Source organism: Coptis chinensis, chromosome 5 (genome assembly GCF_015680905.1).
Source record: "Coptis chinensis isolate HL-2020 chromosome 5, ASM1568090v1, whole genome shotgun sequence".
In the NCBI taxonomy this organism is placed as follows: Eukaryota; Viridiplantae; Streptophyta; class Magnoliopsida; order Ranunculales; family Ranunculaceae; genus Coptis; species Coptis chinensis.
Window position 1 is genome coordinate 12,544,954 of NC_141460.1, and position 128,700 is coordinate 12,673,653.

The following is a 128,700-nucleotide window of genomic DNA, read 5'->3' on the forward strand; positions in this document are numbered from 1 at the left end:
CATTGGAATTTTCTGAAGGCACAATTTAAACTACTTTCTAACTCATGTCAAAACTTCCCACATTACTATTCAAGTTGACATTCCACATATGTAAATCAGTAAATGTAATCATCAACTTTTATCGTGCGCTACTGGTGATTTATTAATTGCAAGGTTATTCAAAGCTTTTGGCTGATGACAAACAACTATTCTTGCAACTTTTTCTTTTAGCTATATACACAATTACCTTTTAGCAAAAAAAAATTGGAACTTTAAAAAAAAAAATGCAAAACTTTGTTCTAACTTATCTTTCATTCAACAGTCAACGAAATTTTATCCCATGTTGAGAGTAGTAAATTCACAAACAATAGATATTCTTTCCATATATCAACAACCTCCTCCCCACACTCACACACCCACTCTACGAACGAGGGTGTGTTTTATTTGTGGGATAATTCCCACACCAATTCTAGATAATAAATAGGCTGAAATCCTATTGGTTACTAAATCCCAGTGAGAGATTTTCCAACTCTGGAACTTTAATCTCAGCAAGTCTTCCAGTCCCCCCTACGTGAAAAAACTTTTCCACACAATTACAAGTATGTAGTGGTGAAAAGTTCCCAGAGAATCAGGAGTTTGACCAGAAATTACCTCTTAAAAAGGATGTTTACCGTAGGAAAACTTCCCTCAAATGAAACGCACCCTAATTATCAGCAATTACTAACCGAACTAGATCAAGTAAATCAACCCAAACAATTAAAAAGTAAAATAGTATGCAAACCAGGAAATAGGTTGTTGTCAAATATTAATTGATAGGTCGGTGTGGAAACGACAGATAAGATAATGTGTTGAGGGAAAAAAAGTGCATGTCTAGTTATCGAAACAAGCCAATGCATGCAATCAATGAACAAGCGCCGTCTAGTGTTTTAACAGCGCAATCCAGTAATGGCATAGAATAAATTGAAAACTCCCTAATTCCAACCATGAACATGCAAATTCCCATGATCACTTTCTAATTCTCAAACAGAATTGAATCAAACACAAAGTCTAAACTTAAATCAAGTAACACATCAGGAAAACTACATCAACATCCAAACACAGCCATCATGAAGACAATAAAGCTTACTGAAGCCCATAATTTTTTCTCATTTATTCTTCTGAAGAAGAAGGGCGTTACTAAACATGCAGGACAAGCTACCAAGCAGATTCAAAGCAAAACATAAAACCCAGCATAACCATTCAACATAAAAACTCCAAAACTTGTTCAACAACTTCATGCATGTAAACAAACCACAAAACATACATTCCAAATTTCAGTACTTTAAACTGAAAAATGAGAACTGAACATCTTTATGTACAGTTTACCATACGTATTAAAAACAGGTACGATGAAAAGCTGAAGAGAAAAGTAAAAGGAAGAGCAAATACCGTTTCATGGAAACGCCTTGCATGTTGAGAAAATTGAATCGCAAGCCACCAAGGAAACAAACAGCTTCAGCGCCAAGTCTCTTTTTTTTTTGCCACCTAAAATGCAGAGTCACTGAAAACGAGGCTGTTCCTGAAAACCCTTTAAAAAATCAAAGCAGAAAAAAAAAATTTGTGAATGAAACTGGCATGGGGCTCTTTCAAGGTTCTGGGCTTTTTAACCCATTTTTTTTTTTTTTACCATGGGTTAAATAAACCAAAGTGTGTGGTTAGTATTTAACTCTGGTTGGTTATGTTTGAGTTAATGGATTTCCTAATGTGGGTCATTTTGGATTATTGGATTAGACTATATTTGTCAGTTTAGGAAATTTAAAGTATTTGAGGTTTTATTTGGTTGTTTGGTTAAGAGCATTCTTCTTTTGTTGGTTACACCCTTTTATTTGTGTTAAATGAATTTTCCAAAATTGGTAAATGGTAAATGAGTTAATAAATCAAATTTTAATCTAGCGAGGCTTTGGTTTACTCAGAACATTGGCGAGTGCTTATTCTTCGAACAATTTTTATGTGAGTTCCATTACCCAAGCTAGTCAATACTTGTGCTAATATAGAAAACGCCAGATTTTTATCTTACGTAAATTAGTTAATTATAACTGTCGAAGATTATAATAAATTAGTTTCTAATGAGATAAATGAAGCTAACATATATTTAGTTGACTACTTTTAAGCAAGGAAGCAAACAAGTCTAGCAAATATAATCCCTTCGACTGGAAAACTAATAGCAAGAATGAAGAATCTCATTGTGGAATTGGAAAAATATGAAGAAGTTATCAAATTTTATTATTATTATTATTATTGAATGAAGTTCAGGTGGAGAATTGATCATAAACAAGATTAAAAAAAAAACGATATAAAGTATGAATGAGTCTCCTAAATAGGCTACCCGCAAGACTCCGATCCTCAAATAAAGGACGGATCATGTGTTGAAGTTTCTTTTTCATTGTATTATACTGTGTCACCAAAAATTTATAGCTAGATCCCTCGACAAAAAAATGAAAATGAAAAAAAATCTCTCGCTTTCTATTTCTATCTCTTGTTGTCGTAAGTTTAAAATTGTTGGTTTTGTTAGGTATGTAGGAAGCGTTTTTTAATAGAGCACTACTCTTGTGAGATGTATCCTGAAACACTAGATGCAATACACACGCACCCCTTTGTGATGAGTGGCGAGATGTGAGGTTTTTTTTTAATATAGAGGAATTGAAACTAGAAAAACCACACCAATTCTTTTTCGTTACATTGGCAACAAAGAAATATAGCCTAGGAATGTTTTTAGTAGGCATTAATTTTTGTGATCAATTATATGTTATTTTTTTTTCGTTTACATGCTCAATAGTCGCCTTATTACTAATCTTTATGTAATGTAGTTATCGTTTTATTCCCAAGTCTTTATTGTAGTGTAACTATGTTAGGTTTTGTAATTGCATGTATTAATTTCACTGATAAATCTAAGGGTTTTTTAGACTTTGGTCCTAACAATAGTTGGTTTATTAGGGTTTGATCCAGAAAAGCTTGAATATTAGGGTTTAGTCATAGTTTTGGTTGTTGACTGTCAGTCAATTGAGTTGACTGTGGTCAATCTGCTTGTATTTTTGAAATAACACTAATACCCCTAGCATGCAACATCACGTGCTTCCAGTTTTATCAAATTTATTCAACATGTGTCGACATCTGACTTCTCATTTCGATGTGACCATCAGATTTTAAATTTGCGAATCTCGAGAATACAAGTTTTGATGTGCTTCCAGGATAGCAGCATTTGCTGTCTCAAAGACAAAGTTTGCATCATCCATTCCATCACCGGCATCAGCAAGGGAGAATCGAGTTCGTCGCCAGAAATTCCCTCAATAGCTTGGCAAGGTCCTAAAATTCCCGTAGATTTGACTTGGACATTTGTATCCAAAGTGAAAATTGCCGAGGCCATTGAAAAGATTCTCACCAACATCAAGGGAATCAATTATCAAATTCTCTCGAACCCCGAAGTTCCTTGCTAAAGGGATCCGCCATTGATGATCTCTTCGCCCCGATAGAGTTCTCATTGGAGGCTAGGAGACCCCCCTGTGGTCAAAAGGCTATTCAAGCCCCGAAAAGTGTTTATGCCCATTGGGTGCTTGAAGACCGAATCATAACCACCAACCTCTCAGGTCTGCTGAACTTTCAAAGCTTGCCGCCAATGCCTTCTTGGCTCGAGAGGATCTCATCCGTGAATGCCATGTCGACTTTTTGTGAGGCTACTTTGGAGCAAATGTTGCGAGGTGTCCCATGCTTGTTGGGAGGACACAAGGATCGGACCCAAGTTTCTAAATGCTAGTGTTGGGTTTGGAGGTTTATGCTTTTAGAAGGATATCCTAATGGTCTCCTTGAGGTAGATAACTACCGGAAAAAAGTTGTTAAGATCAATGACTATCGGGATCGGTGAGATCGGTGATGAACCCAACCAATCAATCATGAAATTGAATCGGTGATGAACAAGTTATTGAGATCGGTGATGAACCCAACCAATCATGAAATTGGATCGGTGATGAGAGAACCCGACTGGTCGGGTTTTGAGTGCTAAAGTGTGGGTTCTGACTTCTGACGAAGAAGATGAGGGTTGGACTCCAATAACATTATCGAGATACGCGAAATCAAAAAATCTAACTGTCACATGATTTAGATTGAATATCCAATCATATACTGACATGTGTCCAACAAATTATACAACTAGTGATCACGTGACATCGCACTGAAGGGTATTCTGGTCATATCAAAATAATTAGCAGATTGACCACAGTTAAGAACCAAAACTAGGACTAAACCCTAATATTCAAGCTTTTCTGGACCAAACCCTAATAAACCCACTATTGTTAGGACCAAAGTCTAAATACCCCTTAAAATGTGGCTAGTTTCTTTTTAGGGTTTAAACACGTGGACGCAACCACCAAGTCAAGAGCATAATATCATTGTACAAAAGAAGAATGCAGATATACAAGGGAATAATTTGGTTCGTACCCGCTAGGTGCGGGTGTTTGGTAAGAATTAGGTTAGAAGAGGCATATCTATCTGTCAATATGCTAGAGAATTTGACAAGTCTATCACTATTTGGTGTTTTTGCTAATCAATGCTATAACATTTGTCAGAGAATTTAAATTTTACACTCCTATTTGAATAATATCAAAAGAGTATACATATCCATATGTTGATGTGCCAATATGTCCAAAGAAAGATTGGTCGACAAAATATGACGCAAAATACTAAGTCTTAATTTATTACAAGCAACAATTAGCTTTAACTGGCAAAGTATTTGTTGTGAAGACCACAAATAACCGGTAGTTTTTCAATTATTAACAGTGCCGCATTGAAATTTTCATTTTAATTGAAAAGGACTTCTGGATTTATTTCTCAAGACAAAGTTATCTTTGCTATTCGGTTCCCATAAGCTCTTTTGACTTATAAATTTTCACAACAATATTATTTTTTTTCTCTCTATAAGTGGCCAAATTAATTGCCCTCATCACAGGTAAGGAAGGAAACAAGGGGGTTTATTTTGAAGGAGCCTACCCGCTTCAACTATTGATAGAACCCCTTCATATTCAAAACTCGTTTCCAACTTAATTGGTTAGTGGGTGCAATTAGCTTTATGTGTTTTGGGAAATGCTTTCAAGTAACTAGTGTGTGACAAGCATTTAATGAACTGTTTTTGTTCAATATCAAATCAATTCACTTTTTTCCTCCAAAATACACGACCTTTCAGTTCCTTCCCCCCAAAACACGTTTCCTCTTAAGCTTCTTTTTCACAATATGCAACGGGAAAAAAATGCCAAAAATTCAATTGATTGTCAAGACTCCATTCCTAAAATTGGTATGATGATTTTCAACTGTGAGAAAGTGAAGCTTATGGCTTTTATAATCAATACGCGCGCTAGGATTGCAGGTTTTAGTGTTAGAAGACCTCTTCAAAAGAAGACAAAATATGGGCAGATTCGAAGACGCCAATATGTTTGTTCAAAACAAGGTGTTCAAGCAAACCATCCTAGCTAGAGGTCTCACAAAGCATCCACGAGCAAATACGCGAACTAGTTGCATGGCCAGAATATTGTTCAAAGTGCAACAAAATGGAAACTGGGATGTGATCAACTTTGTAGAAGAGCATAATCATCCTCCTGGCAAGTAGTGAAGAAGTGCACCTCTTGAGATCATAATAGAAATCACACTTACATGGATTCCTTATATTCAGTAGGGTGTGGCCCAACTCAAGCTTATTTAGTCACAAGTTTTTATTTTTATTTATTTTTTATAGACAAACGATGTTGTTAAAGACCCCGACCCCTTCTCATTAATTAATAATAAAAACTTGTTACATCCTTACATAAGTTGTCCCTATACTATCAAAAAAATTATTTTGGTTATTTTTATTTTGAGAGAAAGTGGAATGCAATGATAGTGGCAAACCAACGAGGAGGCCGATTGTGGTATCCAATTCCATTATCCACGTGGTGAGGTGTTATTTGTTTGTGTCACATATTATGGTAACAAAATTCAGTTATGAGTTATAAACATGGAATTTTATTGATCTTGTCTTCTTTCTTGGTATTTTAATTAAGAAAGCAAGGAAGAAATCAGCTTCTTCTTCACCAAACAACACGTATGAGACCAGGGGCAAATCTATTCATGGACCAGCCTGGGCCTAAGCTCCCCCTAAACTCCCCTCCTAAACTTTGGATAAAAAAAATTAGTAGTGTTGTTAACTTATTGTCCTACCTTAGGCCCACCATCTAGCTACAACCCAACCCAAAAAAAAAACTAATTGAAGTGTGAAAAAAGCTTGAGTGCAAATGACATATGCGTTGTTAAAGGATTGTAGAGATTGTTTCTACTCCTGATTATTTCCTAAGGTAATTTATTATGTTCTTTTTGTTAAAGATTAGGATTTTTTTAATTTATTCATCCATTCTAATATTACACTGAAAACACATACATATATAGTGTAGGATCCTCAGAGTAAATCCTACAATCAAACACTTCCTATAATTACAAGTCTCTAGAATAGGAAAGACTTGCAGCCCAATATCGCAATATTCCCCCTCAAGTTGGTGCATAGATGTCACACATGCCCAACTTGCCCAAAAACTTGAAGAATACTTGGTTTGAAACTGCTTTGGTGAGAATATCAGCCAACTGATCCTCTGATCGAATCTTAGGCAATTCCACAATGTTCCGATCTCATCCAACTTCCCCTTGATGAAGAATATATCTACTTCCACATGCTTAGTATGATCATGTTGAATTGGATTGTAAGCAATATCACGTGCTGCTTTATTGTCACAATATAATTGAATCGGCTTCCTTGGCAGATAGCCCAAATCCCTCAAGATAAGTCTTAGCCATAGAACTTCACAAACTCCAAGTTCCATACCTCTATATTCAGTTTCTACACTTGAACGTGCAACAACATTCTGTTTTTTACTTCTCCATGTAACGAGATTACCACCTACGAAGGTGAAGTAGCCTGAAGTAGATCGCCTATCATCGACTGCTCTAGCCCAATCAGCATTAATATATGCATCCACACTTCGATGATCTCTATGTTTAGTGAGCAAGAGTCCCTTTCTAGGAGCAGACTTCAAATTCCGCAAAAGTCGCATAACTGCATTTATATGTTGCTCACCAAGATTATACATAAACTGGCTGGCAATACTCAATGCATAGGCAAGTTCCAGCCGTGTATGTGCTAAGTACATTAGTCTCCCGACGAGTCTCTGGTATCGTCCTTTATCAACCGATACCTAATTAGATTCAACACATAACTTCAATTATTCTTCCATTGGTCTATCAGCTGGTTGACATGCCGACATACCAGTTTCCTGTTGAAGCAGATATATATTGATGAGTCTTCAAAAGAGTGTAAGAAGTGAGGTTCATCCTAGATTGTTTGGGCTTGAATGATGAGAGTTTGAAGAAAGGAAGGTGGAGTTCTTATCTTTAGGACTTGTGTTTTTATCTAAGTTATGAAGTCCATTGAAAGCAAGTTAAAGTTGTTGAATGATTGAAAGAAACATAACTTGGAAACAAATACTAAAGATGATTACTTGAAGAACTAACACAAAGAAATAAGATTTATTGATTTATTGAAAATGTAAAAACAATAACCAAATTGAATTGAAAAACAATAAAGTAAATGACTTAATTGAAAAACTAGACCAGAAAATAAATCCTACATATAACACTAGATTAAGTCTAAGTGCATTCTCTCTCCCTAACTTTTAGATTATATACCCATACTTTTATCTTTTACTGATTTGCCTTCCTCCATTACTTTTGAGACACCTCACACTTCACTCCAAGGTAAGTTTTTAAGAATGCCATATTTTGATATAAGGGCCTCCATCTCTGGTATTCTGAGTTGAGGGCTTTGACCTTTGACTTTGACATTTGACTTTGACTGTTGATTGTTGACTTTTTCAACACTTTTTCATAACAGCTTTTAGTCTTCATAATCAGCGTAATTAAGGCTCCTTTAGGTTCTAAGTCATAACTTTTATGATAAGTGGCCTGAAATTTTCTATAACCTGAAAAATATAATAGAAGCTATGAGTTGTCTTTTCATTAAGTATAAGAAGGGCTGTAATGTAGCAATATAAGGGTAATAAAACGCATATTCGAGAGCTGATCACCACCCCCAAATAGCATCTTGCTTGTCCTCAAGCAAGGATGAGAGAAAAGACTAAAATCATAAATGAGTGATTTATTATAAGTTATACTAATCTCGTTTCGCAGAGTGCGATTGCATTAATTATATGCAACAAGACCTTAAACCACTAGGAATTCCCTAGTGGACGAGCTTTAAGCCTCGTGAGAGTTTTCGAGTGAAGGTACTCACAAACTTCTTTTATTTAGTACAAATGGTCTTGTTTCCCTAATATTATTAGAAGTCCATACATCTCATTAGCGAGGAATAAAGACAAGCTCCTTTGAACTTAGAATAACATATGTACAGTAATTTAATCATCTAGAGATAAATGTGCAAAACATGAGCAATAAAATGCAAAAGTAGAGTTGTTTCTGAGACTTTTGGAGAGAGTCCTTAAGGTGGGTTCTCACATGGGTGTGTTGCAATCACAACTCTCTGATAGATTCACTCAAGGTTCATTCTCTTAAGTGCATCGGGCACTTATATTCCTCGCATACTCAAATTATGTCCAAGAAAGCCAGGGTCGATTGATTACGTTTGCCACTTACTATCACATCATCCTATTCCTAATTGAGCTAGAGGTCTTTTATTAGAAGTTACAGGGCTAGGGTGATAGTTTATAAAGAAAAAGAAAGAAAAAAAACAAAATCTGATAAGTAGAGAAATTGGGTTTTCAAGATACTTGTAAACATAGAAGAACCTCGTTTTGTTCTTTTGCTTCCAAATTGTGATACATTCTTTTATCCCTTTGGCTTTGTGACTCCATATGATCGATTTTGAATTTTTTTGGGAGTTCTAGCCTTGCTTTAGTTTCTTTTTGCTTTTGTTTCTGATATCGTCTCCTTTTTATTTTGATTTTTTGGGAGATTCGATTTTGACTCTTTTGAATTTTTTGGAGTTTTGGTTTTTGGTAGGTATTTTTTTTTTCGAAGCAACTAACTGTTCTATTTTTGTACAAGGTCTTCTCATATTTTCTTCTGATATTCATCTAGTTCTCAACTCATCAGCTGGGTAAGCTTTTTATTATGTGTTGTAACGGATTAGAAATTTTTGGTGAAGAATAAAAAGGCTTTTAGAAAAGGGTGAAAGCTCAGGAGGGGTAACTAGAGATAAAACTATCTTTTTTGGGTTTTAAACGTTTATTTGGCTATATCGATCCATCAAGGGTCTGAATTCTCTTTTAGGATATGACGTGGTGATCAAGTAAGTGGACGTGTGGTCTTTCTATCCAAACATCCTTTGTGTCATCACTCAATAATCATTCAGATGAGGCTTTTGGCTAGATTCTCACAAGATATGGAACTAATTGTTCTAACATTGGCTTCAGAAACTCACTGCTATATACAAACAAATCATGATGCATGTCATTCATGAAAAGATGCAGAAACTATTGTACGAATATTAGTCTAAGTACGAAGAACGAATCCTTACTCTATTGCTATAATGAGACTTCTAAACTTTTTATTCATCATAGAAAAATGAAACAAGACTTTTAATACTAAACGGAAAAATATTTTTGGTCTTTTTCGAAAAAAAAATTTAGAAAGGAAAAAATATACTATTATATCTACTATATAGAAAATGCCTAATTTTTGCAAAATGTTACTATACCACCCCCAAATAGAACTATAAATTATCCTCAAAGTATGAATAGATAAGGAAAGAAATTATCATAGAAACATGCATGAGCAAAAAATAGCAATACACCTGTATTATGTTCTTCATGATGAAAATACGCCACCTTTAAATAAGTTTAGGACGTGGGTTGTTTAATATAGAACGATAAATACATGGTTTATTATACTAGGGATAATTATTCTACTATAAAATCTTTTTGGGTTTTTGTATTTTTGAAAACATATATGAAATGCATAAAATCTAACATGCATGCATGGTTATTATTACACTAATGATAAAAAGTTCGAAACGTAAAGTATGTAAACAACTATCTATACAGACACATATGAAATGTGTGTGTGTGTGTGTGTGTGTGTGTGTGTGTGTGTGTGTGTGTGTGTGTGTGTATTATTTATTTATTTATTTATTATTTTTTTTAGAGTAATTGTTTTTCTCAATCTGAAGATATCTCTAACCATACAAAGGTTTTGACAAGAATATAAAGTTATACGTGAATCCGGTATTATTTTGGTTATCCCGGGGCATATAACTTTCATTTTTATATTCTCTAGCTTTGAAAACTATGGAGAGATGTTTTAAGAAACTCGTACTAAAAAACCGTGATTCTTAATTCTAATTTTGAAAACAAAATAGTTGATCTTAGTTCATAGTAAAATGACAGAAATGGTAAAATCGAAAAATATTTATTTCAAATCCGGGTCATTTATCATTGAAGGTTATTTTCACGTGAAAATTGTTTTTCAGGGTTATTTTCACCCGAAATTTGTCCTTGTGAGTGATTATTAAAAAACTATGTCCTCTAGAGTTGTTTTGAATCGAAATTGGGCCTTAGGACCAATTTCTTGGTACTTGTATTGGTAATTTATTAAAGGTATTTGACTTTTGGTGGGTGTATTTGTAGTTACACGTGAAGTTTTAATTTTTAAATCTCAAAAGACATAAAGTTAACTGGGATGGTTATATGAACCCCATCTTGTAGTGACTCCAAAGTTATTCCATTTCTAATAGTGGATCTACAAGATGAATTGAGAGCTAATTTTTTGTAGAGATATACATCACATGACAGAGAACACCACCACAAAAAATCAGCTAAATTGAATACGTTTAACATTATCAAAAGTTATACCAAAATTAAAAGAATATAGGCCATTATATAATTTCATAACATTCTAAACAATTTTTATGGAAGTTGTACATATTCAATTATTGTGTGGAGTAAATCTCCACAAAAAATTACCTCTTAATATTTTTTACCGGGTGTAGAGTACTATTATTGTTAGAGCATTTGCAATGCAAGTCATAACTTTCACCCCCTCTATCACCGCCACCTCCTCACTTTTCACCCCCTCTATCACCAACCCGTGATAAACAAGGTGAAGCCGCGGTAATGCAAAGGTGATAAAAACATCTCGACGGGATGTTAGATTCCGTCTGAGTTTTTTTACGAGACGGAATGTAACATCCCGTCTGGATATTTTATAACGAGATTTCCCGCCCGATGGCTCAATACCAACAGACGCTAACACAGGCTCCATTTTCACTTCATTTCCAGCCAAAATTCGATTTTGTAGCCTCCATTCACAACCTTTGAACACAAATTTCCATTCATAATGACTTCTCCATCCCCAACCCATCCCCACCAACCTCACCACATCAAGAGCATTCCCGATGGTTTGAAATGTCAAAATTTCCAAAAAAAAGGGCAAAAGGATCGTCGTCGAGAACGCCAGAAATGTGGGCGAGGAGGACCTAAATTGAACTTGGGTTTAATTTTCCACAGCGTTAAAATCGAGGACCACCCACCATTAAGCGTCAACATCGGTCCCACACGTAGCAAATCGAGTGGGCGGAATCTCAAGTAAGTTTTTGATTTTTTTAAGTTAATTATTATTATTTATGTTAGTTTATATCAAGTTTGTTGTTGTTTGAATTTGTCGTATTATTTTAGTTTGAATTTGTATTAGTTTATATTAGTTTATTTTAGTTTGAATTTGTCGTATTATTTTAGTTTGAATTTGTATTAGTTTATATTAGTTTATTTTAGTTTGAATTTGTCGATTATTTTAGTTTGAATTTGTATTAGTTTATATTAGTTTATTTTAGTTTGAATTTGTCGATTATTTTAGTTTGAATTTGTATTAGTTTATATTAGTTTATTTTAGTTTGAATTTGTCGTATTATTTTAGTTTGAATTTGTATTAGTTTATATTAGTTTATTTTAGTTTGAATTTGTATTAGTTTATATTAGTTTATTTTAGTTTGAATTTTATCGTATTAGTGGTTTGTTGAATGTAGGAAGTACACTTATGGAAAGTGCGTTGTGCACTTTCAAATGTTGTGTCGTGGTGGCGTTGTATGAAATCAAAAACGGATCCTAATTTTGTCACGTTACCGATATTATATCCGGCCACACCATTTGGGGAGTTTTTTAATTGTAATTTGGGACAAAATGATCAGCGTTGTTGTTTGGGATAGTTGAGCGGTGGTGGCCAACTACCCACACATTTCATTTCCCATGGGGTGAGCTTGGGATTACCCCTCTTGATTTCACAATGCTCACGGGTATCCCAATTGGTTATGGAGATGCCGCTCCTTTGATGAAACTTTAGAGGTTTTACTACGGCGATGAGTTTCTTTGAATGTTTTGATTTGGTTGAAGATGATGAGCAAGACGAAGTTTTTGAGATTATCGGCCGAAAGCAGTTTAAGGGAGGAGCTATAAATATGAGTTGGTTTACGGCGAGATATTTGAATAGACTCAAGGAGAAGCCGAAGACTATCATATTGGTGAGGAGTCGATCCACGAGTATGTAATGCCTTCCTCTTCTACTTTGTTGGTGCGGTATTATTTGGATATGCCGATAGTTATTTACGATATCGGGTGGATGGCCGCTGCCCTCGACGTTGTGGGATTATGACCGGGTCAATCCATCTTAGCATACCTTTACCGGGCTAGACCTTTTGAGACGAAAAAGCCGCTAAAGGCAATTTGTGCGGCTTTGTTTGGATTATACCGGTAAGTCTTATTTATTAAGTTATTGTTTCATTTCATTTATTTATCTAATTATTAATGTTGACATGTTTATATATATATTGATATTGTATTTTATCTATTGATGACATGATTGGTGGTAATGAGCATTTTCGCAGTGATGCATCCCCGTGGTTGAAGGGTTGGAAGAGGATGAGACTCATGACCTGATTCCACGTATTCAAGCATGGGGGCTTCATCAGAGGCGGGGGTATGGGGACCTATCACATAATATTCATAACACTCGCCGCCAGATTGAGCTTTTAGGAGCTAGTCGAATTGAGTGGCAACCCCGGGCCGAAGTCCTTCATCTTCGGACCCTTTACGCGGATATTCCGTGATGTTCCAGAGAACAAACCGAAAGTACCGTAGACTATCATATATGTGTCATAGAGCAAGGTTTCTTTCTCAGCCGGCTTAATGATACTTATAGGGTCATCAATGATGGTACCTTTGGGGACGATGTTTGGCGGCAAGTATCCGGAGAGATTGTTATACCTTACCCACCACCTATGGATATGACAACCTCGATATTCTTCCCGGCCGTTCTTTCACACTACACTATAGAGCAAACCCAAATGAGTGGCCGACGACGACGCTTTCAGGTTTTACGGGCTTAATTATGACTTATATTGGAAGAGGGTTGGTCGAGGTCTCTTGCTAGGTGCGCTATACCGGGCACCAATTTTGAAGGGGTTACTGAGCATTGAGGCCCGACATTCATTTCCCGTGAGGAGTGGAGTTGCCACAACCCACCGTGGTGTTTCATGATATTCGATGCCGCAAAGAACTCCACAGATATTTGATGATGATGACCTTTGGCATTGGAGCATGATTACTTCGGGGGCAAGATATGAGAATACCTATTCCACCAAGATGCCGCAGCGGTAGCAGATTTGTCAAGATTCGCCGAAAGCAAAGAGCCGAGGTTAGTATGATTTGAATTTATTTATGATTTGTTATTATTAGTATTCACTATAACCCCTAACTTGCATTTGTTTTGTTAAACAGATGAAGTAAGGTCGAGTTCCTTAACTACATCTCTCACTTATGCCATGTGTGAGTCCTTCATGGAGTCCTCTCGCCGCAGTTTTGAGTACTTACAAGAAGAACGTGAATCGAACTTTGCAGCTTTCGAGACGTGTGCAAGAGTTGGAGAATGCCGGAAGTGGAGTACCTCAAGCTCAAGCTCAACCGCAGAGGCGAACAACGACGTAGGGGAGAGCTCTTCGAATCGGCCTTCTCGTGGTAGGGGAGGAGGTCTCGAGATATTTTTTTGTAGTTTGTAATAACGTGCGCCATTACTTGTCTTATGGCGTTTGGGATTGTTGTTTGTAATGAATTTTTGATTAGCGTGTTTTTTTTTGATGAGTTTTGGATATGAATATGTCATTAAACAAAGGAGGTTATGTCCAATTTTTTAAGAAATTATAAGTTAGTTTTTACCGAAGTTTCGTGTTAGACTTGGGTGTTGTTCATGATTGTTGTTTGTCTTCTTTATTATTTTCAAAGTATATTAGCAGGTTTTTATATGAATATGTCAATAAAACAAATGAGGTTATGGCAAAAAAAATAAAAACTTATAAGTTCGTGATGTTTCCAAAAATGGAACATTCGCTTCGCCGCTTCACATTTGTTTCACTCATTTCCTCGCATTGTTGAAACAAAGAAATTTTTAGTTTGGAATATCACTCATTTTGCGGTGGTTTGGTTCTCGATGTGTTCCGACAGAATAGTGTATGGGGATACCGAGACGGAATGTAACATCCCGCCTGGTTTTTAGACCGAGACGGAATGTAACATCCCGTCCTGGGTTTTAAAGCCCTCCTCCACGCACATTTTACTATTCCAAACAATGCAATTATGGATGGTGGCCCATTTGGAATTATTGAGGGTACATGGATAGACATTTGATACAATGTGTTGTCACTTGGAGAGTGAACAAAAATCTAATAAAATGTGTTGTCAATTGGTAAGTGGACCAAAATCAAAGTATCACATGTGACCTTATCATATGTGACCTTACCTTTCATATTTCGCTTTACTCTTCTATCTTTTATATCAAACAAACAACATAGCCATCTTCTTCCCCACAACCAAGCTAAAAAATAGGAAAAATGTCTAGAGAAGAAAGAATTACATATAACCAAAGGTTATGGGGAGGATCTAGTAGTAATAGTTCGCCTTCCTCGGTTTCACCGGTCGCCTTCCTCGGTACTTCCACCAAGATGACTACATGGAAAGAGTAAGAGATGAGCATAATGATATGATGAGGCTAAGGAGGAGGAGGAGGTTGCAGTTATTATCCATCTTTGGGGCATTAATGACTCAAGCAGCCATTGAAATTGAAGATGTGGATACGCACAAACGCGGTGGATCTGCGGCAGGCGAGAGTACACGCTTTAGAGATGGTGGTGATTTCAAGAAACAAAAGATAATGAGGGATTACTTCACAACACCTTGTAGGTGGCCTCCCTCATAAGTTTAGACAAAGGTACAGGATGACAAGAGAGCTTTTATGTATATGTTGCATACCGTTGCATCATTCGACGATTACTTTAAAGACAAGGTGGATGGATTGGGTCGGCAAGCAATTTCGGGTTACAAAAGGGACTAGCTAGCTTTGCACAATTAGCAACCGGTTGTTCTTCCGATTCAACGGATGAGTATTTACAAATTGGAGATTCCACAAAGAAATGTATCTATGAAGCGTTGGTGCAAGGCAATTATCACGGGCGCTTTGAGGAAGAGTACTTGAGATCTACCAAGTGAGGCGCATTAATCGCTAGGATATTAGCTGAAAATGCAGCAAGGGGTTTTCCAGAATGCTTGGATCAATCGACCAGTATGCACCGGGTGTGGAAGAATTGCCCAAGTGGATGGGCTGGAACACATGTAGGGTACAAGAAGGAACTAACTTTGATACTTGAAGCCGCTGCGCATAAACATTGTTGATCCGCATTGCTTCTTCGCCTACCAGTTCGTGATAATGACATTAACGTGCTTTCATCGTTCTCATGTTTTTGAATCATTAGAGCAAGGTGAGGCTCCCCGCTGTTGCATTTTAATGTGAATGGTAATGACTATGATATGGGATATTATCTTGTGATGGTATTTACCCAAAATGGGGCACATTTGTTCAAGCCATTCGCTATCCAAGAAATAAGCATGAAAAGATCTTTACTCAACGCCAAGAAGCCGCAAGAAAGGATGTTGAAAGGACGCTTGAGTTTTGCGCACGATGGCATATTGTTAAGGCTTCGCGTTGTCATAGTGTTGTTGTTCTTGGAGATATAATGAAGGCATGCATTATAATGCATAATATGATTGTTGAGAATGAACGTGAAAGTGGAGTTTGGAATTGGAAAGGTCGAGGAAAAGAAACAATACCTGCGCTTTTCGTGAAGATGATGGTTTTCATTTTGTCTATCGATGATTGAAGCAAGAAATAAGATCGAAATGAAGTTACACATACTAATCTTCAAAAGGACTTAGTTGAACATGTTTTTAATTGGACGGCATTGAAGAAACAAAGCAGATCCGTACCAATTTATGATCCAAATTGGTCGGATCCAGATGAGGGAGAAGGAGGCGAAAATTAAAATGGAAATGAAAATGTATTTCCTATGTATTTCCTAACGTGAACTATTAAGTTCCAACGTATTTCCTATGTATTTCCTATGTATTTCCTAACGTGAACTATTAAGTTCCAACGTATTTCCTATGTATTTCCTAATGTATTTCCTAATGTATTTCCTATGTAGTTCCAACGTATTTAATCAGGTTGTATTTTAATGAACTATATTACAATGTATTTTAATTTGATTGGTAATTGTATTTCTATGAAAATAATTATATTGGACGTAACATACATAGTGCATTAATTAAAAAAAAACAGTTAGATAAAAATACATAGTTCATTAATTAAAAATACAATGAAATTAAAATACATAGTGCATTAATTAAAAAGACAAAGAAATTAAAATACATAGTGCATTAATTAAAATACATAGTGCTTTAATTAAAATAAAAAATACTAGATAATTAAAATACATAAGCTTAGTTAGAGCTAGAACCACCTCTAGCCCTTCCCCATTCAAAGACGATTTCAGCTTGTTGTTGCTCGATTATAAAAGCGGTATCGGATGGAGGACACTTGTATCGGTCGCTAAAATCTTAGCTTCATATTGCATCTTTTGAAGCCGATTTTTTCCAATTGAACCTGATTTTTTCTGCTTGAATCCGATTTTTTCTTCTCTTGCCATCACAGTTCTTTGACTATATGCAAGTTCCCTTTCCCTAAGTTCTAAGCATTTTGTGTTTCATTTGCATCCCGTGCAAATGTATCCTCTAAACGTAAAGTAACCCTCCAACATACCAAATGATTTTTCTTGGTTCCTTTTGGACTTGGCTTTCTTCGATCCAAGAGGACGCTCCATTTCTTTTGGACGCTCTATTTCTTGAGAACCCTCCAATTCAACTCCACCAACACTTGGTGAATTAGAAGTTGAATCTTCACCATCATTTTGCGACCTTTTCCTTTGTGGGCGCGCTTGACCTTGCCTCAAAAACGCTACTCCACTTTGGATTATCCTTGAGTATAACGTAACAATGATCAAGTGAAAAGCCGATTTTTCTTGTAGTTGGTACGTCATCCTTGCCTCGACAACTAAAAAAAAAAAAAATGGTGGTAATTAGACTAAAATAATCACTAGGACTAAGATAATTAAACCGCAATAATAATTAGACTAAGATAATAATTAGACTAAGACTAAAATGGAAATAATAAATACACTAAGATAATTAGACGAAGACGGAAATAATTAGACTAAGACTAAGATAATCAATAAATTCCAAATTGACAACGCTTGTAATTACCCGCTTTGTATTGTTGTACCACTTGCATGTCGAGCCTCCACCGCATTCACAATTGCAACAAATTTGTTCATCATTTTGAAATATATTTCCACCTTCCGCTAATTGAATCGAGACCTATCCCACCCATCGTGCTTGATTGAACTCGTTTGTTACACGATTCCAAAATCCTTTTGCATTTTGGAAAGCACCAACAATAGAGTCTTCACTAATTTTTATCCAAGCAAGACATAGAGCTTGATCATCGGACATGCTAAAGTGAGCTCTCTTTTTGCTTGAGTGCTACCACTTGCTTGAGATGCTTGAGTTGATGCCATTTGATATTTGGTTTTTAAGAACTGATTTTAAAGAAGAAGAAATATGATATATGATTGTTGGAAGTGTGAGTTGAAATGAAACAAATGTTGTATATATACCAAAGTTTTTATTTTGACCGTTTTTGACCGCTTCGACTTTTTGACCGTTGGTAGCCGTTAGGACTCCTGGACGGGATGTTGATTTCGGTCCACAAGTTTTGTAATCCGCACGGAATCCAACATCCCGTCCGGAGTTAACAAGTCAGTGATAAACTCGGTGGTTGGTTTCACCTCGTTTTGAACTAGGGAAAATTATCACCTTCATTATCACCCTGCATTGCACAGCAGTTTTGGACCCAAGTAGGTGATAATTATCACTACCCCCTCTCTATCACCTGCATTGCAAATGCTCTTAGAACTTAATTTTGACACTAGTGGTAAATACGTAATAACTCAAACTTTAGTAGAAATGAGCAAAGAAGTAATCATCTACTCATTTTCTTTGAGGCCATGTCGAACACCAAAAGCACGCAAGAACTGGCCATCGAGGGACAAAAACACTTAGAAGAGACAATCGAAGCAGCATATCAGATTCTTTCATCAATGGACGACGAGCTTTGCAACCCAGCACTATGGTCTACAACTAGTATAGCTGCTTCTTCTCATTCTAATGATAACTTTGACATGGGTGGTGGTGCTCTAGATGAAGCCCGTCTTCGTTATAAGTCTGCTGTTGCTTCTTTAAGATTTGTCCTTACTTCCATTCCCAATTCTGTAAAGGTATATACATATACACAAGCCCACTTTGAATATATCTATTGTACTGTTCTTTAAAACTGCTAATTATAATTTTGGGCCCTTGGGTATGTAGGCAAAATCACATGAGGCAGCCTCCAGAAATGATGGGACTGAATTCCAATCGGATCAGTCTGAGATTGAGGTGTTGGAAGAACGGGCTACAAGTTTAAGAACGGTACTAACTTATACTTATATGCACTTTATAAAGTCTAATTGCTTGCTTTTGTGCTAGATTTGTAGAAGTATATATTAGTGTTTAGTATATATGATGCAACATTTGGTTTAAATAGATAAGGACGATAGTGATAATTGAGATGGTCCGTTTATATGAGCGTTTGTAGGATCTAGTATGAAGACCGAGACTATCAAAATCATATGCGTACTCAAAATGTTTGTGTTTGTGTTTGTGTATTTGGATTTGTTATTTTCAAAACGTTAGACATTGAACGCAAGAACAATTCTTGAGAGCAGCCTGTGTTCTGGTTCACACAGTGCAGACAACATGTCCATTTAAGGTCGCCGTAAGCATAGAGTCATAGACATGAGTGCCACCACTCGAATGCCACACATTTGGAAATAGAAAGTGCAGTATATGGGGAAATAGTGACATTTAGTGAAGCCTCATGTGATCTGTCTCTTCATGTATTTATGAAAACATTTGCCTTATAGATAATGTAATAAAAAAGGCATCAGGAAAGGACCCTGGTGAAGATTGACGAGTAGTAATACCAGCTTGTGGTTGGGAGTAGTGTAGGCATGATTTTTGGGCTTTGACATGGTTACAAATCATCACATGTGTTGAATTTCATGAGGATGATATCCATGGTTGGGAGATCATCTTTACCAAAGATCAAGGCACATTTGATCTTGTAGGTTCAATGGTGGTTTTCGGTGGCTATGATCTCTTGGCTCTTGCTCGGAATGAGAACTCGTTTGGACAGTTCTAAGTTTCTAACCTTGCCAAAAGTTATTCTTGATTTTTGAATTTTTTAAGCTCCAAAGTATTATTAATTTGCAACAAGGTTAGAAATAATCAAACCAGTTTAAGTTTTGTGAGGATCATCTCCAATGTGGGGAGTCAGGAGTGGGGACATTATCTTAATAAAAAGTAAGCACTTACTTCATCTTGTCGGTTCAACAGCGGGCCATGTGTACAATCCTGTGTACACTGATCCCATCCAAAAATGATGACCAGAAATATGAGGTTCCAGTCTAAAATCACATATAAAATGCAAATAGATAGGTGATGGAGATTTGTAGAGCGCACGGATGATTTAAACTCTATGTAAAGGTGATGGTCTTACTCGTGTTGTACAGAATGTCAAAAGTCAAGCTTCATATGTCGGATTGGCACTTTAAGGTCATCTTAAAGCACTTTCCCTATAGAAGAACTTTAGCATGACTTACATTTAAAAAGGAAGTGATGAAGGAAGAACATGTCAGCAATCTGTAGGAAGCTAGATATTAGTATCTGAACTATTACCTCATATCTGCTTTGACACACGCACACACTCATACATTAAATGCCACACGTTTGTTAGGTGCACATCAAGAAGAGTGTGAGGCATAGGGTTGGAAAGGAACCGGGGACATTCGAGGTTAGATACCTTGACGTTACACAGTTGATTCTTCACATCAAAGAATTGCTTTCCTTTGGTGTAAGCTGTAGAGGGAGTTCAAGGATACAACTTTTAGGTTTTTTGGATTTTCTTCGAAAGCTATCGCCGGAGAAGCTTAACTGATTGTTGTTTTTTTGTTGTTTCTTGTACTTGGTTGTTGTTTTGGCTCTTAGTTTTTTCCTTGTAGTAGGATATCTCATCCTACATTGTAATTATCCACTATATTGCTATGTATATGATGAACGTTTACTTTTTCCGATCGAAATATAAAATATAAAATGAGGAACATTCACCTCTTAAAAAAGAAAAACATGGAGTTAATGGCTGAGGTTCTGTGAGGATGATCTCCTCCTTATGAAGACCATCCTCGCACAAATCAGCCAGCTTAGACACATTCAACCCGCTGATTCTTTTTCTTAAGGTTGATCTCAATAATTTGATGATTATATCCACAAAAATTTAGCCCTTAGCTTGAAGATGCAAGAAAACTGAGGGATAGGTGTGCTGATTGGTGGCTTTACAAGGGCTCTTCACAAGGCCCAAAATGTGGTTTCTATTGGTACAAAAGATGTGTTCTCTGCACCTAACACCTCATTTTATATTTGAATGGGGTCTTTGAGAGCCTCCTCGGGGTCACACCTAGGTATAGAATAATCTCCAAGGTGCTGGTCCAAGTAAGATGGGGGTTCTTATTTGTCTATTATTGGCACTGGCTGCTCTCACTAAGTAGTATCATTATTTACTTGTATTACCTGCCAGTGGATGAGATGAGAAGGTTGGTTCTGTTAGAAGATAAAATCAATGTGATACAGTGTCAGTCTATGTAATGTTGGTTCTCACTTCCTCTGATACTGAAGCAAGGATCTGATTTTCTCAAAGAAAGCTGTAAAACATTTGGTCACTTTGCTCAAAGTAATGGTTGACTACACAGCGTACGAAGCTCTTCTAAGGACATAGCAACCTCCAGTTAGTCTTTTTGATGTTTCAGAGGTTTTTTGTTGGCTTGAATACCAAAGGCTTGTCCAATGACGAATTGACGATGTTATCATCGGTTTCTGACTAATTAATAGGGGAATGACATGGAATATAACTTCAGTGCCAACTTGGTGCTAACCCTGTTGCCATATGACTCGGCTAAAAATAGATGCCACTCCAAGAATCTTAAACACAAGTGTAAACCATATTCTTCAGTATCTGATTGGCTTCTTTTGTCTTTCCAGAGGTCTGTAATTCGAAATTTGTGCTTGCTTTTATTTGAATAAATTAGTGAGATTCTTGCAGAACGGAGTTGTGAAATGAGGTCTGTCACAAATAGGAGTGTACTTCAACTGGATGACGATTCCCAGTCAACGGTTTAGGAGTTGAGTCGATCCCCACAGCATTTTTGGCGCTTCTGAATTTCAACCAGAGCGTGTATGTATAAAATAATACATCTTATCCATGGTGCAATTAAGTTAGGTGCTTTTCTTGGAATTTGGAAACCCATGAAAAAAAAATATTTTGCTGCTAAATTTGGATCAGCTGCAGTGGTTTCTGCACTGACAATACACAGGCACCATCTTACTGTTGATTTGTCTAAGAGCACAAAATCCTGATGCATTTTAATAGGGAAGGACTTGCTGATACCATCTTACTGTTACAGCCGATGCCTTGTATTTTAATAGGGAAAGAGTACTAGCTCATCTGAAGAGGGATGGACTAGCTGATGTCTCTAATGCTTCTCATTCTCTGGCTCTGTAAGTGAATATTAAGTAGGTCATTTATGAGTAGTGTTAGAGTTCTAAGGGACATCTCCCGAGGGGCTTAAGGTCGCGCCCCTGACTCGAATTTTTGTTGTGTCGTATACGAAATAATAGTTCAGATACCTATATTTGGCTTCCTAATATTTGCTTGACGTGCTGATTTTCATGAGTTCCTTTTTAAAAGTTATCCTAAATTTGTTTTTACTGTTTTGACATGGTCTTAGCGTGCCAATCCGACATGCGAAGCTTGATTTTCAAAATTCTTTACAAGTTACAACACACGTGAGACCATCATGCTTAATGTAGAGTTTTAAATCATCCACGTACACTACAAATCTTTATTTTCATATATTTCCATATTCAATGTGATTTTAGACTGGAGTTTCCATATTTGAATATTCAGTGTGATTTTAGACTGTGCAACTGTGCCCTGGCCCCTGAATAGATCCGCCCCTGCAACTATGTGAAACAGCATCAGTTGGAATTTGACGTTAGAGCTGCTCAACAGGGAGACGAGTGTACATGAGTTTTATTTCTGGTATGACTAGAATCTGGGATCAGTTAGCATTCATGGAGCTTACTTTACTTTTTGTTTTTGATATATACACAAAGTACAGAGATAACCGAAGCTTATTTAATACTCTGATCACTCTTAGGGATGAGTTTGAGTTACCTCAGGGTTTCATCCTCCCTTCACAATCTCCTTCCCAATCTTGACAGTTGACACAGTTATTAGTGAACTTTCAGCTGAAGACGTGTGATTCAAATCGAGTCACACAATGACAACCATCTTCATTCTAGTTTGAGTGTTTAGGCTGTTCAGACATAGCTTTCTTCCAGTAAACAGTAAATATTTTTTGGCAGAGTTGTTATATATACATAAATGAGAGAGAAGTGGTCACTCAAAAGTTCGCTTCTAAAATTGTTCAATGGCAGAAACTTTTGTTTATGATTCTGAGCACCTTAGGATGCATTCTCTGGTTCCGTTTCCTCAGCTCTTCCAGCATTCTCTGCTGAAGAAGCTGATTGGGACGTTGCTTTGCAATTGCGTTGACAATACCATAACTTTGTGATCGATGGCTGTGGAAGTAGCAGTTGCAGTTTTTTTAGGCAAACTCCAAATGTTTCCCGTTTGGAGTTTGAGGGTAGATATTAGAGACACAGGGTATTTTAGTATTTTCCATTTATTAGTATTAAGTTGGGTTTTGGAAGGTCTGGATTAGGAAGGTCTTTCATGTTTCTCTTTAATGCAACCAAAGGTTGTCGAAAATAATACTTAGCTATCAAGGCATGCATCTGATTATTTTCTCTGTAATATAGAGCTTAGGGTTGGGAAGCAACAATTTTGCAATTGATTGGGCAGATGTTTTTAGGGTTGGGGTCGTATGTGCAGTGTGCTGTATAGGCCGTGGATACATTATCCCTAGTGGAGATTGTTATTTTGTTTCTCTAGTAGAACCTACTCATCACCCTCCTTTGACATGGAAGCAGGGCGGAACCACATGGTGGCTAGGTGGGGCACGTGCCCCAGGTGAAATTATAGGAAAAGATTGTTTACCACTTACCAGCACAGTGTATGGGCTATGATATGGTACCATACTAAATTGTTAAGTGTCCACTCAAAGAGTAAAACAAAGCTATTTAGCTGCTTTTAACAATTTTTGACCACATGATAGGTTTCTAAATAGACACGACAACTGGACCAGGAAGCACAAGGAACATTTGCATGCGCGGATAGGAATGGCCATAAATGTAAGTGTTGTCATTCTAAATCACATATAAAATGCAAATATAGGGGAGAGAGATTTGTAGCGAGCACGGACCATTTCTATGAAAGCATGATGGTCTCACACTGTCTTGTAAAAAATGTTGAAAATCAAGCTTCATATGTTGGATTAGCACTGTAAGGCCATGTCAAAACAGCTTTCCTATAAAATAAATTTTAGCATGACTTGCACTTAAAATGGAAATCATGAAGGAAAAGCACATCACGCAAATATTAGGAAGCTAGATATAGGTATCCGAACTATTATCTCATATCTAACGGTACACATTCAGACATTAAAGGACACACATGTCTTAGGTGTACATGGAGAAGATTTTAGGGCATTGGTTGGAAAGGATTGATGCACATTTGATTCTTCAATTCAAAGGATTGTTTTTCCTTTGGTGTAAGTTGTAGTCTGTAGAGGGAGTTCAAGGAGATACCTTTTAGGTTTTTGCATTTTCTTTGGGACTAAAAGGCCGGAGAAGCTGAATTTGTCACTATGTTTTTGTTAGTTCTTGTGTCTGTCTGTTTGTTGTTTTGGTTTTTAGCTTTTTGTTTGTAGTGGGATATCTCATCTTATACTGTAAATATCTGCTTTATATTGCTAGTGTATGTGCTCCTAATATCCAAGGTTTGAAAGTTCGAACTATGGGAGGTGAATCCTAGTGGTTGGATTAAAGTGCCTTGGTATTTTGTAGGCACATGGTATTATAACTGTTGGAATATAACTATTGAGGTGCATAGGATCAGTGTATCTAGAATATATTCATGATCATGATTTATATAGGAAGATGTTATTATGATCTTATTTGATTTGATTTGGTTAGCACCAATCAAGGATTTAGTTTCTATATATTGGTATTTGTAATCTCTATATAAACCAGTGAGATCAATGTACCGATAGCCTAATTTTATCAATGAATATTCTTTATCTCAAATTCAAGTTGGTATCTAGAGCTTAGGTTTCGATCTTTGGGTAAACTCTTTTACCGGCGGGTGGCTGCTTCAACACTGCCTGCCGGACTACTTTCCATACAATAATGTTGATTTCTATACATCTTCAACCCCATCACTGTGTTTGAATAAAAAATATTGTTTTGTATGATGAAATCACTTCGTCGTCATTATCCCTTTAGTGGATTTTGTTATGCAAGCCTCACCACAGTTTGATATACTCTGTTTTTTTTTTAAAGGCAAGCAGGGTTTTTGAGAGGTCCCTTACCCCTATTTTATTAAAATATAAACAAACTTGGTTACATTGATTACATTCTAACATTAATTTTGCCCGCGGCATCATCACTCACAATTTTCCTTACATCCTCTAAGAATGAGCAAGATGGAATGAGAATATAACTTACTAAAGGAATATTTGCGGCCATAGCATCGGCAAGTTTGTTCGCTTCTCGATAAATATGTTCAATCGTAAAACATTCTAAGTGTTCTTTCAGTGATGCTATCTCAGCCATGAGGTAGTTGGCTCGCCATGGGTGTCGGTCTTTTCCCTGTAAGTAGGCAATTACCATCTTGGAATCGGTTTGGGCTTGGACTTTTAGACATCTGTTATCCACTGCCAACTTGAGTCCTTGGGCTAAGCCTTGTAGCTCAATGAGATCGATGGACCTGTATTCTGACTTGCCTTGTGCTGCTGCAATTACCTCGCCTTGCCCATTTCTAATCACTGCTGCCCAGCCACCAAGTGTTCCCTGAAGGGTCCCGTCTGTGTTTAGTGAATTCATTCCTGGTGAAGGTTTCGGCCACACACAGTGCTTGACAACTTTCATTCTTGGCTCCACATAGATACTCCACAACTGCATGATGCTATCCCTCGCAGGCCCCTCCTCCATAACCAGTTTGAGAGATTGGAGTTTGGTGGTCACATCTTGAATAATAAGTTTACTGACCTGCAATGCAACTGTGTTCTTGTGCTGAAATATCCGTCGGTTCCTTTCTTGCCACACATGGTATACAAACCCATTGGACAGTAGCCTTAGTGCATCCTGAGCCGTCCCTTTTCCTTGTGTCTTTTGTTGAACCCATTGTAACTCTTCCTGCCAGCTCGCACTTCTTGATTTTTTGTACCCTGCATACTGAAGAAGTTGCTGCCATGTAAACTGAGCATAAGTACACTCAAAAAAACAAGTGTGCTTCTGTTTCCCTCTCCCTCCAACAGAGCACACAAGTGTCATCAGGTACTACTCCCCACTCTTTCAATTTCGCTGTTGTCTTCAACCCACCTTTGAGTGTGAGCCAAGCTATAAATGAATGCCACGGTATTCTGTTCGGAAACCAGACAAGAGGATACCAAGGGATGGGTGCTTTGGTGGCTCTCACACTTTCATAGGTTTCCTTGAGATTGTAATCTCCACGTTGAGATGCTGTCCAGATGACCTTGTCCTTACCACTCCCCACCTTAATTTCAGTTTCGATGTAAGAAGCTATGTCAGGTATGCGGACTTTGACATTTGTGGGAATGCTCCACTGTTCATTCTCAATGATGTTGCTCACACGCGCATTCAGATTGCACGTTGAGTTATAGAGTAGAGACCGGGGGAATTTGTCTTTCAAAATACCTTCGGGGTGCCATGGGTCCATCCAGAAGCTAGTATCTCTGCCATCGCCAATTTGATGCTGGACTATGAGTTGGGCTTCTTTCCTGTTCTTCAAAATGTTACGCCAAACCCAGGAGCAGTCATGAGGGATCTTGAGCTGCCAAAAATTTCAAACTTTGATCAAGTTCTTAGTGACCCACTTCGTCCATAATGTGTTGTTTGTGCTGACCAGTTTCCAAGTGTGTTTAAGGTTTGCTGCTACATTCAGAGAGTGTAAGTTGCGAAGCCCGGGCCTCCCCCCTCCCCCTCTTCATAAGGGAAACATATTTCCTCCCAACTGATGAGGGCATGAGATGTGGAACACTCCGGGCCAGTCCAGAGAAAATTTTGGCATAGTCGGTTGATGGTGTCGATTGTGTGCTGAGGTAGAACATAGGAGGCAGTCCAGTAGACACTCATGCCATTCAGAATTGCTTTGATAAGCTGAAGACGTCCTGCATATGACAATGCTCTACCTCGCCATGCCTGAATACTCCGTTGTTGATGCTATCTTATGAAGAGAAGCATTTTGTTGTTGATACTACCTTATGAATAGGAGTCCATTGTTTTTAGGTGCTGTCTCATAAACAGAAGCCCTTTTTTATGCTACTGAGACGTGTGTCCGGAGCTTATTTATCGGATGTTATCGTTCATGGATGGTGCTTTTCTACAGACAGCCTTCGTCACACTTGGACATATTTTTCAGCCTGGAGTTCATTTGGCGACAATCTTCTTTGGTGTTAATCTCATGCTACTTTTCAAGCATCATAAGATTAAGGGGGAGTGTTGGAATATAACTACTGAGGTGAATAGGATCGGTGTATCTAGAATATCGTCATGATCATGATTTATATAGGAAGATGTTATTATGATCTTATTTGATTTGATTTGGTTAGCACCAATCAAGGATTTAGTTTCTATATATTGGTATTTGTAATCTCTATAAAAACCAGTGAGATCAACCAATAACCTAATTTTATCAATGAATATTCTTTATCTCAAATTCAAGTATAACATTGTGTATGGATAGGTGATTGAAATTCCTAAAGAGGAAAAGGCTACCATTGGTCAGTGTTGATAGAGTGGCCGACGAGAACACCGACTTTGGTGCCTGATCGTATCTAAGGATCCTGGTTAAGTAATTAGCTTTCCTCTCCTTGATAGCTTGGGCTTTTGAGGAGTATTGGGTGGCTACATACATAATCTTGCTAGATTGTGATGTAAGCATTCGGAAACTCTTTACTTCTGGAATGGCCTGAAGAGTGAGTGTTGTTTCGTCCTCTTGTCTGAAACTCCAACCCCTTGACCTCCAATGGTTGCGCCAAAGGAGTCTTACAAACAGGGCATCTCAAAGCATGTTGTTAGGGATGTTTAGTATGACTGCATTTGAGAAGGTTGACCCCTTGACCTGGTGACAAAGGTTTGGGCCAAAGGAGTCTTACAAACAGTGTAGTTGAAAGCAGGTTGTTTAGGGATTTTAAACATGACTGCATAAAAGGAGGTTGTGAGTTCTGACAAGCCAATTTTTTGTCATTAGGAGTCTTACTGTAGAATCAGAGTGCGAGTTGAATACTAGAGGCATAGGTTCTCCAGACATAGGGTTAATAGTTTCACCTAACCGATCGGACCCGACCATTGTATATGTTTCCTCAAGATGATTTTTTTTTGGATTTGTATCAACTCATTGGAGTTTGTATGGGCCTAATCAACTAAATTTTGATTTTATTGTATGTTGCAAGTCTTGCAATCCATTTCCGCAAACAGAACCAAATACTCTATTACTTGGATCACCACTCAAAGCAAAGCAACTCGCTTCGAGTTTACAATCCAAGAAGGTGGTCCTAGCCATCAAGGCATGCAGCTGGTTATTTTCTGATGTGTACTTGCGTGTTTAGGGTTGAGATACAACAAAATTTTCGTTGGTTGAGCTGATTTTCTTAGGGTGGGGATCATCTGTGTTGTATAGGCCTTGTATACTTTATCCATATTGGAGATTGTTCTTTTGTTTCTGTATTAGGATACTCATCACCCTCCTTTGTCATGGAAGCGTGTGCACCTAAATGAATGTCTGCAATCTAAGCCAGTGGTTTCCTTGGATTTCTTTGGTCATTCTTGGCTTTGAGGGCGAGATATGAGGCAGTGGGTTACTGTTAAAAGGAAGTTAATTCATAACCCTATTTGTAACACTCTACGTGTGGTCCAAATCTCTGTTTTCAGTACATTTGCATCTTGTAGCTTGTTAAACTAATATTCTGTTGGTAAAATCTTCTTCAGTTGGAAATCCTTTTGAAGCTTATGTCATTAAGAGAATCATGTATTGGATAGTATTGTTAGAATCAGTGTTCGAAAAACAGCCTAGGCTGTGCCCATCGGACCTGCCTAAGCTTGCGGTTCAAAAAATGGTCGGCCGATTAGTCGGGGCTAGGCGGGCCAATTAATCAAGCTAGGCGGACTAATTAGCCTCAAGGTGGGCTCAATTGTTCTCTTCCTTTTTGTTTTTCAGAAGAACGATGAAAATGTCTAAATGAAAAGGCCCATGAAAGCTTAAGATTTGAACGAGTTTAAAAGACTAATACCCAATGTAAATTAAAAGAAAAAAAAAAACCAACTACAAGGGGTTAAAAGATTAAAGGAGTCTGTGTGTCATTTTGACCCTTTCAAAATAGATCGTATTCTTCAGTCCTCTCTCACTGTCTCCCTGCTCAACTTGAGCTATTCACTCGTCTTTTTCTTCCACTATTATGCCTTTTTTAAAGAACTTTAGTTTGTTATTTTTTTTTTTATTATTATTATGGTACGTGTGCAGTTGATCAGTCATGCATTTTTGAGATGTAAAGTTCGATTTCTTCTTTTCTTGTGGTGTGGGTGTATATGACTATATACAATATGTTTATATTAGGAAAAAACCGCCCAGCGCCTCTCCTTCCTAGAAGGCCTACGTGCTAGGCACTCCCACACTGCCCAACTACTTCCTTACACGCTTTTAGAACATTGATTAGAATGACCGACTAGGTTTCTGTTATACTTTGATGTTCATTACTTATGCATCTCATCGCTGTTTCTCTAGAGCCTTTTCAGTTTGAGACTTTTAATTGTCCAATCTGCGATTCCCTATAGCTGTACAGCATAGGGTGCCTCTACGTGTTTACCATCACTTCCAGTTTCTCTCAACAACTTCTAGTTATATTTAGTTTAGTGCAACCTGTATAGCATGTTTTAAAGTTCTTGTGGTATCTGTATGTGAAGATCATTATGGCCCCTCTGTATGGTGTGCGGTAGTTTGTAGGATTGTAATGTAGTAGACTGCATTAACCTTATTTTTGCTCTTTGGTTACAATTTATTACTGTTTACTTGACTGCATTATTATTTCTGGTGAACAGGAGCTTGCTAAAAAAAACAAATATCTTAAGCTTCTCATAGATCAGCTCCGAGAATTTATTACCGACATATCCACATGGCAAAGTCCCTGCATTCCAGCACATGGGATTTTGGAAAGGCTCCAAGTCTAGGATGTGAGAAGTTTGTAATAAAATGTGTATCTCTTGAAGCATAGAAATCAGAAAAACTTCATTAGGTGATCAGTTAGCTAGTGCCTTCATCATCTCTGAGAGCAAAGAAAGTGACATTTGGGAACATTCTTCATTCTTGGATTTTTCACTTCGGAAAAAGTATATCACAATGTGTCCTGCTTCGTTTATGTTTTACCTTCAATATTTGTTCTATTATTTTGTGGTCACTTTCGTAAGGCGTTGGTTTTTGTTTCTGCCATGTACTGTAGTAGAACTGCCCAAGGTTGAGCTAGTGTTCATGGATCAGTGGGCATTTATACGTTTTGGTTGGGTTATCGGCAACTCTCATTTGTGTTGGATCATTCCTACTTTACTTTATATATCAAAGAGTGTAAGCTTTTACTAATTGGAGTAGAGTTGTTTATCACTAAGATGAATAAGAGGTAAATGTTCTCTGGGTGCCTGCTACCCTGCCTAAACTGCCGTTCCGACATTCCATGTTCAACGTTCAAGCCACTCATTTTCTCCAAGTTACTGTGGGTCGGAGGCCCAATCACCAACATATACTGAATGGGTCGGACCTGAACCCAAAGTCCACATAGGTAAGTTATCTTTAATATATAGAAAAATGTGGGGTTGAGTAACAGTGTTTTGGTGTATGTCCCAAGGGCAATTTGGTAATTTCCAGTTTTTAAAAGGGGTAACATAGTAATTTTACGTTTATAATTTTTTTTAAAAACTCAGTGGAGCCCACATGGGTACCGCGTGCACAATGGCTAGTTTGTGTAATTAATGTGAAGTCCTAGTAGAACCATTGTTTTGGAAATAAGTAATCTGGAAACGGCGTTGAGTTTCGAGGGAATATGAGCTTCAGAAAATTTAGAAGAGTTTGTATATGTCACAGACAGCGTGGGTTATCTTTAATATATAGAAAATTGTGGGGGTTGAGTAACAGTATTTTGGTGTACGTCCTAGGAGCACTTTGGTAATTTTTATTTTTATTTCTTTTTGAGGGGTAAAATAGTAATTTAATGTTTATAATTTTTTTAAAAACTCAGTGGAGCCCACGTGAGTACCACGTGCACAGTAGCTAATATATATAAAAAAGATGTGCAGGTTAGAAACCCAAAACACTTGGAGCATCACAAACAAAAGCAACTGTTGAAGACGAGGGTGTACTGCCTGGATTTGATTCAAGGTATTGAAGGAGAAGTAAAGCTTCACACAGGGGAGGATGAGGTGAATGGTCTGTAACTTTGGGAGGAGAGTATGAGATGAAAGAAACATATGAGAGTATGAGACAAACAAGACATAAAACTAATTGGCACAGTACCGTCTGCTTCACAAACAGGATACCGAGGTTTTTGTTTATAAGCTTGTTGTGTCTGAGTGATGGGTTGAAAACGAGGCAGAGGTTGAAACAATGGGGTAAAGTGAATTCAGAGTCTTGCGTACTGTGTAATGTAGGCATCGAAATAGAAAAACACCTATTTTTTCACTGTAGCTATGGGCAAGAAATATGGTCGGGATTACTGGTGAGTGCTGGGTATAATAGATTAAGAGCAGGAACATGACAGCAAGAGATAGAGTGGTTAAAAGATAAATCAGCCGGAAAGGGAGGATTCCAAGATGTGGTGAGGCTACTGTTCACAGGATTCATATATTGTACATGGCGGGAAAGAAATAGTAGAGTTTTCGAACATAAACACTCCAGCGTTTCAAACAATCTGTAACTAATACCTAGGATCACTACACCATTTTTTCCCTATTTGGAACGGACTGGAGCCGTTCCTGTTAGGTCCGTCGCTAACATATGAACAAATTTACACATACGGTAGCTTATTTTTTGCTATTTTTGACACACACCAAACAGGAACGGTCCCCATCCGTCCCAATTTGCCAAAATTCTGGTAGTGGATGCTCTACCCCCTACTCCATAATAACAACTTTACCATGCGGTTCCATTTGATTTGCTGGGTTTTTACATGTATCAATAGACGGGCCATCTCATCTTCCTTGCCAGAAAAGTGCCGTGAGTTGAGATTGTGAAATGGAATTTTGGCATTCCACTTTTTGAACTCTTCTTCCCATGTAAGTAGCATGCTGCAGGGAGCAATGATCATAGGCCTGCACTCCTCGAACATTTTCATGTATGATTGGAGGAAGACAATGGTCAGCCGGGTCTTCCCAGTTCCATGGGCATGGGATATCACACACCCACCAGTGCCATCAGAAGGAGCAAAATTCTTTAACTTGTCAATTTCGATCCCTCCAGCTATGTTTTTCCACAAAAACTCGAAACCTTCTTGCTGATGAGGATACATGGTCTCTCTGATTTGTGGAACTATGTCCCACACTGTACGTTTACCATGGAAATGTGAAAAGTGAGAATGACCACCTGCACCTTGTAAGTCGAATTCTTCCCACAAGGAAAACTCCCCTTCATCAGAACTGTTCTTTGTGGTTGATCTTTTAGAATGGCGTTTCTCCTACAATGTGCAGCAATCAAGTTGATAAGTGACATGTTCACGAGGAACAAACTAGAACTGTAGTATGATCACATAATTCAGTGGTTGTCAAAATCAAAAAAAAAAAAAAAGCAAGAGCAGAAAATTCTCCAAAAATCTGGTCAAAAAAAGAGAAGAAAAATTAGCAACAGCTGATCTGTTCCATCTATCTCCAACATGAAAAACTGAGATGCACAGGACAGAAGAATTATCATTCAGCTGAGATGGCATTATGGCAATCCCACAACCATGACTTTGTTACATCTCCCAGGGGTGGTCTGTTTCACTTTTGAATTGAGTAAGCGATTTCCAACTTACACTAAGCTCAAGCCACTTCTAAGTTCTATTCAATTTTTTAATTGAGAAAATCTTAAAATGAACAAAAAAGAACCCTATAATGACAATGATTTTTGGTGGAAAGATTTAGGGTTTTCTCCATCTTTCTAGTAAACTCAAAAGAATATCAAACTGGAAAACATGTTAAAATTGGACAGAAAAAACTTACAAGAGGTGGTAAAATATATTTCATCTCCGTCTGCACAAAGGAACAAAATCTGCATCTAATTCCGATTTCTTCATCAAGGATATAGTCATGCTTCCCTTGGGCACAAAGGGCAGATGGATCTGTCTCAACATTTGGTTTATTAGGGTATTCACTGTCAACCTACACAAGATCAAGAGCCCTTGTTAATTTACTTGAGCAGAATTTAGTTGTACAAACTTCCAAGGCATAAACGAAGACAAACCAGACAGATACCATGATTATAATGCAATATGCCAAAACAATACTCTCAACAAAAGACATCAGAAGGAAAAAGAAAACATCAGAAAAAATGTGCACTGATCCTCGTTTTTATTTAATATCTTGGGTACTCATGGAACCGTACAACTTCAACGCTGGTACAGTGGCTAAAATTGTTTGCATGGGTACGACCGTATGAGTAATGTCCAGGCCTCTGCTATAATAGGTTTACCAATATCCCGAGTATAAGGTTTCATTAATTTTGTCAGTATTATCAAGGGAAACTGGGACAAAGAAAATACAAGAGTGATTGTTAAGATAGATACAACTCGCAGCTTTACCAATGCTACCAACAAATTAGAGCCTAACAGTATGTAAAGAACTAAATAAAATAAAATCTGCAGGTGCCAACTAGCAAAGTTAATAAAACCTTTGGGTGATGATACCAGAGGTCTGGGGTTCGGAAAAAAAAAACTAAAAATGATATGCTCTAAAAGAAACATGCATCAGCCTTAATAAGGATATTGAAAGGACTTTATATTTGCATGTGATGTCAATCTTAATTCACTCCCCTAAAGTGTTTCAATTCCTTATTCGATAATATGGAATGAGCTTGGCCAAGTATAAGGGTTCTATACTTGGCTCACAAAAACACAAACTGAACTAACAGAAATCAACACAGAATGCTAGGTCCCATAGCATCCATTTACGCTAAACATAGCTGGGGTAGGCGGGTAAGGAACTTACTAGAAGGCTAGGCATTAGAGTTTCACCCATTACACCATAATTTTTTTATGTATTATCAAAATAATATAAGGAAATACGAACTGGACATTATGAAAATATAGTTAATATGATAGTAATTGTAACCAAGCACAGAAATAGTCAACAGGCAACAATACTGGCTAATAACATCATACACTAAATAACAACAGAAATAATTGTACCATCCAGCTAACAATACTACTTTGTCCTGTTGCTTCTATTTCGCAAATTAATACTAAACTTACCTGAGAAGAAACAAAGGAACCAAGCTCACAAGATCTGAGTGCAAAATCAAATTCAACCCACAACATATCCAGATATTTCTCATCATCTGACTTTTCCACAGGCTTGGGAGTTTCAACGCCAAAGTTAAACTTCACTGGATGCGGTTTGTCAACATCAACAGGTGAAACTGCTTCTGGCTGCTGGAGACTTCCACCTTTTTCCCAAATGGTACTCACAAATAGCTTGAAGAGGGGTGAATCTTTTGGTGCATGAACGCACTTTCTTTTTGCAGCTCCTCCAAAAAACCCCTTCCTTCTTTTTAAGTATCTCCTCCTGGTCACCAGAACCACCCTTTCGGTTCACTTTACTAATGTCTTCATTCTTACCATAATTCTCATCGTAATCACCAGTCTCTCTGCTATCCTCATCACCATCATCGTTGGCATCATCAAAATCATCTTCACCACTATCAGTTGAACGATCAACCTCTTTTTCATTAAAAGATATTGGACAACTAGAAGTCTCAAGATTTTTCTTCGAGAAAGAACTTGAGCTAAGATGCGACCTGGTCCGCCATGCTACACTGCTTTTCTCATTAGAGGTCTTTCGGACTTTAACATCCTTTTTGGCAGGTTTAACAACATTCAATTCAGCATCACCATTATCTTCAACACTGTGATTCCCTGATGACCTATCAGTATCCATCTCATCCAAAGAAATTGGGTGACTAAATGTCCCGTCCTTTTTATTAAAGGAAGAGTGTGAAGAATAAGTTGATCGGGTCCTCCGTGGCACACAATCTCTCCCATTAGAGGTATTTGAAACTTTTGAGCCCGTTTTGACAGGAATCAAGATATCCAATCCATCCACTATTCTTCTCTTAAGTCTATTCTCGATATCTTCATCAATATCTTCAATTACACATTCCTTTACAACTTCAGTATCATCCTCACTGTCTTCACTAGATTCCTCCTCTACACTAGCACAACAATGTGCTCCATCCAATCCACCTACTTTTCTTCTCTTAAAATTTTTATCATTACTTTCATGACTATCTCCATCTGAACTTACTTCTGCATTTTCAGTATCAGCCTCATTCTCCTCATCTCCATCTGAACTTTCTTCTGCATTTTCAGTATCAGCCTCATTCGCCTCATCTCCATCCTCACTAACAACTTTAGATACCTCCTCTTCATCACCAGAAAAATAGAATTTATCCTTTTCCTCCTCTCCATCATCTGAACTCGATGAAGATGGAATTTCTATAACCTTAATCCCATCTTTCGGAACCCCAAGATCATCATCGTCATCATCTACTTCTTCCTCTTCTTCCCCCCTCTCAACACCAACATCAGATTTTGTACTACTTTTCTTTACCAACTTACAATCTTTATCACTTAAAGAATCATCAGAACTCTTTTCGTCATCATCGTCATCATCACTATATTCTTCTTCTTCTACATCATCACTATCATCAGTCAAGTTATTAACTTTCTTCTTAGAATTCTCAAAATCCACAGCCCCATCTTTATTTTTCCCATTATTAAGCTGTTGACTACTTTTTCTAACACTTGATTCAGCCTTGTTATCGCCACTTCCTTCTCTCCCACTCTTCTTTTAGATACAAATTAAACTGTGCACGTGTTCTTCTTGCAACTGGTTTTGAAGAATCCATTCAAAGATTCAACCTTTCAATACTACTTAACTGTTTCTGTTAATAAACAATGCATATATATAGATTAACAATGTAAGAAGTGTCTCTGTGTGTGTGTGCATGGACAGTGAAGAGAGATAGAGACAGTGTGTGTGTGAAGGGAGAGAAACCTGCCCCTGGTCACGTCACTAATGGCGGCAAGGTTTGGGGAAGAGTTGCAGTGAGAGAGATACAGCCTTTTATTAGAGATTAGCATACTGCATTGCAGTGGGGCGTGAGCATAGTATATTATTTATTTGACTCTCTTTTTTTATATATATAACAAAAATTATATTTATTTATTTATTTCTACGATTTGTTCTTCGATTTCTATCTATCTCGCACTAATAAGAGGAGTTGTATTCTTATATACATTCCCACGTCAGCCTCACTAACAATTTCTTGACATTTTAATCCCAAGATAAAAAAATTGTTTATTTCCCAAACAAGTTAATATGTGAAACAACACTGTGGGTTGTGTGTGACTTCATTTTTATTTGTGCAAGATTAATATAGTTTCCTACGACTTCCAGGAAATGGTAATAAAATGTTACAACTGAAGATGCTGTTATGAAATAACAAGTTTTAAAACCATAGAATGACTAATGCACTATTCCAGCTAAGCAATAGGGTCTGCAGTCTATGCCCACAAAGACATATCAAGCACCTCTAGCTAGTACATAGTTGCAAAGGAAAAAAAACATGTTGCAAGTACAACCATTTCTAAAAATTGAAGAAGAAAGTTCAATCAAAGGTTTACTTCAGAGTGCACATACGCATGAATGTTTATGGATCATAATTAATATCAAGGTCAAAAACCAAACACAATATTGAGACAATTTTATTGATTGATAAAACTCTGTCAAAGAAATCCATGATCAACAACTTCTGAAGATCCAATAATATATCAAAGACAATTAAAACACTCAACATTGAACTACAAATATAAATGTCATACAAAATTGAGCATCAAAGAGGCCGAAACGATGCTGACACTAACTAAGTTTGACATTACAACTTAAAGAAAACAAACTCTTCAATGAAAATTTCGACATAACCTCCTTTGTATTTTCAATATTAAATTATAAAAATCCGTCATGTCTAAAAATCATTAAACCTGTCATATTACCAGAAGAACCAAAATAACAACATCCCAAAGGTTCTAAACTACTATACATATAACAAGTTGCACAGTTATTGAGTTTACAAACTGCTCAACTCAACTCAAAAGACATAGAAAGGGGGGCTAGCAAAAGTCCAAATAACTATAATATAAAAGGCAGTAGTTGAAGTGACAAAATCCATATGCAGCAACCATCAAAAAATGTCCTCCTATACATTACTTGTGGAAGAACCTGCATAAATCCAAACAACAAAATTAAGCATGATAACGACAGTAGATATTCATTTATGAGAAATATATAATATCTTGATGAAGTGAATTTGCAAACAATATAAATAGAAATAAAGGTAGAAAGATGAATACTACATACCGAGATAAAAACAAGAAAATAACATTTCAACTATAAGATTTTCTTAGAACATCAAATGGTTGAAGCAGACAAGTGCAACAAACGATTCTCCTCTTGCAATCGGCCTCTAAGACCAACACATTTTCCAATCTTTTGAAGTCTTTCCAAAGAGAACATAGGGCAAAATGCCGATCACACAACTTTCTTGTCGCGAGACAAAGCAACAAAAAGTCAAACCGAGGCTTTCCCTTTCACCAATATCTACCACGGTACCCAATCAAGAGTAAGGCCTTGACTCTTGTGAATTGTTATCGCCCAACATAGTACTAGGGGAACCTGAATGCGCTGGCATGAAGCATTACCTGACTTCCAATTTGATGTCTGTGGAGTAATAGGTATTGTATTAGAATCTGGACGGAACCTAGCACCACGATAGTGGTCGAAGTCAACCATAACAGCAAGAGGTATATCTTCTGGTGATTTGCAGCCATTTCCATAAACAATATCTACAACAGTGCCCATTGCACCATTAACCAGCCCATTTGTGGTGGCAATGTTTGAACGAAGCATAACACGTGCACCAAGTGATAGACACAGAACTTTCTCCAAGCCTTTTGCATCATCTGACGAAGCCTTGGTAGCGGTCTCACAATTATTTAGTGATACAATTCGAGCAACTGGTTTACCAAGCTCAATAAACCGGGTGAGATTATAATCATGTGCAGGCTGTTTGGTAGGAAAAAGACGCAAAGCATCTTTGAAGGTGTTAACCTCATCCATATTGAGCGAGGAAATATCCCGAGTTAGAAATAATTGTCAATCACTGACGGTTGAAGTTCCATTACTTAGTCTGAACAGTGTTTCTCGAAATGATGCTTGGTCATCCCCTGCTTGTCGAAATATATGTGATAACCGAACACATTTATCGAAACTAGAATACACAATTCCACCATGTTGTTTTTGAATAGACCCACCTTGGACATATAATGCAATTTATCACATACTGACAGAGGTAATTGACGATATCACCAACGAGGATAATAGATACATCACCAAATGGCTCGTTCTTTGCGAAAATATCTCGACAACGCCGATCAATATCTGCAAGCATACTTCTTCCAACCATGCTGTACTCATCGATAATGATAAGTTTGGTGTCTTTAAAGTCTTCTTGCATACGTCGACATTGATCACCTTCAATCTTTTTGGAAGTTTGTTTCACACCTTTCTGTTCCACAGTGAAAGATAGTTCATGATGGATGGTTGCACCTCCAATATTAAAAGCGGCAACTCCAGTAGGAGCCATGACACGCACTACTTTATTTGTTTTGAAAATTGCAGTAACTGAATACATAATTGCATTTATGAGTGTGGACTTGCCTGTGCCTGCTCCCCCACAAACAATTAACCCGAATACATGCTCCAACTTGTAGGGCTCTAACTACCATATCATGAGCGGTCTTTGTTCATTAGATAAATCATGATCCGGTACAACCGTTTGAGGTTCATGATTTAGTTCATTGCCACCACGAAGAGCATGGACAAATTTTCTATCAATTTCTATATTTGGATATCGATGTAAACCTTCAATTGATTAATTGTGTGAAATGTCGAAGTCTCTTCTTCCTAATTCCACAGTTTCCCGGGGACAAACATGGGCCCCATTCTTTGCTGCCATCATCCACTCATCCCGGTAAGTCTTCATTACCAAGCTCTACCTCAATACCATCTTCAAGCTCTTCATCTATCGGTTCGGAAGAATAATCCCATGAGTGATTTGAAACCCAAGTCATAGTATCTTTCGGACCACAAGGGAAATTCTCCCGAGCTTCTTCGAGAGTTCGATAATGATGATGAATTAAGACTTGTTGACGACAAAATGATTCCCATTTTTCAGTGTTTGGTAAGATGTTACCGTCTAGCTCCGGAACCAAACGCACAACTGCGTCAACTCGAGAAGTGTGCCAAACATGCTGCTTGAAATAATGTCTTTTTGCCATATTCAAGAGGGAAATATTTTCATAACAAAAAGGTCGTTGCAGATATCTTCCTACAAAGGTTGGATCTGTTCCAACAATTTCATCCTCGTTGGCCACTGTTCGACGGCGTACAATTGATGCTAGCATGCTCTTTTCGCTAACATTTAAGAGTACAAACTTTCTGGATGATCGGGTCAATGGGTACCCCATTAGCAAGTGACATTCTTCCTGGGCAGAAATATCTCTTTCAGAGACACTTTTCATAAGTAGGCACTTGAAAGCAGATCTTGCATTTTGACAGGGCCGATGAAAATCTTCAACAATATCTTGAAGAGTATCTCTAAAACTTTTAGAAGTCGGGTCCGGTTGGCGATTTAGCAATGTAATTGACAACAGATTGACCGAAAGGATGGCGACCAATCAATGTTTGCACGCCAGGTCTGCAAAAATCTTACGATTGTGGGAACAGACTAGTTCATCATTTCGGCGGCCGAGGAAACGATACATGTTACTGTTGGGAGGCTCTTCTACAATCTTCGATTGACCAATTACATCAAATGGGCATCTAAAGCGACATACCATTTGTTTGGTTGCTTTGTGTAAGCGCAAACAATGACTCCCACATATAGAGTGTCGCGTGACCCAATTGACCAACGAAACATAGTCATCTTCGTTTGTATCAAGTTGTAAATCGAGTGGCAAAATGCGTGCACAAGGATGTTCTTGGAGATTTCTAGACATGCTTGGAGTGCGGGTTAACAAAGCAAACAAGTCTATCAAAATAATCAATAACATTAGATCTATCGATAGCACTTGTAGCAATCTTAGTAACATCTGGAGCATCTGCTAGCTAAAGAAATCCATGAACATGACCACTACCACGATTTTGCCACTCAAACCGGTACCAATGATCAACCACGAGAACTCATATCGTAAGTAATCCCGAAAAAGATTCCACTCTTGCCCGAAAGAACCAAGCGACAACATTTGGGTTATCATTAATTAACTTTGCGCGTCCCCTTCTTTTATCTAAAAGAGACATCCTTTCAAGATCATTAGAAGGATCTAAAATAAAGCAAACAGCCATTGCATTGTCATGTCGGTGAAGTGTGAAGAAGATGGTTGGTGCACCTAACCTGTTTAACCATGGCGGTCGGCTCTTTCAATCTTGTATACCAATAACACCGGGTACCACAAATATTGTTAGCAAAGTAAGAGACACGATTAGCTAATTGTTTGTCACCGGACGAAATCATATTTCGAATTTCCTCAATTGACAACTCGGATCCCCGGATTCTTCCTCACAAAAACATCACCTAAAGAAAGTGCCACGCCACCTTGAAAGAGAGTTCCAAGCAAAGTAGCGTAATCTCGTATCTCTAGCAAATCGGTCATCATGATATTTCATCAAAACCGGAAGTACTGGCAATGGATTGACTTTCCATCGGGCGAGCTTGTCGTAGATCGAAGATCACCGTAAAGGAAACAAAGTTGGAAATGCCATAACAATATATCCCGGGGTTGAAAACTCATCAATGATGTGAGTTGTTAAAGGCATATGGACATTAGTTTGATCTACATTTGGTACCATAAATGCCCTCCGGAGACGTGCTTTGTTGATTGGGTTGTCTTTTACAATAGAAATAGTTCCAACAACATGAAACTCATCAATGTGCAAATCCACGGTTATACAAGTCGTCGGTGGCCCGTCATCGTCATCGGCTTCCCTAGGTATGGCGAAACTTCGTTGTCGATATCTTCCACCAGTCGGGACATATGTGGTAGGTCATCGGTTGTCCATCTAGAGGTAGTCCTTCGATAGTTCCATCATCAATAATTATATCATTATAGTACCGATTATAAGTTTTCAACCAAACCAAGGTCGTATGCATACAAATTCTCGCCGAACACGTAATTCCTTGCTTGCATGTGGCCCCCTATTAACGACAAGAATTGCAGATAAATCAGCGGGCTTGAATGGAAGAACAGTGGCAATCAGATTGACATCTTGGGAGAAATTTATCACATTACCACTGTACTTGTATTGTTGACCCCTAACATGATACACAGACATCATGGGATACACCCTGGCAATGAGAATTCTTTCTAGATTGGACAAACGAGACAGTTCTAGAGGTACAATGCCCGGATCCATTGAATTGTTAACACTGAACATGCCAGCTTTAGTGTTGTCCCGTTTTTCCAACTTGCAAGAGGTACAAATACCTGCATCAATTCTTGTTATAAGCGAGGTTCTCACTTAGTACAAACATATTCCAAGAAAATATACAAAGAAGAGCAATTACCTGTAGAAATCTTTAGATCGGGAAATTTTCTTTTGCATAGAGGACAACTGACCCATGAAATATCATTGCAGGATTTTCTAAATACTTGTGTGTTGGAGAGTGGTATGTAGTCGTCTGTAGTAGGTGGCAGATCAGTGTTTTCATGGATATTGTCTTCACACACCATAAGTTGAACACCAGGAAGTCTTTGATGAAGAACGTTCTGTGAAATAACTCTTTGACGAGCAATAACAACTCTTTGACGGGCAATTGTTTGACATGCAAGTCTTTGCCCAACAACTCTGCTATGAAACGCATTAAGGGAGTTTTGAACAACCCTTTCAACAGGGTTTTGCCTTACAAATGCTAATCTTCTACGAGATTGTCTGGAATTTTGTACTCCATCTGATAAGAGCCCAAAACTGTAGTTTTAACCCCTTAATAATCATACTGTTAGACCAATTATGTGAATAATAAGTAAGAGTTAATACTGATTACGTGTTTTTATGCATTTCGGGCTTCAAAGTCCATTATAATGCGAAAAATGTGCCACTTTAGCGAGATAAAGGAGCAAAAGTCAGCAGAACTTCCGAATGCCATATCTTTGGACTCAGACCTCGGAATTGGGCCTACCTTATGTCAAAACGACCGGCTCGGAAAGAGCTTTGCAATGGTCCAAGCCTTGATCAAATCAGAGGAGCATAAGTGGACGAAAAGTCTATTGAAGCCGAATCTAGCTGAAGAGGCCTTTTTGGACTGAAAGAATTGGGTTTTGGGCCTGATTCTCTGGCCCAAAACATGGCTCCAAGCCCATGCACGAATTTTGGATCTGAATGTATAAAAACAAAAGCTTAGCTCTTTGTTAATGGTAGCTAGTTAGACCTAAATTAAGATATAGAATTCTAGATCTAGTTTTATTAATTAATTAAGTTTTAGTTCCATTTCAATTCCTGTTTTAGATTAAATCTTTGAATCATAGTTCTTCATTAGTATTAAGAAATAAATAGCTATTTGTTAATTTCGATTTTGTCATTTCCAATTCTAGATCTAATTTCAATTCCTGTCCTTATTTCATTTTAGTCATTAAATTAGATTTCATTATTGTTTAAATTAAGTAAATTTTGAATCTTGATAGTATGTTTAGTTTTAATCTAAATGGAAATGATTACAGTAATGATTTAAGGCTAAACCTCCATTTGAGGGGTTGAGAAGCCTTGATGAAAGCTTGATTCCGTTTATCGTAGAGTCGTTAAGTAATTTCTATTCTACGCGAATAATTAGTTCACCATGAGAATGGGTTTAATTGTTCACATGCTAGTTATGAATTGGTAGAAATGCCATGTGTAATTAGGGATTAGGAATAACCAATTGTTCTCGTGAAGCGATTCAATTCGGATTACGACGATTCTTCGGTAGTGGATTAAGTTGAGTTAAGGTGGAATCAATTCCCCTCTAACTCCCTATCATAGAATCAATGTAGTAATTTCATAGTCGCTTTATTTAATTGACTAGTTGTATCTTGTGGGTAAGTTGCATCGTAGTCTAGTTACTTATTTAAGTAAAACTCTCATTGACTTAAGACTGATTTCTTAGACTTAGAAAACAATCCATGCTAGGGAACTAGGAGTGGAACGAACTTCCTACTCCACTTAGTGCAATTCGCATCGTTGAGTAGAAAACTTTGATAATTGAGACTCGTAAAAGTCTAGTTTTAGTTTACTTACGGATTGAATTCATCGTTCATTTCGTAGGTAAACTATACATTCTACATTTATCAAATGGCGCCGCTGCCATCTTAGTTGCACTTTAGCATTGTTTTCTTTGTAGAAGTAGTCATTTTTAAGTCCCATTTCACCCACCCACCCTTGTTTGATTCATACTGTGGTTGTCCATTTCTAAGTTGAAAAATTCCGGGTAAAAATTACACCGGCTAGCCTCCCTCCTCCTTGACCACCCTATAGCTGGACCGAGCGACACCAGCTAAAAACACTGTAATTTGAAAATTACTCGGGCGCGACCACGCGCTTCTGGCGCGAGACGACCGCTGCAATGTTAAATTTTTCGGATTTCGGCTTTTGATTCAAACTTTGATCTTTCATATTTTTCGGTGTTTCTAACTGCTCTATACACCAACAAGCGTAAACAAGACGCTATTCATAAAGCGAAGCAAGGGCCTTGTCAGGTATTCCTTTCTTCCACACCTCGCGTCTCCCTCGTTAGAGGTTTATACTAGTATATCGAATTGTTGGAGTGTTGCATGTTTAGTTAAGCTCGACTTAGTCTTGCATGAGATTAAGGTCCAGTCGAACAAAAACACCGAACGTAAATACACAACAACATCAACAATCAAATCTATCTAGTATACCACCCACTACACCTCTAACTACTATTTCACACACACCACCGATATAATAGGGGAAGAAAGAGACTCCTCTCTCGACTTCTACAAAGCCTTGAGCGATAGCCCCAAATCTTGCATCGTTCTAGCGGACCAGTGGGGATTGAGAATCCCTCCAAATATTTTAATTTGTTACCCGTTTTTCATGGTTTAGACCATGAAAAACCTTATCGGCTACACGTAGGATTGAACAAGTCCTAACAACATTCCACCATCCTACGGTTGGTGCGGAACAAATTAAATTAAGGGTATTCCCTTTCACCTTAGCCGATAAAGCTGCGTCTTGGTTAATTTGCCAAACGCCTAATTCTGTGGACTCATGGGCTAAACTTGTTCATTTGTTTATGGAACATTTTACCCACCCCTAAAGACGGATGAGATGCTTTCCAAGATTCATTTCTTTCGACAAAATCCTCATGAATCATTTTCAGAGGCTTGGAATCGTTTCACCGATCTGCTTATAGAGTGTCCACATCATAACTTAGCGAAAGACACGTTAGTTAGTGCCTTTTTCAAAGGACTTCTACACCACCATAAAGAAGTCCTTGACATAATGAATGGGGGTAGTTTCTTAAGCAAAGGAGCCTCGAGGCTTATAAATTTTTAGAAGACCAAACTAAACGGAATAATAATTGGGGTAGTGATGATATCCCCGCTCCGCTAGTTCTACTAATACAGTTAAGGCACGGGTATGTTTGAAATTAAACACGATTCGAGCTTAAAACTCTAATCGAATCACTTCACTAAAAAGGTAGAGGCCATTTCAGTACAACAAAAGCCTATCCCCGTCATGAATGTAAATTCAAACCCATGTAGTTTCGTTTGTCCCGAAGCATCCCGACTCCCATCGTCCTATAGCCTATGAACGGGCTTGTTCCATTAATAGTGAACCTAACGCCCTTTGGAGACAAAATCCCAACTCCGGTTGGAGAAATAACCAACAAGTCACACCTCGAGGGTACAATAATCAATATGTTAGGCCAACGCGGCTTTAACCAAGCTCCACTCTGACAAGGGGCGAGTCGGGGTAATTTTAATAATTATAACAACCAAGTGCAACCTCGACAAGGTCAAGCACAAGGTCAAGGTAATTATAATAATTATAATGCTAATAGAGGTATCGTTCCGGTCAATAATAATTATCAAAATCCACCAATAAATAATTCACGTGAAATAGTTCCAGTCACACCACCCGTGACTACTACACCCACACAACCGGATCGCCTTGACACCTTCATACAAGTGAGCCAAAAACTTTTCCAAACCATGGCTCAATCTAACCAACAGCTTCTACAATCCGTTAATAATTTAACCCAACAGTTGGCTCAAGATAAAGCCCAAACCAAAGGTGTGTTGCCAGGTCACGCAATACCTAATCCTAAAACAACAAACACAGCCTTTGAGATAACCGATAATACTAGTAATGAATATGAAAATGTAGGTGAGATAAATGCCATCACCACTCTCCGTTCTGGCAGAGTGGTTGATAACAAGGTAACTATGCCTATGGTTACCCCCACCAAGAGTCCCTACACCTACTATTTTACTAGATACCGAAATAGAAACTGAAGAGCCTACCAATTGTAGAGGTACCGGTTACAACACAACCTAAGAAACAAAAAGCCACGGTTAAACATCCGGTGATACCATTGCTAAATATAGACGTAAAACCACCGTTTCCACAAAAAATTAGCCATGTTAACTAGGGATACAAATTACGAGGAGATTAGGGGCGTTTTCAAGAATCTAACCATAAACCTTCCCTTCCTCGAAGCTATTAAAAGCTACCACATCATGCTAAGTTTCTTAAGGAATTGTGTACTACTAGGCGTAAGACAAATATACCAAAAGACGCCTTTTAACGTAACAATTCCCAACCTTATCGAACATAATGGAATTGTTAAGTACAAGGACCACGGTCGCCCCATCGTCTGATGCACCTTAGGAGATTCCTATCGACGACCGTTATTAGACACGGGGCTAGTGTTAACTTACTCCCATTTTATTTGTATAGACAAATAGGTCTAGACAAGATGCAACCCACTAAAATGACGCGTTGCAATTAGGCGATCGGTCTATTAAGTATCCTAAGGGTGTAGTCGAAAATGTCTTTGGTAAAAGTTCGGGATTTCTACTATCCGGCTGATTTTGTAGTCCTCAATACAAAAAATCGCTAACGACTCTGTCCGATCATTTTAGGGCGTCCTTTCTTCTTTGCAACTTAATCGCTCATTAATTGCCGTGATGGTTCAATGTCCATGTCTTTTGGCCATCTTGTTTGTTGAAGTCAATGTTTTTAAAACAAGGACACAGTTACCCGATTAGATGCATGGATGGAGAGGTTAGCATGATCGAGAGCTTAAACCGAGATTATTTCAACAACACGTTCCCTCGATAGTCATATGCCCAAAATTCTTTCCTTTGGAAAGTCGGACTCCAACATTTTCATCCCTACACTAGTCGATACACATATTATTGATGAGGGCCGGGATAGATGACTTTCTCAAAGATGTAGGGACTACCATAGTAATGTGGATATGACCAATCTAGATGAGGAATTGATGAGTTTCTTCGAAGTAGGTGACGATTCACCCTATCAAGATCTACCTTGCACAACTACCACCTCGATTCCCCTCCTTTCACCCTTTCAAAGGAATCTCGAGTTTGCACTCGATCCTTTTGTTTCTCCTATGCTTCATAATTTTTTAAATCCTCCTAGCAAACAGATACTTCAGAAGGACAAACTATTTGACACCTTCATTTTCAGAATTGAGACAGTCCCTACACACACAATGAATGAGTTCGGTTGCTAAAACCACATCCTCATTGGTACGGTGCTGTCTTTCTACAACTTATCCATATCCACCATATTCTCCACAACCATTCACTTTTCCACACTTATTTACTAAAACACCCACTCATTCAAAAATTAAAAAGAAGGTGCATGATAGGTTACACAATAGGGTTATCCGACTTCGTTTTCATTCCACTAGGGTATTCGTAGGAAATCTTGGTGCTTGATTGTGTTTGGATATGTTTTCTGTGATATTTATTTATGGAATGATCCACAACTATTTCGGTTGTTGATATATGATCAACTGCATGTTCATACATATATTTTTTAGATAAAGTCTCGAGTATCGACTATAAAATCTCAATTTCTGTGTTTGGTGCACTTCCTTTCACTTTAATATATTGGTGAGTGCACCATTAAGGTAACCGGGCCCTCCCTATGGAGTGTGTGGCTGTAAGTACGGATCCTAAGTCCACGGTTCACATAGTTCACGTTTTCCACTCTTGCATATTTTTCTCGGATTTTTGAGTCATGTTTCTCTATGGTGTGAATTATGTCTTTATTGCTTATTGTTTTTCCTTCTAAAATATATATATATATATATATATATATATATATAAATAAATAAATAAAAAATAAAAATAAACATAGTAATCTAGGAAGTCTCGAATCGACTTTAAAAGACCATACTAAAACAAATTTTCTAAGCTTCGTTGTAAAAATTTGTTTGGGGGTGGGGTGTTCGTGTTTCCGTACTAAAAGGTTTTATGTCCCATTAGAGTTTCTTAGGCCGTTTTATTGTATTATGATTCGGATTGACATAATCTATTAATTTAGAGTTCATTCGTTCGCATAACTTACGTCATGCACGCACTTCGAGGCGTTTTCCACTATCTCGTATGTCATCTGAAGTCGGAATAGAGTGTTTTATGGATCATTGGATAGGAAATTCTCTCCTGATCATTTCCATATCTCATTCGCAAAAATCGGACCGGTAACGAAGCGGCAATTTTGATTTGAAGTTCGCGAAAAAAATCGAAAAAAATCAAAAATTTCGATTTTGGGCTTGGGCCCAACCCGCGCCCACCGACAGCGCGACCGCGCCCTTACCTCCACGAACAGTTCATCGTTCTTCCTCCATTCCGCCATTAACAAAGCTCCAAAACCTAAAACAAAATAAAAATTAAAAAGAAAATACAATAAACCCACGCCCAAAATCAAATCCTAACCCCAAATCTTCTCCAAACTCCACCCACCACAAACACCACCAATTCAAACCACCAAAAACCACCGAAAAAATCAAAATTTGGTGCTGCGCTGCCACCACTCCACCACCACCACTGTTGCTTCAACCGGCCTATTAAAATCCCACCACCACATCACATTTCAACCCTCACTCCATTCCAAACACTAGATGGCTCAACAACCGAATTTTACCGAGCAAGTTTTCATCGCCGACCACTTCGCTTTTTTTTACGGTGACGAAATGGCTAGTAGAGACTGGAGTAGTTTATGGTACTCGACGACGAAGCCTTCTACCACGAAGACTTGGTCCGACGGTTCTACAACACCGGGAGTTGGAGGGAGTAGGATTTTGTGTTGGTAAGGAAGAAGAGGAAGGAGTTGATTCTTTGAATTTGTTGGTCGAGATTCTAGGCATTCCGCCTAGAATCCATCCGATGCCACTTTACAGAGCCCCAGTTTGATTGGTAGAGCCTTTGATGGGCGGATCGTCATCAATGGGAGCTACAATACAAACTCCCATTGTGTTCGCCAGCATCCTCCACCGGGACCACCGGTACTCTGGCTTCGGTGTATTGGTCGAATGTCCTAGGGAAGGACAAGGTCAGTGACATCGGTCTGCCCTGCCTCCACATCTTATGGGTACTCCAGGAGCAGAAGTACGATTTCTGTATCTTGGAGTTTTTGCTGAGCATGATTAGGGGGGTCGGAAAGTCTTTGGCACCTCTTCCTGTGTTAATTACCAAGATCATGCTGAAGATGAAAGCAGCTCCGGCGTCTGATAGGATTTACATTACCCTGCACCGTAACCCGCGTATCTATAGGGAGTGTGTCCAACAACGCCGGATATTGCCCGCGGATAGGGAACAGGATGAGATAGAGGAGGAGGATGAGGATGATTCGGAGGAGGATGAGGAGGACGTGACTTGCTTTGATAATGATGCCTTCCGGAGGTGTTGGTCCGATCACGAACGCATGGCTATGCTTCATAGGGGCATCGTTCACTAAACACTATCTCGCAGACCTCCGGACTCGACAGCGACTATTCATCACAACTTCGAGATCCGCACCCGAGAGAGGATGAGAGATGGGAACAGGCGAGGGATGAGATGGAAGCCCCAGGTTTAGAGTGGATATGCTTGCACGCGCTTCCCACCTCATACGGACTCGCCTCGAGGACACCATTTAGGCATGGCGTCGTCGGCCGAAGGACGACTATCTGCTGGCGACCCTTCGGGAGCCCAAGAGCCACCACTAGAGAGTGTGCCCTCCCTCCACCACCGATGGCGAGGTGTTTAGAAGAGTGTGAGGATTGATAGTGGTTGTGTTTTATTTATTTTTGTTGTTTTTATTGTAATGTAACTTTTATTTTCGTAATTTGAATTTTGTAGTGAAAGGTACTCCGAATGAAAATTTTAATATAAGGGGTTATTTTCAGTATGTGGGGTTGTTTCATATTGATCCCACCTTCCCAACTTGTTTGGGGGTGGTTTTATCAATTCAAGCTTTATTTTTATATATAACCTTAGTGTTAGAATTTATTACGGAGTAAGGTGAAATGATGGCCGTTTAGGCATATCTAGGATTGAGAATCATTGTAGGATGAAATCTAGATTAAATAGGTACATTCAATCATAAAATCAACCTACAAGATACTGGGTTTGAATTAGAATCAAGAAAATGAGTTGTTTCCGTTTTCGGGTTTGGAAATTTTAGGATTTCCGGAAACTGCCGTAAACACTTTTTGGCAACTTTCCGATCCGTTTTAGCAACTTAAAACCTATATAAACTTCATACATTCTACACTCACAACTCACACTACATCTAACTTCCATCACGCACCCTTCACACCCGCGATTCCCACATTTCGTCTCCATTTTCGCCGTCGCAACTTCGGGCGCTTCAGCGGAGGAGCTTATTTCGCTCTACACTTCGACGGAAAATTTTGCTCGAGGCGCCAGCTTCAAGTCAAGCGCGACTTCATGGCAAACACCGGAATTCCAAAATAAAAAGCGACTTCGCGCCCTAGTTGATAGCCTTTCAGCGCTGCCCTTCGTGGACCAGAAAAATTCCAGTTTTCCGCGAGTTGTGCCGGTTGTTTTGCAGTACTGTTCGGGCGTAGTTTTGAGATGACATCTCCTATAATAATACCGAACAGTCTTTCGAAGATTTGTTCCAAAGCACTACTTACGGTGCTTGGTTTCGCGAGGTGATCACATACATTGGTTGGGAACCTCTTATGGTAAGACCGGGCTGAACTTTATTCTCCAAAGACTTGCATCTTATTTTTATAATAACGCATTTTCTTCGAGAGATAGACGGATGGAGAACAAGTGTTCTCCATCAACATTGACGATGAACCAATGGAAATTACCGTGTTTCTTGCTAGCATTTGTTCTTGGACTTGCTATGCCCGGCCGAGATACAAGACCCATGGTGCTATTGGGTCGATAATATGCATGTCTACACTTATGAGTTTTGCACGAGGCTTATGGGGCGGGCATTTTCCAGATTGAGGACCAAGGGGACTATAACGTTGCCCTTGGTAGCCCGTCCATGAACATAGGAATTGTTATGTTTTGGATTATGCTAAACATTTTAGGGGAATGGCGTTTTCTTACGTGAATGGCGCCACTTGCAGCGTTTTCCTTGCTTTAGCCACGGGACGCCGGTTCTATGACCTTCCCAGAACTTTGATGTCTAGTTTAGCACGAGCCCATACCATGAGGCATAAGTACCTTCTTATGCCCGCTCTAATTTCAATGATTATGCTATGTTTCTTTCCTATTTTTGTACACACGTTTCACGGATTGGATTAGGGTAGACACGTCGCGACCCACCAATAGTATTATTCGATCTTTCCGTGTAATGACTTGGCAAGGGTGGCGGATACAACCTCACCAGGTTGCACCCTACACCCCATCAGACCAAGTGGCACTTAATAGGTTAGCAACCATAGATGATAAATGGCGTGAAGCCTGGCAAATTATCATAGCATGGCAGGACGCGAAGGAGCCTCACTTCTTTATAGAAGTAGAGGATGACGAAGATGACGAATAACAGCGAGTGGAGGTAAGTTTTAGTTTCTCATTGGTGTCCGCTTATGTCCCAAGCAAATTAATTCTGTTAACCCCATAATGGGTGGAACTCTTATAGAGTTGCGTCAATTTTATTTCCTATATTAGTACGTTCTAACCTTGTTTTGCAGATGTTTCTGAATTTCACGCGTTTCAATGGTATTTTTCCTACCCTCTTTATTTAAATGCTCGAGGACAAAGCATGCTTCTTGTTTGGGGGCATAGAAACACGTGTAATTAAGACATCCGCTAGGATATAAATATGTATAATATGCATTTGTTTTCTAGTTAAAATTTCAAAAATTCAAAAATATAAATAAATAAGTTATGCTATACACTTAGGAATATTGGTATTGTTTCTTTCTCCATGCTCTTAACAATCTAGAAGTCTCAATGAGTTTAGCGTCGAATAATTGTTAGAAACTTAGGTTAATATATAGGTAATAATCTTTACATCTATCTATAAATATATTACATGAGTATCTATGATTGTTAGTAGTAAGTTTCAAATCTAGGCTAGAGTACTTATTCTACAAATCTGTGAGAATATAGCTTAAAGCCTTATATGAGCCAAACATTTGAGAAATGACACAAGGGAGAAGTAAAATCCGGATAGAGAAATCACACGTCCCACTTGCTTGATCACTAAACCATATCCTAAAAAGCGAGAATTTAGGCCCTTTTTGGATCGATATAGCTAGAAATTCTGACCTAAGTATATTTTTTAAGCTAGTCGCCTAATCGAGCCTTTCATTAGCCCTTCCATAAACCACAATTCCTTTACCCCGTTACAAAACAAAACAAAATAAAAAAATCAACCTACCCAATTTAGAATAAGTCCGAGAATAGAATGATGAAGAAAGAAGAAGAGAAAAACCTGTGGTAAACAAAAATTAGTTAGTGCTTGAGGAAAATAAAGAAAATAAGTTTCCATCCAAAGAAAAGAAAAATAAAATAGAAATAAAATAAAAACTCCAAAAATAGAATAAAAGGGAGTCAAAAGCCAAAGAAAAGAAAAAAAGAAAAAATATGGCTAAGGATGGAAACAAAGTGTAGAAGCAAAAAGTAAATAACAAGGTTTTCTCTAGTTACATAATATGAAGACTCTATTATCTCAGGACTTGTCCTTTTGAATATCCATTTCCTTCCTTCTTAAACCATCTCCTAATCCCCCCGTGAAACACCTAATAAAGACCTCTAGCTCAATTAGGAATAGGTTAGTGTGATAGTAAGTGGCGATGTGTTTGATCGACTCGACTCCCTTTCTGGTTGTCATTGAGATTGTAAGGTAAAGTGTGCCCACTGTATTAATCGGAGTAGCTAAACTTGAGTGGAAAAATCAGAGTCTTTGTTTCTTGACTATTATTGTGAGAACCTACTTAAGGACGCTTATTCCGAAGTTCTCGAAACAAACCTCGCTAAACATTTTATAGTACTACTCATTGTGTATATGTTTATTGTAGATGATAGATTATTATGCATATATTAACTTAGGTTTCTGACTTGGTTATTCTTATTCAATTGCTAGAGAGATGTATAGATAGTTGAGCATGAATAAGGAAACAATAGTTTTATTTTCTTAGTCGTTGTAGTATAGATGAAGTTTGTGAGTACCTTCACTTTGGAAAACTCTCACGAGGCTATAACTTCGTCCACTAGGAATTCCTAGTGGTTTAAGGCCTTGTTGCATATGGTCAATGCAATCGCACTTTCAGTAAACGAGAGTAGTTAGAACTCCATTTTTGGTCACTTATTTTAATTTCTCATTTTGCTTTGAGGACAAGCAAAATGTTTGTTTTTAAATTGGTTTGATAAGAGCCCAAAACTGTAGTTTTAACCCCTTAATAATCATAATTGTTAGACCAATTATGTGAATAATAAGTAAGAGTTAATACTGATTACGTGTTTTATGCATTTCAGGGCTTCAAAGTCCATTATGTGCAGAAATGTGCCACTTTAGCGAGATAAAGGAGCAAAAGTCGTGAGAACTTCCGAATGCCATATCTTTGGACTCGGACACTCGAATTGGGCCTACCTTATGTCAAAACGACCGGCTCGGAAAGAGCTTTGCAATGGTCCAAGCCTTGATCAAATCAGAGGAGCAGAAGTGGACGAAAAGTCTATTGAAGCCGAATCTAGCTGAAGAGGCCTTTTTGATTTGAAAACTGGGTTTTGGGCCGATTCTCTCGGCCCAAAACATGGCTCCAAGCCCATGCACGAATTTTGGATCTGAATGTATAAAAACAAAAGCTTAGCTCTTTGTTAATGGTAGCTAGTTAGACCTAAATTAAGATATAGAATTCTAGATCTAGTTTTATTAATTAATTAAGTTTTAGTTCCATTTCAATTCCTGTTTTAGATTAAATCTTTGAATCATAGTTCTTCATTAGTATTAAGAAATAAATAGCTATTTGTTAATTTCGATTTTGTCATTTCCAATTCTAGATCTAATTTCAATTCCTGTCCTTATTTCATTTTAGTCATTAAATTAGATTTCATTATTGTTTAAATTAAGTAAATTTTGAATCTTGATAGTATGTTTAGTTTTAATCTAAATGGAAATGATTGCGTAATGATTTAAGGCTAAACCTCCATTTGAGGGGGTTGAGAAGCCTTGATGAAAGCTTGATTCCGTTTATCGTAGAGTCGTCGTAATTTCTATTCTACGCCAGAAATAATTAGTTCACCATGAGAATGGGTTTAATTGTTCACATGCTAGTTATGAATTGGTAGAAATGCCATGTGTAATTAGGGATTAGGAATAACCAATTGTTCTCAAGTAGCGATTCAATTCGATTACTTACGATTATCGTCGGTAGTGGATTAAGTTGAGTTAAGGTGGAATCAATTCCCCCTCTAACTCCCTATCATAGAATCACGTAGTAATTTCATAGTCGTTTATTTAATTGACTAGTTGTATCTTGTGGGTAAGTTGCATCGTAGTCTAGTTACTTATTTCGTAAAGCTCTCATTGACTTAAGACTGATTTCTTAGACTTAGAAAACAATCCATACTAGGGAACTAGGAGTGGAACGAACTTCCTACTCCGCTTAGTGCAATTCGCATTGAGAGTAGAAACTTTGATAATTGAGACTCGTAAAAGTCTAGTTTTAGTTTACTTACGGATTGAATTCATCGTTCATTTCGTAGGTAAACTATACATTCTACATTTATCACCATCCATGTGCAATCCACGAGCCAAACCTTTACGAGCAGTGTCTAGGCGACGATTAGCATCTCGGTGCTTGGAGGTTTCGCCAATGCGTGCATCTTTTCTTATAGCACTATTAATTGACTGTGTTGATGCATGTTGTGAACTTGTCTGTTTTGCACGAGTTCTCTTCTTTTTTGCAGTATTTGTAGACCTACCATGCTCTACACTTTGCCTTATGAGGGAATGTCATACTGCATCCATTTGCAATCCACGAGCCAAACCTCTACGAGCAGTGTCTAGGCGACGATGAGCTTCTCTTTGCTCGGAGGTTTGGCAAATGCGTGCAGCTTTTCTTCTAGCACTATTAATTGACTGCGTCGATGCATGCTGCTCACTTGTCTATTTTGCACGGGCTCTCTTCTTTTTTGTAGTATTTTTTGCCCTTTTCTGCTCCACCCGTTGCATTTTGTGGGAAATGTTGTTATTATCAACTGGGCATGCAACCTTTAGATTACGTAGCCAATGAATGAGCGGGCAATTGTCTACTAAATCAAAATCAGATACACTATCTAGTTGCAAAGATTTATATACTTGACTTCCAACCCTGTCATAACCTCTTGAAGTCTCTGTTGGATATGGTAGATTGTCAACCCTTTGAATACGGGGTATATTTTCTGTTAAATTAGATATAGTCTCCCTTACCATAGAATTTGGTGCAGGAATTCCAACCGTACGAACCCAATCAATGAGCGGGCAATTTTCATCTAGATCATCGACCCTCTCCCTTGCTGAAGATATTTCTGCATAATTTCTAACCATGTGATTACTAATAGAGGATTCTGGGTGATCAGGTCTCCTATGAATATGCATTGAACACTCAGGTTGAGAAGCCACCGCCGTCATAATCCGAGAAGAAGAAGCACGCCTGAAATAATTGTATGCGTCTTGAAAGTAGTTGGATATCCAATTTCTGGTAGGTAGACTAATCTCCTGATGTATGCTGAAATTTGGGCGAAAGAGTTACGGGGCCGGCGATTATGAAGACGCGGCCGAGTAGTAGTTGGTAGGTTAGTATGTCGATTCCGACGACTATAAAATCTACCAAATAACCTATCAATTTGGTGTAGTGCTACTGAAAAACCTTCCAAAGTTGCATCCATTGTGCATTAAAACACTGAGAGTGGAAAAGTAGGGACGAGAGGGAAGTCTTCTTATGTCGTGTCAATTGAAATTCCTACATGGTGGGCAAACTGGAGCATTAAATAGTTGAAAGTTTTGCTTAGGAAAGTTGTTTCTTTTATCTAACAGGAAGTTAAGCCAAGAAAAGTTTAATAAACGGATAAAAACTAAAAAGTCCAACTACTTCAAACTTATTATTTCAACCGTGGTTGTCATAAATGTGAAAAACTTGTAATATATATGAAACATAAATATGACCACTAATTTTGTTATATATAAATGAAATAATGAAATTTGGGCCAGTATTACTCAATACTCACCTATTAAATGTACCCAAAGTAACTAATGTATTAGGAGATATTAAGAATATTAAGAGCAAGAGATATGCATGAATATTAACGAGGATTGCATGACTTATATGAGACCGTCTCCACCAATTGCATTACCATGTAAATCGTAGTTTCAAGGTGAAAACAAATTAAAACAAGGAGTAAAGCAAATGCGAATGAATACATACCAATTTGTTTGACAAAAATATCTCCAAGAAACATAAATACTCGGAACGAAAACAAAACCAAAAAAACTGGGCCTGCAAGGACAAAACAAATAGTGGTTAGATTTGGAAATATATTGTAATGAAAACGGGTAGTTAGAGGCCAAGAAAATATTAGTTGTAGGAATACGAATACCACAAATCTGAATGAAAACATACCGCTGACTTTTTTCAATATTTTCCACAAGAACAGAAATACCTAGAACCAAAAAAGTGCAGCTGTAAAAATAGAAGAAAATGGTTAGCTACATGGGAATATAGATATTCAATAAAGTAAATCTACATAATGATTTGGTTGCTTTTATATGTTGAATTGTTTGAAAATGCAAATGTAAAGTTGTATCTTATTTCTTGTTATTCCTTTTGGATAATATTTCTAACAAAATTAAAGCATAAATACACTTTCAAATTTAAAATTGAACTTACATGCAGTTGACATAAACAAACAAAAATTCTCAATCATGATTTAAACATATAGATAATTGGGTTATTCAGCTAATAAGGCTTGGTTCCACATCTTCAAACCTCCCCAAAAGTGTAAACGCTAATGGATCTTTAGTTGGTGATGTGGTTGGGGCTTTCGACACCGACACCAGTGGTGTAACCCACTAGTCGTAAGCCTACTTGCATCCCTTCTATTGGGTTATTGGGACATGACATGGTAGAATATGCATGAATGATATATATAAATAAATACACATGGAAAATAGCGCAAAGGAAGTACAATTAATAAATGTGTTGTTCTAGGACAGAAGCATACAACTAATCATATTTGGCAAGAGTAAAGGGTAACACCGAATACGTCAAATATTGCACAGTGAGTTAAGGGTAATAAATCTTGTTATTTTTCTTGGAATTGTTTGAAAATGATAGAGTAAAGTTGTATCTAATTTATTGTTATTCGTTTTGGATAAATTTGTTAATTAATTTAAAGTTAAAATACATTGCCAAATAAATAAAATACATTGCCAAATAAATAAAACAATATAATTTAAAATATTGGACTTACATGCATTGGTGGAAGTTGATGTATATTGCGATAATGACAGAGATTAAATCCCCTCTCTTCTTGCATTATTACAAGTGGACATCTTGTTATTTGGGTTTTCTTGATCTCCATCAAATTCTCTGCTACGCTTTGGAGCAAGGTGATTTACTTCACTTATGGTAGAGGTATTGTTTTGAAGAAACGAAAAAACAGATTGACGACTCTGGTCCCATGTCTTGACATATATAATTTCTTTTTTCATGGAGTAAGAAGTAAAATCAACACGGTCATTTTCAAGATCAGCGGTGATAGGATTGAATGGAACACAACCAAACTGGCATAGTACTCGAAGTGGCACGTACGGAGTGGAACCATGAAGACCAACAAGTACAATACTTTGTCGACCTGGAATATGTAGATAAATATCTCTATGACACAAGAGCCAATCACATTTCCACTTGATGTCCTCCGTCTTCAAAGAATTTAAGCTAGTGTACCATGCGTTAGCATCCTTAGGAATTGTAGAAGGACGCTTGCTAATGCTTGTTTTGACAAGATTATATCTGCTATCTCCAACACTTTTCATTTTCACCAAGGAATTCGATAAGTGCTCGTATGCCCAAACTTGAAGAAGTGGAATGCATCCTAAAAGCTTGGTATGTCTATTTATGACACAATTGGTCAAACCTATAAGAAGTTCTGCTAATATCATTGGTACGATAGTAACGCTCCTAGCTCTAACTTCTTGAATAATATTGCATAAAGAGGCATCAATTTTGTTTGTGTTATTCGGAAGAAGAACATGTCCCACAATTGCTAAGTCTATTGAATTTGCACGCCCTAATGAATTTTTTTTATCGTTTGTATCACCAACATTCAAGTGTCTAGCGATAAGAAAATCAAGAGAGCAAGTTTTCACTTGAGCATTTGTGTCTTTTTCAAGAGTTTTTTTGGAGATACGCAGGAAATCGACAAGTTCCTTTATATAGCTATCTTTTAGGTGGGGAAAAGCAGGGCTTCCTTCAAGAGACATGCCAAGAAGATGAGAGCATTCTTCTAGTGTAGGACAAAGTTGATGAGGGCCAAATTTGAAAACCATGTCATTTGGCTCCCAACATCTAACAAGTGCTTCTATGAAAGCCCAATTGATTTCGAGTTTAGCTAAAGTTAGTGTGTTTCCCATACCACTATTTTGCCTCCAATTGATCCAATCACCACTATTCCAATCATTGTTAATGATTTCCAATAGGCTTTTATTAGGCACTTTGGTATTCATTATCAAGTTCTCCACTCCCTCCTATAGAAATAAAATAGTTCAATTAGAATACGAGAAAAATTTATTTGTCTATGTAGATTATACTGAATGCATCTAGTAAGGCTTGGTTCCACATCTTCAAACCTCCCCGTAAGTGTAAACGCTAATGGATCTCTAGTTGGTGATGTGGTTGGGGCTTTCGACACCGACAGTAGTGGTGTAACCCACTAGCCGTAAGTCTACTTACATCCCTTCTATTGGGTTATTGGGACATGACATGGTAGAACATGCATGAATGATATATATAAATAAATACACTTGGAAAATAGGCAGAGGAAGTACACATAATAAATGTGATGTTCAAGTAAATTTGATTGAGAAGCTAATTAGCAACAACATTCATCAATAACCCAAAGAAGAAGCTAATAGAACATATATACCTAGAACTGTGCTTTGCGAACTATCGTGTTTCTTGGTAGCTTGTGCATGAAAGCATTTTGAGGAAAAAAAAAATCGTTACGTTACGTTTAATTTGGTTTTGTGACTTCTTTCGATATCTTTCTTTTAGTGTGGTCTTGGACATTATACATATAGATGCTGGATGTCATTGTCATTGAGGATGATGGTTCATCTAAAATTGAGCTACTTGAGGGATCTATGTACCACAATAATTAGAGCTTGGGGGTGATGTCACATCTTTGTATCAGTGCTTTAAGACTTGCTCAAACTTGAAAGGAATTTGTCAATTTTAAATGGATCTATTTTATTTGATTTCTTCGCTTTGATTTGTTTTCATGCTCATCATACAAATATGATTATGTTGTTATATCATATTATCATTACTGAGCTTGTGGGATTTCTTACAACTAGCGGCTTGACAGATCATATTGTGCTTGATCACATGTTAAAATGAATGAGATTTCTTTATGTTTGTAACTGAGTTTTTATATGTGATTGTCTTAGGGATCGTGTTTTCAACTATGAGTGGTGCTGCCTGAGGGGTCATCTCACATTTCAGTTTCTTGTGTTTGAGGTATCCTATCACATAAATACTGGATCTTAAATGTAGTCGGACTTGGGAGTACCGTGAGGCTAGATACGCTTTTTGTGCACGATTTACCATTGAATTGAAAAATTATGCACCTGCCAAAAAAAGAATCTGCTCATGTCTTATATTCTTGTTTAAATTGTCACTTTTGTATGTTTAATCTGCTTTTGTTTACCTGTGTAGGAAACGGAGGGCTGCTGATAAGGTAAATTTCTTCCCTATCTCTGCGGGTTTGTGTCAACTTTGTCTTTTCTGATTAGCATGTGTGCTGGTGCTTGGTTGTAAGCTGGCATTCAGCGCTAACAAAATCAGGTGAACTCATGGAACATAGGATCAGAACTGAGAAAGAGTCCTTCCTCTTTAGGTAAGTTTGCTTAAAGCTTTGTTCTGGACTATGTCTCTGCAATGTGCGGGTAATACCTTTAAAATTCAGATCGTTTTTCATCCACTATAGTATTATATTGGATATTTGTCATAACTCCTTTGATAAATATTACTGAATTGTGTTTTTTTACACTTGGTCGCACTTTTACCGAAAGCAAAAACAAAAACAAAAAGCTACTCTGCGTTATCTTTCAATTTAGACATGACAACATTTGCATGATTTTTAAGTCGTGAAACAATCTTGAACCATTTCAGAACTTAGTAGAGACATCGGACATACAATAGTCGATCGTGCTTGTTTACTCTGCAAATTTCGAAGAGTATCTAAGGCAGATTTGAACTAGAACAAGAGGTGAGTCAAGGGTCGTGTAGGTGGTTCCGCCACCAAAATATCTACCTAACAGGATCGGTTCGAACTATTGGCGACAATTTAAAAGTGAAAAGTTCTATCTTAATTTTAATTTGCAAATGTTGGGAATTTGGTGGTGGAAACAACCTACCAAGTCAACTGAATCACTCGTTATTTAGTTAAAATTTCAACCGGATAATAATCAAAGTCAACAAGCGAGCGTATGTATATGCAACTTGTGTTTTAAAGGGATCGCACCAGAATATGAAAATTCAATTATTAAATAAGTAGCTTCCCGTTATAAAACTCAATTTTACCTTTAACTAACTAAACAGAGATGAGATAAGCGAAAAATCCCAAAAAAACAATATTGATCAAGCAAAAGATGTTTCTTTGAACTAATCAGCTACTTTGAGTAAAAAACTAAGCATATGATTAAAAAAGGTGGAAAAGAGTTCTATTAGCCTCAGCTCCCAGTCTTAAAAGAAGTGCAATACCCAACAATTATGAGGGTAGATGTCTTATAAGATTATGAATATCATTACTTTGTAATTACTTTTGTGTCAAGCTACCATAATCAAATAAGTAAGTCCCAGCAGACCATATTTTTAACTCGAAGAAGTGCTATGAGTGTACCCGTAAATCCTAATGACACGGTTGCTATTGATCAATGAACCCTCTGATATTCTCTTTTCAGATTTCCCATATTGAACCTTCCATGATCAATCATGAAGCTTAACATCCATATTGTTCTTTTACTCTTGATTTTCGTTGAAGTACAAAGGTTAGTCTTCACTCTTTAAGGTAGAAGATTTGAAAGATTATGGATGGCGAATGTCTAGTTGGATCCTAGGATGGGATACCACTCTGAGTTTATAAACATCTCGATAGCATATTCTAAGGAGAATGAGAACATAACAAAGATGAATCCCAAGAGAAGCCTGCTTGAGTAGAACATAAAACGTGATAGCTTATATAAAAGAGAATGTGATTTTAAAAAGGATGGTGCTCGAAGTGTTAATGTTACAAGTACATGCTACTTGGGTCGAAAATTAGATGGGCATAAATCATAGATGAACTTCAACAGATTTTCACAAAATAAAGTACATAAATAACTTTAACCTTAAAAAAGAAATCAAAGAACGAAAGAAAAAGAAACCGAAAGTAAAGCTCCTGGATATGTCAAAACAAAGACTTACCTTTGTAGAAAGCTGTTAAAAGTTCAAAGATTCCAAAACGAGCTCCAACACCAGAAATCCTTCCAAATGTTGACGACATAAAACCACTATATAATCCTACAAAAATAATGAGTGAAAATTTTAGAACACAAAATCACTAAACTATCCAACGGTTTATACTTAGGATGTTGTTGCAGTTAAAATCCAATAAATTGTTTTCCTAAAACCCTTGTCTTAACACAAATGACAACACCACCAAAGAACAAAATTTAAAGGGCATGCCTACCTAAGCTTTTTTCCCCACATTTGCAGAATCATACCAACCTTTTCCAAATTCTAATTCTTTAAATTTATTGCACAATCTAATTTCCTAGCCACCACGTCAAGCACAGTCTAATGTGCCTCATGATCAAGCACAGCATAATAGTCGATTATTCCTTTATAATCATAGGCTCATAGCTAACTAGCGTGGTTTTTCCATCAAACGATTACCCTCTAGCTGTTATCTTTGAGGCATAAAGCTAAAAATACAAAAATAAAAATGAAGTTTGAAAGCTTCAAAAGTTATCTACTCATGAAACTCCATTTGAATCTAGATTAAATTGTTTGGGCAAGTCACCCGAGTTCCCCGATAATGATCGGACTCTATCCGAAGTTTAGTAGCATCCAGTTTTTGTTGGGAACTGCCCCACCTATGTTAACAGATTAACTTTAATAAGACATTCTTTTCTACTTTGGACATATGATTGAAACACGCGGAAACTCGACAAATATATAAATACAGAGAAGGATTGATAAGAGGATATAGCTAATAACCTGGACAAGAGTTTTGAGAGTGTCGAGTGGATGAGTGAGAGCAGAGCCAAGTGCAACAGAACCTGCAGCAGCGATGGCATGGGTTGCGAACTATGTTAAAATCAGCATGATACTTTTGTAGGTTTGTCTTTCTGAAGTTTACGCCTCTCACTTTCACTAGATGGTTGGTTAAAAAAGTGTTATTTGGGGAAGATAGAGGAGAGATTGATGGAGGAGAGATTGGAGGCGAAGATAGAGGAAGATGAGAAAAGAATGGGGTACGGTCAGACAAAAAAGAAGTGTTATTTGGGGGTGCGGTCGGACCACGAGAGGGGTGACCGCGAAGCAAGTTGTTTTTTGGGTGACTTTAGAAAAGCGACCTCAAGAATTCGCTACGCTCACGGATTAGCCGTTGAAAAAGATCTAAAAAATTCCACGTTGGGAATATTGAAAAAATAAAACTGGTTGAAAACATTTATGTTTAGTTAAACTGACCGTTACCTCAGCCTTTTCAGTCTTTCAGTGAATAGGTTTGTTAGGTGAGAATCTAGAAAATCTCCTATAAAAAGATGTAAAAACGTTCAGAGGGAAAGGTTCAGTAAGAAAATCTACTAAAATACCAAGTAAAGAGGTTCAGACTTCAGACTTCAGAGGGAAAGGTTTCAGTAAGAAATAAAGAGGTTCTGAGGGGAAGTTGAGTGAGAAAATCTTTTTACAAATCATATATTTTGGGTGATCCTGGACATACCCATAAAAATACTTCCGTACCCCATAACTAATTTACCCCAATAACATCTTCCAAATTAATTTGAGATATTTCCAATAGGAGTAAAGAAAGAGAAAAAACAAAAACACCTAGAGACTCATTCCAAAAGGAAACAACAAATAAAAAAAATTGAAAATAATACTCTGGACCTTGAAGAATCTTTGTATTACTACACTACACATAAGAGAACTTCTAATAAAGGTAAAAGAATGTCCAAAAAACAAATTGTTTTTTTCCTCTTCTAGAAGTTGCTTCAAATTTGATTTTTTTTTCTTATTGCAATTACTTCTTCTTCATCATTGTAGAAGGGTTAAAGGAGTTTAGTAGAAATATATCAAATTGAAAATTTCTCAGGCGGAAAATGAGAAAGACAGCAAGGAGCTGCAATGAGGAAAAAATACATCAATGGCTGATGAGTGAGAGGAGGAGGAAGACTAAATTCTACAATTTTATCTCTTTCTAATTCCTTTCGTAAAGGAGAAAAAAAATGACAGAAAAAAAGGAAAATAAGTGTGAAGGGTTTGTGTTTGCTGGAAGGATAAACACTTGTTTTGTTTTGTCTTTGATATACTTAATAAAAGAAAGGGTAATTTAGGAACCTAAATGTGTCTTAAACAATTTTATTTATTTATTTCAAAGTTGGGGTACGGGAGTGTTTTTATGGGTATGTCCAAGATCACCCTATATTTTCCTGCCATTTCAGTTAGAAATTTTATGAGAACTTATTTTGTGCAATCTATCAAATACATTTCTCTGGTGCCCTTTTCTTGTCTCTGGGTTATTATCCGGAAAAAGGTCGGATTTTCTCCGCCCGTGTGTAAAAAAGAGTATTTTACACCTAACAAAATTATATTGACACCTGTCTACTCATTTAACTCCAAAAGTTTACGGCAACTAACACTGTTAGATAAAATCCAACAACGAACAAAAAAAATCGGCTACAAACTAGGAAGATTCAGTGCGTGGTTTATCTCCACATTCTTTCTCTCTCTTCTTCGAACACAAAAGAATATTCAAATTCATCTTTCCACCCCAACAAAAGCCCAATCTCAAATCTTATTACTCAACTCTTTTAACCAACCCCACTTATTCAATTTCGCAAATTTCTCAATTGAGAAAATTTTCATCTTCTAATGAGAAGGGGGAGGAAGCCCAACAATTTAAACACCAAGAAATCAAGGGGCTGACAATGGAACGAGACGAATCGGCACTTGCAAATGAAATGAGACAAGTTTTGGAAGGTTTAATGAAGACTAGTTATGATTTGAGTAAAGTTATTGCAATATTGGGACTTGTACAACTTAGTTGTGGAGCTTGGGTGGCTTATACTACTCTGTTCGCCACTTTCGGATTAGTACTTTGAGAGAGGAATTGTGAGCAAGGTTCTGTGCAGACATTGGCTATTTTTCTGGCATTCTAAGCAATTATAATATAAGGGCACATAGTCTAATTATCGATTTTGTAGGGGGTTGTTGATGCCTTGCTAGTCCAAAACACGCTAAAATACTTGCTTCAGTTTGGACAAGTATCTCCTTACCTGGTGAGCATTTTATTCTTTTGCTCTGTATTCTAGCTGGTAATGTTGGTAAATGCCTTATTTAAGCTTCATTCATGATTGTCGTAGAGATTCATATCTACTCAAAGTCTTCTTATATCGTGAATGTAAAGTTTAACATTGCTTTTGTTTGAGCTATTAAAGTTGACTTTCCAACTATTCTGAGTTCTATAGTTGATTTTCGATATGTTATTGTTGCATTGTAGGGATATAATGCTCTAAAGGACTTCTTCCCAACCATGGCAATGAAGCCAAACCTTCAGTGCTCAAACTTGGCTTGTCTGGAGAGACAGGTATTATAGCTTGCACAGAATATTGCTCACAATTCCTCTCTCAAAGTATTACTATTTCCGAGTATCCTCAGTGCCACTTTCAATTATGTACTTAACAACTATGTATAATGGATCTTTAGCTTAAATGGAAAAAGCGCTTGAGAATTGGACCATGTCTCCAATGTATCTCAAGAGATGGTGGTTCAAGTCCACCAAGATCCTTCAATGATTCAGGTGCTTCTTGATAGCTCTCGTTGAATTGTTAGTGGTTCTGTGTTGCTTTGGGGTCCTCGCAATGAATCTCGGTGATTGTTGTAAAGTAGGAGTTGGTCCTTTACAGGGGGTTATGTCTGTTGGTTTGGGTTTATGAAAATCTCCCTCACTTGGCCTTTTGTCAGACTCTGGTATGCAATAGGTAAGTTATCTTTGTCCTTCCTGGTTTAAACACTTTTATATCAGTTGATTGTAGCTTATATATATGGTTCTTATCAATAAAGTTTTTTTCATCAAATAAATAAAAATAAATAAAAAATAGGTATCATCATCCGAAGGTTTTACTGACTTTGCTAGTCGGCACCTGCTAGTAAGATAGACATTGCTTGAAAGAGTATTGAATCTGCAGAAGCCTTATTTGGAGTGAATCCAAATTAGTCTCACAATGAGAAATGGGGCCCTAGAGTAATACATACATAGTGCTCAAACTAGCATAGAAGTTAAGGAATGGTGGTTCTTGTTGGAAGGGTCCTAGATCCCTCGAGTGAGCAACAGAGTCATTTTTTTGTTGATCTAGTGCAGTTAGTTATGGTTGGAATACTATCAGTCTAATATGATTCTTTAAAATAGACATTTGGCAGATTTGTAAAGCTCGTTTGAAAAGAATTTACTGAGCAGTTTTTTGTAATGAAAATTTCTCATGTCTGTGCAAAAAGTTAAATAAAAAAATGAAATTGTGAGATCACATGCCTTTCTTTGATAGGGTCAGAATTTCCCGAAAGGAGATCATCAAAGGAAAGACCACCTGACCCTGCTCCATTTAGGGGCCTATAAACCATGCACACAATTGATGTTTTCATCTCATTGTATTACTAGATTGCATATTCTACGATCGCATTATCAATGGTTCTATGTATCTTGTTCAGGTATATATCATGGGATTTGGAAATATTGGAACTAATTTGGCAATACGCCTGAGACCATTTGGTGTTTTTTCTGATATGTCAATCAAGGACAAATTAGGAACTATGCAGTCCAACTTAGAAAGTACTTGCATCCCAGTCTGTAGCACGCATGTCTTAAACGTTGATCTGATATGTTTACAATTTTCCCACTGTTCACTTGGAAGAGGACACGATTGGGTAGATGCTCAAAAAACCGGCTGGCACGTTTCCTTGCAGCTGCTGCCATCTTAAGTCCCTCTCCTACTGGCAACCTCAGAAGTTGGAGGATGGCATCAGCATACTCGTCGGCATCTGAAGCAAGGAAACTCGTCTGCTGCCCATCTTCTTCCAAAGCAATGTCCATTTTAGGGCCTGCAAACTTATGAGCTGGAGAGAACACCAAATAGACACTGTAAGTGGAAAAGTACGTTTGCATTTGATACTCGAGTTGTCCTGCCCTCCACTTTTAGCTAAAAAACACTAATTAGCTAGTAGCATCCCAAGGCAGTATAATAACGTCATCGGCAAGTCATATTTGTCCAAAATACCATCGTTATAATTCAAGAACACAAGAGTTAGAGTGAAAACACTCAGTTTACAAGTTCACTGAATTTTAAACAAACAACAAATAAAAACAAAATGTAAGTACGTAAGTTTTCTCATTTAACTACAAATCAAGACTTCCTACATAAATGAAATATAAAGCAAGTGCTATTTTTTTTTCTTCCAACAACTAAAACTAATCTAGATAAACATATTGTAGCTTCTGCATATTGGTCGGAACTGATCCAGCCCACTTGTCCAACTTTCCTTTTAGAACAGTTTCCCACATTGTTGCTTCTGGCCATCTAACAGACTGCCAACCGGGGCAAACCGGAGGTAGAGGAGCATTATCCTTTAGCACAATTGGCACAAAATGTGTTCCTTCATTTATGTGGCAAACAACGATTATCCGGAACATTTCTTCTGGACCTGTCCTCAACGGGAAGTACATAACACATAATTTTGGTGGCGATATAGTGACAAAAACAACATTAAAAACACTTGCAACTAAGGAACCCATGTCCGGGAGATCAAGCCATTTTTTCTCATTCATTGTATAAGACTTGGTACACTCTAAGTTTCTTTTGTGGTTTTCAAACCCGTCATTACCGTACAACTTTGTATAGTAATCTGCATATTGCAGCAACTCTTCCAACATAAGACCCCTTACTGTCCGCCATGCTAAATTATCTGTATATCCTAACAGTGTAGCTATGGATCTATAACCACAATGCCCATCCGGGGTTACCTCAGCCAAATCTTTAATCATATCGCAGATCAAAGGATTAAAGTCGCGCAAAATATTTTCCCACTTATGCTTGAGGTCTTCATTTTTTAGAATTATCTCCGACCCAATATTTTTTTTTTCTGTTTCTCTTCAATTTTCTTTTGGCCTCTTCTCTTTTCTTGTCGTCATTATTGCTGACAATTTGAGAGTCTTCCAAATCAAATTTTCCGTCAAGGAGCTCTTGAAAGCTAAATGAGTCAAGGTCATCAGGCGATCCACTCAACCCCAGTAATACAGATTCATTATTGCTGAAGTCTAACCTTCTACGTGGCGGTAATTGATATTCCTCAAATTTGAAAGCCTATATTAGTAAAGAGATTAATATAAGCTACATTGCTACAAAATGAAAATCTAAATATTGGCACGTAAAAGAGGTATCCCAACAACAAATAAATGATATCGAGATAAACATACCTGACTGTATTGAGTTCCAATAGTATTATCTTCAAGATGAACACATTCATTTAAATTAGGTAGTCCCCACATGTTGGTTGATTGTGATTGCCCTCCAATTTGGTATAAACTACATTGCTACAAAACCAAAATATAAGTATTGGCACGTAAAACATTTCAGCAACAATAAATAAAATGATATAAAGATAGACATACTTGACTGTATTGAGTTCCAATAGTATTCTCTTCAGGATGAACACTTTCATTTAAATCAGGTAGTCCTTGAGCAATATTTATATCACCTTGTTCTTAAAAAAAAATAAGATGAGACAAGTTAAAATGTTAGGCAAATGTTAGATGAGAAATAAATGAGTCAATATATGCAATCACATTAGCAAAATAAAAATGTATGTGAATTATGACAAACCTTTCTTGTTTCTCTTTATCTTTTTTGAAGGCACTTGTGTTGTGCTCGTTTGTTTCTTTTTCTTTTAAAGTTCCAATACGCCTTTCGGTCGGGTCCCGTTCATTGGTCTCCCTTTTTTAGATCCGGATACAACAACCAATACTTTGTCATCATTTTCTTCAACATTTGTGGATCTTTTGGACTTCGAACATTGATATTGCTCTTTTTACTACGTTAGAGATTTACTCTCTAATTTGGCGAAAAATGCGAATTCAAAGATTTCCTTACTCATAATCTTCGTGTTCGTAAAGTTGAAGTAAGGATTCGAACCAACCTAAAGTCTTGGACAACTACAACTTGGTTTTTACTCTTAGGGAACTAGTGAGTAAGTTTAATACTAATACTAGGTTTTTTTCCTACACAAACATTAAGAAAAACATTAAGATTCAAAATCATGCAACTAAGACACAATACAATTTACTAAAGAAAAGGTGGAGAGCTAATCCTCCTCATGTGAAGATAACTTTTGTTGTTGATTTTAATAAATTCATTTTATTCTTCCTAGACTCATAGACAAGTCCTAATAGAAGAAAACTTGATCCCTAACATGTATGACTCATCTCTAAGCTCATACATGTTAGCAAGTGGGACCAAGCAATGACTTATCTCTAAGCTCATCACTTTGATTCCTAACTAGACACTACACCAACTATCATTTTGGGAAGGATGTAGGTCTAGTTGTTCTTCCTAACCAACAACAAATATTTTCCCTCACATGAGTTTGATTAACTCCCCAGAAGGGAAGTTAGCTCATGATCCTTGGGATAAAGGATTACAAGAAAGAGAGAGAGAAAAAGGAAGAAGAAGACTAACTATCTAAACTCACTTGCTTTCTATTTATTTTCTAGAAGAAAACCAAAGTTTCCTCCATTAAAACTATTACAAGCTTTTCTTACAAAACTAAAAACTAAATAATAAAAATGACTAAGGAACTAAAATAATACAATGTAAGGAAAAGAAGTCAAGGGAGTAAATGGAGTGTCCCCCCTTGTTTTGTTTTCTTCTCCATTTTAGAGAAATCTCATTTCCTCCCACGTGAAACATCAAACCACATTTACTTCATTTTTATCCACCACATTAAAACAAAGTGACACCTTGCCTTTTTTTCACTATTAACACCTAATCTAATTAATTACATGCAAGGTGTCAACTTTGCACCAATAATTTGTCATTTTTGTCTTGACATGCTCCATGATTGATGACTCATCCAATCTTACAGGCCCGCATAGTGGGTCCTATGTACAATCCAGTGGCAGTCTGGTCTTTGGGCAATTTTACAACTTCCCGCCTATGCGTAGAGTTCATCGCCCTGATTGTCTGAGCAGCTCACTTGTCGCATTCGGAGTCCTGGTTCAAGAGGTAAGAGCTTCGGAAGTTTGATGCTTCTGTGCGGATTTGGAAGAATTCATATATATGTCGTTCCTTGTGCTTTATCGCAGGTTTAAATAATATTTCCATGTTTACTGCGAATACCTGCAAAAGTATGAAAACATATTTATTTCATGATTATTAAACACATAATTAACCAAATTTATATGTCTTAATGGGGTTTCATAATACACTTTTGGGTGCTTATCACACTACCCCTAAACAACTCTTTGCTTGTCCTCAAGCAAAGAAGAGACATTAAAACAGATAAGTGGCCAAAAATGTGTAGTCCTAACTAATTCTCGTTTCGTAGAGTGCGGTTGCATTGACCATATGCAACAAGGCTTTAAACCACTAGGAATTCTCTAGTGGACGAGTTATAGCCTCGTGAGAGTTTTCCAGAGAAGATACTCACAAACTTCATTTATACTACAATGACTCAGTGACAAAAACTCGTTTCCTAAATTAATCTCAGATATTCATACATCTCCTTAGCAGGGAACGAGGATTGATTTCTTTGAAACTCAAGTTAATATGTATTCAATACTTAAAACATCTATATATGATCATGCATGCAGTGAACTTTTCATTGAAATGTACTAGCAGGGTTGTTTCTGAATCCTTTGGAGAGTGTACCTAAATGGTTTCTCACAGGTATGTGTCAGAAACACAATTTCACTCAAAAATTTTCCAATCAGGTTTTGTTAACTCCAGTGTGCAGTGGGCACACGTTTCCTCACATCTCAATGACAGTTAGAGGAGCCGATGTCGATCAATCATGTCTACTACTTATTATCACACCACCCTACTCCTAATTGAGCTTGAGGTATTTATTAGGTATTGTGGGGCTTAGGTGATAGTGTACAAGAAAATGGAAATGGATAATCAAAATTTACGAGTATGAGAGAATAAGGTCTTCATATATTTACACTAGAGAAATCCTTGTTTTCTTTCCTTCTTCTAACTGAGTTTTCCAACCTTGTTCTTAAGCCTCTAATGGTTTTTTTTTTTTTTTTAATCTAGATGGCTTAAGAACATGATTCTATTTTTCTTTCCTGAAGCAAGTAACTGACTTTTATTTGGGACAAGTCTTTCTCTTTATTCTTTCCACATTTCATCCTATTTCTCATACTCATCACTTAGGTAGGTTCTTTTATTTGGTTTAATAGATGGGTAAGGAATTTTTTTGGTGAAAGTGAAAGGTTTGATGAAAGGTTCAGTGGAGTGACTAGCGGTAAAATTTGTAACAGATAAGAATTTTTAGCTATGTCGATCCAAAGATGGCCTAAATTCTCGCCTAGGGTTCGGGTGGTGATCAAGTAAGTAGATGCGTGATTTTCTCTAATCGGAAAAACTACTCATCTGTGTCATCACACACAAATCACTCATGTCAAGGTTTTTTGTTAGATTCTCACAGGATTTATAGTTTGAGTAACTAACTGTTGGTTCCAGAAACTTATTGCTATGTACAATCGATGATACTCAGTACATGAATGTTCATGAAAAAATGTATAAACTATTGCATACATATTATCTTAAGTTTCTTAAAAACAAATCCTAATTCGGATACTAATGTGAGATTTCTAGACAATTTTCATCATTGAAAAGGAAACAAGGCTTTGTCACTAAGTACAATTATTAACATGAAAATAAAAACTATATACAGGTTACAATTTGCCTAATATTTGCTCTGAGGGTTAAAGCACCCCAACATAATGATGCTTAGTCCTCGAAGTATCAACAATTAAAAAGAGAAAGTACCTGAGAACCGTGAGCAAAATTAGGGCTAGATTGTTGGAACAGAAAGGTTGGAGAACATAATATATTATTCAGAAAGAACAATAAAATGTTCAATAGCACACTAAACATAGCACACGAAATAATGAAAAACAATAGCATACGAAACATGAAAAACAATAGCACACCAAACATAAGGTTTAGCTAGATATATGTACAATGGCAAGCTCAAGTTTACCATCCAGCAGGATGTGAAGGTCTGGCATCCTCTTTAAGGAAATGCATTTCCTTAGCATCGCTATAAAAGATAATAGTCTGCCAAATTTCTGCCCATTCTTCGTCTCCAGATTTCCTCAAATGTTTCTTCATATTTTCATCCTTCGAGTAACAACGAACATGCCTCAGGTACCGAGCGGGACGCTTCCATTGCCGAAACCTCAATGAACAAATGATTCTGTTTGCCGGGCACATAGAATCTACCTTGACCCAGTCATGAAAAGTAGCTGCAAACTGTGGGAAATGTGTCTTCATGATTCGGTAAGCGGTGACCGGTAAAAGTATATACTGATCCTGAAAAGTGCGAGCTCATTTCAGGTTGGAGATAACACAACCTAAGATGTAAAATAATGTATGACCTTGAGCCAGTGCACTAAATACGACGCAGGCAGCCTCATTGGCCGTAGAAAAATGCCAATCTCCCATAATGTTCAAGAGTACAAATAACATCGCAGTCCCTATGTTCATGGTCATGCTTGCTAATGGAATGGTGATGTCGCGCCATGGCACATGGCCATTTCCTTCCCGTTTAATCTCAAGACCATCACCATAAGAGTCACGAAACGTTTGCCACTGAAAGGAACGGTAAGAATTATGATAGATGTAATGCCATGATGCAACAGGTTCGTGGTATGGAAGATCCAAAGTTAGGGCAAGTTGTTGTTCAGAAAAGATGTGAGGTGTGTCACCAACTAGGATTGTGAACCCGTGTAAGTAGAAACCATGTGCATGGTTGAATGCTGGTGTATCTTCCATATTAGCATAAAAGTATGCAGCCAAACTCGGAGAATAAGTTTGGTTAGGTTGAAGAATTAGGGAAGACCACCCGATGTTTGTAATGTAGTCACGGAAAAGATGGCCATAGGTATTGGAATCCATCATAGACTGAAAGGATTGATCAGGAATGAGTTTGGGAGATACCATGTTTGATGAAGATGCAATTGATGAAGATGCCATAGTGGATGAAGTAAAGAAATAGGTAACGACAAAGGCAAACTGGATGGATAAATGAGTATGTAAGAAAATAGATCCTCCTGTAAGCACATGTTAAAATTATATTAGTCACAACGCAAATGATGCAATCCTATTAATCATTTCATACAAAAGAAGACACAAAGATAAGACAAAATTCATAATACGACGAAAAATGTAATAACATATACGATTATTTACTTAGTAATATTAGAAAATTATGGATTATTATGTTGATCTTGGAGTCGCATATCGTGCACCATTGTTTAGTTCTTCTATTTGTTGGCCGAGCTGCATCTGAATGTCCCCTTGGCTGGCAGAGAGTGTAGTTTGATTTTCCATAAGGAGAGCGTGATTATGCAAGGACTGAGAATGATTTTCCAAGATTTCCTCCTGTTCAACATCATGCTTTGCTTGACATTCTTGGAAATCCTTAAGAGTTGTAATGATGATATTCTGACGAGCGTATAGTTCCCGCATTCCTTGATGAAGAAATTGAATGCCTTCCATGGGATTAAAAAAATTTAGCATGACATTTTCATCAAAGAAATGTTCAGGGTTTGAGCTTGGGTCGTTCTGTTCATCTGTCAGAGTATCAGGAATCCAAAAACCAATGGAGTAGTCTGTTTGGAGTACACTAATATGTGCTCTTTGAAGTGGTGTTTCTGGAGAAATTACTGGATAACCCCAACACATCATAATTTGCGTGACTAAAGTAGGTAGAGGTAGAGGTGCTGACTTTCTTGTTTTCGTAGTGATCACGTTCTAGAGGTGTTGGATTAGACAAAAATCATCTCTTTGATTCTGCAAAATCCAAAGCAGGTGGAGTTGAGTCTTTGTGACTTCTGATTGGTGAGATGTACCTATCACATTGTGTCCCAACCAGTGGAGCACAACTCGTTGATTCTGTTTCAAAGAGCGTTGAAGAACAACGTGATGTCTATTTCCCACTTCGCCATGAGATATGGTAGCTCTTAGTAAAGTTTTGACATAATCAAATAATGACTCTGGAAAAAGGAACTCCTGGGTATTCATTGGTATTTGAAGTATGTCTGAGATAATTTCCCTAGTCAATTCCAATCGCCGTCCATAAGCATTGAAGTAGAATTTTCCATTCTCAGGTCCTATAAATTGGTAGAACATCAAAACCAATTCTCAAGAATAACAAGCTGCTGAATGATATAGAAGAGGCGTCCATCCCCGACGTATTATTTCGGTGTCAAAATAAGGATAAAACCGGCCATCTTCCAAAACTTTTAGGTAGTCTTTCTCGGGCATTATTTTTCTTGGTTGATCCATTTGTTAGTATTACTGAGGGAAGGATAGTGAAAATTGTTTGAATGAGAATGGCTGAAAAAGAATAGATTTATAGCCAATCTATGAGTCTGTACCAATCTGGATTCCAAGTGTAGTTAATGACCCATGTGGTTATGAACAGCAACAATGGGGATCCATAGTAAGTCTTGTTATGTCAGATTTCCAAAAACAATTAATGAGATTGTTCAATGTTAGAAAATATGGAAGAAAGTTTCACAGGGTAGTTAGACTTACACGTAATTTCAGAAATGATGATCATACCGCAGTAATAGAATATGGATAGAATAATTGAGCTGCATGTGTGACAAGTGTTATGCGTATCTTATAGCGTGCACGATCTTCTCTGAACACCATAAGTATCAATTAATTATTTTGGTGAGTTTTGGATGGTGTTTTTTTTTTTAGAGGAAAAGATAACTAATATACACAAATATTTAATACGAAACTTCTCCATTTAATACGTAACCCGTACAAATGTGTGAGAATTATTTAACACACCATACGAATATACAAAACGACAGACGGAAAGAGAGATGGTTACATAGATCTAGATGTGCAGGATCATGTTATGCATGAGTGACAGCAAAATAATAATAAACACTATTATCACGAATACGGTGATAGCCCATTCGCGTTGCTCCTTTTCCCATCGCTCGATTGGATTCATTATGATCAAGAAAATGAGAATTTGTGAAGAGTGAGAGAAGGGGATGAGGGAAAATGGAAAAGTAGAGTTGTATTTATAATTAGATTTTTGACCGTTGGGCATCTGACCGTTTGGATCAGTCCATTGGGTTCTGACCGTTGGGCCTTGAGAGTAGGCCCAATGCCTCAAGGAACAAACTACTATATTAGAAAGTACAGTAATTGCATAACATAAATAATTTCTCATTCAAACCGTCTAGAGATACAAAATTATGAGAAATCAACCGATATATAATATTTTTATCACAAGAAAACTAAAAATGCAATGCATAAGGGAAATAAATGACATAGTCATTTCTAAACCAAGGGAAATAAACACTACTGGGAATCCTCCGGGTTAGCGAAGATGAAATTCGGGTTTCCAATCGTCGTTAAACCCGCGAACGAACCGACCGGTCCGGAATGTGGCCTATAGACTGTAGCAATTGATCTTGGAATTGCCGCTGATTTGCCATCATCATTCTCTGGAAACGGCCTTGGCGATTACGCATTTCTTGCTGGAAGTCATTTTGGGAAGTAAGCATCTCTTCCTGATGAAGAAACATCCTAGCGCATACTAGTGTTCATGTGTCTCAAGGCTTCCATGGGAGTGTTGATTCGGCGATGGTAGCCCCATTAAAACAGTCGGTGGTGAAGGGGGGAGGAGGTAACGTTATCACGCTCAATATCATCTCTAGCTACTGGGTCCCAGTGGTCTAGAATACAAGTCTCGAAAATTCCAAAATTCTCGAAAGACCTTGTTGGAATGAAAGGAGTTGCGGACTGGAACCCTAAGTTAAGCATAAGCTGAGTAACAAGTACAGCAAGAGGAGCTGACTTGTTTGACGCGGTCGTAAGAACATGGCCCAAGAAATGGACCATACAGAAAGTGTTCTTCTTCTCCTGGAGGATCCACAGCAGGTGCAAGAATGTCTTATTCACGTCAGACGTCTTTGAAGTTCCAATGACGTTGTGCACCAGCCATTGAGTGACGGCTAGTTGGTTTCGTCTGAGCGAGTGCTGGTACACGCAGTTCGAGCCATTATTGTACTCTCCCTCGAGAAGCGTGTCAAACATTAAGTCCTTCATAGTCGGATACTCTGACAACAACAGGGTCGGATTATCAGAGTTTATTGGAATCTGTGCTGTATTCGATATTAATTCCAACGTGAGTTCACGTTCCAACCCATCCGCCGTAATCCAAAATTCATCACCTCGGAAACCTCCATTGTCGTAAAATTTCAACACCAAATCTTTGGAATAATCAGCTGGAATTCGATGCAAGAGATATTCCCACTCTCTACTAGCAATTTCCTCATCGAAAAATGGATGAAACATCCCGGAATTGTAGAGATTTTCAAAATTTCTCTCAACTGTGATTCTCCTTCGTGCTGCCATAGCAAGGTCTAGATGAATTTCTGAAGGTGGAAATTGCTAGGAGTGATGGAGGAGATGGTGCTGGAGGAAGGGAGTTCGAATTGGTGGAGTTTAGTCCGCGTGCGCCTGTTGAATTCAGGTCTGTATAGTCGTCGTGCGCGAGGTGAGTGTGAGGGAGACCAAGATCCGGATTTTGAGGGGGAAAAAATGTGAGGGATGGACGCGTGGGTGCCCCGCGTGTGGGTTTTGTAAACGGTCCCGTGATTTTTGGGTCAGTCCAATTTTTGGCCCAAACCCAAATGAATTCCAGAAATTCCCCTTATGTCCCGAAATGTTCCGAAATTTTAAACGTGGAATTTCGATTCGTTTTAACTCCAAATTGAAACAATGATATATCAAAACGATCGGCATTAAAAATGCCATTCACTGGAATATGACAAAATCACATTCAAACCTTTTTATTTATTTATTTATTTATTTTTATTTATTTATTTACAATTTTTATATACAAATGTACAAGTCGAAAGGAACGTGTCAACAACACTGGCAGTCCAAATAAAACAACACATCACAACAGTTTAACTCAGGCAACTTTCATGTCGGCTCAAAGGGCTTAACCCAATCCAATCGACCGTGGACTTAACCTTTATGTTTTGGGGGCCTAGGGTTCGAGGCGGTACATTACCCCGACCAATGTGCAATGGTCTAATAATAATATTACCCTTAGTACATATGGTATAGCCTCAAACCGCCCCTTGATACAGTCACATAGAAAACCAATCGGGGTTGGCCTGGGTGGAATCCATTGCCCGCACGAACTAGGAAATGTCCGATGTTGCATATCACGACTCTCTTTGGGCACCATGCTTGGTTCTAAGGGAAAAATAAAAAACGAGTATATACATGTTGAGTCTTTTTACATCAGATCCTCAAGACGAATGTGAGTCTTTCAACGTTAGATCCTCAAGATGAATGTGAGTCTTTTAATGTCAGATCCTCAAGACGAATCCCAACCTGTGGGAACAACGGGACAACGACGAAGTTTATCCTGCTGAGCTAGTGTCAGACAATAATATACCTTATACCGGCTCATCTCGGATAGAAGATCAAGACACGACGAGAAAGGAGTTTGACCGGTTCATACACCACCCCATCCTTTTCGCCCGTCGCTTTTGAGCAAAAGTACTACGACCATTACCTATTCGAGATGGGTGAGATTTGCACCAAATGATGAGTTGGAGTTCGCGAGGAAGAGAATAGAAAAGGGAGGAGAAAGAAGGAGTTGAAATTTTTGGTACCCATTGTTTTCCAGGAGGCACGTTTGCTCGATTATCAGAAGACATTTATACTCAGTTCTGAAGTAGAGTTTTTGTGGACTATGGTTTCGGCGCTTGCAACCACACACTCTAGGGATTTTTAGAAAAGAAAATAGAAGAGGGCCCGGCTACCCAAATGGCGTACTTTTTCTGTTTAAACACATGGAAAGAAGTACACCATCAAATATATTAGTCTATGTAGACTGGATCATTGAGAAGAGTCTCTTCGACATCTGGAGAGCGCAACTCATGATAATGTTTAAAGGCGTTGGCCATTTACTTGAAATTAATTTGTCATCATTTACGTTTTCAAATGGTGTGACAGCAGAGACGATGAAAGGACCGCACCATCGTTTTTTTATTTTTCCGGAAAAATGTGTAATCTTGAGTTGTACAACAAAACTTTTGACCCACTTTGAAATCTTTTCTCAATATGTGCTTGTCATGCACTCTTTTCATGTTGGCTTTATAGGATTTCGAGAGATCATAGGCATCACTCCGAATTTCCTCAAGCTCATTTAACTACAATTTTCTCTTCACGCCTGCCGCGTTAGTATTATAATTGAGACTTTTGATGGCCCATAGAGCACGGTGCTCAAGTTCCACCGGTAGATGACAAGGTTTTCCAAAAACGAGGCGATAAGGAGACATCCCTATAGGTGTCTTAAAAGCTGTTCTGTATGCCCACAAGGCATTAGATAATCGTAGAGACCAGTCTTTTCTAGATGGATTGACAGTTTTTTCAAAATGGATTTGATCTCTCTATTAGAGACTTCTACTTGACCAATTTGGTTTTGAGGATGATACGGAGTTGCCACTTTGTCGCGTGACTCCATATTTCTTTACTAAAGATTCAAAAATTTATTGCGAAATGTTTTCCCCATCACTAATTATAGCTTTTGGAACACCAAATCGAGAAAAATATTTTCTTTTACTTAACAAAACGACCGCTTTATGATCATTAGCACGACATGCCAATGCCTCAATCCATTTTGACACATAGCCAACTGCTACTAGTATGTATAGGAAGCCATGTGAATTTGGAAATGGACCCATGAAGTCGATGCCCCATACATCAAAGATTTCCACAATTAAAATGGGATTTAAGGCATCATATTGCGTTGAGTAATGCGTCCTAGCTGCTGGCAACGATTGCATGCTTTGCAATGCTCATGTGCATCTCTAAACAGTGTTGGCCAATAGAATCCACATTGTAGGACCTTGGCCGCAGTTTTCTTACCACTAAAATGACCACCACAAGATTGTTCATGACAGAAGGATAACACATCATTGTGTTCCCAGTCGGGAATGCAACGGTAGATTAGTTGGTCAGAACAATACTTGAAGAGGTAGGGATCATCCCAGAAATAAAATTTCACAGTGGATAAGAACTTTTTCCGGTCATTACGAGACCAAAATGAAGGGACTTCTTCGGTAACTAAGTAATTTACTATGTCGATTACCAAGGGGGCGAAAAATAGAGAGTACAAGTGTTCATCCGAAAAGGAATCACGATAGGTTCGGTATCGATATCAACATCAATCGACAAGTCGCGGTAAATGGTCTGCAACCACATTTTTGCAACCTTTTTTATCTCTAATTTCTAGAGCAAACTCTTGCAAAAGGAGAATCCATCGGATCAACCTTTGTTTTGCATCTTTTTCACTAATAGATAACGGCGCCATATGGTCGACAATAGTTGAGAGCCCATAGGTATGGATGAAACTTATCCAAAGCATATACAATGGCGAGAAACTCTTTCTCAGTGGTGGTATAGTTACGTTGAGCTTCATTAAGGGTTTTACTCGCATAGTAAATGACAACTGGCTTATCTTCTCGGCGTTGTCCTAGTACAGCTCCAATAGCATAGTCGCTTGCGTCACACATTAATTCAAAAGGTTTAGACCAATCAGGTGGTTGAATTATGGGAGGCATAGTTAATGCGGTTTTTAAAATCTCAATGGCTTGTTTGCAATTGAAACTGAAGTAAAAAATGGCATCTTTAAGCAGGAGATTGGTTAAAGGTCGAGCAACCTTTGAGAAATCTTGAATAAATCTCCTATAGAAACCTGCGTGTCCTAAGAATGCGCGAATGTCTTGAACTGATTTTGGTATAGGAAGTGAAGCAATTTTTTCTATCTTAGCTTTATCGACTTCGATTCCGTCCTTTGAAATGATATGTCCTAAGACTATTCCTTTTGTAACCATGAAATGACATTTTTCCCAATTGAGAACAAGGTTTTTCTCTTCACAACGTGTAAAGACTTTTTCAAGATTTGATAGATAGCTATCGAAAGAATCTCCATATATTGAGAAGTCGTCCATGAATACTTCCATAAAACGTTCAACCATATCACTGAAAATGTGAAGCATGCAGCGTTGGAAAGTACCAGGTGCATTGCAAAGGCCGAAAGACATTCTTCTATATGCAAATGTACCAAATGGACAGGTGAACGTGGTCTTTTCTTGATCAGCAGGGTCTATGACTATCTGAAAATAACCTGAATAACCATTAAGAAAACAGTAATATGCATGACCGACTAAGCGTTCAAGCATCTGATCGATGAATGGAAGTGGAAAGTGATCCTTACGAGTGACGACATTAAGTTTGCGATAGTCAATGCACATTCGCCATTTCACTGGGATACGAGCGGAAATGCATTCATCTTTATCATTTCACACAACTCTAATGCCAGATTTCTTGGGAACAATGTGTATTGGACTCACCCAAACACTATCAGAGATAGGGTAAATAATACCCGCATCGAGTAATTTTAAAACTTCCTCTCGTACCACATCTTTCATGGTAGGGTTTAGTTGACGTTGCGGTTCACGCGACGTCTTAGCATTTTCTTCAAGGTGTATGCGATGGGTGCACACAGTAGGTTCAATGCCTTTAATGTCATCGAGGGACCATCCAATAGCAGAACGATGTTGTTGAATGACATTAATTAAACCTTCCTGATCGTCAGTCAATTGCGAAGAAATGATAACTGGGTGATGACCATTTGGATCAAGTTGTACGTATTTTAATTCCGAAGGAAGAGGTTTTAAATCAGGGGTGGGCGGAGTAGGTATTAAAGATTCTTGAGGAAAGTCATCATCCATGCAGTAAACAGATTGATGTTCATCCAAGTTACTGGACATCACAGTCGTAGGGTCAAATAATGGTATTGACTCTAATAACTCATTTACTTCCTGTGCATAATCATCGTCCTCAAACTTGGATTCGCTAAAGGAAAGAAATTGGTACACTTCATCTTCTGGAAAATAGTTTGTTAAATACTCTTGCGTATCTTTTCATCAACCCCGTTGACCTCACCATCAATGTCAGGCTCTGGGATTTGTTTCATCAACTTGAACACATTCACCTCGACCGATAGATTTCCAAAGGACATGGTCATTGAACCATCCCTACAGTTAATAAGAGCATTAGCAGTTGCTAGGAATGGACGTCCTAAGATGAAAGGAATGGAATCACATACAACTTCTGTATCCAAAATAACAAAGTCTACAGGATAGAAAAAGTCTTGGACTTTTACAATGACGTTTTCCACAATTCCTTTTGGATACTTTATGGAACGATCGGCTAACTGTAGAGTCATGGAGGTAGGTTTGAGCTCATGAAGACCTAGTTGTTTAAATAAGTAATATAGAAGTAAGTTCACACTAGCTCCTAGGTCTAGAAGCGCAGTAGCCGTATATTTGTCACCTAAGGTACATGGAACTGTTGGTATACTAGGGTCCTTGTATTTGACTATACCATTGTGTTCGGTGATGGAGGAAAACTGTTCGGTGAGGAACGCTTGTTGAGGAACATTAGTTCTCCTTTTTGTGGTGCACATATCTTTCAGAAATTTTGCATGTTTTGGTAATAGCTTTAAGGCATCGAGAAAAGGTAAGTTGATTGTCAAATTTTGGAAAGTCTCTCGAATTTCAGCAAAATTCTCATCAGGTTTATTCTTTGACAAGCGTGCAGGAAACGGTGCCTTAGGGCGGAATTTGGCAAAGGGGTCAACTTGCTTGTTTCCTACATTCGGAGATGTTGACTTTGTTGGATCTGGTGAATCCACCGTAGGTTCATTATTGGAAATAGATTCATTTGATCCTTCGGATTCCTTTGGTTGATCATCTGGCATACGTATTTGATTGTCTACAGTTTTTCTAGATCGTAGAGTAGTGATTGCATGCACCTCACCTTGGTTGGGGGTGCTTGTACTAGGTGTATTGGTGAGTTCAAAGGCTGTGTTTGCTGGTTTAGGGTTTGAACCGCTTGCAGGCAGAAAACACGCTTTCCTCGACTTTTTTCTTGCGCCAATTGTTGAAGTGATTGTTGGATAGACGTTAAAATTTGAGACTGTTGGTTCATGTAAGCTAAGAAAGTCTCATTTGTCTTATCCGTAACGGGTGGCGCAGGTTGTGCAACAGGTAGTAGTTCACGATTATTGCTTAGAAGTTGTGGATTATAGTTGGGATCTGGATTAGCTGGAACAAGGTTGCGGTTGGTTTGATAATTAGCATTGGAATTATTTTGAAATTGACCTTGTTGGTATTGTTGATTATTTCCTTGGTGGTATGGAATAAAATTGTTGGTAGGTCGAACAGGTGGATTAGCGAAACCTGGAGGAGCCCCCATTTGTTGGTTATTTTGGCGCCAAGCGAAATTCGGATGTTGTCTCCAAGGTGCATTAGGAATGTTGAATGCACATGCCTCCTCCGACTGTTTAGAAAGGGAGGCATATAACAAGGGACAATAAACATCGGGATGGTCAGGACTGAGACAAAGAACACATAGGGATGTGTCAACGCTTCATGACCTGTTTTTGGAAGTTGATCGTTTATTTGAACCGCAAGGGCATCTACTTTTTAGTTAGGATTCTATCAAATTTTTTAATTCGATCGGATTTTACCTCAAAAATAGATGTGGCCTTTGTAACATTGTCCTTTGATGACCTAGACGACTCGCTACCCCCAGGTGTGTACCTTTTTTTGCTTGTTTTTCAAGAAAAGTATAAGCTTCAGAGCTCCTTTGTCCATGAAGCAACCTCTGCTCATTATATCAAGAGTTTCTTTTTGATGATCGCATGCACCATTAAAGAATGAACGAACAAGGACAACTTTGTCTAGTTGGTGGTGAGGACATTCTAACAGAAGATCAGTGAAACGACTCCATGCTTCCGTAAAGGATTCATGAGGATTTTGACGAAAGAATTGAATTTTTTGAAGCATTTCAATTGTTTTCTTCTGAGTGTAAAATTGAAGCATGAAAGCTTGAACTAATTTATTCCATGTGTCTATGGATTGTGGCTGTTGTCCTGCTAGCCAAATTGACTCTTTCTCCGCTAAAGTGAATGGAAACAGCCGAAGTAAGAGTTGTTCCTTAGAGACGGCTGGGTGGTGAAATGTTGTGGCCACTTGTTGAAGCCTACGAAGATGATTGGAAGGTTTTTCATGATCCAAACCATGGTATATAGGTAACAAACTAAAAATGTCTGGCGGAATACGAAAATCACCGACAATGTCCTCAAGTTTGATGCAGGAAGAAGGTCCTTCCTGTAATGCAGTATAGAAGTCCGACATGGGCTTCTCAGCTGGTGGAGGATCGTCGGCCATAACGACAGAAGTTAATGGCGACGAAGGATCTTGATGAAGGTAATTAACAGAAGAAGAACAATTTTTAGGTGAGAACTTACGCAATTGCTTATCGTATTTTCTTCGACGATAGGTATGTTCAAAATCTTTAGTGAAACCAGACCGTAATCTCATGCAAGCATAAAATTAGATCTAATCGATAGAAGAAAGTTATTATTACTTGAATTTTATTATTATTTTTAAGCTGTAGAGTTGAACAACGTAGGCCTAAGCTCAGCTTTGCTAACGTGCTTGATGAAGCTAGAATACGTGTGCATAAACCAAACAACCAGTCACAAGAGAGATATGAGGGAGGTTTTCCGTGCAAGTACGGTTCTAATTAAGTAACCTCAATCTTTCAAGTTTCCTAGACACTGTTGGAATATGATTATGAATAAGATTTATGAAATTAAAATTTATGCAAGGGCTTAATTTTTTTTATTTTTTTTTTTTTTTTTTTTAACAAAGATTTATGCAAGGGTGAAAATATAAACATGCAAATACGATATACTCATACAATACTAGATGCAGTAGCATGTGAAGATACTCTACTCATACGTATAACTATACGAATAGGCAAGGTTGTGTCATCGATAAATACTTCTATACATACATGCATATATACATCAGTAATACGTATATGTATGCTAATTTGTAAGTCGATATTACGTAGACGTATATCAACAGTAACAGGCAAATTTGAATCACTCATACGTATCGAAATACATTAGCATGTGAATATAGTATAATATGATGTAGATAAATACGACAAAACTAAACATACAACGTATTATACATAAACTAAAATACGACTCTTCTATTACATAATAATTCGATTTCGCAATACTCATTGAGATTGCGAAAGTGTCATATAGAGAGCGACTTTTACCCGTAGGGTTTAGAAACAACTTACCCAACTCAGATTTTAACCCTCGTTGGAATGTTCTCCTCTTTCTTGACAAAATCGACTTATTAAACAATATCGTGTACGTATACGTAGAGAAATACTAAACATGCAATAATAGACACTTATGCATATAAATATAGATAACCATGCAAAACAGTACCATTGGTATGTACATATACATTAATATATAATTCATACCCACTTAATCGCATATAAATATTTACGGGCGTATTAACATGATTCATGCATATTTCTAGCCTAAGACGTAAATAATAATCCATAAACTATTACATTATACTACATACATGGTATTCATGCAAATAACTAAAAATAAAAACAACACTAAAAATTTGGAACCTGTAGCTTCTCGCTAGTCCGCCAAAGAAATGAAACAGACGTTTCAATCCGTCGACGTGATTAATCCCAAAAGATATTCGAAATTTCAGGTACAGGTCCAGAGAGTTAGGTCTGGATATGGATCAGGATTTAGCAGTGGATGTTGGGGCTATTAGATGAGCAGTAAATGAGCAAAGTTACCCGCGGACGCAAGTTACACTAGCAGACGCTTGAAGTCCAAAATTATCACGCTACGCGTCAATTATGCCACAATGAGTTCAACTTTTCACAGAACTCTTATAATCACCTGCAGTGTACTTTCCTAGTCCTAACTTTTGGTACCTGGAAGTACAACAAAAAATCCGTGAGTGATCAGGTCAATTGCGAGACAAAATACGAAATTAAACAAAAAAAACGTAAGAACGAAACGAAAAGGAAGAGAGTGGGGGTTCCCCCTTGATGCAACTTCCAATCTGTAGCACAAGTCCTATGCCTTTAGAACGGCAGCGGCGCCATTTTGATATTGCTCTTTTTACTACGTTAGAGATTTACTCTCTAATTTGGCGAAAAATGCGAATTCAAAGATTTCCTTACTCACGATCTTCGTGTTCGTAAAGTTGAAGTAAGAATTCGAACCAACCTAAAGTCTTTAGACAACTACAATTTGGTTTTTCACTCTTAGGAATTGAACCAACCTAAAGTCTAGACAACTACAATTTGGTTTTTAAGTTTTAATACTAATACTAGGTTTCTTTCCTACACAAACATTAAGAAAAACATTAAGATTCAAAATCATGCAACTAAGACACAATACAATTTACTAAAGAAAATGTGGAGAGCTAATCCTCCTCATGTGAAGATAACTTTTGTTGTTGATTTTAATAAATTCATTTTATTCTTCCTAGACTCATAGACAAGTCCTAATAGAAGAAAACTTGATCCCTAACATGTATGACTCATCTCTAAGCTCATACATGTTAGCAAGTGGAACCAAGCAATGACTTATCTCTAAGCTCATCACTTTGATTCCTAACTAGACACTACACCAACTATCATTTTGGGATAGGATGTAGGTCTAGTTGTTCTTCCTAACCAACAACAAATATTTTCTCTCACATGAGTTGGATTAACTCCCCAAAAGGGAAGTTAGCTCATGATCCTTGGGATAAAGGATTACAAGTTAGAAGTACAAAAAGATAGAGAGAAAAAGGAAGAAGAAGACTAACTATCTAAACTCACTTGCTTTCTATTTATTTTCTAGAAAAAAACCAAAGTTTCCTCTATTAAAACTATTACAAGCTTTTCTTACAAAACTAAAAACTAAATAATAAAAATGACTAAGGAACTAAAATAATACAAGGTAAGGAAAAGAAGTCAAGGGAGTAAATAGAGTGTCCCCCCCTTGTTTTGTTTTCTTCTCCATTTGAGAGAAATCTCATTTCCTCCCACATGAAACATCAAACCACATTTACTTCATTTTTATCCACCACATTAAAACAAAGTGACACCTTGCCTTTTTTTCACTATTAACACCTAATCTAATTAATTACATGCAAGGTGTCAACTTTTCACCAATAATTTGTCATTTTTGTCTTGACATGCTCCATGATTGATAACTCATCCAATCTTGCGGGCCCGCATAGTGGGTCCTATGTGCAGTCTAGTGGCGGTCCGGTCTTTGGGCAATTTTACAACTTCCCGCCTATGCGTAGAGTTCATCGCCCTGATTGTCTGAGCAACTCACTTGTCGCATTCGGAGTCCTGGTTCAAGAGGTAGGAGCTTCAGAAGTTTGATGCTTCTGTGCGGATTTGGAAGAATTCATATATATGTCGTTCCTCATGCTTTATCGCAGGTTTAAATAATATTTTTATGTTTACTGCGAATACCTGCAAAAGTATGAAAACATATTTATTTGATGATTATTAAACACATAATTAACCAAATTTATATGTCTCAATGTGGTTTCATAATACACTTTTGGGTGCTTATCAAACATTGTCTTGAATATATTTCTTTCATTAGTACAACCTGCTCAACTTCTTCCAATCCCTTTTGGAGTGCATCTTTAGCTTTCAAATATCTATTTTCATTGATTGCGCCCTTTGTCACAAGCTTCATTGCCAAATGACATAAGTCATTGTACCGCAAAGATTGAACTGCATTGCAATTTGACAAATTTGGTTTGCTACCATTGTCTCTTACAACTCCGACTTTCACTGCTTTAGTCCACCTCTGTAGTATATATTGATTAGGAATCATATGTATATTATTATGATAAAATACCTTCAATATGTGACGACAAATAAGGCCAAGGGACTCAAACTTTTTGCAGCTACACTCAGTCTAAAAGTTAGACATATCAATTGCGACCTTTCTTACAGACCCTTCTCTAGTAACTTCATATGTGTATGTTGTACCATCAACACTGCATTCCTTGATGTTATACATAAGATGTTCCTTATACTCAACTTCAAATATTTCAAAAACAGCATGTGTGTACATATCAGACGCTTGCTTTAGCATGGGTGTAGAGACAAATAACCTTTGGGACATCTGAGATGAATTGAAATCAGCTTCAATTTATGCCTGTCGTCGAGACTGAAGTAGACACTCAAAACGATGAACAAACTTAATCAAACTGTACTTTCTCTTCACATAATTTTTCAAAAGACTATTGGTACTTTCCCTACGTTGAGTAGTGGTCATGTTTGCACAAAAAATGTCTCGCCCATACACTAATGCCCATTTCTTCTTTATTTTGATCAATTCAACCAACCACTTATTTTCCAAAAGATCATAATCACGCAACATCTTGTCCCATCTTGATAAAAAAAATATCCTCTGTCTCACAATTGTATACACACTTATTGAAGTCGTTTAGAAACCCAGGAACTCTGTATACATGGTGGAGGTGCTTTCCGACATTTAGATATATATGCCACAAACAAAGACGATGCTGTGTTTCGGGAAAAACAATTGGGATAGCCTTCGCCATTGCTGGACACTGGTCGGTAAGAATAGTTTTTGGTGGTTTTCCTTACATTACTTTTAAAAAGGTTTCAAACAACCATTTAAAAGACTCGGCACTTTCATCTATCAAAAGCGCACCCCCAAATATAATAGACTGCATATGATGATTGATACCAACAAATGGCGCAAACAGTTGTCTATACTTGTTTGTTCTTTAAGTCGTATCAAAAACAACAATATCTCCAAAGTAATTATAATCCATCACTGACGTTGCATCTACCCAGAACATATTTGATAGTTGATTTTCATCGTCACGCAACTCATCGTAAAAGAAAGATGGATTCTCAGCTTTCTTCCTTTTAAAATATTCTATAATTGCATTCCCATCTCCGTGCTTGCCAAGTTCTTGCTCACGCTTCTTACGAAGATAATTTTTATAATCGATGTATGTAAAACCAACATTTTCTAGTCCTCTAGCTTGATGCGTCATATATTTATAACCATCAATAGACGCAATTCCTATAGCATCTAAACTACTAATTTCTGCTCCTTGTGGCTCTTTAACACGCCTTTGAGACCTCAACAAATACATCTTGGATGGGGTTGCCTACTCGTGGTTATGTTCATGTACCACCTCAATAACAACCCATTCGTTTTTCACATTTGAAACAGCCATGCGAGCTTTGCAACCAATTCTTGTTTCGTTACGATCATTTTTCACATTTTCATTCCGCTTATCTTTTTTACGCACACCTTCCTTGAAATATACAAAGAATCGCCTTCTCACTGTTCTATCTGCTCTATAATATATTTTGTCCTTCCTAATACTAAAACCGATTTTACGAGCGTAGGAATTATAACTTGCATATGCCTCTTCCTCATATTGAAAAACCAATCCCTCATATAACAAATCTTCCATTGTTAGTTAAAGAGATTTTATTTTCTTTGGAGTATGAATAAAACCCCTCTTTTTCTTTTTTTCGATAGAGAGTTGAAGAAGAGGGCGAGATTGTGGAGATTTCCCTCCCCCCATTTTCCACGTACAGAATATTTCCTCACACACACAATCTTGCCTTATTCTTCCTAATTTGTAGCGATTTTGTTTTGATTTTTTTGGTATCTTCTATCTAACAGTGTTAGACCTCTTTGTTATGGGCGTGAAATAGGTGGACAGGTGTCACTATATTTTTGTAAGGTGTAAAAGGGCCACTTTTACACCCAGGCGGAGAAGATCTGGTCTCTCCGGAAAATATTGTGTTTACTGGCAAAAGACACTCATGCGGTCCATACTGTCCATCTGTCATATTGGTGGGTGAAGTGATCAACTATATAACTGAAGTGCGCTTTAATTCTCTAAACAATGCCATTATGCCAAAGTCCTAGTGCACCTATGAAACGCCGGTTTGCTTTTCAAATTAGTGGTTTTATTCCACATTTATTCCAACTCTAGTGGGTTTGCATGCATATTGGTGAGGTTTAAACAGCCCCATCGCACAGCGGCCTGGATAAGTGGATTTGGAGAGCGGTGGGTGAAGCCACCTTCAAGCAAGAAAAGGTTACTTTGGGTGTGGGCAGAACTACCTTGAAATTACACTGTGAATAGCAATCAGGAAGACATCCATCACCTGTTCACATTACTAAGTCCATAATAAAAAATTTTGTTTCGATGAACAACCCATATTTCAATTGGCATGTATGTCAATTTGTTTTTAAATTGTTTAGAAGAGAAATAGGTATGCTGAATATATCATTTGTCACTACAGCCATTTTGGGCCAAATTGGAACGTATGTTGTCCAAAATTAAGCTAAAAGTTGGAGTTGTTTACATTTTAGTGATGGGCCTAACAGAAACGGGTCTCACCCGTTCCAATTTGGCCCAGATGATTTAGTGTGTATCCAAGTATCCAACTATCCATATTGATCCGTCATAATATTTATCAGAAAAATATATCTTACTATATTAGAAAATTTTGGGTACGAGGAATAGTAATTTGGTGTCACGTTTGTGTCCGTCACAGGGGTACAATAGTCAATTCGCACCTAATAGAAAATTTTATACGCCTCTCAATTTTTCCTCTTTTCCTCTCGGTCTCCCCATCTTGGCTTCTCTTCACACACACTTTAACCTCGCCCACCCTTTCTCTCCACCCTATCTCAATAGTTCTTGAATATTCTTCTCTCAAACTCCATTGCTCTTTCTCAAACCCCCATCAAAGAATCGAAAAAAAAAACCACCGTCAAAGGAACAAATTGCATTTAAGGTTGCTTCATCAATTGTTTAGGCATATGTCTTTGTAGTTGTTCTATCGTGAAGATTTGAATGGTCAAAATCAATGCACCATGTCCACTTGAAATACTTCCCTAGAATGGTTTTATGATGGCTGAGAATCCCAATCTAGGTCCAGCAGCAGAAAGAGGTATCCGCCTCCTCCTCGCTCCTTCCGGTTTATTCTAAATCGTCATATGTTTTATGGTGTGAGTAAGGTTCCAGGAAGCACATGCTTGGAGGAATTTCCCTGTAGAGCTCCCCTAAAGTTTCTCTTTCTAAAGTTTAGAGTAAGTGTTCTCATGGTGTAATGGTATTGTCACTCAATCGGTTGCTTTGACGGGATTAACAAATTGTGGAGGCAAGCAGAGAATATGAAAATTGTCGATGTTTCGTGGGATGAATCTTTGCGGGTGGTTTTCTTTTATTAGATTAAAGGTCACCTTATAAGAAAATTAATTACTGCTTTTTCGTTTTCTAGGCTAATAAGTTTTGCTATAAGATTGCCATTCAACAACATTTCAATTCTGAGCAAAGTTGATTTTACTCAAGTGTGACCATCCTTTTCACAAATGTATACTATATATTTGATTGTGATGAGTAGGGAATGTGGTAGGTGCATATAGTTGTATCAAGAACATTCTAATTCATCTATTCGAAGACTTAATGAATGTTAAGTAGGTTTGTGATGGCCTTAACTTATTGCAAGCTAAGTGGTATCATAGACTCTTGACAATGGTTATTGAAAACATCAATTAGTGTAATGATAACGCTTAATGCATGGTGCAAAGTGGATATCGCCTAAAGTCACCAGAAAATACTATTTTTTTTTCTACGGTTTCCTCAAATATATTTTGGTACTTTGATATGCACTGCTTTTAACTGTATTTATGCTTCTTGAGTATTTTTTGTCAACTATATATGTATAATGTTTTGTGTTTTTCATTTGATATATATTTTTTTCAACTATTATATGTAAGGTTCGTATTTTTGAAATGTAACTGGAATTAATTTCCTTTGAAATGTAACTGGAATTAATTTCCTTTGAAATGTTGGACTGTCAAGGTTTTCAAAGATGTATAATGAAAGAGCAAATGTGAATCAGATATGGGAGCAACTCACTTATCCCTGTTGCAAGCAAAAGTCCATGAAGGCTTGAGGTGCGGTTTTGGTTCTCATATTTTTCATGTTTGCTACAAGTGTATTAGGTTTTTTGACTGATTCATGTGATCTCTAATTTAGGATGAGGAAGTCGGTTTTGCATACATAAGTCTGCGTGGAGCAGTGCACACCTTGCTGAGAGGGGACATGATGGCTATGGATGATCAATTTGTCGTTTTTTGGACATGTTGTGCTCCTACGTCGTACGTACCTCCAACACCTCTTTATACAATGCAAATACTAAATATTATTTAAGAGTTACCTACTTATTGAATCCTATGTGCAGCTACCTGTTAAATTATCCGATAAATAGTTCCAGCCTGATAACTTTTGATAAGCAAAGACATATGCCCCCGTGGTATAACATTCACTTTTCGTAAGGTAGGTTTCATCCCCATATCCAACTAACAATTAGTGTTACTAAATGAATTGCATATATATGGGCATATATTATAAAACTTTACGTGATTTCATTAGGAAGATTATTGTGTCATCTTCTACTGTTGGTTTGGTTTGATTGCCAGTATAATTAGTAATGAAGGTCGTGTTGGACTGCTGCTAACTCGCTGGTGATATTTCTTATTTTACTGGTTTTTGAAGCTTAGGAGAAATGATAGCACTGTTATGCATTCCATAGATAGCTCTCCTTGGCTTCAGGTAACCCTATATATTGAACATTATATGTAGGTACTTCTGTTTTTCTTTTTACCCTTGGTGTCGCACATCTTGGCCTCGATGGATTATAGATATATGGCCAACTACAAAATCTTTTCAAGGTAAGTGAATTATGTCTGCAAATCCACATAACGGAGATAATTCTTAGAGTATAATATGGAACTTAGCTTCTTGCAATGGGAAAATTGTCAAAATGTTCTTTGTTGTTTGTCTTTGAATCACTTTATCATATATAACAAATTAAAGTGGTCGAAAGATTCCGGTATGATAAGAATTAGAAATATATAGAATTACTTCATCACACTAAACGATTATTTTCGTCTGTTTGCTCAAAGAACAAAGAGAACACTTAAAGTAGGAGTTGCCATTGGAACTACTGATGCCTCAATGGATGAATGGATGTAGATATAAACTTCTGTACATATGTTCTGTAAAAAGGAGTTTTTAAGGCCACATAATTTAATATCTTCATCTTGCGCTATATAGTAATTGGTCTGCAATATATTTTGATGGAGCTTATGATAGAGGTACTAATGACTTCTATCAAATGGGAGCAAACAATGAAGCCCCTCATGCAACCTTATGTAAAAGACATGATGGATGACTTCTAGGTGCAGTTTTTGAGGGCCAAACGTGAGGGCGGATACTATGGTTTACAAAATAAATTTAGAAACATTAGTTAAAAATGATAATCCAATGCACTTCGCTAAACTACTTTTGGCAAAAGTTGTATTAGGGATAATAAATTCATTTCATAAAATATTATAATGTCCAAACTTAATAGGAGATTTTTAGAAGAAAATGCATTATACTATTATTTTAAAAAGCTTTTGAAGAGTGTTTTTTTGAGGGCTTTTTCGCCTAAGTGACTTTACAACCAGGTTTAAAGTTTTTCAAGTAATAGACTTTATGTAAATATAATTATAACAACCAGCTCATAATATAGCTAAATGGGATAATAGGTATGGTGGAATTTGCCCGAATTGGGTATATAACTTTGTACAACCTATGTGAGCATTCTTTTTGTTGTTTTCCTTCTTTCATTTAGTGTTCTTTGATGAATTGCATTCAAATAACCGCTCTCTTGAAATTGAAAGATTGAATGTCGAGAATGCAAAACATGCTTCAAGAAATTACTAATTAAAGCAAATTGAAGAGCACACCATCTGAACATGAGACGATGTTGTTGTTTGGCCGGTGCAGTGTCTTATCAGACATTTTATACCTCAGCTTGAGAAGAGGATAAAAGAGTGTGCAGACAAAAATTTATTAGATGCTGTTGCTAGAGTCTTGCACCAAGGGATATACCTATCTAATGGCTATTGTATGATAAAGTTTTAAAGCAGCTCTATGTGAGGAGAAAGAGTTGTTTTCCTGTTGGCCTTCTATGTACTAAATATTTCTTTCAAAACTTGAATGATAATCAATGTACTTATGAACTGTACAGGAACTGAGCAGCTCAGTATTGGGTTGTTGTTGTAGTTGTTTTTTTTTTTTGACAGTTTCTATTCCTGCTACGTATTTTACTGGCCAATTATAAATTCGTAAAAATACGTGTGTAGCACGTGCATGATGCTAGTATATATATATATATCCCGTCATAACGCCCAACTTGTAAAGGTGCACCTGAAAGGCTGAAACCACCACAAAAGCAAACATTAAGATCAAAATCAAACAGCTCCCACTCCAACACCAGCGAATCATAGCAAGATCAGAACAATACTATAATATTATAAAAAAAAACGAAAGAAAAAAAAAAACAATACTATAATCAAGTTTTCACCGTAGTCTTTGCAGTTTGCACTGTAGAAAAGAAAATAGCGCAAATTCTTCCCATCTTTGTAGTAAATAACTAAATAACAATTAACAAATTTCAAGAAAATTCACATGTTTAACATTTTTAATTTACCTTTTTATCTTGTGTCAGTAGGCCCACCACATGAGAATTATCATGATTCATGGTTGCCCTCACTGTTCTAAAAATCGGTATAGGCGGTCTCTAGGTGCTAGGCGGTGCCCAACCGACTTATCTAGGTCCTAGTCGTTTAAAAAATCGGCGGACCGACTAAGCGGGTCTAGGCGGACCGATTAGGCGGGTCTAGGTGGTCCAGTCAAGTTTTTGTTTTTTTTTTTGAATGATTAAATATCAAAAAATAAACGTCCGTGTAGACTTAAGATTTGAATGAGTTTAAAAGACTTAAGTCTAATGTAAATTATATGCCACTATAACAAATAGTATGTTTTTATATGAAGTCAATATTCCTCAACTATTACGAATTTTTGTAATAAATATCTTTGTTTGTGTTTATTTTTTGAGTTATGATAAATGATTTTCTTCATTTCTTGTAGTATATGTGTGTATTACTATATATATTAGGAAAAATAAACGCCTAGCGCCTAGCCCGTCTAGGCACTGCCTAGAAGGCCTAAGCGCTCTCCCACTGCCCGACTACCGCCTAGCGTTTTTTAGAACATTGCCCCCACGAGCATCTCGTGCCATGTCCTAATATATGAAATTGGGAGACGTACAAACAACTTTTACAGGGCAGAGGAAAATTTTGGTTGTGTGCTAAAAAAATTCATCTAATTCTCTTACTTGCAAGGAGATAATGCAGATCCAAAAGGAAGAACAAGAGCAAGATATGAAAAGCCATGCTCAAATATTGAACCATATGTGTGGCATTGTAGACTCAGTAGTCCTCAAATGTGCTGTTGAACTAAATCTGTTTGATGTCATTAGCAACAACAAAGATAGCAAACCTATAGCTCTCTCTTCATTAGCAACACCTCCAACCTTAGTGTCCATTAAGCCCAATAACTTGTATCGTTTGCTTAGATACTTAGTTCACATGAACCTCTTAACCATTCATGTTCAAGGAAATGATGAGACATTTTCTTTAACAGAATTGTCCAAGTTACTTCTTAGAGATCAGAAGAGGAGCTTAGTAGATTGGGCATTGGCAATCATCGATGAGACGGTTATTGATGGTTGGCATGAATTAAGCGGTTGTTGTACTTCGCCAGCTGGTGGTCCGACACCTTTTGAAAGAGTTCATGGGAAGAGTGTATGGGAGTTAGCTGGGGAGAATGCTGGAATGAACCAAGTTATCAATGATGCCATGGTGTCTGATACAATACTGGTCATGCCAGTATTTGTTCAATGCTGTGATAAACTCTTGAATAGAATTACGTCTATGGTTGACATTGGTGGTGGTGTCGGCATGACCATGAGCAGTATTGTATTTATCTCACATAAAGTGTACTGTCTTTGATCTACCCCATGTCATTGCTGCCTCGGCGCAATTGCCAGGAGTGGAAATGGTCGGAGGTGCATGTTCAAATTCATTCCCCCAGCGGATGCCATTTTTCTGAAGGTATTTATGTTATCATTTCAAGATGTTCTTGTTTTCTGAAGACTATTTTCCATCTAAAAGAACTCATCTTTTCCAATTCCCAATTCCTTTTTAATGTTAATAGAGAGAAACTGCCACGGAAGTTGTCTAGATCAATCATCTTTACCTTTAATATTAGTTTAGAACAATTTTTAACTTCTTAGGCTTTCCCATGCTATTGCAGTTTATGCTCCATAATTGGCACGATAAAGAATGCATCACGATTCTTAAGAAATGTAAAGAAGTCATTCCCCAAGACAAAGGGAAGGAGATCATACTGGACATCGTGACAGATCAAAACGAACAGGATGACGATTTAACAAGAGCAAAGATGAACCTTGATATTGGCATGATGGTAACTTCAGGAGGGAGGGAGAGAACCGAGAATGAATGGGAAGTTCTCCTGAAGCTTGCTGGTTTTAGCAGGCATGAAATAATTCCCATCATGGCTGTACAATCAGTAATTGTAGCGTACCCTTGATTAGGCAAAGTGCTTAATCGACAAGCCCTCTTGAGTCAACTGCTTGAAAACTTTCACACGTTTCAATGTGACGACTGAAGAAGACGCATGGATCCAAGGAATGCAAGAGAAATTGCCAATATAAGAAGAGAAGACAATTTATCTACTGAGCAAGCGTAGCAACAAAAATTTGCTATTTCATGTAGTACCAAGCCACCATGTACTCCTCAAAGCAAATAATGAATTTAGATTATCCTTTTTTCACAACTAAAATTTCATTCTGCACTCACACGGTCCTTGAGAAAGAAAAACTGTAGTTTGCATCAAATGGAATTTGTAATGCTGACTGTAAGTAATTTCAGTAAATATACTCCAGGAAGTAAAAGGTCTTCAGAGCAAAAATATGTATCTATTAAAAGTTTAAAACAATACCCCATCTTTCGGAGCAAAACGTGCCATGCGATGATGGACTGATGGCTACTGATATAAACTAGAGGTTTTGCTGTGCACGATGTATCTATTAAAACACAACCCCATCTGTCAGACACTGAAATATGAAATAATGCAACTGCAAAACATTCCTGCCAGCGTCCAGTATCAACATTATATATGATTTTTCAATTCGGGATACGTTTACTTGCCCAAGTGAGTTAAGATTCTGCTGATCAAGAATTCCTTTTTACCAGTAAGAGGTAGACTATGTGCTGTTAGATAGTACTTCAACTCCACCACAGTCAAATCCTTCAGCTGCAACCATGCATCCACAAAAACCATTAATGTTCACTGAATAATTAAGTGGGTGGATAAATACGTAAATCCCCAAATAGAACAGAAAAAAGGCTATATCTGACATTACCTTTCCACTGTCAGCAAGTTTGGCCCAGTCATACTGTTCAGACTCCTTAGCTGCATTCTCATGGATTGCCTTGCGCTTTTTGGCAGCATCACTTTCGGTTTTTGATGAGAGAGCATCTGCTTCCTCCTGATCATAATTTTCACCAAACACTGAAACCTTAAATTCCTCCAGTGCATTAACCACCCCTGATCTGCAAGCACTCCAACAGATTATTTTTGTCACATGCAAACAAACCGAAGTAATGATACATATATTTTGCTTCTACCTCACCATTCCTTGTTCATCTGGAAGAGTTTCATCTTTCAGCCTGGCATCTCATCTTCATCAAGAGCCAAGGCCTGTAATACTGCATAGTGTCTCTGCAAGGCTGAAACAAGACGTGTCGGTTGGTCATCACTGTGCTCAAACCACAGATTTTATTTTCAATGACTAGTATCACATAGACCTTCACATAATAATAACACCTTTCTACTTATTTATAGTCTAAATATCTTGGCACTTGGAAGATGTTGGTTAGTCACTATTTGCACTTCAAGAGGAAATAGTATGAAACGACAAATTTCACAGGATGAAATGACTTCACACGCTTAAACATGCATATACAAGTTATGGAAAAAAAAAATGGTCCTGTACATCCACTCAAGATAGGGTGTTTCCATGACAGAGTAAAGAGTTGCATCAGTTAGAGATTAATTACCAGGATTGGCAAACTAGCAAACTGAGAATTCCTTTAAGTCTACACGTTTCACTAATGCAGTAGCTTTCTGAATTTGATCTTCTGTAGCTCGGGGTGACAGATTAAAAAGTTCTTGAGAATTAATAAACCATGACAGAGTTGACTTCCATCCAAACCAAAAATCTTCTTACCTCTTCAATGTGCCTAACATCGTCAGAATACGGGAGATATATCATGTGCATTCCAGGAGGTTCAACTTGACCACTGGAACTACTTATTTCATCCTGTTATGTTTAAGTAGGATCAGCAACTTCTATCCAACACAAAGCATATTTAGAGGTGTTCAATCTAAAATAAAAGATAATCTCTATGGACTTGCTGAAGACAATCGTACCATATTGTTGTTTTACAAACACTGTGTAAGTAAGAAAGACGAGAAGATTCATCTCGGCTGATTATATAGTTATATGATATGTTCAAATAGTTAGTTAAAGACTGCCAGGTTGAAGCGTTATGTTTTGTCAAACTTGATTCATCTTGTAGGGTGAAACCAGTGGTTTTGTAATCATACAGCTATAAATAAAAACCTAGTATATATAGGAGCTTACCTGGGCAACAAGGATGACCAATTGAGGATGGCTTGAACTACCAAAAAGGCCAGCGCAAACCTGAAATTTCCATCAAGTATTTACTACAATTTACATCAGCTGATGAGATGCACAAAGTAAGAGATGCTAAAATGGTACTGGTGATATATGATATAAAGCCAAAAAGTATTTTCATTGTTCAATCTTTATCACTAAATTTTTTTGTGTCCCTAAGCTTTATTATGTTTTAGACTTTAAATTAAATACGTCTGGCAAGATCAATTCTGTTCTCCTAGACTAACTTCTTAACCCACACCCATGCGTACTCAAAACTGCAGAAACGAATTATTGCTGCTCGTTGTTGCGAAGTACGCCTCAGCCAATCATCCCTTGTTCTTTACAAAGGAGAGCTTTTGCAGCACATTGTGCTGGAGGAGACTAAACATTGAGGCTATTGAAAAAAAAATCAAACCAATGAAAGCTCAACTTAAGCCTTCAAGATGATACATTCTCTATAACTATATATAGCTAAAATTTTACAGAAAATCATATAGCATGAACACACAAGAAGATGGAAATGATCTATAGTATGGACTTCTATCCCGAGGATTTATCCCCTTATGTCTGCAATTACAAACTAACAATGCCCAATCCAACATGAAACTACAGAGGTTACAATCCCCACACATAGGTTTTCCTACATCTCAAACATACACTGGTTCAACTGCACAAGAACTTTACTTGAAACTCTCAAATCGACAATTTTGGATCACATACTCACCCGTCACCTCTAAGCCAAAACAGTAAAAAGAAAAACAAACAGAAAGTGATACATCAATTAAGAATCAAACACATGATACAAACAGAAAAGAGAAGAGATATACTTCCAGCTGCCAGATAAATAAATAAATAAATGAAGAGTGAAAAACCCATCGTTCAAGTCGTACCATCGACCTATGTAGAGCAATAAATATGGAAGTACTTCCAAATATCTCCTGCATTTAATAGCCAAACAGAAAGTAAGGGAGAATTAACCATGGGTAGGCCCAAACATGCTTTCAAACTTACTCTGAACAAGTCAAAACCTTTTACATGTGCCTATGACACAATCACAGATAAAAACAATGGAATTGAGACCAGTGTAGCTTAATGCTGTTCTAGGCTCATGGAAGAACTTAGTATTTCTGAATTTTATTTACTAGCTTCATGTGTTCATGGTTACCACCCAACCAGTATGAGAGAAAGATCTAAGATTCGGTAATACATGGTGACACAGACTCTTAACAGTTTTTAGCATATAAAAATGTCATTAGAATCATTTATTTTTCTCATTTTGAATAGTTGTTTAAAGAAATATAAATATAAGTAGCCAACTCCATACAAAAAATTTTGTCCATTATTTTTCACGCTTATGTATCTGTCTACCCAATCATCTAGTTTAATTACCAAATACCTAATGCAGCATCTAAACATCTAAACATCTAAACATGTTGGATGCGGATACACGTACCATGTCAATGTAATTCAGGTTCTTTTCTTTCTTTTATTTTTTTCTTTAGGTAAACATAGAATAGTATTATATGCTCAAACAAAAGAAAGAAAGGAGTAGCAGGAAGATATCCTAAGTTACATTGACACGGATATGAAGTGTCCAACATGGCGAAATACCCAAAATAGAGATATATAACATACAATATGTGTGTGTCTCGTGTTTGACACAGATACGTGGACATGTATCAGACACGGATTATTTTCAAAATAGGGTGTGTCCGTGTAACATAATACGATACAAATACCGCACAAGATACAAAGAAAAAACAGCAAAGAGAACAGCTATGAATCACTCAAAGACTCTCACTACACCACTGCCTAAAAATGAGTCACATCTGATCGCGAAAGATCCAAAAATACCTTTTGTTACAATATATCTAACGTTTTCCGCAAAGCCTTTTTTCTAATTGAAGTATCCAATCCTACGTTCACTTTTTTTTTTACCATTGCAACCCTGAACATTGTCAAAAAATTATAAACCAGAATATTCTCAAACCATTAAATGATACTACTGCTGGGGCAATATGTAACGTCATATAACTAAGATAAACCAAGTCTTCCAAATTTTTCCAATTTGTCGGTCTGCAACGCTCATAGCCATAACCATGCAACTTAGATCACCACTACTATCAGAAACTGAGATAACTATAAACCAGTATATAATTACTGAAACTGAGTAGTCAAATGACCAAAACAAAGTAAATCTGATGATCAACAAATAATACAAATGAGTAAGCAACGTCTAAAACGTAGATGACCATAGTCAGGAGTGAATAGTAGTTTAACTCCCAACTAAACAAAAGAAGTTTGGTAAAGAAGTTGACAAGTAATGACCATATTAAAGGAGCTTAAATAACATAAGATTGTCATGAAACATGGACACAAAATTTGATCTATCACTATGAACTGATTAATATTGTGCAATTACAAAACCACTTACAACATCACTAGGGAAAATAAACGTTAATGGCTTCAAATTATAGTAATCCTTTAAGCAACTTAATGGCTTGAATCCCAAAAGCCGGAGGTGCCCCGTCGAAACTCTTTTTATTTGAGTTAGCTCCTCTGTCGAAAATTTAATGTTCTCCCTTAAATAAAATAAGTCGCACTAATCAGACTTAAAGTAAACAAGAGGGGAAAATGGGTCATAGAAGGAATCAAAGTAACATAATGTGAAAGTAGTTTTTAGACTGTTTTGTGGTAACAAAATTGGCCAGTTGGGCAACAATAGGATCCAATGCTAGGTTTGGGGATTGGAGAGTATATATGAGGGATCCAGTAGTTAAAAAAAATTGATAACTTTTGGTGATGAGATTGATATTCATAGCTAATTACTGGTAAAGTAATGGAGTTTTCGAATTTATGGGAGGTTGAGCAATGGCTGCCCGCCACCTTGTTCCCTCACTGATTATAAAAGCAGTGGTTACTAACAAAAACAAAATAATATCCTGGGTCAAATATTTTACTTCTAAACTTTATCCAAGATATAACTAAATAAAAGAAGGATGAGATTGAAAAGAACAAATAGAGAGACAAACATAGTGTAGCTAAAATGAGAAAGGGGAAGCTCAATCAACACAAATATATATACCCTTTATAAATTTGAAATCTTGTTTTCGGTTCCTCCATTAACGCTCCAGTGTCCGCACAAATGAAAGACCTTTCAGTCTGCAGACAACCAATCCAACACTTCAGTAGAATGCAATACAATTTTAAGAAGGTTGTCACAATTAGGTTTTGCAAGTGTTGTGGCCTATTACAAGATGATTCGTTTAATAACAAAAGAAAGCACAAGTAATTATTCAGTGTGAAGAAAGACTAAGAGATACTAACCTTTAAAGGAAGATTAGTAACAGAATCAAGCCATGTAACTGCACCTGCAAGGATAAAATACATATTTATGAATGACTCGGAGATCAACCAAAATCATGGAGAGCTTTAAGAAAATTAAAAACACAAGGACAAAATTACATTAAAAAAAAAATGTAAAGATGGAAATGAGGAAGGTGAGAGAAAACAACCTGCAGAAACTGGTTTTCTGGGTCGTCTTCGTCATCATGGAAAATATCTTCTGGGTCTATATCCATTTTATCAATTGATCGGTTGGTAACTGTTTGATGAGGTTTCCCAGAGAAGATTTTTATTAGCTATTGCGACTTCCAATTAATATATTTTCGCAGCTATTTTGTTATTTAACCGAATTTTAGTTACCAATTTACCACTCTCTAGTCAAGGAAATTGCTGGAGGAGAAGAAGATTACGCGGGGTTCGTTTCGTCTGCATAGAGAATGTAATTAATGATGGAATATCACTAATAAGATTCAGCGAGTAGCCGTAAGGAACAAAATTGACTATACAAGCAATAAGTAACTCCATAATCTACAAATCCAACCAAAGAGTATGCTACTCGTTAGCTTCTATGTAATAGTCACAATATGTTTTGTTTTGAAGAGAAACATTACCTGCCCATGATCATATTCACAACGAGTTTCATTTTTGCTCCATTCCCAACTTCCCCTAAATAGAAAGACTTCTTTCCCATGACATCAAAAGCAGGGATTGATTCCTCGTACAGTGACTGCAGTAGCACCAGGTAAGAAGAGCACATTACAGGATATCATATCCTAGAAATGTTGCAAGTGAAACTTTAGGCCTGTATTGACTTACCTACTCCCCAGCAGCAAGAATAACAAGTTGTCCATCTTCAGCAGGTTTTTTGCTACCAGAAACTGGAGCTTCAAGGAAGTATCCACCTTTTTTGGTAATTGCCTGTGGATAGCATATAAAATACTGCATGCTCACTATTCGTTTTCATACTAGCTGAACCCATAAGTTGTCTTGGATGCTACGCATGAAAATGGTAGATTATTACACGAGGGTGCCAATTACTAGGTAAACTTCTGTCTTGGAACTCGTGTTCATTCACTGGTTAACCTTTCAATTGCCTTATCTTAACAAAATCTAGGAGCCCTATTTAGCTATCAGAAGTTTGTTGTCAGGGACGAGGCAAGGAGCAAAGCGTTAGGTTTCTCATCTAACGCCTTGGGGCCGCCTTTGACAACAACGACTTGCCACTGTTTTCACTATGATTAGTGCCTTGGTCTCCAGGAGCCACGTCATTTTAGCCACTATAATGAGAAGTACGCCTTGGTCTCGATGGCTCCTTGCACCCTTTCTAACAGCATATTCACAACCTTATTCAGTTATAATGTGCAAAAGGAGCACTTGAGATTCAGTTTAAATGGATGGTAATTTATAGATCATAAGTAAACCTCGTATGAACTCTTATTATCCAATCTGTATGCAACTGAAATGAGAGCTTCTTAAAGTAAATGAGTTAATCCTTCACACAAATAATCAGACATATCAGCTTTCAAAATGAAACCTCGTTTTAGCCATTTTTAGAAACTTGGAATTTTGAAATCAAATTAATATATAAGAGCAAGTTGAATTAAAAACTTTCAAAAATCAGACCAAATTAGGATTGCCATTGACATGCAAGTCTTACCTCACTGATCTTTGACGAAGTATCAGCATCAACTGTTGACATGTCAATGTAGCATTTTCCCTCTCCTATTTGCTCAAGCACACCATCTTTGTCCTGCAAATCTTCCAAAAGTTGCAACTTGGTGACCCGTACAAAAAACATTTGATGTGACAAAAAGTAGCAAACAAATAATTTGTCACTAACCGAGAGAGCATTCCAATGGTGTACTTGCACAGTTGCACTTCTTGACTACTTGTGCAGAAGTTATATAAAGTTGTGAAGATGATTTGATGAAAGAAGGAAAAACGATTCCATAAAACTATAAAAAAAATGATATTTGGGTACATACATATAAGCGAACATTCTGCTGATGATAACATTGCTTAAGAGGGGAGGAGTAGAGAGATTGAAAGGGCGTGGGTGGAGAGGGAGACATTTACAGCTCAAACATTAAACTGCACAAATTTTAGCATTTCATGTACGTACATACCATCTTAAATTGTCCTTAAATTCCAACTGGTTTTTATTTTTCTTTTCATATATTTGTATATCGAAATGAAATTTTTCTAAAATTCCGTTTTTGTAAAATTAAAAATCAATGAATTTTATTAGAGAAAAAAGTTAGGGTATGGAAAAAATGTTTTACCTATTCAAAAACCTCTTTCGATTCTAATACTAAATTTTACAAAATCTAATCTGGATGATCCTAGTGTGGTAGTAGAAATGTTGAGGTTTTCAAAAAATCGTTAAACACAACTTTCATGAAGAACATAGAATCTCCAACTTTAGTCTTTGGTGTGTCCAATTTTCTTTTAACTCTCTTTACCACTAGTATACTGCTATGCAGTGGAGTGAGAGAGAGGGAGGAGTGGAGAGGAGAGATTGAGAGGGTGTGGAGAGCGACGAAGAAAAGAGATGAGGAATGAGGACATACATAGGAGAAGTGGAGAGGAGAGATTGAGAGGGAGAGGGAGTGTGGGAGATGGAGAGGGTGTGGAGAGGGACGAAGAGAAGAGAAGAGATGAGGAATGAGGACAGATAGAAACCAACCAAATGACTTTTTGTCCACATACCCTCTCGGCCCATAACGCTCGCTCCGCTCACTTGAATATATATCCAGGATAGTTATAGTATTTTGAAAGAAATGAAGAAATCATTTAAGATGAAAAAAAATTGTTTGTGGAAAGGAGGAGTTCGAAATGGGTTTTTGATTTTTAGTTATGAGTGTTTGGTTTACTATATACGTGGTGTATACCTCCCTATGACTAATATTTCTATCCCTCAACCTTATATTCTTCACAACCTACCTATGACTGATATTTCTATTCCTCAACCTTCTCTTCTCCATAACTATTTTTTATCTAGTTTCGCAGGGTATTACTAGTATCGTTTTCTATACCAATACTCAATTTTACAAGATCTAATGTAGACTCACAGGCTTGGGAGCACCAATCACAACACTAGCAACGAAGGTAAAAAAAATCCACTGCCACTAGTGGTGAGCTACAACATGCATTCATACAAAAGTTAATAAAATAAAAATCTAGGAGTATAACTGAACATAGAAAATAAATATAAAATGACGTGAGGAGGATTTTTTCTGAAGGGTTGTTCCAAATCATATCAAATACGGCACACAATCCAACTGTTTTGCTAAAAAAAAAACAAAATTAAAGTGGCAAATTATACACATAACATAAAACCTAAAAGCAGCTAGCTAAACTAGCTAAAATTACCTTATTGTGTTGTTCCAACAAGCTCAGACTGTACTCTTCCATCTGCCAACCAATCTCAACTTCATTCTCATATTCTCATCATGAAAAGTTATTGATCTAAAGAGAGATAAAGAAAGAGAAATGAATAAGAAATGAAGGATTTTCATTACTTAGATTTTGGACTTTGGTGTGGAGTTTCTCTACTGTAGAATCTTTTTGCGAAAAAACAAAAATGTGAGTAGTCGTGATTTTTGTGTTACATTAAATATTATATTAATATTATAATTGTTAGTTGTTTGCTTGAATGATAACATGAATATATAGGATAAATCTTAATTTCATAACAATCTATATAGTAAATGCTATTTTATCTGAATACGATTAACTTTTGTTTTTATTGGCATAGATTTATGTAACTGTTTAAACGCTAATACACACTAAGACGAGAAATTTATTAGTGGTTGGGACATGCACTTGATATTTCTTGGTGTGTTACCTAGTATTGTTAAATGTTAACGATTACACGTTACTCTTCAGACAATTATGTTATATTGTTTGTTAAATGTTGTAATTGTGTTATTTGAAATGCTATAATTTGTTATGCAACATTTTCTTACTATTTTTGTGATGTTTCGGTAAAGATTCCTTCAATAAATGCTATAATTGTTGTTTTAAATGTTATTATAAAATGTTAAGTAGAACTCTCGGATCAGCTAAAATATTTGTCGAAACTAAAATATGTTATGTGTGGTGTTGTTATTTGATATGTAGCAATGTAGCATTTTTGAGAAATAACAACATAAATAAATGTCTCGCTATATTTGTTAAGTAAATGTCCCGTTATATTTTTGAGATGCTACTGAGAGATATCGTAGCCGTTATGAAAATGTGTCATAGTGTTTTTGTAAATATGATTGGAAAAATTGTATAATAGCATATTTAGGAGAGAAACCAGAAAAACACCAAAATTTTGAACCAAACCAAACACCAAACCAAAAAAACATCAACCAACTTCAGGAGAAACATCAAATATTCAACATAAAATGACGCAGTTTTGGATAAACCGCCATATAGCCCACGCGGTTTTCTCAAAACCGCACCACCAATGGTTTTCTCAAAACCCAAGCCCACGCGGTTTTTCAGAAACCGCATGCTATAATCTTTTAACCCTCTAATCCTACATGGTTCTCTTCATTTTTCATGTTCCCTATAATCCTAAACTCATCTCCTTAGCAAAAAAAAAAAAAAACTACCGAACTCTTGACAATTTTTCAATGGATCATTCATCTTCTTCTTATTCATTTTCTTCTGATTCATCTTCTTCTTCTTCATTGAGCTCGAGCTCTTCAAATTATAACACTGCAATTAAGCGTTGTAAAAAATTAGTGGCTATTACTCTACCTTTGGTCCGACATCGTTTGGGTTTATTGCGTCAGTAAGAAGCGGAGTCTTCTTATAAACCACATGGTGGTTCGAAGAAAGGAAGAAAATGCAAGAATCGTCAGTACGAGGCAACACTGGCTCGTGTAAATGCTAACTACTTCAGCGCAAATTCTATATTCATTGACCACGACTTTCGATGCCGATTTCGTATGGTGAGTCATTGTTTACTTGTATTTTCAATCATCTTAACCAAAATGTACCATATTTTTAACAAAATATTAATAATGCGGGTAAGTTTGGGATTCACCCAAAAATCAAAGTAATTGCTGCTATACGAATGCTTTCTTATGGGTCTCTAGCTGATCTAGTAGATGACATGTTACATGTTGCTGAGCCAATTGTTCATGAATGCATGTGCTATTTCTGTGATGGAATTATTAGAATTTTTGGAGGTGAATACTTGCGCAAACCAAATGTTGCAGATATTCAGTGTTTGCTTGAAGAGTTTGAGGAACGCGGATGGCCTGGAATGCTAGGAAGCATTGATTGTATGCACTGACAATGGAAGAATTGCCCATCCGCGTGGCAAGGGTCATCTCACACTAGCCATGTGCATAAACCAACAGTGATTATGGAGGCGGTTGCTTTTCATGACACGTGGATTTGGCATGTTTTTTTTGGAATGGCGGGTTCTCATAATGATCTTAATGTGCTTGACCGCTCACCAATATTTGATGATATAGTCAATGATGAAGCTATTCTTTGTAACTACACTGTGAATGGGCATCATTATGATATGGGTTATTACTTGGTTGATGATATTTATCCTAATTATGCCACCTTGATTCAAACGATTGCTAAACTGACTATTGCATGAGACAAATATTTTGCAAAGAAGCAAGAAGTTGTTAGAAAAGACATAGAGCGGGAGTTTGGTATATTGAAGTCGCGTTGGGCTATTTTAGCAAATCCGTGCAGGTTATGGTAGTTGGAGACCATGGCTACTATTATGAGGGCTTGCATCATTTTACACAATATGATTGTGGAAGATGAACGCAAAACGGATATCCCGCAGTATATTCCTGAGTATGAAATGCCAAGTAGAGAAGGTGCATCTGAATATCAACGCCACTTTGTTCTATCTCGTTGGGCATCTGGCGTCGAGAAGGTTCGTTCAAAAGTTGTTCATGATAGATTGAAGAATGACTTGGTCAAACATTTGTGGAGTAGGCATGGGCGGCGTGGTCAGCGTTGATTTCTATTTCTATTTGGACTTTGTGTTTATTTATCGTTTCAATTTCTATGTATTTGTGTTCCAAGCTAAGTTTGTTTCTATGTATTTGTGGTTTTATGAAAGGATTTATGTATATGCGAATTTTGAAAATACAAAATAGACTTTGCCGATTTTTTTTTAGAATGATAAAAAGTATCAACTTGAAATTAAGATAACTCAAATTAAAAGAAAATATTCAATTAAAGTACAATCTAATTAAAATCAAAATACAAACTCAAATTAAAGTACGTCATAAATTAAAAGACAAATTAAAATACTCAAATTAAAAGACATACACACTCAAATTTAGACTATGCACTACTTTGACTACTACTAGTGATATTGCCAAGTCGATTCTTCATTTTTTTGTAAAATTTCTGCCTTTTTGAGTTGCCAAATTTTGTGCTCATCTTCGGGTAATCCTTTTAATTTCATTCCTAGTATTTTAGCATCAGTTTCATCTTCTCGAACTCGGAGCGCATCTTTCTTCAATTGAAGTTTTTCTTTTTGGATTAGGAGCTTCCAATCTATCACATTTTTCTTCAATTGAAGTTTTTCGGATTCCATCCCATCTTTCTTCAATTGTCTTTGAGCTTCCAATTTATAGCCTTCTTTGGTGGTTTAAGAAAATTTCACCATAAAATCATCAAGTTTCTTAGTAGATTCCTCCACTTTAGAATCACCTTCTTCTTTATCTTTTTGTCTTATTTTATTCTCTTCTTTCTTTCCAATAGGCATATCCTCAAGCCCATCAACTTGGTGTGGATCATAATCCATTGGTTGAGTTGTCGCAGTTGATATTGGAACTGATAAACCTCCTTCCCCACTGTTTGACTTCGACTTTTTGGTGGGTCGCAATTCATTTCTCAATTGTAGCCTCTTCCATTTGGGTGAGTCTTTCACCATATTATAGCATTGCATCCACTTCCAAACCCCATTATGCATCTCATATGCACTTATTGCTTCCTCAACCTACCAATTAAGAAAAAACTAAATTAGAATTGAAAAATGTATTTGTGAATCAAAATAACAAATAAAAAGTAAATACTTACAATCATATTGTCATTATAGCCACTTGGAGGAGATGCTTGAATCTTAGAAATAATAGCATGGAACTTGTTGATATTAGCTTGAATGAGAGTCCAACGGTGTTTCATGCCCGTCAAGTTGCGTTCGGTCACTCTTCCTAGATTTGCATGAAATGTATTTAGAATTTTACTCCAAAATTCGTTTGACTTTTGCTCATTTCCTACTACACCATCTTGACTAACTTGTAGCTAACTATTGGTGAAAGCAACATCTTCTTCTTGTATCCATAAAGCCCCTCTAGATTTTGCTTTTGGTTATTCACTAGCCATTGTGGTTTTAAGAGTAAAGAGTAGAGAGTAGAGAGTAGAGAGTAGAGAAAAGAAGTGAGTATAAAATATATTGTGTGAGTGTTTCAATTTATAGTGAAAGAAAATATAGCCGTTTTTTGCCCGTTTTTTCATTGAGAGCACGCGGTGTTGGAAAAACCGTGCCATATAAGCCCACTTAGAAGCCCAAACCCATGTGTTGTTAGAAAAACCGAAAGAGATTTGATACAACACCAAAGCTGGAACCAAATTTTGGCCAATTTGGTGTTTGGTTTGATGTTTTTTTGGTGTTTTCATCAACATGTGTCTATCCTAAAGATGAAAAAACACTAAATTATTAAACACCTAGGAAATTTGGTGTTTGATGCTAGGAAAGTATCTCACCTAAAGATGCTCTAAGATGCAAATAGAGGAGACCAGAACGAGACAACCACTCATTAAACACATATGGAAGTGTCCAAGGTACTAAAGGACAATGGGCAGCAGTGATTAGGGACAGTACTGGGTTGGTTATAGCGGCAGCAAATAGTATGTTTGAGTATGACACTATAGCTATAGTGGAACTACTAGGCCTTGAGCAAGGAATCAAATTAGCTTTAAGGCATGGCATGAGCAAGATTGAAGCACAGACGGACTCTGAGAATGTGGTGGCATTTCTGAGCAAAAAGAAGTACCCGTGGCGAGCAAAGAAAATGATGAAGAGTATACAAGTTTTGGAACTAGAATTTGGTTACTTTTCTTTAGTACATGTGTATAGGGAAGCAAATAAACTAGCAGATGCACTAGCTGCTAATGTACCTAATGTAAGATTCTTTGATTTGGTACCTAGTTCATTTGTGGAGGAAGTAAGGAAAATTGCACATGATGATTGATATCTGTAAAATGAGTAGTTTACCTACGAAATGAACGATGAATTCAAAACGTAAGTAAACTAAACTTATCCTTTTACGTGGTTGATTATCAATTCTTCTACTCTCAATGCGAATTGCACTAAATGGAGAAAGTTCGTTCCACTCCTAGTTCCCTAGCATGGATTGTTTTCTAAAAACTATGAAGTCAATGAGAGCTTTACAAAATATTATACTACGATACTTAATTAAGATGATTACTAGAAATTAACTACAAATGCTATGGAAATACTATTGTTTGACTCTAGATAAGGAATTAGAGGGGAATTGAATCCACCTCGAATCTAACTTAATGACCTAGCATAGATTGTGGTATCTCGATTCTTACGTTTTCCAAAGAATTTCGAGTCTAATCCCTAGTTTTCATGGCATTTCTACCAAGTACTAACTAGCATGTGAGGTCAATGTTCTCAATGTTCTAAGTGGAATAGATTCTACAACGTTTCTATACTAAATAGCTAAGTTTTTTCATCAAGGCTTCATCAACCCCTCTAATGGAGGTTTAGCCTTGAGTCATCAATCTAACATTTACCATTGAATCTAAACTAAACATAATGTGAGAAATTGATAATTACTTAATTTAGCAATAATGAATCTAATTTAATGGAATGAAACAAGAACAAGAATTGAAATTAGATCTAGAATGGAAATGACAAATTCTCTTGACAAACTAACTATTTTATTTATCTAATCAATCAAGAACAATGATTCGTAGATTTAATCTAAAACAAGAATTTAAATGGAACTAAAACTTAATTTAATTAATAAAACTAGATCTATAATTCTATATCTTAATTTAGGTCTAACTAACTACCATTAACAAAGAGCTAAGCTTTTGTTTTATACATCCAGATCCAAAATTCGTGCATGGGCTAACTCTTTTCAATCCAAAAGGCCTCTTCAGCTGCAGTTGGCCCCCAGACTTTTCGTCCATTTTCCTCTGATTGGGTCAAGGCTTGGACCATTAGAAAGCTCTTTCCGAGCCGGTCGTTTTGACATAAGGTATGAAATGGTCCAAAGATATGGCATTCGAAGTTCTGATGGCTTTTGCTCCTTTATCTCGCTAATGGGGCACATTTAGCAAATGGACTTTGAAGCCCGAAAATGCATAAAACACGTAATCGTATTAACTCTTATTATTATTCACATAATTGGTCTAACAAGATGATTATTAAGGGGTTAAAACTACAGTTTTGGGCTCTTATCAATGATGCAATAGGAAAAGAATATGTAAGGATGTAATCACAAGTTTTAATTATAAAAAGGGGCAGGGACCTCTATAACAACCTCACTACTTACCGACAAAAAAAAAAAAGTTTGAGTTACTCTGTACTTATTTTTTATATCATTTAATTTAACATGACTTCAATGTTGCCTAAAAAGTAACTCTCAAGGACACCTTTTATTTTTTGTAACTCATTGACCGGGTGATGAAAGGTCAAGTATACCCTTGATCTAAAAAACAGATCGGGTAGATGAAATGTCAAGTATACCCCGACCTTAAAATAATTAACGATTGACTGGTATTTAGTATGAACATTGAATGTTCATAGTCCTTGGGTATGAACATTCAATGTTCACAGTCCTTGGGTATGAACATTCAATGTTCACAGTCCTTTGGGTATGAACATTCGATGTTCATAGTCCTTAGTCCTTTGGGTATGAACATTCAATGTTCATAGTCTTTGGGTATGAATATTGATTGTGTATGAACATTGAATGTTCATAGTCCTTTTGGTATGAACATTCAATGTTCATACATCAATATATTGTATAAGGTGCATTCACCCATTTGGATATGAACGATCATTGTTCATACACCAGCAGAAAGTATGAACACTCATTGTTCATAGTAAAATGACAGAAAGGGTCAAATCGGAAAATATTTATTTTAAATCCGGGCCATTTGTCCTTGAGGGTTATTTTCATGGAAGGGTATAACTGGCATTTTAAAAGATATAAAAAGGCGGGGCCAACTTATTTTGTCCTTGAGGGTTACTAATTTTGAAATAGTGGGTTCGTGAGTTACTTTTTTTCCAAAATTTGTCCTTGTGAGTTACTCACAAAAAACCATGTCCTCTAGACTTCATTTTCCCCAAAATTGGGCCTTGGGACCAATTTCTTGTTAATTTGGGTGTGTTTGTTATGATAGAAACATTATGGAAAGGAAAGGAAAATAATAGTGGTCCACCTTTTCTCTAGTTTTTAAGGCGTTTGTTTACCTATGGAAAGGAAATGGGCTTTTCCATATGAAAACAAATGGAAAAGGTTTTTTGTCCTTAGCTAACCCCTGAAAATTTTGTAGAAAGGAAAGGAAAAGAAATAGATAGATAGGGACTTACTACTAATACACCCATGACCCAACAATACAATTATTCCTTTCCATAGCTTTTGCAAACAAACATTATTATTTCTTTCCCCAGTTTTTAACTTTCCTTTCCCCAGTTTACCAAACACATACCATTTAAAATTATTTTCTTTCCATTCCATTCCATAGTGGACCACCCATTTTATTTCCTTTCCTTTCCATGAGTTAAAATTTAACAAACACACCCTTAATTTATGATGGCTGGTATAATAGTGACAAGACTAAAGAAAGGCCAACATGAAAATCTTCTTCTCTCCTTACGTGAGGAGCTGGTAAGGGAGATTTTCTTACACCTATCAACGGAGGATCTCATATGTTGCAAGTTTGTTTCCAGACTATTGAATTTTTTTTTATATCCAATCCCAAATTTGCCAAAGCTCACTTATCATTGGCTCCTAGTCGTCGTATTCGCTGTATTCTTTCCAAAGAGCACCAATTATCAGAACATCCAACTATCCTCATCTCAACTATTGAAAAACCAATTGATCACGTCGCAAACTATGTGTGTTGTCACTTCTCCATCGACATTATTCAGTACATTAATAATATTAAGAATTTTGTGTCACAACCGAAGAAGCAAGTGCTGCAGTTGCGTATGCCTTCTAGTACAACAAGCCAAAATCTTCCAGCACGTACTATCTCTGGAGGCTCTTGTGACGGTTTACTCCTCTTTCAAGACAAATACAGTCCACATCAACTTTACATCTCGAACCCTGCCACTACCTACTTGGAGGCTCTTCCTCCATTTCGTCACGGTTATCCAATTTCTAATTGGGCTTTGTTTCAATTCACGATGGACGTAGTGGTAAATTCAAGGTGTTTGGGATCAAGCTTCAGCGCCAGTTCTATCTTCTTACGGTGGGAGACGAAACTTCTGATTGTTGGAGACCATATTTTTTTCCTCACGTACGTGAATAGGAAGCTTCCAAGTAAAGTACTATCGCAAATCTTTCATGTCAAACGGGAGCTGTACTGTCTGACATTAGACGAAGAGGGTGATCAGCTCTGCTACTGCTTATATACGCTTGATGTCAACTCTTTGGGATTCAGACGCTCGAAAGTCCCACGACACATTGTGGAACCTTGCAACGTCAATAAGTTCACCTTGATCAAAGGGCTCCACCTTGTAGCAGTGGTGAAAGGATTACTGTGCTTCGTATAGTAATTGTTTCTTCTCATCAACTTGAGATGTTTGTTTTGGAGGACTACTTTAAAGATGTCTGGGTCAAATCTCATACAGTGACTATCGGATCCATGATGAACCTACCTTCTTTCAGTAATGGCTTGTGGTCTGATCACATTTGTCTTATTGCTCTGAGAGGTCGTGCTTGCAGGAACTTGATTGATCTTGTGAAAATTATTGTGCATTGTAAGTACCCTCCGTTCTACACTATAGAGCACGTGTCCACAAGGCAGGACGCCTTACCTCAGCTCGTCCCACAACATCAGAACGTACCAACGACCCAACACCCAGGTTGTCACCAACAACAGTTACAACCATACATGGAAAGATATCAACAAGTGCAATCCTAGAGCTCAATCAACGCAACAATCAATGAGTCATTTACTTTGTAACATCAGAGTAATGGCAAATCATCAAGATAGCATACAAGGTGGATTTGCAATCCATAACGGTTCAAACACACATCTACAAATAGAGAGAGATGAACTACGTAAAGCTTGATTCAAGTTTACCCGGAGAAACTTGATACGTAGGCAACTCTTATCCCAAGAAGAGTGTAGCCATTTCCTATCCAACAGATCATCAGGTCGTAGTCCCAAAATAACCAACATCTACATTGGTGCCGTCTGCCGGTTTATTTCCTTAAGAAAAAAGCAACCACTCTTTTCTCAAGCCCACGAAGCTGGTCAGCAAAACCATAATGGAGCCCAACCTACAAGCATTGGCAGACCAGATGAAGACACTCCAAGAAGCCTTCATCACTTTGCAACAGGAAAACCAGACAATGCGAGAGAATGCCAACTCCAACACCAACAATGGCACCACAGAAGCAGGGGAGCACAACACTGTTACAGCCTAACCAACACCACCAATTAGCGTTTAGACGACTTCACGCAAAAACTAGAGAAGTCAAGCGAAAGAGCTAGCGCGATCCAGATCGCTCAGAAGATGTTGGAGACATACAAAGCATCACCATTCATTCAAGATATCAGAGACAAACAACCTCCTTCAGAGTTCATTCAACTAAAGTTCCCGTTGTACGACGGTACTTCTTGCCCAGGCGAGCACATAGCCCACTTCAGCCAAATCCTAGCACTATATCGTACCATCCCGACTATGACTACGGCGTGCAAACTTTTTCCAAACTTTAAAAGACGAGAGCAATAGATCGGTTTTACACACTCCTCCGTTCAATCAACAACTTTGTGACCTTGTTTGAAACATTCGTAGCGAGTTTGTCCACAACAGAAAGAAGCGCGCCGACCTGGACTCCCTATTCCATCTCAAGCAAGCTCATGGCGAAATGATCCGAGCCTTTTTCAGACGTTTTAAGAAGGACCTACTCTCACTGGAGTTAGGACTCAGTGACGGTTTTGCAATTTCTGCGTTCACAAACGCCCTCCTGGACGACTCCGACCTAGCAGGGTCCCTCATACGCAACAAGCCAGACACCTCAGCCGACCTGTATCACAGAGTCGACAAATACATCAAGTACAAAGAGTGGATGGCCAAGCACAAAGGCAAATAGGTCCTTGCAGTCTACAACGAGCCAGATCCCAAGGAAAGCAAACAATATTCAAACAACAACAACACCAACAACAACAAGAGATCCAACGCCAGCAAACCCTCATACACAAAGAGGGAATTCTCCAACTTCTCCAGGACGCCAAGTCAAATCCTGAAGAAGATCTACACAGCGCCATACTTTAAACCAAACATCAACGAGGTAATAGTCATACCATAGCGTCCATACTGTCATTTCCACAAACTCCACCACCACGATACCAATGATTGCTGGAGCCTCAAACACTACCTCCAAGACCCAGTGGAGGAAGGCAAATTAAAAGAGTTCTTGCCAGAAAGCGATCTGAGGCACAAGCTGGATGCCAAACGCCACAGAAGCAGGAGTCGCAGCAATGAACGACTTGCCAACAACAGAAACAGAAGCAGAGGTAGATGAACAGGACGATCTAAGTCTCCAGGTCGGTCAAGACACAACAGGAGACAACACTCCTCTAACCAAGATGAGGACAAAGTAATCAACATGATTACAGACACCTCAAATGATGAAACCTTAGGTCGGGAGAAGCGCAGAAGAGTGGGAGCAATCCAAGAAATCTATCATCTCTTACACAAAGCCGAGATAATCAACCCCACCAACCCTAATAAGACAACGACAATTTTATTCACAGAAGAAGATCTAGACAAGGTGTGCCTACCTCACAATGATGCCTTGGTAGTGCACGTCAAGATCAACGGTTGGACGGTCAAATGAGTCCTCATCGATCCAGGGAGCTCATGCGACATATTGTTCTATCAAACTTACAAAGACATGCACCTGCCAGACACGGTGATGATAGAGTCCAATGCACCGCTCTATGGGTTCAATGGAGATCGTACAGATGCCATCAGAGACGTAATCCTACCAGTCTCCAAACATGGTCAAAATATTAACACGCTTCAGTGTTATCAATGTCAGGTCGTCCTACATTGCCATTCTAGGACGCCGTTGGATCCACAAAATCCAAGCTATTCCATCAACCCTACACCAGGTCCTACGATATCCTGGTCCCAGAGGCATCATGGAGCTCAGAAGCAACTAACTAGAAGCTCACCGATGCAATCATGTCAGCACTACGACCTCACCCAAGCCTCAGGTTGTCGAAGCTAAGGACGTTCCAAAGAGGAAGGATCCTCAAACATCCAGCCCTCTAGCAGCGACATCAGAAAAGCTCAAAGGAAAACAAACTCAAATAGAACCAAGAGAAAAAGTCAATTTGGGCACAATTGATGACCCAAAATTTGTATATGTAGGGGCTGACTTAGACCCCAAGCTCAAGGAGCAGCTTGTCAAATTTCTATCTCTCAATAAAGATGTTTTTGCTTGGTCGTATATCGATATGCCAGGAATCGACCCTCAGGTCACTTGCCACAAGTTAAATGTAGATCCAACCATCAAGCCTATCAAACAACGACATAGGAAGCTAGCACTCAAGTTTCAAAAAGCTATCAATGAAGAGATAAAAAAGCTCAAAAACGTGGGATTCATCAGAGAAGTCGAGCACCCGACCTGACTTGCTAACATAGTAGCTGTTCCAAAGAAGAACAGTTAGGTACGACTCTGCATAGATTTCACCAACGTCAACAAGCACTGCCTAAAGGACTACTTCCCCCTACCAAGAATCGACATATTGGTAGATCAAACTTGCGGCCATGAACTTTTGTCATTCATGGACACATACAGTGGGTATAACCAAATACCATTAGCAGAGGAAGATCAGGAAAAGACGTCCTTCATAAAGGAGCAAGGTACGTTTTGCTATAACGTCCTACCTTTTGGCTTGAAGAACGCAGGAGCAACCTACCAAAGACTTGTCACAAAAATGTTCAAAGACTTGTTAAGAGACACTATGGAAGTCTACATAGATGACATGGTGGTCAAAAGTGAAAAGGCAGGTGATCACATCTCCCACCTACAAGAGGCTTTTGAACGACTTTGCCAAAACAAGATGAAGCTCAACCCAGCCAAATGCATATTTGGAGTAGCCTCAGGGAAATTCTTAGGTTGCCTCATCTCACAAAGATGCATTGAAGCAAATCCAGAATAGATACGAGCTCTTTTTGAAATGCCAGAACCAACCATAAAGCAACAAATCTATAAGTTATCTGGCATGGTTTCAGCCCTCAACAAGTTCATCTCAGGAGCATTTGACAAATGCAGACCATTCCTGTAAATACTCAAAAAGGGAGCAACTTTCACTTGGACAGACGAGTGCCACAAAACCTTCACCGACCTGAAAACCTATTTATCAACTCCACCCTCCTGTCCAAACCAGAATAAGGAGAAACACTAAGGTTGTACCTTGCAACAACTAACTTCGGAATCAGCTCAGTTCTCTTTCGAGAGCATGATGGAGTCGAGAAGCCGGTCTGCTTCACCAGCAAGATGTTGGTATATGCAGAAAAGCACTATTCCCTGATGGAGAAAGCAATGCTTTCTTTACTCTACTCAGCTCGGAAGTTCCGACCTTACTTCCAATCTCACAGCATCAAGGTTATCACTGACGCACCCATTAAACAGGTATTGAGTTCTAGCAACAAAACAGCCCGCATGGCCAAATGGGCTGAAGAACTAGGAGAACATCACATCGAGTTCGTTTCCAGAACGTCTCGCAAAGGCCAGGTCGTTACTAATTTCTTGGCAAATTTCCCCGTCGAAGACATCAACTGGGAACCCGAGCCAATAACTTTACTCCATCAACAAGTCACCCCAGACACATGGCACCTCCACGTAGATGGCGCATGCAATAGCAGTGGTAGTGGACTGGGGGCTGTATTAACTTCACCAGAGGGAGCCCAGCTACAGAAATCAATCAAAATTGATTTCGCAATGTCCAACAATGAAGCAGAATATGAAGCATTGATCACATGCCTCCGAATGGCATAGCAACTACAAGTCTCAAAACTTAAAGCTTACAGCGATTCCCAGCTAATTGTCAAGCAGATCACCAAAGAATATGTCACGAATGGAGCAAACATGGCAAAGTATGCTCAAGTCGTTTATGACATAATCAGCTCGATCAAGACATTCTCCTTAGACCATATTCCTCGAGAATACAATAGACATGCAGACAACTTGGCTTTCCTAGCCTCCAAAACACAATAGGCATGTCCGACCACAGTCTACATTGACATTCTGGAACGACCTGCGTACCATAAAGAAAGTATCAATAGCCTCACAGATTTCCAACCCTCATCTGAAGAAGAAATCTGCCAATCTTGGATGGGCCCATTCCTCAAGTTCATCTTACATGGTGAGATCCCATCAAAAGCAAAGCATGCTCGTGCAATCCAACTCCGATCCCCAAGATACACAGTGATCAATGGAAGACTGTTCCGCAAATCTGCTAGAGGACCCCTCCTAAGGTGCATAACTCCAAGGGAGGGACAACTCATTTTCGACGAAATCCACAAAGGTGAATGTGGCAACCACGCAAGAGCAAGATCACTAGCACACAAAGCAATCGCCCAAAGATATTATTGGCCAGGCATGCATATCGAGGCAAAAAGGTACGTTCTTAAATGCCTCCAATGTCAAACTTTTGGCCACAATCACCTAAGTCCAGCAAGGGAATTGATCAACATAGCCAGCCCATGGCCATTCCACATGTGGAGGCTAGACATCATGGGACCATTCATCCCGCAAAAGAAATCAGGGCTCAAATACGTCCTAGCAGCCACCACTACTACAGAATGACACTTATACCACTGTTTTTAAGTGTGGTATAAATATATTTACCACTGTTATACAACCGTGACAATAGGTGGTGTGGTATATAATAATAGCAAAAATGTGGTATATATGTTTAACATATACCACAGTTTTTCAAAGAACCGTGGTTTGTATGCCCATTATATACCACGGTTGTCAACAGAACTGTGGCATATAAGCTATTGAAACCGTGGTTTATATTAGTGTATGTGTTAGAATACCGTGGCATATAGTTATACTATTTTTTTAAAATACTAATGCTAGTAACAGTCTTCCACTTAAAAACCGAACCTGCATAACAAAATTTACACAGCCTGCCTACATACAACATTTCCATCTTCCCAACAAATTCCAAAATGTACAATAAACTATCAAACATTGCAAAAAAAGATAATAATAATAATAAAAAACTTCCATTAATTTTTTGAGTGCACTAAGAAAACAAACTTCAAATTCCTTTTCATAAATTAAAAAGGTAAGACTCATAAATTAAACCGAGGGGTCCTAACATAGCTAAAACTCATCCTCATTCGCCTTCCGACCAAACACCCCATTTTCCGGATGAACTGAATAATATCGAGTCGAACACCGTCAAGTTCATCTGGCGTGTATGTCTCCTTCAGTTCTAAATTTGTCATCTGGATGAGTCAAAGTAAAACATGTGGAGTTACTATATATATAAGAATAAGGCGAAGTCTTTGAGCCAAATAAAATGTTTGTCAAAACTTTCGAATACCTTATTTTCAAATAATCCAGTTGAACATCCTTCGACTATTTCCCTCATAAACTTCATTGTATAATACCCACACTCTGTGCCACCTGGTTGATATGGGCCCTAACATATAGACTCACAACATATGTAAACATATACTTTTCAAAGAAAAAGACAATAATATGTAGGATTTGTTTACCTTGATCTTGTCCCACTTCAAATTTACTCGTTTCCCATCAACCCTTTGCAATGTGAGGACCGCACTTCACAATAAGATAAATGCAAAACATTTAATTCACAATCGCTAGTGGGAAGTCTAATTGGAGACGTCTTTAGTACTTCATTTAATTTAATCCTTTATGTACCTTCACTATGGTACTACTTTTACTTGTCTCTTCCTAAATTTTTGAAAATTCAAAATTACCAGGCATTAAAATCATAGCGAATCGGAAATTAAAAAATTGCATATAAGTGTGAACCTGTCGGGCAGTTATCATGAGAGAAATGGTCCGAACGTAGGCAGCAGTGATGTCGATGCCAGAGATATAAATGTTGAATATGAAAATCTGGTACCTAGAAAAAGTAGGGTAAGTTGCAGTACTGTGAGCCTCGTGAGCCTCAACAGGAGCATATTGGATGGAACTCCACCTTAACCAGATTCATTTACCAGAATAAGTACTGCTTCAAGAAAAAGGGAACTTTTGTTGTTATACTTCGAAATAGGAATCCCTCTAGTGTTAGTGATCATCGCTAGAGCCTTCTAGTGTTGGTCAAAACAACGCATTCTAAGGACGTACTTCCATTTCACCCGCTTTAAGTGTGTGAACTGCTTGGTCGTGAGGGTCGAGAAATATTTGTGTATATTGATTAGAGTCTCTCTATAAATTAGGTTGGTGAAGTTCTAGGAGCATGTGGGTACTGGCGAAGGAGAGCATTTATGATCTATTTAGGGGGGCAATAAGCAATCCAATCAGTGCACCCCTGCAAGTTGAGTTGGATGCTACCACTGGTTAACTAAGCGAGTAAGTTTTGCCAAAAATGTAGTATTTTTTCCTTATTCAAGTGAAGAGACACTAACCAACATTCATAATAACAAATACACCCTAGGTCAAAACAAATACACCCAAATCTGTCCAACAAAAATAGTAAGGCCAATAAGCTATAAGCACTAACAACTGATTTAGGACTACCCCTATAGAAAAGAAATTTGAGTAACTTAGCTCATCCCTAATCCTTCTTTAAGGCCTTACTGCAAGCAACTATCAACTAACCATCATGCTCACAATCCCTGTAAGAAAGGTACTCAATATCAAAATAAGTAATTAATCATTCAAAATAAGAAAGGTACTCAATAACAATGTTGAATGAGTAAGTACCTAAGTATGGTGACACCCTTTTACCAATTTCCATAACACCTAAAAAACACACTACTTCCATTTACCAATGATTCTTCCTTTAATAAAACCCATGACTATGTTTTCCATTGATTATTCATTACTGCAAGGCATGTTTTAATTGCCCATTTTAGCTCTAATTATTACATATTAAAACAAGTCATTAATAAACTATAAACATATTTTACTCAATCATTTACACTAAGACACCCTTAGGACATGGTTTGAATGATCTTAACATTAAGCTAAAACAAAAACAGGTCAAAATTATCCCAAACAAACAAATCAAACTCACAAATGAACCAACTTTAATTCTTTCAAAGAAAAAAATGTCAACCATACATGCCCTTTTAACCCCAAATTGAAAAACATAAAGTTTGTGCTACTACACATAATTTGGTGATAAATATTAGTAGTCGGATTTAAAGTACTAACTTAGCAAAGCGGAAGAAATCGAAACATAAAAAGACAGGACATATTTCTACTTAATCGAAGCACACATATTTTATGGATTTAAGAGCGATGAAGCAATAAATCATTAAGGCACAAAATCAAGGAATTGATATGGAAGATTCATCAAATTGGAGAGTAGAATGTATGCGGCTAGATTCAAAAGTTCAAGGTTAAGTGTCCAAACAACTAACAATAACAGTCAATCCATGCAATGCATATAGTTATACTGTTTCAACATGCGGTCACAACTCTTGTTTCAACTAGCAATAGTAGCATCTCACAGAGATTAAACTAAAATTATTCAATTGAAAAAATTGAAATAAAATGATTTCAAATTGAAATAACTCAATCGAACAACGAAATGAAATAAATATGAAAAATGAATGTTACATACCTACATAGCAGAGTATCAAACAACTACTTCAATCAACAGCCCGAAATCACTAATTTGATGAAGAAAACATATCGATCTACTCGAACAACTCAAAATCCAATTCAATCTACATAAACATGAAAAAACACTAGTTTGAAATCTTTGAATAAGAAAAATAGGGTGAAAATTTGAGAGAGAGGGAGTTAGAACTCACCGTCGGCGCTTGAGAGAGAGAAGGAGAGAGTAGCGATTATGATTTGCCAATCACTATGTTGAAGTGGGGAAATTGCTGTCGATTTTCCTTGGCAAAATATATCCAGCCCTGACCTGACTTGGATTATTTTTTCCCGTGTGGAGTGGGAAAAAAGGGTCACGTGAGGGTTTTGCCGGCAAATTGGTTTTATTTTTGCTAGACCCATATATCGCAACAAGCAACGGCAAATACTGGTTTAAGTGGGAAAATATCGATTTGCCAGCGGGAAAATGGGTTATCAAGCAGGCCCTTTGAGCGAAAAAAAGATCAATTACCGATTTACCCTTTCTACAAAGAGCAAAAAAGAAGTGGCTGTCTAACTTTCCGGTACCCTTGGGATAAAAAACTTTGGTGTAAAACCGGGAATATGGGAACTAATTGGGAAATCTGGTATCCGCTTTATTTGACTATTTGGCATCAAGGCATCAAAGCCTAAAATATCGATATTGATGAATATATCGGTGTACCCAAAAACCGATATATATCGGATATTTCGGATATATCCATTTTTTTTGGTAACCAGTCCAAACTATTTAAAATATCGGAAATATCGGATATATATCAGAAATATATTGGAAATATCATATTTATATTAAAAAATGGTAAAAAAGTCAACCGATATATATCGTAAATATCGGATATATCGATTATATCGGCGATATAAAATTTTATATCGGAAATTCTGATATATATCGGGAAAAAAAGGATTCTATATTCGGTGGATATATGTCGGAAATATCGATATCGGTGTACCAAAATACCGATATATATCGGTGATATTTTGGTCCTTGTTTGGCATAAAGTCATAAACCACTGTAGAAAGTGGAAAATTTATATACCACTGTTTATGTTTAAGGTAGTGGGGATGTGGAGTACTCTCATGCTGGAAAAAAAACTAACCATGGTATATGGCCCAACTTATCCCACGGTTTTCATGTAACTGTGACATATACTAGTAAACCAATGACCAAAGAAATTTCCACCGTGGTATATAAGTATTTCCCACGGTTTTTAGAAGAACTGTGGTATAAACGTTCTTATTGACCATGGTATATGTGTCATTCTGTAGTAGTGCACAGGTTACTTCACCAAGTGGGTTGAAGCAATCCTACTAGTCCAAGTTAAGGAAGTCAACATAATCAACTTCATCTGGACTAATATCATCACTAGATTTGGTCCACCCCACACCCTAGTTATGGACAATGGAACGCAATTTGCTAGCACTCAAGTCAAGGCTTTTCTACAAAATTGGTGCATCACTCAAGCATTTTCTACACCTAGATATGCACAATGCAATGGCCAAGCAGAGGCTACCAACAAGGCCATCAAAGAAAACCTCCAAAAGAAGCTGGAGAGCAAGAAAAACCAATGGCCAAAGAAACTGGAAAACATTCTATGGGCATACAGAACAACAGCTAGATCTAGTACAAATGAATCTCCCTTCACACTTTGCTTTGGAACGGAAGCAGTGATACTATCAGAACTCACAATCACAACTATACGTTTTGACATTGTTGAATCGAGTCAATGACAACATCTTGGTAAAAGAAGTGGATCTCTTAGAAGAATGTAGAGAAGCTGCCGCAATATCCCTAGCTCGGTACTACCAAACAATCCAACGTTTTTACAACAAGAGGGTCGTCCCAAGATCTTTCCAAGCTGGCGACCTAGTCCTCAAAAAGACTTTAGCACCAGCCAAGCTCGACCCAACATGGGAGGGGCCAAAGTCGTTGGAAATGGCGCATACTGGATCAAAACCCAGCTCGGTGATAGGCTTCCCCGACCTTGGAATACAGCTCTCCTCAAGCGCTTTTATCAATAAGTTTTTCTCCAAGTACATAAGTCAATATGAATGAAATCTCATCAACATTATTAAGTGCAGCTATCATTTTTGCATTACAGGAGCACCTTGCATTTCACACTACGCAGCCCGACCTAAGACATCACAATGTCAGGTCGGATATCAAAGATGGAGTTAAGAACGACTCAACAACAACAGCCACGCAATTGTTAAGTTCATTCAATTCAAACCAAGGTCCCCCAAAAGGACCCTAAACCAACCTAACACCAATGCCAGGATTAGGTATGGTTTAACTATAATTGCCACTCAAAGGCCAATTATCAGACAAATTCAATCTAGGGGACCCCCAAAAGGACCCCTAGTCAACTTACGACCTCATAAAGGGTTTAAGACAGACTTAAATATAATGGCCACTCAAAGGCTAATTATATCAATCAAGAGTTCCCCCAAAAGGAACGAATTAGGGCGTATACCTGACACAAGACGAAGCCTAGGTTCCAACTACGCAAATACATCAGGTCGTACTCAAACGCTCTACGACCTGTACCTTAACGACGACCTAGCAAAATCAAGTAGTGCATAAGGACTAACACTATGCAGCATAGGTCGTCAAACAACAAATCAGTAGCAACAAAAGTAATCACATGCATACTTCAAACCAACTTCAACAAGTAAGTAATTTAAATATTTCTACTTCAATACAAAATCGGTTAGATAATGATAAATGATAAAATTCACTAGCTTACCTACGAAATGAACGATGAAACTCAAAACGTAAGTAAACTAAACTATTTATGATGCTATATGTTTATCAAAGTTTCTACTCTCAATTCTATTGAACAGATATAGTGGAGTAAGAAGTTCGTTCCACTCCTAGTTCTCTAGCATGGAATGTTTTATAGTCTAATTTGTCGGTCTTAAGTCTAATGAGAGTTTTACGAGGGGGAATTATACTACGATGCAATATGAAAAGCAATATGTTGAATGTCACTACGAAATATATGGAAATACTAATGTTCTTGAATCTAGATAAAGAATTAGAGGGGAATTGAATCCACCTCGAATCCAACTTAATCACCTAGAATAGATCAAGTAATCCAATTCTTACGCTTCTTACGGTAAGAATTGCTCGCTTCTAATCCCTAATTAACATGGCATTTCTACCAATTATAACTAGCATGTGAGGTCGCCCACCCATTCTCATGGCTAAACACCACCTTCTAGAATGGAATAGACTCTACAACGCTTCTACACTATACAACTAAGTTTTCATCAAGGCTTCATCAACCCCTCTAATGGAGGTTTTAGCCTTGATTCATCAAACCATCATTTCCCATTGAAATTGAATACAACATATTACAAAGATTCTAACTTTATGAAATTTAACTAAACAATAATCGAAATCTAATTAATAACTAAGAATTGAATGATAACAAGAATTGAAATTAGATCTAATAAATTGTAAATGACAAAAATCGAAATTGAATAATAATAACTATTTTATTTATCTAATTAAATGACGAACAATCATTCAAGGAATTAAATAAAAACAAGATATGAAACTAATTAAATTAAACTAATTAAATCTAAGGAAAACTAGATCTAGAATTAATTAATGGAGGCTACTAATCTAATCTTTAATCTAGGTCTAACTATCTACCATTAACAAAGAGCTAAGCTTTTGTTTTTATACATTCAGATCCAAAAATCGTGCATGGGCTTGGAGCCATGTTTTGGGCCAGAGAATCAGGCCCAAAACCCAATTCTTTCAAATTCAAAAGGCCTCTTCACCGGTGTAGTTGGCTTCAACAGACTTTTCGTCCACTTCTGCTCCTCTGATTGGGTCAAGGCTTAGACCATTGGAAAGCTCTTTCCGAGCCGGTCGTTTTGACATAAGGTAGGCCTAATTCCGATGTCTGAGTCCAAAGATACGCCTTCGAAGTTCTCACGACTTTCACGTCTTTTTTACGCGTCGACTTTTCAGCTTTTGACCGGGCTTTTAGAAAGGCTTTGTCTTCTTGAATCTTGACCTTTAATCACGTAACTCCTTAGAACCGACCTTTGCTCCTTTATCTCGCTAAAGTGGCACATTTCTGCACATAATGGACTTTGAAGCCCTCGAAATGCATAAAACACGTGTCGTTGTTAACTCTTAATTATTACTCACATAATTGGTCTAAAAGTATGATTATTAAGGGGTTAAAACTACAATTTTTGGCTCTTATCAGATACCAAGGTCCCCAAGTTATCCTAGAAAAACAACCTGAGTATCCCCATCAAAAAAATAATATTGTTTATGTATCAAGAACAAAAGCTTTTTAAGTATTACTCAAAGACCCCCCAACCCAAGAACAAGACAAGAACAAGACATTCAAACCCAAAGACAAGCACAAGACGTTCAGAATCAATTCACACAAAGAGAGTATCCATATTCAAAGGGTCCAGATCAACACCGTCTATAACACCAGAACAGGTAGCCTGATCAACAACAACTTCAGAAACAACAGAAGGAACAGCTGGAGCAACCGGTGGCACAATGACTTGGTCAGATGGCAAATCAGATGGTCTATTAGCATCTACACCAGCATCTGCAGCAGACACTGTTGCAACCCCACTTTCAATAGACATCTTAAGACGATCATACTTATCCAATACCTCAAGATAATTATCCAACATCACGTACTCATCGCCACTTTCCACCTTATCCACCAAGTCATTGTATGCAGTCTCAGCTCGTTTAGCAACGGAGTGCAGCCTCTTACACTTATCAACCTATTGATGAACCTCCAACTTTGCGAAATCCAGAGCGGGTTGCAACAGAGCCATTTTACCACCAAGCTGTTGCACCTGATCCCTTAGCCCTGCAACCTCCGTTCTCTCCACTGTCCGTCCGGCCCCCGGCCGGCATAAAGCTTGCTTTGTCGTCATCCAAATTTTCTTATAACGGTCGGAGATAGACGCCATATCCTTCAGCTTCCGATACATCGCCAGCACCTAACAAACAAGACAACAAATGTAGACATTAAAAGGGATCAAAATCAACAAGACCAAAAAGGAGCAAGCTCAGAACGAAAGAATACTCACAAAGCACAACGACCATTCCATCTCCACAAAGTTCACATCCAAACCTTTACCATCCAGCTTTGCGCTATCCCCGGCAAACGCAATACTCTCCAATAACGCCCCACCAACCAAAGGAGAATTGAAGCTACAATCACCATTCACAACAAACTTCGGCAGCAAACTGTAGGGGTCCTCATACGTAACCAGTCTATCAAGGACATCATTATCACTCTTCTTACGAGGTCCGTGACTTCCTCGACCCCCTTGCCTTGCTCGATGCTGTGCCTCAAGATCACCAACCTTCTCTTTACCTCGGGCCTCCACCGCCCCAACATCAGCAACCACATCAATCAGACTCATCTTCTGCAGAGGAGCCCGACCTGAAGACGAACGACCTACAACAACACCAGGTCGGTCTCCAGACCCAATTCGGGCCTTCTTAGCCCCCTCCAACTCAACCACTTTGGAACGCCTTTTCAGATTAGGTTTCCAGAACGAAGTGGGAGCATCACCCTCCCCACCAGCACTGCCACCTGCAGCACCACTAGCACTTCCAGCACCCGCATCTCCAGAGGAGAAGCAGTTGGATGCAGAACGATCTGCATCACCAGAGGAGAAGCGGTTGGATGCAGAGCGCCCTCCACCCCCTAGCTCAGAACGTTGAGATAGCAAACGATTTGCGTCACCCAACTCAGGAGGTCTGGAAGGCGTCACCCCTCCAGCCGCCCTCACCACTCCAGAATGGTGTTCAGCGACCCCACCAGACGTCCTAGCTCCACCAGAACGGCTGTCACCAGCACTTCCACTCCGTTTCACTTCAGAAACATGTGCTTTCTTGTGATTCTCCCTCTCCATGACAGATTCCGAGCTAGAATCAGAAAGTTCAACCACCACCTTGCGAGCCCTAGCCTTATGCTCCAGCCTTTTATGGGTGATTTTCTTCCCTCCGCGCCTCTTAAAGTAATGCGTAACCTCACCCAGCAAAGCCTGCTTATCTTCCAAACTCAAACAAGCAAACATTTCAATCACACCGTTCTTCGTATGAGAAGGGATATAAACTTCTGCACAAAAAAAAAAAAAAAAAAAAAAAAAAAAAAAAAAAACCCAACAATAAATCAGAATGTCTAAATTATAATATAAAACACACACATTACGACCTACCACGAGATTGTACAACACGTTTATCAATCTCCAAGCCAGGAGGATAATATCTACTCGCAGCCAACAACGGCCTACGACTCTAGTCCTCCTTGCTCACCCCCACAATAACAGGAGACTTCCCCTTATAAGCATGAAAACTAAAGTTCATAACACCCGATCTCCTAAAAACAAAGTGCTCAATCACATCGTTTAAACAGATGTTGTAGCCTCTGTCATTCAACAAATCCAACACATGGAGAACCCTCCAACTGTTCCCCACGAGCTGACAAGGGGCTTTCCCCAAAAAGTTCAACACCTCCACAAGAAGGCGGGGAAAAGGCGCACTTCATCCCAAATTTCTTCAATCGCCCATAACAAACAACTACTCTTCCACCCCAAGGAACGTAGTCGTTAGTATACAAATTCTTCTCCCCAACCAGATCGTACATGACCAAGTCGGATTTCACCTAACCAAACTCCCTCCTCAAAGCGGCATAACAATTCACCGACTTAGGCTTCCTCTCATCCACCGTCTCCAACGAGGAAAACGACGAAGCCTCATCACCACTACAAACCCTCTCCTCACTTTCTTCATTTACAGTTCTCTCTCTCCATTTACCAACTTTAACCTCACCACTTACACTATCACTAGTCATAGACATGACACAATCAAAGAAAGAAAGAAAGCTCAAATTTTTAAAGTGGAAAGACAAACCTGATTCAAGAAGGACGAGAAGTTTTTTTTCTCCTTTCTTTCTCTTTCACTCCATAATATTTTTTTTTTCTCCTTTGGTTGAAAAGTGAACAAACAAAAATCTTCTACAAGTCAAAAACCTCTCAACTACCAAACACCTCGAGACAATCAAAACATTTCGTGTTCCTAAAACTTAAATCATTACTCGCCCACAAATCGCCATAAATCCGGGCCCACGAATCTAGCCTAACAGTTTCCGCACATTCCCCAAAATCTAAATTCAAAAGCTGTTAGACACGTGCCTTCAAATTTTACTTTTTAAACCGTTCTTATCCCACGCAACCGCTGTCCATAGAATGGAAAAAAAAAGGGGCTATGTAAATACCCTCCGTTCTACACTACAGAGCACGTGTCCACAAGGCAGGACGACTTATCTCAAATTTCGTCCTACAACATCGAACGCACTAACGACCAACCAACACCTGTGTCACCACCAATGATTACAACCATACATGGAAAAATATCAACTAGCGCAATCCTGGAGCTCAGTCAACGCAACAATCAAGGAGTCATTTACTTTGTAACATCAGAGTAATAACAAATCATCAAGATAGCATACAAGGTGGATCTGCAATCCATAACGGTTTAAACACACATCTACAAATAGAGAGAGATGAACTACATAAGGCTTGATTCAAGTTTACCCGGAGAAACTTGATACGCAGACAACTCTTATCCCAAGAAGAGTGCATCAATTTCCTATCCAACAGATCATCAGGTCGTACTCCCAAAATAACCAACATCTACATGCATCATGATGGTTAGTTGTGGTTTTATGACTTGAAGAGCCACGAGATGAGCCCAATTGGGTTCCTAAGCAAGGAGCAGAAGCTGGGTAGACGATTTTTTATTCACTTTAGCAGCCTTGTCACGGGGTACTGAGACCCTATTAATTAATTAATTAATTAACTAATATTTATTTATGGTCCCTGTCCTGTTATTAACAAACATACTACTGTAGTATGCCAGTCATTTACTATATGGTTTATTAAGGTTTATTTTCTTGTGCCTAGTTCTTCTAGTCTCTTCTCTATACACTAGAGCATAGTCATAAAAATTTCCAATTTAAAAAAAAAATGTAAAATGTCTCCAAATTGACAAGTTACCGAATTTCAAAACGAAAAAACAATAAAGACGGTAAAAATCTCTTAATTTCCGATGTTTACCAATTTTTAGCGATTTTTTCCGATTTTTCTCTTATGATGGATAACTTTCTATTCTTTTATTTTCTAAATTGCAATTATTTGTAGGATATCATAAGATATAACAAGGCTTTACATATATATATATTTGCAAATTTTGA

At 37.6% G+C, this 128,700-nt stretch overlaps 4 protein-coding genes, 1 long non-coding RNA gene and 3 pseudogenes across 9 annotated transcripts in view; 2 read left to right on the forward strand and 6 right to left on the reverse strand.

Moving 5' to 3' along the window:
• LOC147496720 (uncharacterized) overlaps window positions 1-1,595 on the reverse strand; it is a 7,844-nt gene extending 6,249 nt beyond the window's left edge. The window contains exon 1 of the mRNA XM_086559628.1: window positions 1,408-1,595. The gene's annotated coding sequence lies outside the window, so the exon portion shown is untranslated. The remainder of the gene's footprint in view (window positions 1-1,407) is intronic.
• A 16,789-nt stretch (window positions 1,596-18,384) lies between these two features.
• On the forward strand, window positions 18,385-30,399 carry LOC147496721 (mediator of RNA polymerase II transcription subunit 30-like). 2 transcript variants are annotated; one of them, XM_086559629.1, is made up of 3 exons: window positions 18,385-18,748; window positions 18,840-18,941; window positions 29,865-30,399. In XM_086559629.1, the coding sequence occupies exons 1-3, from the start codon at window positions 18,479-18,481 to the stop codon at window positions 29,991-29,993; spliced, it is 501 nt and encodes a 166-aa protein (XP_086415755.1). In that variant the 5' UTR covers window positions 18,385-18,478; the 3' UTR covers window positions 29,994-30,399. The 2 variants fall into 2 exon arrangements, with proteins under 2 accessions (XP_086415755.1, XP_086415756.1); XM_086559630.1 differs by lacking the exon at window positions 29,865-30,399 and adding an exon at window positions 23,804-23,880 and having other exon boundaries at window positions 18,442-18,748.
• Window positions 30,400-31,577: 1,178 nt separating this feature from the next.
• LOC147496722 (SNF2 domain-containing protein CLASSY 3-like) lies at window positions 31,578-34,385 on the reverse strand. The gene is made up of 3 exons (XM_086559631.1): window positions 34,253-34,385; window positions 33,006-33,164; window positions 31,578-32,482 (listed from the first exon to the last, which is right to left on the reverse strand). Exons 1-3 carry the CDS (start codon window positions 34,316-34,318, stop codon window positions 31,916-31,918), a joined length of 792 nt encoding a protein of 263 aa, XP_086415757.1. The 5' UTR covers window positions 34,319-34,385; the 3' UTR covers window positions 31,578-31,915.
• A 2,737-nt stretch (window positions 34,386-37,122) lies between these two features.
• On the reverse strand, window positions 37,123-61,379 carry LOC147496723 (uncharacterized). Its single transcript, XR_015196647.1, has 4 exons — window positions 61,282-61,379; window positions 56,218-56,277; window positions 56,023-56,094; window positions 37,123-37,280 (listed from the first exon to the last, which is right to left on the reverse strand). It is a non-coding gene; the product is annotated as an uncharacterized LOC147496723 (long non-coding RNA).
• Window positions 61,380-87,100: 25,721 nt separating this feature from the next.
• Window positions 87,101-87,478, reverse strand: LOC147496724 (protein FAR1-RELATED SEQUENCE 5-like). Its single transcript, XM_086562645.1, has one exon. The coding sequence runs from the start codon at window positions 87,476-87,478 to the stop codon at window positions 87,101-87,103; it is 378 nt and encodes a 125-aa protein (XP_086418771.1).
• Window positions 87,479-93,504: 6,026 nt separating this feature from the next.
• On the forward strand, window positions 93,505-95,113 carry LOC147496725 (putative scoulerine-9-O-methyltransferase OMT2B; annotated as a pseudogene). The gene is made up of 2 exons (XR_015194862.1): window positions 93,505-94,362; window positions 94,565-95,113. The product of XR_015194862.1 is annotated as a putative scoulerine-9-O-methyltransferase OMT2B (transcript).
• Window positions 95,114-95,157: 44 nt separating this feature from the next.
• On the reverse strand, window positions 95,158-100,597 carry LOC147496726 (ATP-dependent DNA helicase 2 subunit KU70-like; annotated as a pseudogene). The gene is made up of 9 exons (XR_015196761.1): window positions 100,532-100,597; window positions 100,344-100,418; window positions 100,102-100,178; window positions 98,955-98,964; window positions 97,942-97,954; window positions 96,394-96,558; window positions 95,962-96,063; window positions 95,697-95,886; window positions 95,158-95,587 (listed from the first exon to the last, which is right to left on the reverse strand). The product of XR_015196761.1 is annotated as an ATP-dependent DNA helicase 2 subunit KU70-like (transcript).
• Window positions 100,598-100,968: 371 nt separating this feature from the next.
• On the reverse strand, window positions 100,969-103,775 carry LOC147496727 (glyoxylate/succinic semialdehyde reductase 1-like; annotated as a pseudogene). The gene is made up of 5 exons (XR_015196762.1): window positions 103,734-103,775; window positions 102,202-102,316; window positions 102,019-102,119; window positions 101,178-101,279; window positions 100,969-101,088 (listed from the first exon to the last, which is right to left on the reverse strand). The product of XR_015196762.1 is annotated as a glyoxylate/succinic semialdehyde reductase 1-like (transcript).
• Window positions 103,776-128,700: the final 24,925 nt, after the last annotated feature.

What these genes read in the sequence shown, in the direction of transcription:
- LOC147496721 (XM_086559629.1), top strand. Translation starts at nt 18,479, where the DNA reads ATGTCGAACACCAAAAGCACGCAAGAACTGGCCATCGAGGGACAAAAA. An exon ending in CCATTCCCAATTCTGTAAAG is followed by an intron (nt 18,749 to 18,839) that starts GTATATACATAT and finishes TTGGGTATGTAG; the next exon opens with GCAAAATCACATGAGGCAGC. An exon ending in GGGCTACAAGTTTAAGAACG is followed by an intron (nt 18,942 to 29,864) that starts GTACTAACTTAT and finishes TCTGGTGAACAG; the next exon opens with GAGCTTGCTAAAAAAAACAA.
- LOC147496722 (XM_086559631.1), bottom strand. Translation starts at nt 34,318, where the DNA reads ATGTTGTGGGTTGAATTTGATTTTGCACTCAGATCTTGTGAGCTTGGT. An exon ending in GTTCCTTTGTTTCTTCTCAG is followed by an intron (nt 33,165 to 34,252) that starts GTAAGTTTAGTA and finishes GATCTTGTGTAG; the next exon opens with GTTGACAGTGAATACCCTAA. An exon ending in AATATATTTTACCACCTCTT is followed by an intron (nt 32,483 to 33,005) that starts GTAAGTTTTTTC and finishes TGCACATTGTAG; the next exon opens with GAGAAACGCCATTCTAAAAG.
- LOC147496724 (XM_086562645.1), bottom strand. Translation starts at nt 87,478, where the DNA reads ATGTATTTGTTGAGGTCTCAAAGGCGTGTTAAAGAGCCACAAGGAGCA.